The 144,179-nt window shown below is 37.4% G+C and overlaps 8 protein-coding genes and 1 long non-coding RNA gene across 19 annotated transcripts in view; 3 read left to right on the top strand and 6 right to left on the bottom strand.

Annotated features, from left to right (window-relative positions):
- Positions 1-3,938: 3,938 nt before the first annotated feature.
- Positions 3,939-20,148, bottom strand: LOC143723440 (uncharacterized). Its single transcript, XR_013197114.1, has 3 exons — positions 20,016-20,148; positions 13,190-13,235; positions 3,939-4,025 (listed from the first exon to the last, which is right to left on the bottom strand). It is a non-coding gene; the product is annotated as an uncharacterized LOC143723440 (long non-coding RNA).
- scxb (scleraxis bHLH transcription factor b) lies at positions 7,312-10,746 on the top strand. The gene is made up of 2 exons (XM_077215832.1): positions 7,312-7,872; positions 10,649-10,746. The coding sequence occupies exons 1-2, from the start codon at positions 7,312-7,314 to the stop codon at positions 10,685-10,687; spliced, it is 600 nt and encodes a 199-aa protein (XP_077071947.1). The 3' UTR covers positions 10,688-10,746.
- A 2,797-nt stretch (positions 20,149-22,945) lies between the features above and the next one.
- Positions 22,946-26,650, bottom strand: LOC143714119 (uncharacterized). The gene is made up of 12 exons (XM_077205114.1): positions 26,463-26,650; positions 26,224-26,256; positions 26,082-26,135; positions 25,872-25,922; positions 25,498-25,533; positions 25,073-25,111; positions 24,937-24,978; positions 24,698-24,739; positions 24,536-24,577; positions 24,361-24,438; positions 23,487-23,846; positions 22,946-23,404 (listed from the first exon to the last, which is right to left on the bottom strand). Exons 3-12 carry the CDS (start codon positions 26,122-26,124, stop codon positions 23,070-23,072), a joined length of 1,068 nt encoding a protein of 355 aa, XP_077061229.1. The 5' UTR covers positions 26,125-26,135; positions 26,224-26,256; positions 26,463-26,650; the 3' UTR covers positions 22,946-23,069.
- A 1,866-nt stretch (positions 26,651-28,516) lies between these two features.
- On the bottom strand, positions 28,517-57,675 carry csnk2a1 (casein kinase 2, alpha 1 polypeptide). 8 transcript variants are annotated; one of them, XM_077215747.1, is made up of 16 exons: positions 57,559-57,675; positions 56,348-56,437; positions 56,160-56,238; positions 55,509-55,637; positions 54,379-54,490; positions 54,180-54,281; positions 53,929-53,979; positions 53,772-53,831; positions 50,435-50,518; positions 42,644-42,754; positions 42,092-42,193; positions 41,801-41,901; positions 41,489-41,637; positions 30,165-30,254; positions 29,583-29,756; positions 29,446-29,518 (listed from the first exon to the last, which is right to left on the bottom strand). In XM_077215747.1, the coding sequence occupies exons 4-15, from the start codon at positions 55,607-55,609 to the stop codon at positions 29,632-29,634; spliced, it is 1,188 nt and encodes a 395-aa protein (XP_077071862.1). In that variant the 5' UTR covers positions 55,610-55,637; positions 56,160-56,238; positions 56,348-56,437; positions 57,559-57,675; the 3' UTR covers positions 29,446-29,518; positions 29,583-29,631. The 8 variants fall into 8 exon arrangements, with proteins under 8 accessions (XP_077071853.1, XP_077071887.1, XP_077071870.1 ...); XM_077215738.1 differs by having other exon boundaries at positions 28,517-29,756; XM_077215772.1 differs by having other exon boundaries at positions 28,517-29,803.
- A 1,285-nt stretch (positions 57,676-58,960) lies between these two features.
- On the bottom strand, positions 58,961-85,937 carry ptp4a3b (protein tyrosine phosphatase 4A3b). Of its 2 annotated transcripts, none has more exons than XM_077215855.1 (6): positions 85,853-85,937; positions 70,025-70,644; positions 69,575-69,667; positions 64,640-64,770; positions 62,409-62,483; positions 58,961-60,868 (listed from the first exon to the last, which is right to left on the bottom strand). In XM_077215855.1, exons 2-6 carry the CDS (start codon positions 70,127-70,129, stop codon positions 60,751-60,753), a joined length of 522 nt encoding a protein of 173 aa, XP_077071970.1. In that variant the 5' UTR covers positions 70,130-70,644; positions 85,853-85,937; the 3' UTR covers positions 58,961-60,750. The 2 variants fall into 2 exon arrangements, with proteins under 2 accessions (XP_077071970.1, XP_077071961.1); XM_077215846.1 differs by lacking the exon at positions 85,853-85,937 and adding an exon at positions 72,367-72,606.
- A 15,124-nt stretch (positions 85,938-101,061) lies between these two features.
- ndrg1b (N-myc downstream regulated 1b) lies at positions 101,062-104,999 on the top strand. Its single transcript, XM_077205130.1, has 13 exons — positions 101,062-101,160; positions 101,411-101,531; positions 102,167-102,229; positions 102,347-102,407; positions 102,637-102,723; positions 102,861-102,917; positions 103,044-103,144; positions 103,302-103,364; positions 103,460-103,511; positions 103,646-103,693; positions 103,847-103,882; positions 104,042-104,093; positions 104,294-104,999. Exons 1-13 carry the CDS (start codon positions 101,097-101,099, stop codon positions 104,488-104,490), a joined length of 1,002 nt encoding a protein of 333 aa, XP_077061245.1. The 5' UTR covers positions 101,062-101,096; the 3' UTR covers positions 104,491-104,999.
- Positions 105,000-105,286: 287 nt separating this feature from the next.
- On the bottom strand, positions 105,287-111,832 carry ccn4b (cellular communication network factor 4b). Of its 3 annotated transcripts, XM_077215894.1 has the most exons (6): positions 111,413-111,536; positions 110,459-110,498; positions 109,253-109,506; positions 106,658-106,915; positions 106,350-106,543; positions 105,287-106,147 (listed from the first exon to the last, which is right to left on the bottom strand). In XM_077215894.1, exons 3-6 carry the CDS (start codon positions 109,365-109,367, stop codon positions 105,848-105,850), a joined length of 867 nt encoding a protein of 288 aa, XP_077072009.1. In that variant the 5' UTR covers positions 109,368-109,506; positions 110,459-110,498; positions 111,413-111,536; the 3' UTR covers positions 105,287-105,847. The 3 variants fall into 3 exon arrangements, with proteins under 3 accessions (XP_077072009.1, XP_077072002.1, XP_077071993.1); XM_077215887.1 differs by lacking the exon at positions 110,459-110,498 and having other exon boundaries at positions 111,413-111,832; XM_077215878.1 differs by lacking the exon at positions 110,459-110,498 and having other exon boundaries at positions 109,230-109,506; positions 111,413-111,655.
- Positions 111,833-115,518: 3,686 nt separating this feature from the next.
- Positions 115,519-144,179, bottom strand: part of tg (thyroglobulin) — a 34,895-nt gene continuing 6,234 nt past the window's right edge. The window contains exons 10-48 of the mRNA XM_077215904.1: positions 143,264-143,860; positions 142,936-143,169; positions 142,536-142,673; positions 142,164-142,241; positions 141,935-142,035; positions 141,689-141,809; positions 140,682-140,885; positions 139,269-139,472; positions 138,983-139,128; positions 137,678-137,834; positions 137,385-137,549; positions 136,887-137,036; positions 136,483-136,647; positions 135,286-135,408; positions 135,063-135,178; positions 134,440-134,545; positions 133,767-133,964; positions 132,696-132,866; positions 132,338-132,424; positions 132,129-132,206; positions 131,848-131,985; positions 131,571-131,744; positions 128,282-128,393; positions 128,116-128,195; positions 127,860-127,997; positions 127,650-127,715; positions 127,394-127,528; positions 126,173-126,337; positions 125,855-126,062; positions 125,618-125,705; positions 125,072-125,210; positions 123,745-123,941; positions 120,016-120,180; positions 119,754-119,921; positions 119,424-119,611; positions 117,238-117,345; positions 116,399-116,539; positions 115,964-116,157; positions 115,519-115,806 (exon numbers count right to left, since the gene is read on the bottom strand). Of these exons, the coding sequence (XP_077072019.1) occupies positions 115,670-115,806; positions 115,964-116,157; positions 116,399-116,539; positions 117,238-117,345; positions 119,424-119,611; positions 119,754-119,921; positions 120,016-120,180; positions 123,745-123,941; positions 125,072-125,210; positions 125,618-125,705; positions 125,855-126,062; positions 126,173-126,337; positions 127,394-127,528; positions 127,650-127,715; positions 127,860-127,997; positions 128,116-128,195; positions 128,282-128,393; positions 131,571-131,744; positions 131,848-131,985; positions 132,129-132,206; positions 132,338-132,424; positions 132,696-132,866; positions 133,767-133,964; positions 134,440-134,545; positions 135,063-135,178; positions 135,286-135,408; positions 136,483-136,647; positions 136,887-137,036; positions 137,385-137,549; positions 137,678-137,834; positions 138,983-139,128; positions 139,269-139,472; positions 140,682-140,885; positions 141,689-141,809; positions 141,935-142,035; positions 142,164-142,241; positions 142,536-142,673; positions 142,936-143,169; positions 143,264-143,860 (6,080 nt within the window). The 3' untranslated portion in view covers positions 115,519-115,669. The remainder of the gene's footprint in view (positions 115,807-115,963; positions 116,158-116,398; positions 116,540-117,237; positions 117,346-119,423; positions 119,612-119,753; positions 119,922-120,015; positions 120,181-123,744; positions 123,942-125,071; positions 125,211-125,617; positions 125,706-125,854; positions 126,063-126,172; positions 126,338-127,393; positions 127,529-127,649; positions 127,716-127,859; positions 127,998-128,115; positions 128,196-128,281; positions 128,394-131,570; positions 131,745-131,847; positions 131,986-132,128; positions 132,207-132,337; positions 132,425-132,695; positions 132,867-133,766; positions 133,965-134,439; positions 134,546-135,062; positions 135,179-135,285; positions 135,409-136,482; positions 136,648-136,886; positions 137,037-137,384; positions 137,550-137,677; positions 137,835-138,982; positions 139,129-139,268; positions 139,473-140,681; positions 140,886-141,688; positions 141,810-141,934; positions 142,036-142,163; positions 142,242-142,535; positions 142,674-142,935; positions 143,170-143,263; positions 143,861-144,179) is intronic.
- Positions 120,621-124,633, top strand: sla1b (Src like adaptor 1b). The gene is made up of 7 exons (XM_077216043.1): positions 120,621-120,839; positions 121,392-121,491; positions 122,195-122,281; positions 122,374-122,471; positions 122,690-122,821; positions 122,931-123,054; positions 123,218-124,633. Exons 1-7 carry the CDS (start codon positions 120,761-120,763, stop codon positions 123,432-123,434), a joined length of 837 nt encoding a protein of 278 aa, XP_077072158.1. The 5' UTR covers positions 120,621-120,760; the 3' UTR covers positions 123,435-124,633.

The raw sequence follows: 144,179 nt of genomic DNA on the forward strand, positions 1-144,179 counted from the left end.
GTGAGGCTAAATGTTCCGCCAGTATATGACTGATATATGCCTTGTGGATTTCCTTTACACTCACTCAGAGCTTTTACTCAATGGATAATGACAAGCATATGTCCTAAGGATCCTTCGAACTGTGCGAACACACACACAGGAATCAGTTTAAATTATGAATAGACCGCATGACATACTAAATCACTATCATAAACGAACAGCAAAAACTTCCTGTTAGGCTTCAAAAAGAAAATTTGAAAATTCATACATTTTATTGACAATTTACTATAAGCTTCAACGCCAAATTTACTGAGGCCATTTTGTAAGTCATTTGAACATTTTATGGCCTGCATTAAGGGTTTTCATATTTCTGATCTGGCCACTACAGTCGAACAATTTTGCCAAACACTATAAAGAAAAGAAACAACCAAGCCAACGCTTTGGGATAAAGCAGACACAATTGTACATTATACTCAATTCTTGTTTTTTACGCCATACACAATGGAGCCCTGAGAGTTTCCAGCAAATGTTTGCTCTAAAAATCCATCTGCATGTACTCACCCACACCCAAAATGGATGACTTATTTCTGGGCCCTAATCTACATTAACAGAACTGTACAGCCAAAAAATGTGCTCATTGGTCTCACTGCAAAAGATGATATAAGCAGCCAGTTAGCTACTGCTTACATTACAAATGACCACAAGCAGCAAAGTGGGGCGTGCAATGTTGATGGAGATGAAACGGTGTTGGAAATAGTCCATGATGGAATGAACGGCAAAAGGAAAACCTCCAGTTTCCATTTAAGGTCCATTTCCGTTCAGATATGTTCAGGATTTCTGTGTGTTTCTGGCTGCTACTGACCTGAGCAAAATTGTAAAAAGCAAGGTCATTCACTTTTGCACACAATTATGAATGCATATTTCAGCTACTTATTTGATGCATCTAAATTGCAATAGAATTTTTTTTTTTTTAAACGCTAAGGACAGACAGTCAAGGTTGAACACTCACTGTTACTCACATACTGTATTCCTCAGAGATTTCTATGAATCACTGTTATGCTCTGTGATGTAATGAACATATTTTAAACGTAATGTGTAATGTAATGAACATATTTCATGGACCATGCTGGTGAATGTTGTAATGAAAACATATGTGACCTTCTGCACTCTGACATTCTGCCTTGGTCAAACAGGAATCGGCAATGTCGCAGGGTAATCACCATTAATAAAAAATAATAGCTGCAAATTGCAAATTTCCTGCCAAGCTAGCCACCCCCTTGAAAAGTACTTGTGCCTCAACTTAAGTCTGAAAAATCTGACATTTTTATTAATCATTGTAAGTTTAAATTACAAAACCACTTAGAAATATTAGGAAATTGTTGATTATTCACCTTATTTTGCAACATGGAAGTAACCTTTTTGTAAATGTGTAAGACTTTTGATTCATTAGCCACATAAACAGTAAAACTATTTGCACCACAATCCGCAGTGTATTTGTAATTACGACAATGCATTAAAATAATATGATAAGAAATACTAGTTTGCAATATCAAGCAGCATCATTTTATTTGTGTAATGAAAATATCTGTATAATGTTAATCAGTTTATTATTATACTCTCACCTAAACATATATAGAATAAATAAAAACAGGAAATAATGCAAAAAATATAAATTTTCAAACAAATTTACTGAAAAATCTTTACATCGTTTATTTATTTTTTATTTATTTAAGATTTACTAAAATAAGAAAATGTGAAGCTTTAAATTAGTGAAGTGATTATATCTAAGATGATGAGCAGATGTTTTAAGATTTTGTTCTGGTGGTGGCACCTGGAGCAGATATATGAAGTGTTCCCACAATGAAGAGTTAACAAATAGGAGAATGCTTTGAATTTGAAAGAGTCACTAAATTAGCAGTGAGCCTTTGTTAGCGGGCCACAGGTTAGTCCCAGGGTTCCAGTTAGGAGGGGCGGAGGTGGATTTACAAGCCCAGGCCGAAGAGCCGCTGTGGGATTGCCCTCACCAGCTGCCTGCTTTACAAGGCAAACTTCAAAGATAAGGCCTTGACCCCCCCACCCCCCCACCACCAAGGTCCCTGCCACACCACCAACTACACGCCTTCTTTGGGTTACACAGTGTGAGTAAAGCAACATGTCTTAGGGTTCATTTGTAATGACTTATTCTGAGTGACACACTCCAGTGTGTGAGAAAATGCCTGTTCACTAATGGGGTTTTTGGAAAACCTGTCACACATGATGATGGCAGGGGTCCACAGACCCCTAAATATGATGATCCCCTTCCTAATATGTACTGTAAAGGCAGCCATATATCGTCTTGCATAAAGAACGATTTGTACTGTGTGAGAAAAAGCCTGATATAAAGACATGTTGTTTGCCAAATTTAATAATTGGCTTTTATATTTTTGCTATACTGAAGCCAATGCAAAGTATTAAAATATTATCTGGAAAATATTGACTTATTAAAGTGCCCCTACTATGGTTTTTCGAATATTCTTTTTCATGCAGTGTGTAATATAGCTGTTTGTGAATGTAAACGTTCTGCAAAGTTGTAAAGTCGAAAATGAACGATAAATAAAGTTATTGTCTCCCAAAAGAGTAATCGACTCAGAACCGCCTAAAAGAGTTGTCTGTAAATCGAATCCCACTGCGTTGAACAACTTGTCCCGCCTTCAAACACCTAATTTTACTGACGACTACTTCTCAAATCTCAAATTTCACCGCAGGATTCGCAAAACACCCAGTTTATTTGGACCAGCTGGCTCCTCAGAATCACAACCTGTAAATATGAATAATTATTGATGTTTATATTTTCTACTGAGTGTTAAAAATACGTAGTTTTGTGTTTTATATTGTGTAATTTTCCGGCTAACCCACGTTATTACTGTCTTACTACTTTTACTACTCGTTTCTACTTCTGCAAATCAGCTGTGGGCAACTATTACCTAAAACTGTATCTATTAATGCAGATTGTCTGTCGTTCTTACTACTTTGAGTAAAGATAAATGGAGCAAGATTTGTTTTGCCAACTTTAATGTTACACCAGTCATTCACATAAGTGCTCGGCTAACATATGCACCGTTATTGATACAGTTAATACAGTTCCCGCATGTGCATCGCAATAAATTTGAAATATACTTATCGGTCTGTTAATAGAAATATACTTCTAAATGCTGAGGTTCAGGTTGAAGAATGTTTCATCATCAGACTCGCGCTCGAACTGATATAAAATGGACATCAACGTTACTGTCTTTACAGTGTGTACATCTCTGAGGACTGAGGATGTCTCCGGAGCTGAAGTTCAGTTATGGTAATGCACGTTTAGCTTCCGTCAGGCGCTGTAAGCGGTAAACCAATCACAACAGACTGGGCCATCTGACCAACTAGAGCAGAGTAGGCTAGCGGAAAGGAAGGATTTAGATAGAGTGATTCACCCGAGTCGTTTGATTATGGAATAATGCCCTGTTTTTTGTATGTATGTGTATATATATAATGTAATTTATATAATGAGAAAATGAATGTTTTTTTTTTTTACTTTTGATGCATGTAAAGGAGACCTCCAGAAAAAAATTAGCAACTTTTAAAATAGCATAATTGGGGCCCTTTAACTAATTGATTTTTTTATTTGATTACCGTAATGTTAGATGTAAAAACATGAAAATAAACTTTTTTAAATTCAATTAAAATTTAGTGGTTTTCACAATATTGCTCCAGAGCAGTTGTAAAGTACATCATACAAAATATTATTTTTGTTTTGTATCGTTTATAATTTTGTTATATATTATATTATATTATATTATATTATATTATATTATATTATATTATATTATATTATAGATTCAGGGTTCTATAGGGTAAGATCTGTCGGAAAAGCTCTGAAGGGCACACAATTCCAGAAGTTTCTAAACGTTTCACTTTTTCCATCTCAAAACCCCACTGACCTGCTTTGCCGTCTGAATTCTTTGGCTTCCGAGGAACGGGACGATTACGGCATGGAATTTCAGTGAAGACTGACTTCATTTCTGCTCCTGAAATAGAGGGGTTGGAAGTCAGAGGCAAGGCCACAGAAAGGCAATTACCAGTCAGCAGTGGAGAGATGAGTTAGACGAGACGCCAAATTAATTCTCCCATTTCTACTGAGGGTTTGAGCTTATGTGACCTACTCTAAATAGCATTGCCCCATTTCAGAGAAACCACCCCACTCTATACATCTAACCGATGAGATCACAATTAATTACTAATTAGACCTCTTGCGTGACACGTAAAGCGATATGCGTGTTAAAATGAGACAGCTGATAGGGTCTCTCATTCCCTGTTTCTCTCCCTCCACCCCTAAATCCGTCTCCTCTTACACTAAATGAGCCTGCTGCGGAGGCCCTGTCCTGTCAGGCGTGGTTGCTGCCTGTTGGCCTGTCCCCAACTGTGGCTAGACAGCGGAGTCCCCCGATAGTTGACTGGACGTACGTCCGGCAGACATCAATAACGACTGTCTGCAGTCCTGAGCAAAAGATTAGTGATGGATTTTGACAGTTTCCCAACCCATGCCAGAAGAGTTCAACTACACAGGGCACAAGAAGAAGGGCACTTAAAGCTAAAATGACGTTTTACCACAGATGTTCCAGAGAAAGTAATGATAATCAGATGTAGGAAAGAACAAACTACCGATCTGTTCTGATTTATAGACATCAATTTTCAGCATACACAGTAATAATTCAATGGGCTTTTGCAAGCTTTTTCATACTGAAGTATGCTATAGTTATTATTTGATCTAAATTAGTCATTCTTGTTATGCAGTGCATTTTCTTGAAATATCCTTACTCATATCGTAATATACTGTATGAAATACGAAACTTGAAACTTTAAAAAAAATCATATAGCCTAGCTTTTTTTCTATTATTACTATATTCAAAGTCATTGAAAAAAGGGATGCATTTTAATTGTTATTTAATTATAATTTTACAACTATGCCCCTTGTTGTTGGTTAGACAACAAAATGGAAAAAATAAAATTTTGAAAATGTATTAATAAATTGTGTATTTTTTTGTAACCGAAATGTTTCAAACAAAATGTGTTTTCTTCAGAACATTATTCTAGCCTACTGTTTGTGCTTCACTCAAGATACCTTAAAAGAAACAAGCAAAGATGAGCATAACCGATGCTCATCACAAATGCAGACAGATATCTAAAAGTTGTTTTATTTGTTTTCTATTCATTAATAATTAGATATTTAGATGGAATAAAACGGCAACAATAAAAATATCTAGCTAGGTTAGCTGATTACCTAAAAAATTCATAGATGTCGTCATCAGTTCATACTGCTGCTAACACTTTCTCTGACAAGCGGATGTGATGAGACCGGTTTTCCTGTTTGTTCGCACACAACATGTTGCATACAAAATGTGATGTTCGGCATAAAGGATATGGATTTTATAAATGAATCATCTTATATTTTGAGGTCTTAGTTGGTTTGTATCATTCCAAAACATTCCATCTGGTTTTTAGAAGTAGGTGTGATAATATTAATATTTCAAAATATTATTTAAAAACAAATCTAAATAAAAGGCAGGGTAGGTGATTTGTTCTATAGAAACATTTTTTGTTATTCTTTTTAAAGGTCTCTCCACATCCTGATAGCAATCACTAAGTTAAGTGGTATAAATATATTTATATGTAGCCTATATATATCGTCTGTGGAAGGCATAGGAGCAAAAAACGTACATGCAAAACTATAAGATGTTTGTACAATGTCCTTACCTGCCTGTCAACGTATGTATTATGCACCATGCTCAGGCAGACATCACATGTCATCAGCACGTTTCATGCTATGCAGAGTTAGACAGACGTCAGTCACTGAGCATCGCAACCAAAACAGCAGCCACCTTACGGCTCTGCTGTACGCAATCATGTGTTTTGAATGAGGCGGGGCTTTGGAGTACGCTCTGAACTATAATTCCATCATATATAATTTAGAATAACCAACGCATATTTTTTTCAAAAGGTCAAAAATGTACAACAGGAATGACCAGAACCTCTAAAATATAGGGATCCTAAAATTTTTGAAAAATGTTTAGATCAATAACATACCATTTTTGGCAACGTTTGACAAGTATGGCAAATGAAAATGTCAGTGTGGCCGTGACTGTCATACAGCTTTTAAAACAACCAATCCACCTATCGCCTCCACTCAACCATTATGAGAGTCATTATGTGCTTACAGTGAAAACTCTCCCCAGCCCAGGGCACTTCCTGTTTAATCAGCACTAGAGCTGCTAGTGGACAATATCCATGCACAAGAACCAATATTATGAATGATGAAAATGATTACTATTAGTATGAATGTTGTATAATATCATGTGATATTACCCCTCAACAACTCTGCAATCATTTGTCAGGCCTCATGTGACTGTGGTGCTGGTGCCAAAGGCAAAATGATCTGGGCTAACGTCCACAGACTGAACGCTGTATTTAGGTTCAGATTGGATTGATTCATGAGCACCTGGCCCTGACGACTCCTGTTTTTGACAAAGAGTGAGAGAGCGTAGACAAAAAATGGAGAGTTAATGGACTGAATTGAAAATTCAGTGTGAAAGGACTAAAAAAAATGTAATACACTGAAAGAAACTAACCAATCTATCAAACTGATTAATATTCTGTGGAAGCACTTCAGGGTCATGTTTTTAAAAAAATACTAATGTGGAGTGAAAGAGACAGAGAGAGAGAAGAGAGAGAGAGAGAGAGAGAGAGAGAGAGAGAGAGAGAGAGAGAGAGAGAGAGAGAGAGAGAGAGAGAGAGAAAAAGAGAGAAAGAGAGGGGTCCCCGTTTTCTCTCATTCCTCCCACTTGCTCACTGGATTTCACATCTAGGGTGGTTGAAGGGAGAGCAGACCCCAGCCACACCCCCTGACTATAAATCCAAGGCATAAGGAAACGCTCAGCTGAAATCACACGTGGAACTGAAGGATCTGGAGCTCACAAACCCATTCACACACACACACACACACACATGCGCAAACATACAGATTCTGGGAGGGTGACTTGGCATGCTGTTAGCCCAAACAACTGATGACAGTGGAGAAGAACATTTCTTGTGAATGAGTGAGTCAGAAGTGACTCAGTCAAGCATCGCAGGATTGGTCGGATCCGTCAAGCAAAACTGGTAACAGGAGCTTGGACTCAAACGACACTAGTGTGCCTTGGTGTGTACGATTAGAAATAGGGATTGAGTTCATTCTTGTGTTTGTGTAGACTAGAAAATATTCTGCGCTCTGGTGCGGGGTTGAAAAGCAAGGTCCAGGGGTCCTGTAAGGTGCTGAGCATGTCTTTCGCGATGGTGCGACCAACCCCAGGTAATTTCTTGTGCTCTGAGATCAGCATGCATTCCGAGGACGACGACAACGGCAGCGAGGGTTCTGGATCCGAAGACAAGTCCTTCCGTATGGCAAGCCACAACTATGGCGCCTTTAAGTTGGGTGCTCCCAAAAAGAGGTATAGCTGCCGACCGGTAGCGGTTCCTACCGAGATCCGTTCACAGATCGTTGAGGTACGGCAGCGGAACACCGCAAATGCCCGAGAGCGGGATCGCACGAACAGTGTGAACACAGCGTTCACCGCTCTGAGGACGCTGATACCCACCGAACCAGCCGACAGGAAGCTGTCCAAGATTGAGACATTGCGGTTGGCCTCCAGCTACATCTCACACCTGGGGAACGTCTTGCTGGTCGGAGAGGAGTGTGGAGACGGCCAGCCCTGTCTTAGGAGTCCTGGAGCCTTGTATCATCACCACAATCTCCAGAAAAGCTCGACACCCAGCCCGGACTCAGAAAACTCACAGCCCAGACAGATCTGCACCTTCTGCCTCAGTAACCAGAGACGGCTGGTGAGTAGCATGATGGAACGTAGCTGTCAAAATGTATGAGTTTCCTCAGTTTGCAGTCATGTAGCCCTGATGGAGGTCTGTGTGCCGAAATAAAAAAGTAGAATTTTTTCAGTTCCACTTTCAAATAATTTAGTTTCTATTAAAGTGTTGCTGAAATTGCCTAAAAAATACCCTTGTTCTTATCCACACACATTGTTGATGTTATTGCACTAGAATAACTATTCAAAATGTTTGAGCGGTTAGTTAGCTATGAGTCAGATCTCATCTTAACATTTATAGAACAGACAAAACCTATAAAAATTGCTGTTTAATAATAAACTATTATTATTTTGTGGCAGGTTCTAGGTTAGAGGTCAGTGCATTGTTATTCATCCATGCCATTCAGAAATGTATCTGAAATATACAGGGATAGTTCACCCAAAAATCATTTACTCTCACGTCACTCCAAACCTGAATGACTTTCTTCTGTGAAACAGATATTTTGAAGAAAATATCATCTGTTTTTGTCCAAACAATAAAAGCGGTGTCCGAAACAACATTGGACCCTATTGACTTTTATTTTATGGACAAAAAAAAAAACTTTTAAAAAAAAAACATCATTTTGTGTTCAACAAATGAAAGTCATGGAAAAGAAAGTCAAGTTTGTAAGACATGAGGGAAAGTAAATGATGACAGAATGTTTAACTATCTCTTTAAAGTGTCATTTATCAATGTTTAGTGACTGATACAATGAAATGTTCTGAGTGTGCAATTGACAGATAAGCAGATATTTATCCGTAGCTTTTTAAGCTTACATTAGCATCATTTCTTGTCATTAGATCATAAAAACAGATCATTTTGGCACAAAAAACTTAATATGCTAGGTCTGACTTCAACCACATTAATTAACATTTACCGCATTCTAAACGAAAGTGTTTACATGAACCACTGTGATGAAAACAAATGATTCATTTGGCTCTAGACAAAACTTTCATAGAGGTACATAAAAACGCTAAGAACACACACTGCACAGGCTGCAATGTGTCTGCTGTGTTTGTGCAGTGCACTAGAAACATCTGGTCTATTCCCCTGATAACCTCAACGTCTTCCTGCGCAGTTCATGTATGTCCTGAGTTCCACCAAAGCCTTCAACACCCTCATTATCATTACGAGGACTAATCCTGAACAGACTCTTTAAACACCACAGTTTAATGAAAACACTCTAGATTCATCCTTTCATCTAGTATTTCACATGCTGTTACTGAAATAATATGGTCGTATTTGATGGGCCATAGAGGATTGATTATTTATTACTACAAATTTCATCGGCTGCAACCAATTAATGAGGGCTGATGAACTCAAACTTGCAATTTGTCAGTGTTTAAAGCCAAACATTTAAAAGACTTTGTTTTATCAGCTGAAAGCACTTATTTTTCTGTTATGAGTTAAATTTTCATATGTACACCTAAAGTCCCATAGGTAAGGCTCAAGTACCTTTCAAACAACAAAACGAAAAAAATTAACTTACTGCAGTGAAAAAAAAATACTTTTTTTTCTTTTCTTTGTTTACAATTTTCCCTCAGAGATTTTGTAAACAAATACAAAAAAATGGCAAGCAACACATTTCATCAAACAAGAAATTTTGAAGTAGATAGATTAAAAAAGTATTTCTTCTAAACAAAAAAAAATGGCAAGCAACACATTTCATCAAACAAGAAATTTTGAAGTAGATAGACGAAAAAAGTATTTCTTCTAAATTATACTCCAATAAAGTTTTATTTATAACTTCAAAAAAATATTTTTTTACATTGTATATAACACTAGGTATCATTGTAAAAGAAAAAGAGACTTGTAACAAAAGTTAAAGAACTGCAACTAACAGCTGTATAATTACTTATATCATTCATATTATTCAAATTATTCAAATGGTGTAATCCACAGAAACTGTGACATCTTTAGCATATTTTTTGCTTAAAAGCTGTTAAAGGGTTAGTTCACCCAAAAATGAATTACTCATCCTCATGTCGTTCCAAACCCTCAAGACCTTTGTTCATCTTCAGAACACAAATGAAGATAATCGAGAGCTTTCTGACCCAACATAGACAACAATGATATTACCATTTTCAAAGCCCAGAAAGGTAGTACAAATAGTGTTAAAATAGTCCATATGACTACAGTGGTTCAAACTTAATGTTGTGATGTGATGAGAATACTTTTTTGTATTTAAGTGCCCTAAAATAGGCAAGTAATTTTAGGTAAGTAAATTGAATTCAATGTTTACGCAACAATGTAATATCCGCCAGGAGAAAATAAATGATTATTGAGATTATTTCCTTATTTCTATACGTATTATTTCTAAACTTCTACCATACAAAATATATGGACTACTGAGCGAGCAGATTTCATGCTACTTATTCACATAAAGAAGGCACCAAGCACCACACAAACATGCCACAAACAAGTGCCAATGCGATGGCACCTCACCACACACACCCAGCAGTGCCTTCTGATTAATCTGGACCAGGTGGAACTATGACCTGTGCCTAAAGATGACGTTATGGTAAGCGATCAGATTCCCTAAATGAGATCTATCTCTGAGATGGTCCTGATTACGGTTCAGACCTGTTGGTAATGACGGTCAGAGTTCAACTGCTCATCAGTGTCCTAATGTGTTTAAAAATCTAATTAGATAATTGTTTGTATGTGTCTGTAAAATGAATGGATGTACAAGATGTATAAAGACCCTTTAACCTACAGGCTAGTCGTTCTCTCATCACTTTGTTTTCTTTTCTTTCAGAACAAAGACAGAGAAAGAAAAACTACGTTAAGGAGTTAATGATGAGGAGAGGAGAGAGTAAAAGAGCGTTCCCATCAGATCCATCTGAAGAAGCGCGCCTGAGCGAACTGCACATTTAGTGTAAATTTGCTGTAAATAATGTTTAATTAAATGTAACACTGCTTAACTTCCTGGTGGACGGCATTATAACGGACAGCTACACTGCCTTTCTGCATTTCCATATTTAGAAGCCAAAAACTATGTGAATTTAATCCTAACCTTTTTTTATACAGAGGTGATATACTTTTATACAAACATGACAGGGACAAAAGACTATTGACTAAGAATATGAGGATGGTTTGTAATTTAAAGAAAGAGACAAAACAAAAGAGGAACTTGCTGCACATGTGCTGATGTAAAAAAAAAAGGTACAAGCATTCCTACAGTACAAGCAAACATCAATATCAAGGAGTTTTTAAAACCTGTAACGTAATTGTTGTTATTTATTTATGCCAATTAAACATTAAAAACATTGTTTAAACCAAATGATGTATGTCAGGGCTGAAACATATAGAGCATGAGAGCTTCAATGAAATTAGACAGACTGTAAGGAGCAAAAGTGAGAAAGAGACTGAAAGATGAACAGGGAAGGGAGGCTGTAGTAAGTCTGGTTCTGTAAGTACAGTCTAGATGAGATCTGCAGGTAGATGAGAGCTGACGGCAGACAGTGTCCTCTACTTTAACTCTGACCACAAGCTCTCACACACATTCACATATACACACACAGGCAGTCTGGGACTTGCATATTAAGACCTTTCCAAAGCTCTAATGTAAATGCATGTCCTAGGTCATCAGCATTACCATGCCCAACTACAATTGTCTTTCATTGACAATTAATAGATCACAATTAATTGCACTGAACTTCTCATCAACAACCTTAAACATTTAACCTTCAGGCTACTGAAGCTGCTGTATTTATTATTATTTATTAAACAGAGGAAACTGAAGCGACCAGTGATTGATTCTTTCTAAGGCCCACACCTGGGATTGACCATGTGGATTTAAACCTATAAACTCTGGCCTTTACCTATTATTTTAATTTAATTCTAACTCAATCTATTGACCATTTACTGTCCAATTACTGTTTTAACCAAATTAAAAACCATTTGAATAAATAAGCAATGCTGTAAAGCTCAGCCTATAATGCATCCATCAATACGAACAGCACTTAAATTTACGAAATTGTTAAACAAATGAAGCATTAAAACCAAAAGTGACTGAGTATCACCCCACAACAGTCCTCAGAGCAGTTTGTAACAGACTGGTCATCACAAGCAAAACTTTCAAAACCAACGACTGCAGCTTTGAAGACTTAAGGCCCATTCATACCATAATAACTACAAATATAACAATATAGGCCTAGTTCTAAAAATCGTTCTCAATATTAAAGAATAGCAGAGTTCGTTGGAATCACTTTCAGAACGATTTTATGCTGATGAACTGATGAATGAGAAAAACACTAACAGCCCATCAGAATCCATCCTGCTTTAAAGAGCACGAGCATTTAAAGTGACAGACAAAGCATGCGCTTAGAACAAACAGAACGATTTCGTCCGCTGGTGTGTGGATGCTAATATAGTTATCGTTATAGTTACGGTTCTTGGTCTGAATCAGATACTTTACAGTACCTGAAGTGAGATAATTGTTATAATTATTTATAAGGATCATGTGACATTGGAGACTGGAGTAATGATGCTGAAAATTCCGCTGTCATCACAGGAATAAATTAAATTTTAAAATTAATTAAAATAGAAAACAGCTATTTTAAATTGTGATAATATGTCACAGTGTTATTGTTTTTACTGTATCCTTGAACAAAATAAATGCAGCCTTGGTGAGCATAAGAGACTTAATTCAAAAACGGTTTTGTTTAATCTTACTTAGCCCAAACCTTTAATTGTAGAGTATATTCTAGAAACTTTATAAGACAAAACAGTGACAACTAAATGAATATTTCCCATTTGTCAAAACTGTGATTTTCTAGTGCTGAGTATCACTATCCCTAGACTTCCCTTATTTTTCTCGGTCTCGTCTCAGTAAAGTCTCCCACACTCAGTAGATCCCTCTGTTCAGCTCAATATAGAGCCTGTGAACTGTAACCCGGTCTAGTGCTCTCAGATCATTTAACTCACTTCTTCCTTCTCCATCTGCTTCTGTTATCCAACATCAACAGCGCTTCATCATCCCCTGTGGCTGGAGACGGCACTGTAGAGACTAGTTGCCATGGCAACAGAACTGCTCCACTAATACCATTTTCTGCATGGAAACTGGTCCAACAACTTGGTCCAAAAACTAAGGTTAAGCGACCGAAAGCTGAACGGTACGAAAAAGGGAGACACTGTTTGGGACACAAGGCCTCAAAATCACAGTATGAGACCTCTTTAGCTCAAACGGTAATGCACACTGCAAACAAATATATTTGATTCCCAGACAAATACAATTTGTATAAAACTTTGTATAAAAGTGTCTCCTAAAAGTATTGTAAAAGTAATGAACACTGACCTGTGCACTGGATGCCGTTGATATGATGTCAAAGAAAGAGTCAGACCTGTAATTAAAGACATCAGAAAAGTATTAGAAACTTTCCACTTGCGATGAACTCCACCAAAAATTCAAAAGCGTGTAGGCTATGACCTAAAACTGATCTGAATGATTTAATACTAAGTACAATACAAAACCTTGAATAATACTCTAAGTGGAATAATACGTGCCCTACATATCCTAACCAGCAGCACCTGTATACTGAGGAGGGAAAGGGTTTGAATATCCTCATGTCATTCCTTTGGTAATGGGTTTGGATTCACCATGTTTTTTATGGTCCAAATGAAAATCCAGTTAGATTCAAAGGATAATGTGGCACTTCACAATACATGTCAATTAAATTACTTTGTCTGTTCGGTATTTGTTTGAGCTATTGGATTTCAAATGGATTTGAAGTGCATACAGTTCTGCTGTCTTTTTTGTATTAGATATGTTTTGTTTTTCTGTCAGAGTGTTTATGTATCTGTCCATATCTCAGGCTTCTGGTAAAGCTTTCACAGATCCAGCAGGGAGTCTCGTGAATACCACAGGACGGGAAGCTGTAAAGCAACGGTGGAATGACAGGTGTCCAAAGAGGCTGGCTGGCGCACTCCAGCACTCTCTAACACACACACACACACACACACACACACTCACACACACACTTGTGGGAAAGAGAAAACTTCTTTTCTGTGACTTGAGTTTCTGTCAGCTCCCTCTGTGTCTACATTTCTACAGTCAGAAAACACGATCCTGTCCACTCATACCTGTTTGGCTAAATGTTTCCTCCTGGAGAGTCTAATATTGAGCAACTATTGTTGAAAAGGGCCTGCTAATTTAATGCAGGGTTACACAAAAACAGCAGAGCATGACTAATGTGGCAAGATAACGTCCGTCTCAAGTATTATCAAAATAATCGTTTCCATGTTTGAGAAATATACACACATATACATAATATACACACATGGCCCACAAAGTGACGATTATAAACACTTTAAAGGTACAAAAGAAACTATCAAAATGTCACTGCATTAGATACAAAACAAGTTTAAATGTGGTACTTTTTTGTTTTCCCAACATATACAGAAGAAAAAAGAATTATTTTATTCACATTAAATTGATTAAAACTGAAAATGTTATTTGTACATTGTAATAACAAATAAATGTGGTTATTTTGAACTTTGAAGAATCCTGATAAATCATGGTTCATGATCATGATGAGGCATCATTGTTTCCACACAAATAAAAAGCAGCACAACTATTTTCAACATTGATAATAAATATCACCAAATCAGCATATTTAGAATGATTTCTGTGACACTAAAGACTGCAGTAATGATGCTGAAAATTCAGCTTCGCCATCACAGGCATAAATTACATTTTACATTTCACAAAACAGTTTATTTAAATAACCAATAATACACAGTACAGTTTTCACTTATTCTTGATCAAATAAATATAGCTTAAGTGACCATAAGACTTATTTCAAACAGTCCTATCAAAATGACTATCCATGACTTTTTAAAACAAATATTATCCATTACGTCAGGTATCCAAGAAATTTCCCTCAGGTTTTAGTGTGCACCTCAGTCTTGACTTCTGACCCCTGATATCACAGTGAGGACGAGGATGAAGACAGTGATGGTGAAGGTCAGTGAGGATAGAGGGAGTTGGACTTTGCAGCTGCTTTTCTCTCCTCATTTGACTGGCCTTAGGAGAATAGGTTCTTCTTGGTTTAACAGCACTCCTAATCCATACACACACTTTTATGCCCAAACACATGTTCTCAAGACCCAGGCTTTGAAGCATCATAAGGCCCCTCTCTCCTTCTATACCCCCATCCACATCCTCAACTCAGAATGTGAGTTAACAAGTTTTGATTGTAAAAGAAGCCTTGAGATCCTAAGGGCCAATCTGTCAGCTCCCTGTGGCTCACCACAGAGCCATTGGCTTCATAACTAAAAAGAAAGGGAAGAGAGAGAGAGAGAGAGAGAGAGAGAGAGAGAGAGAGAGAGAGAGAGAGAGAGAGAGGTGGTATAACCCAGTCCCAGTAGCTCAAAGTCAAGACTTGGTGTACTTTGTCTTGTTCAATTGGGCCTAGAGTTTAATACTGGAAAAATCTTCCTTTGCTGTCAATCAAACGCTTTAATAAAAACAAAGTATAACATTGCGGTCTTGCTCACTCTCTCCCTGCCCCTGGGAGAGTGGAAATGCGAGGGGTGCCTGCGGAACTGTGAAAATCCCTCCTTTTATTGCCATCAGCCTGCAATGGAAAATTGGGTTTGCGGAGAGGCCCATCTGTTGGACATTAAGCAGCCACCTGGAGCTTTAGCCAATCATGAAATTAAACATGAGTATTAAAAAAAAAATGAAAAATCTCCTCTCCCAGACACGCGGGTCACCCAGTCTTTGCCGCATTTAATCAAATTTCCGACAAGAAGCAAAGGCTTAGTTCATAGGGTGTCAGCCACCACCCCACCAGTAAAACCACTCCCGATTCCTTGGTTTTAAAGAATAAAAAAGCCGGTAAATGGGTCAATGACGTTACGCCGTAATTTTCTGTCCGATTGCATTTTTTCAGGTAAAAACGGTTTTAAATGCATAAAAAGATACTGTATATTTGTAGTACCTCTCCCATGTATGTACTCAATTTAAATTTTATTCAAATTTTTTGAATTGCGTTGGCCTCATAGCATTTTTGCCTAAGTCATATTTCAATGTTTTTATTCTTTTATGAGGCTAACACCACATTTGGATGTCATGTGGTATGACCCCAAAAAATATATATATTAAAGTTATTTCTACAAATATATATTTTTATTATAAATTTTAGTGACCTTTTGTGGGAAGCTAGCTTGTTTTGTTTAGGTGGCCAGTTCTGTGCCTGTAAATTTTGACTGAATTTGAAAATATTTATATTCAATTGACGGTTTATATATAAAAAGTAATTTAATTTAGTATCATTTGGGGTAGATTTTTATGCAATTTGGGATTTTTTAAAATATATTTCAGATGGTTTATGATTACTCTTTGTACAATGTGAGAAAAATGCAACAAAGTTTTTTTAGAGCATGGAATTTCAGTTTAGTAATTATGCATTTATTAGTAATGTATTTATTATTGCCTATTTATTTATTTATTTAAAACTATTTTAGTCTATTTTACCAGATGCCACAGCCAAGTGAAGTAAAAATTACTTCACTTGTACCCTGCTAGGAGAAGAGTGAAATATTATTAGTTTAAAATAGCTGTTTTCTATGTGAATTTATGGTAAACTGTAATTTATTCCTGTGATCAAAGCTGAATTTTCAGCATCATTACTCCAGTCTTCATTGTCACATTATCCATTAGAAATCATTCTAATATAATGATTTGCTGCTCAAGAAACATTTCTGATTATTATCAATGTTCATATTTTTGTGGAAACTGTGATACATTTTAACATGTCAGGATTATTTGATGAATAGAAAGTTCAAAAGAACAGCATTTATTTGAAAGAAAATCTTTTGTAACATTATAGCCTAAATATCTTTATTGTCATTTTTGATTGATTTAATGTGTCCTTGATTAATATATTAAGTATTAATTATTTAAAAAAAATATTGACCTCAAATGTTACCTTTATAAAACACTTAAATTTATATCTATAAAATTATTATTTGTTAGAAAGAAATTCTAAGTCAAGTTAAATGAAATGGTGCACTTATGTTTGCCATGTGATTTTTTTTTTTAAATAAATGTTTATGTTTGTGTTCAGTAAAATTCTGTGAAGTTTGTATAAAATCTGGTTTAAATCTATTTTCTTGTATAAAATGCATTGTTCATTGATCTATTTAAATAGATTTGTAACTATATAAGGTCTTTTTGTCATTTGAAGCGACCACTCATCATGTGGTGTTACCAATAAAGACAATACAAAAACAAATAAAATATCTTATTTCTGTGGCTGAAATATAAATCACTGATACAGTATGCTTAAGTGAATGATATTTTTTAAACATTTATTCAGTTTTATGTGTTTTACAGGAAAAATAAGACAAGTGTTGACTAAATTTAAGAAGACAACTGAAATTATAGAACAAAAGATGAGATCACCATTTACAAAAACTCTAAAGAAATGCAAATACTTTGTTTCTAAACACTTTAATTACTAAGAACTTGTAAAAATGGAAAATGTTAAGGAAATGTTAGGGGAAATTAATTCATTTTAAGATAAATCACGGTCACACCACATGACATGTTTTAAGGCTACGGCCAATTCATCTAGATGAAGTAACACTAAAATAACTTGTGTACACAACATCCTTAATGTTTGAACAATTGCAACAGGTATTTTTTTTTGTATTTTAAAATTGGCCTGTCGAAACTCCTTATATGTCATTGACCCAAATATGTCTACTACTTATAGATATACTTTGTATAGCCTACTTTCCAGTTAGATTAAAGTGTCCTCTCATTGTCCTCTCAAGCCTACACCTTGGTGAAGTGTATAATTGCTGTGATCTTTGTAACTAAGCGGGGCGGCCTACAAACTCCTTGTGAGTCTTAAAGCTGACTTCTGCCTGATGAAACTACAAACTATCTTCAGTAAAACTTTTCATCAATTAACTGCACTCTTGGCTCTGGGTCTTCATTTATCATTTCTGGTTCTGGGTCTTTGACTGTATAATTCCCTTAAAGTACACTTAAAGCCAGCAATGATGGCGTCGAATTTCCCAAATCAATCCGAGCGCAAGTACGATGATGAAACACTGAAAGTTAGTTGTTCAACCCGAACCCCCATCACAAGGACGACTTGAGCAGGACAGTTCTCGGTAATAAATCATGAGATGTTGCAACTGTAATTCCTCACCATCAGCATTAACAAGTGTATGTCTATCAACAAACCGATATTTTATATTTCTAATTTATTGCAGTGCACATGCGGGAACCGTATCAATAACAGCGCATATGTTAGCCAGGCATTAACGTGATTGACTGATATAAAACAAATCTTGCTCTTTATCATTACTCAAAGTAGAAAGACCGACAGACAATCTGGATTAATGGACACAACTTTAGGTAATAGTTGCCCTCAGCTGATTTGCAGAACTATTTGAGGAAGACAGTAATAATCTGACTGGTTAGCCAGAAACCTACACAATATATAACACAAAATTACGTATTTAGAAACAATCGGTAGAAAATATAAACATCAATAATTAATCATACTTAATGGTTGTGATTCTGAGGAGAAAGCTGGTACAAATAAACTGGGTACTGATCCCTTTTTCAGAAGCAAGCGTTTTGCGAGTCCAGAGTTAATAAAATGACAGAAACACAAAAAAAGATTGGGATTGTAGCTACTTTGTTTAAAGAGTAAAAGTCTAAATAAAACAATCAAACATAAAAGTACAAAAATTTTTTTTACAAAATATCAAAATTAAATGCGGCAAAAACATTTCCAAGACAATTTAAAAGTAACTTTCATTGATCAAAAAACAAACAAAAAAATAGTTTTTTTTTAGAAACCCTCCATTTCAATAAAGCACAATGGAACTGAACTCAGAAGTGTGCAGTCAGCAAATATCTCTGAAGTTCTGAGCCCAGATGTAGGGTATAAAAATAAACCAGACATAAAGATATTGATCAGATCCTTCAATGAGTTACTATAAAGTACTGATGAGGGATTCTGGGAGTTATTTCTTACAATACCCCCAATCCACAAGACCCCCTAGCCTACCCCCTACACACGCATTCATTTTATCCATCATTTAATCTGGAAATGACTGATTTCACTCCAACGGGCCCTGAATAACATGCTTTTGTGTGAAGGCTCTCTGAGAGGTGGTGGAATCGGATGAAATTAGACTCTCTCCTCTCTTCCTTCTCCCTCTGCATCTCCTTCCCATTCCCTTTTCCACCTGGAAAAGCCATTGCAGAATAAAACCCCACTTCCTCCCGCAGAGGCTGCAGCCAGACATGGAGCGGTCACACATGTTCCCTCTCACTCCACATAGACGGAAACAGCTCTCCATGGTGAACATACACACATATCACACGGCTGATACTGGTGTGTGGTTCAGTGTTAGGTCTGAGGACAAATTGCATTGGGGGTTCTGGACCCAGAGCCGGAAGATTTCAGGGGATTAAAAGGAACCAGACTCATTGGCAGATGGTCAGCTATCCAGCAGTCATCATGGGACTGACCTCAAAGGAGGCTTCAGTCATTCTTACAAACTCATGATTTGGTTTTGTCTTTAACAAATATGTAATCGAGACCCAGTGGATAACCAATAAACCCATCAGCTCTGTCACCATCAAGTCTTTGTCATAGTATTTCATGTTTCAACAGTCTCATTATTCTTGTCTTTTTTTTTTTTTTTTTCTAGCAGAGAAAATCCCCTTTGATGTAACGTTAGTATCTGGTTATCCGTCCAATGTGGTCACTATAGTCTTGTAAGCAGGGCCGTATTAAGACAGTGTGGTGCCCATGGGCACCTCAAAAGCCCCCCTCATCAGGCATAATCAAGGTGATTTCTCAAATGTAATTTACTAACTTGTCCAACTACATACTAGTAAGCCGGGCCAAATGGCAATGTAAAAATTTAGAACATGAAACATTCGACATGCAGTTACTATTTTTCCAATGAAACGCTGAATCAAAAAGACTCTTGAGTCGCCCAATAGAACCTGAGGGAATAGGCTATACTTAATTTGTATTTACATATAACGCGGTTTCCCCCGCCCAGCCGCCCCCCAAATAACAGCGAGGCTGTGATTATGTCGTAGGAAACAATTCAATAAACAAGAAGGAAGAGTAACTTACATTTTAGACACAATAAACCCAGCTACTTTGTCCTTTTAGCTTCGCCAAATTAAACCATTTGACAGAACCCATCGCCTATCTCCGAGGTCGAGCTCGAGCACCACACACGGGCACCGTGAGTGGTGTTCCTGAATGAATCAGTGTTCAGAACGAAACGTTTGAGTGAATGATTCAACTCAATTCATGAAAATTCCCTTTTTTGTCACCTACTGGCGTAGCGTAGCGACCTAAATAAACATAAATATGTGCAAAAAAAAGCCCACACCAAAACAATTTTTTGTCCAATACAGTCACTAAATGATGTGATTTCAAAACACTAAAATTACGTTTGGCTGCAGCCCATGCTGGTAGATGTAACCAGGCAAAAAGCATTTTTGAAAGTATTTTTTTATTTTTTATTTATGAGAGAGAAGTCAGTGGCAGAGATATAAAGGAAACAGTGAAAACAGAGGGATAAAAAAGCAGACAACCACAATCAGGACGGGAAAATGTCCTTATTTGACTGATTTAAGTTAAACGGAAAAAAATGGCGAGTTGTCTCTCAGAGGGATTTAAATAGGTCTCCACAATTTTCCAATTAAACTGAAATATGAAACACAAACTAATATTGACTTAGGCTATTTTACATTGTGGCTTAAATATATTCAATATCAAACTTAAATATTCAAACCACTCAAACGGGATTCAAACGGTGTATTCGACATGGCCTAGAACCAGCTGGATGTGCTGATGGTGCTCAGTGAAGCACTTGGTTTTACAGGGCTCAAATCCCAGGACAAAACCTCTATAAATGAGGAATCTGAAGAATGTGGAGCACCGTGGTTGGTGTTCTTGGACAGGGTTGATAACTTTGACCCATAAAAAAAACCCACATGTCTTTTTTTAAAGACTATTTTTGGTCTATAAAGAGATTGATTACTTGCTAATCGTCTGCTCTCCTGATATACTGTTAAGCTTCACATATAAAATACATGTGCAGACACATATTTATACACAAGACACTGGAGCTGCACTGTGTTGTCCCAAAGGCTTCATCCAAGTGATAGATCTTTCTGGAGATGTTAAATGTCTCTGGATTTAATGCACACAAGATGCGTATCAGGTCAACATCTTTTTCATGAACAGTGTCAGTATTCGAAGGTATTGAAATAATTAACTTCATATCAAAAAGTGACAGATTTGCATCACTGTACAATCTGTTGGCCCATTGTTTGTGTTATAGGAACCGACAGGCTTTGATGTGTCAGATCAGTTACCCCCTATCACCTTTCACACGTGGGAACTATTGCTGTAAAGCTGAAAAAGATGACAACATACAGCATGACTCCTAAAACTGGCTGATTGCCCTGAGTACAAGCTCTGTTCAATATTGTTACAAGGTCTGCAATTATTTTAAAGGACGCGTTAAAGGAATATGTTGGGTTCAACACAAGTTATACTCAGTTGACAGCATTTGTGACAATGTTCATTACCCCAAAAACAATTTTGACTTTGTAAGTGCCTGAATGTAACCCAGATTTTTTAAGGATAAGGATTGATAAGTTGAAATAAATTTATGTTGTAATTAACATTACGCCACAAAGTGCTGTCGATTGAGCTTAAATTGTATGATACCCCAAATGTTCCTTTAAGGACCACATGAATGCTTTTCATAACAGTTTTGTTTCATATGATCCATGTCTCTCATTCAACAGGATTTGTAGTAATTTGATGGTCTTTTTGCAGATGAATGTGCCCCAATATTGCAGTGCGGAGATCGATAGGCCTACTGGACCAGCCGTTTAGCTGCGAGTGGAGTTGTTATTTCACAATTGCTTTGAGTGAGAATCTCTTGTAAATCTCCTTAGACATGCTGACATCTCTGTCACGATTACGAGTCTGGAAAAGACTCTCCGAGGCCTGGTAGAGTTGATGAAGCCTGCCATAGTCAAGAGACAGCATGATTTATGACCCCGACAGAACGGCATCAAGCCAACGATACCTGAAGCTCCTTACATATACAGTCAGTCGGACATTGATTGTGAAAACCCACCAAAATCAACATTGTAGGACAAATAAGCACCAGTGGGAATGAGATCTATATGATAAATGGGGAAGACAGCAGGATCTGATAAACGAATAGGAAAGGTGGATCTGGCCGACGTATTAGACACACTCATCACCATCGCGTCTATAGAGCTGCGAGCTGTCTTGTCATAGCTGATAAATACCCTCTATTTGTCTGTCTAAATCCACACGCTGAGAGATTTAATCATTCAGCTGTGTTAAATCAATGATAGACTCGCAACAAGCCGTTCTGTGCGACCTGGGACTAAATTTAGCAGAAAAAGCACCGTTGCTAAACCTCTGACCTAAAAAAGCCATTTAAATCTTTTAAAATACTGTCAGTGGGACACAAATCCATTCAGTGGAATGAATGGAACATTAGCAGCCATTAACTGCATATGGAGGATGTTTAAATCGCTGCTTAAGGTGAACATTGGTAAAGTGGGACACTTTTGGAAATGTAACTTTTCTGTGCACGTTTAATTAGGATCCAAATAGCATATTACCAGACATTACACTTTAATGGAAAACTTAGAATATTTCTTTAGTCAAAAGCAAACATTTCAAAATAGTAAATCCTGGGAAGAACAACATTGAAAGTAATAATAATAATAATAATAATTGTTAATGTATATTCATTTATTTTATTTTTTATCTTCTATTTATCAACATAGGGTTAGTTAGGATCGATTTTTAAAATCAGCTTATTTTAAAAACGTTATAAAAAAGTTATTTCTCCTTAAAATACCATTAACATTTTATTCTCTGTTCACTCCGTTGATTTCAAAATAGCTAATTTGCATCACCAGATACACCCTTGTAAATGACCATTTTTTTATCAAAATGTGTCAAAAGAAGTCTCAAAATCATAAATATAAATAAAATTCAGATTAGTTTTTGTATTTATGCAATGACAAACAAACAAAGGATATTATATCAAACTGACATTAAAATCACAGTCCAAATAAAAAAGTAAAAAGTACATGTTCTACAAAAGTAAGTGATTCTCTACAGATGAACTGCCACTTGATCTTCCAGCGTCCCACTGCTGTTGTCCCTGTCCAAACCTTCACTGTTCACTCTTTCTGGACTATCTAAATCCAGCTGTGCTCTTGGGTTGTTGGAGGCTCGTACGCTCTTGGTGGGACATATTTTCCTCAGCTGGTTCTGATAGCTCAATGTGTCCTTTTGAATCTCCTGGTCCACATCAGGGGCATCCAGACTGTTCTTCTCTTCCATGGGATGTTCAACAGATGTTTCTGTGCATCCTGGGAACAGATCAGCCGATTCCCCGTCATCCAGTGTGGCCCGGGTAGCAGTATAGTTTAGTTTTGCTTTGACTCCTGCATATTATTTAATCAGAGTGTCTCATTAGCAGTATTTTTCTAGATATTTCTCAGTGAAATGGATTTATTTTGGACTGACCTGAGTTTTGTCTCTGAGATCTTCCATGACCACCACCACCACCACCACCACGTTCTTCACTGTCAGCATCAAGGTCTGGTTTATCAGGGGTGTCCACAAACTCTGGGCTGTCGAAATCCATTGTTCTTTTGTGGCTCTCCTGTTGGTGTTTGTCAGCATCATGTGGTTTACCAGCCTGGTTTTTGAGGTTCATTCTACTGGCAAAAATCTGAATTATGGCATGAATCTCTTTCATAAAGTCCAGATTTTGTCTGTCTGTGTCCGCAGCGTTGTGCTTTTCTAACATCTGGATCATTGCAGGTCGGTTTCTCCCATTCTCCTCAGGTCTGTCCATTTCCTGACTACTTATGTCCTCCATCACTGCACAGAATTATAAAATGATGCATATATTCAGTAAAAAAAAAAGATATCCAATTTATTCAGTGAGCCAACACTCATGACTCATTTACAGACCTTGTGAAATCGAAATTTGAGTTTTATGGATTTCAAATGTTTAGGTTTGGCAAGAATTAAAAAAAAAAAATTTTTTATAGACGTCTCTTCAAAAGGCTGTGCTTATTTGATCCAAAATACAGTGAAAACAGTAAGATTGTGGAATATTAGCACAATTTAAAAGAACTGTTTTCTATTTTAATATATTTTCAAATGTAATTTATTCTTGTGTTGGCATAGCTGAATTTTCACTATCATTAATCCAGTCTTTACACATTATCCTTCAGAAATCATTCTAATATGCTGATTTGGTCCTCAAGAAACATTTCCGACATTGTATGGAAACCGTTATATATTTTTTCAGGACCATAATATATATATATACAATATATATATAATTGATAAAACTGTCAGATTTGATCCCTTATGTAAAACTACATACCTGTTGCTTTATGGATATGCTTGTTGGAGCTCTCAGTCAAGCCTGTGTCCATGTCAGTCCTGTCCATACTCATACTCTCTATATTAAGATGCAATAAAAAATTATAATCCTTAATATTACATCACATCAGCGGATATGTGTGCAAACGCAGGGAACTGATGGAACTATGGCTTACCTGCTGAGTTCCCATAATGCTCCTGCAATGCTTTATGGGTGTCTGTTGACAGTGTGTGTCAGTGATGAAGTATATATACACGATACAAGTTTTAAAAAACACAAGTTTTAGCATGGCAACAAATTGTTTACTCCAACAATCACATAAAATCCTACAGATTACCTGCAAGTGCGGTTCTCAGCTGTAACCTCCAGTTGTCACCCTCTTAAACAAACAATATTTTAAATCAGTTATATATCTGCACCTAAAATATGATTAGGATTTGGCTGGAGTATATAAGGAGGATATAAGGCTGGAGTGTGTTTGTCAAATAACTTACAAGTGTTAAAATGTTGTGATCCTCTAACAGGCTGAATAAGAGTTTCATTCATGCATGCATAACATAACATAATACATAGTACCTCTGCTGTCTTCTGCTGATGCTCTTTCAGCTAATCGGCTGTCTGTTTAAAAAAGGAAATTAAAAATAATAAACATCTAAATAATACTATTAACTTTAGCTTTATTTCTCATGTGTTTTCCTTGTTTGAAGTTCACCTGAGTTGCTGCTCTCAATTGATTTCTCTTCAGCAACATCTTAGGAAAGAAATGTTAGAGAGGTCATATATGTCTTTAAAAATCCACAGACAAAATAATATTCAAATAGCAGTTTTTTTTTTCATTCATAAATTGGATAGCATAAATTGTTCATTTACCTGCAGGTTCTACCAAGTTTGGTTCGGGAGTTGTGATGGAAAAGTCTAAAATAAATAAAATACATTATTAGACACATTACACGAATGAATGAATGAATGGATGGATGGATGGACGGACGGACGGACAGACAGAAATAAATATTATAAACTATAAAACATGCACATTTCTATTTATATGATTTATATATTTAAGGAACATATCAAAGTGAAAATTATTTTTTGTAAACAAATATACTTTAATAAAAAGTTATAAAATTAAAAACATACCAGCAGAGATCACAACTATTTCTGGGGCTTCACATTCTGTAAATAGAGGAAAACAGACTAAGAAAAAAACGATTCAGGTTCTTTATAGATATGATATATTTAAATTACGTTCAATTTACTTAAACATATCTGATTAGGAGTAATACGTATTTATATTTCATGAGTCTAACATAAAATATTTAAATAGTGTCATGAAATTTATTTAAGTTTGACCAACACAATTTATTTAGATTTAGGAAAGAGCAGCTGTTACTTAATCAACAAACATAGAGGAGGTCTGAATATTAGCCTACATCTGTTTTTTTTTTTTTTTTTTTTTTTTTACTTATACATGATCATGATTTCCCTGTTGCCTCCACTGTCTAATCACTCACCAGCAGTCGGATCTGCAGGATCCAGAATCCTCTCTGTTGCTAGTTCCATTTCTAAGGGAAAAGGGCTCCTTAGGTCAGAAACCAATAACTAATAGCACAACTGACTTTTTTCTGATTCCCATATTCATATATAGAGGATTAAAAGCACTATTCCCTTCACTTCCATACAATAGAATAAAAGGTCATATACCGAAGCAACAATTCACAGACCTGAAAGCTGTGTTGGTTCAGTGAGGTCAGGAGGCAAATTCATTTCAAATGCATCTGAAGAGACATTGTGCAAAATGGGAATAAATAAGTAAATATTTGCATGAATTTAAAAGTATTTAATACATTCATTAAACATGCTCACCATTCAAGAAATGTAACAAATCTTCACTTCCTTCTAAAATAGTGAATAAATATAATTATAAAATTAGAATAATTATCTCATTATAATTTATTTTAGCATTACTATAATAGATTATAATCAAAGCAAAGCAAATATATCATTGTTCTAAACAATCATAATTAAAATACTATATGGTCTTAAACCTAAAACTTTGTGTAAAATCTCAAATCTGTGATTTACACAAATAAAATGAAGTTTACCTCTCAAAGCCGCTGAATATACAGCATTTATAAAGACTAGAACAGTCAGGGAGCTGTTGATGCTGAGCCAGGAGGGAGAACGAGAGGGAAAATTACAACATTTTCCAAATGTCAATGTAAATATAACATAAACACATTTAATATTGTTGATCTGTCGCTCTCATCGTTCAATATCATTCATTTTACACCAGCAGTCATAAAAAAGCCATAGTAACACGGATCCTGAACTTTATGGTGGAAAATGCCGACTAAACATAGCTTGACTATATAAACCCCAAAAGAAGAAGAAAAGAGAGTAGTTTGGTAACTTACAGCTTCATATTGAGTAGGTACTGATGTCCTTTCTGAAGGGCTTGTGTCATTTGTGGCTTTATATCAGTGCAGGTTGCTGATCTGGACAATAGGGTCATAGATGAGCAGTTACAGAGACACTGAGAAACCAGAAAAGACCTGTTTTGCTCTGAATGGCAGTTGTGTTTTATAATGATAAAGGGGATGCATGGCTGAATTTACCCCATGGCATTTCCTTCCTTTCACATAGATCCAGTGAAGGATTTTGTTTGTGCCATTGTGAAGAAATAGGAAACCTTTAGATTAAAGGCTTCTCATTTAGCTTCATTTACCACAGACTTTAAAAGTAACACTGTAGGAAAATATTTTTTTTAATAATAATAAAAAAAAAACACACACACATTAGAATTGATCTCCTGTCTATTCAGAAGAGTGATGATAAAAAGTAGGATGAAGGTAAAGTTAGACACCTTCTGATAATTCGCCATACAGATAAAGCATATAGTTGGTATAAGAATGCATCCTCGGGCACATAAACCCACAATTTCAATCACAAATTTTTTTCCAGAAAACTGGGATTAATGTAGTAGAGACAGTTAATTATTTATAATATAACAAAATTAAAATATAAATAATATAATAAATAATGGTTTTACTTTATTAGGCTAAGAAATTTCGCACCCCCTGAAACAATGACTTTTAAGTAATGGAAGCATGTACTCACACTGATAAAGCAGATTTATAAAATATATAATCGATTTAATGATAAACTTTTGTAAAAATTATAATTTGTTGAGATGCATAATAAAAAGTCTCGTAAAGATGGAAATAAAAAACATTCTCTAATATGATCACTAGATGGCAGAAAAAGCTCAAGAAACAAGGCATAACGTGTTGGAGGGCTAAATTCTGCAATTCCACAAACGTGCAAAAACCCTTTACTCCAAATGAAAATGCATCCCTCTCTCACACACGTCAACTGAAACAAAACATAACTCAAAAGGTCCTGGCACTTCCGAACAAATTAAAATTATGCTGTTAGCTATACATGTATCTATTTATTTTGTAATGTTTCTACTCATTTTAATGTTGAAAAATTATGTCATTTAGAATAAGTAAAAATTGCAAACCTCAGGGAATAAGCAGAAAAAAGCAGCACAAACATATTTAGTGATGATCAACACTGGAGATGAAGCACTACCTGTAACACTACGTCATTAAACGAAATTATTTATTATTTTCTCAAATTATACATATTGCTTGTAATCGTACTGGATAATACCAGTAAATTCCAGGTTGAGTAGTAAAAACAGTCTGTAACTTTCTCAAAAAAAGAAAATAAGGAAAGAGTTTGACTCTGGTGAAATAGTTGAGTATTGCCTTAGCAGAAGAGCATTGAGGAGCTTTAGGCGAAATATTAAACCTAGTTTTCAACGAAAGCCAACCATTGTTTTCCTTTTTTTATTGAATTCAATAGAAATGTGAGGTAGCCTGTTTCCCACCTGACTTCAAACATACCATTCACTGTATTAGAAGGCTGCAATAAACGTACAGCTGAATAAAGCAAAGTGACGTATCGGATTATTTCACTAATAGATAAGACCAAACGTAAGAACAATTTAAGAAACATTTAAACAAGAATTAAGGTATTAAATATTCAATTTGTCTAGACAAGATGCTTTGAGTGACAAACCATATAATATTGTTCGTTCAGTCAGCCAACAAACGGCAAACCACAGTAAAACACAACATGCAATTCTAAATCGATATTTCACCTGTTTAATTGGTTTAATTTTGGGGATAGAAAGAGATGTGTAATTCACTGAACAGTCACCTCTCAAACAAAAATTACAAAAATTCTTCTTAGTACCAAACAGATGTCTGAAACTTCTTAAAAACAAAAGACAACTCCACTCATACTTACACATTCACACAAAACAGAACTGAAGGTAACAAAAATTGGCATATTATTGATTGTGTTACTCAGCAATTGTTACAAGTCCTTGAACAGCAACTAGTGAGAGTTTAACAAGATCCGGGACCATATCCAATTAACCTGGAATACACCAGAACCAGCGCAGCTGAAATGAAAGCTTCCAGTATTGGAAAGAGAATGTTTTGATTCACAATGATCGAACAAGTCAGACATATTACAGTAGTTTTGATTGAATCTTGCCCGCATTCTGGATGCAGAGCTGAAACACTCTGTAACAGGAGGAATCGTGACACTGGTGCAAATGCTCCCTCCAACATCAAATCAGATTTCTCTTGTCCTGCTCATCATATTCTTCAAAATCAAATGACTCCTAAGCACCTTCACTCAGAAGTTCAATATATATGACACCAGGTTTTGTAACCTTTGTGATAAAGATTGTAAAACAGGGACTAAAATAACCACAAAAAAAAAAAAAAAAAAAAAATCCCTGCCCCTCCCCCCAAAAAAAGTTAAAGTCAGTGAAATGGTTTGATACAAGAACACTAGAGGGACAAATAAAATTAATTTTATTATCCTGCTTAAGGTGGACAGTTACGTGTTTCTAAACAATAACGGCAAGTGAAAGTTCACACCGTTTGCTTTTCTAACTCACACAGACAGGTGCAAAAACATCATGAGTTTCTTTGAGTTCAAGAACCCCTAAACAACAACTGAGAACAACAAAATCAAATGGTAACTTAACATTAGATCTGTGTTATTTGCAACATAATAAAAATAACCACAAATGAAATCAATGTCCCCCCCCACCAATTCACATTCCAAGCAGGCCGAGAGAGAGAGAGAGAGAGAGAGAGAGAGAGAGAGAGAGAGAGAGAGAGAGAGAGAGAGAGAGAGAGAGAGAGAGAGAGATGTGAAAGAGTCGGGGGGCGGGGCAGTTGGTTTTCAGGGCTGGGCTCCAGCGGCGGTGGGCACTTGTGTGGCCATTGTGTTTGGGGCAGGGATGACGGGTGAGCCGGCGCTGATGTTTGCGATGTTGGGCTGTGTGCTCGGAGTCATAGAGGTGATGCCTGCAGTGCGAAAGCCACCAACACGTTTAGCCTAGTGTTTTGATTTCCTGCACACAGTCGAAGTCTGAATATCTCTATTAGTAACATTCTGTTCAAAAGTTATATAATCAAAAGATAGGTTTTCAAAAACATTTTGAATTATTAATAGTACAAAAATACAAAATAGAACATTATCATTTATTCATCCTTATGTCATTCCAAATCTGTACGACTGTCTTTTGTAGAAAGAATTTAGTAAATTACAAAATAGTAAATTAAATTTAAATGTTTTGTTCTAATGTTCTAATGTCCAAAACATCACAGGTTTGAAATGACATGAGGGAGATGACAATTTCAATAAGAGACCATTTACATAAATTAAATTTTGCATCAGAGGTGAAGCACTGAGGAGAAAGATAAACGGTTTACCTGCCATCAAGCTAGAAGAGCTGACCGGTGTGGAACTAGCAGCCATTCCTGCAGCCGGCGCTCCTCTGCCCTGGTCTTTAACTATGGGGTCTACACACAAAGAAACATACCATATGTGTTATCTCAAGATGAAGACAAATTATGACATGAAGTTTCCATCAACATGTACATTTATTCCATTTGAAGCAAGTTAAACAGTTCCATGACACCTTTCAACTTGCATCTGGCAACTTCACTCAAACCAAAAACTAGGGCTGCACGATATTGAAGAAAAATGCGATAACTCATTAAATAATGCGATATTCGATATGTGATACGATAATGCGAGTAAAATAATCTTAATTTATCTTTAAAATATATTTAAAATTATATAACCTACATACGTCTTTCACATTCTTTTGGTGACAAGAAAACATTCCTACAACTTCTGAAAGTGAACATCAGTGTTTTACTGTAGCATAAGAAGTGTTATTTTAATATCAGTGTAAATCACAGGGTTTAGAGTTTCAGGAAGGCCTACATTAGGTTTAGTAAACAACAGAAATTGAATAATCAAATGTAAACATAAAACACTGCTTAGTTTTCAGTGTATGAATTAAATATATCTAGTGGTCGGCCGATATTTGGCTTTTTTTAAAATATCGGCATCGGCCGATAAGTTTTTCTGATTGGCCGATGTGTTGGAAGCGGGACTTTTATTTTGACGGCGCTACGGACTTTTATTTTGACGGGCGGAGATGAGAACACAAGCACCTGAGAAGAGAACACAGCGCTCACTCACATTCTCCGTCTTCATTAGTTTACGATCTCTGTCAGTCAGATCTAATATTTTGTTAGACAGAACCGGTGGCTACAGAACTGGTCAAAGAAAGTAAATGGTATGCTAAAAAGTAATACGTTTGCTTTTATATTATTTGTAACCGAAAAGGCAAACAATCAGCCTAAAATACTTTCTCATTTACCGTCAACATTCAGCAAATGCGCATCTACATAATTTAAACAAATCTCTGAATATCTAATAAACATTTAATTTCACAAACCTTGCCGATTTAATCGAATCCAGCTGTGATATCTTGTGAAGTGTGCATTTATAGCCTGCATAAACGTGTTCCTGCGAGTGACGGTCCGTGCGCAGTGAGTGAATGCGAACAGAAGATCAGCTTCACAGGAGACGCGATCGAAACACCTTAAATCCTTCATTTTAAAATATGCTGTGCTATATCCAGTGGCCCACTGTGTCATATTCATGTCGTTTTCACTGTGTGCTGTATGTAAAATTAGCGTTACCTTGTCAAAAGTCAAAGTAAAAAAAGTCTTTATTTGAAAAAATATGATTATCAGTGATTACTGATTAATTACCAGATTACTGAGTGCCCTGTTACAGTGTTTACTTCCTTTTTATTCACATATTCATATATTTTTAAACAATTACTTTATTTGTGAAAAATTCTGTAATAGGATTGCAGATTCAAGAAGTTGCCATCTAGTATAGGGCCTAAGCATGTTTATTTTAAAGATTTTTATATATGTATTAAATTAATCAAATTTATTAAATATTGATTGTGTGTGTGTGTGTGTATATATATATATATATATATATATATATATATATATATATATAGGCTTTATATCGGCCATCCTGCTCTCTAAGATATCGGCATCGGCCATCAAAAAACCCATAACGGTCGACCACTAAATATATCCTGATTCTTTTTAAAGCTACAAAAGTTATTTAGCCAAGAGCAGTGAGTGATTTTCTCTTTGTCTTTTTCATGACCCCAGTTATTGCAAGCCGTTGCAACATGCAAATCGCGATATATGCATTTGCAATATTCCGATATATTGTGCAGCCCTACTAAAAACTATCTTTAACAAAAATTGTACTAACCCAGGGCTCAAAAATAAGGTTGGCCTGGGGCTAGTGTGAGTTTTAGACCATTTGTCAATTGCCCTATTGTGTTTTGTAGTTATAAAAGCTTTTATTTTAGTTGATCATTTACAAGTTTTTTTTTCTTATTTTCTTACTTTTTTTCGGCAATGACCAGGATAATTCACAAGAAAATAAAAGAGCAAAAGAAGGAGACATGTAAATGCAAAGTATTTGTCCTCTGCATTCAACTCATCGAAGTTAGTGCACACACATTAGGAGCAACAAGAAGTGAACACACTGAAAACCGTGAACACACACACCCAGAGCAGTGGGCACCTGGGGAGCGATTGGGGGTTAGGTGCCTTGCTCAAGGGCACCTCAGAAGTTTACTGCCAGCATTGAGAATCGAATGGGTTACAAGTCTAGCTCTCTAATTATAGGCCACAACTGCCCCTTTTTTATAGCTTTTTCATAAATTATGCAAAAAAAATGCAACAAAAAAATAAATTGGGCCAATTAGTTGGTACTAAAAAAATTAAACTGTTAAGGTATAGCTTTTCTTAAATACCGAGTACCAGGTTAATCCGGTTCTTGATGCGCTGTCCAAAAGGTGCACAGTTGCGTCCTCTTCATAAAAACACTGAGACATGGTGACCGGCGGCGCTGCTAATGCGATGGCTCTGAATCCACTTGTTGACACGAAAGGAGGAAAGAGCCACATATGGAAATATTTTGGATTAGGCTAATGTCACGCTGCCATAAGGGGCCATTCACATGCAAATTCGCAATTTCAAATGTAGGCGCAGGCAAGCCCGCTCATAATAAAAGCTTATTGCATACGGGAAACGGGTAAGCCGCGGGAAAGCAAGCGCTTGTGGAAAGAATTTGCACGCGCAATAAACGTGATATGTGAATGGCCTCTAAAGTGGTATCGGGTGCGGTTGTATCGGGGTATTTTTACGAGTACATGAGCACAGTATCGGACCGACACCAGAGTACTGGTATCAGCATTGGTGCATCCCTATTTATGTCATTAAAATTAGTCCGTCAGAAAAGCAGTTCTAGGCTTATTCTTGCCTGGATAACTCTTAGCAGGTTTAAAAAGCCCTTTTAAAATTAAATCTGAATGCAGTTTTGGATTAAATAAAAGTACAGTCAAGTCAAATAAAACACGTTTTATCTCCTGTATAGTTTGGTAACACTACAATAAGATACCATTCATTAAAATTACTTAATGCATTATCTAACATCAATAAATTGAGTGAACAATATATTTTTACAACATTACTTCATGTTTGTGAATGTTATTTAATACAAACACTTGATTGTTCATGTTTGTTCACTTCATTCATTGTGCATTAATGTTAACAGATAAAACTTTTGATTTTAAAAATGTGTTAGTACATTTTTAAATTAACCCCAAGGAGAATAATTGCTACAGTATATTATACATTATAAACTATTTTTTATTGTTAGGTCATTTTATCTAATCTTATTGTAAAGTGTTTTTAATACAGATGAACCATGATATACACTTTAATATATGTGACCTGATCCAGCAAAATGAGTCACAGTGCCCCAAATTTCAAAATTGAGATTTTTGTATTAATGGAAAGATGAGACCATAAGCTTTGATATCCTAAATGATATCCTAGTCAAAGTCATACCTTGAATGGTTGTAAATATATACACATTTGAATTATGGTCGTCTGCCCTCTTTTTCCAATTGAAAACCTGAGAAAATCGCAAAAAAAAGTTTTTGCCCGTTTTTTGTTGATATCTTTCAAAATCCATTGCATGTAAAGGGATAAACTATTTATTTTACAGCTTAATTTGACCAAACACATTTATTTATTTATATATATATATATATTAGTGCTGTGCGTTAAACGCGTTATTAACGGCGTTAACGCAAACACATTTTAACGGCGTCAATTTTTTTATCGCGAGATTAACGCTCTTTTTGGCCTAGCAAACTTTGTATTTTTTTCACATGCTGTTGCAACAACTAGTAACGTTAGAAAAACTACAACATCACACCGGATAGCTAGACCGGAAACAAAACAACAGGCACGCCGCACGTACTTGTTTGGGCTTGCGCGCCGGCCAAAGAGTAGTAGGCTAACGTTACGTTTTGAGTGGATGGCGCGAGCGCGAGACGCCGATCTAGAGACGTGCACTCTCAACGCAATAGAGTGCGGCGCGGGACTAGATTTGATGGCCGAGTGCGATGGCGGGCTCGAGCGGTAATGCACTCACTCTGTGTGCGGATACGGGAGAATAAAACGATTCGCGGGACTCCCGCAAACTAGAAATATATATGAATAAAACATAAAAACTAATACATTTTTATTCATATGTTGCAGAAAAGCAACAAGAACAACTAAAACAAAATAGAAACGATTTACAGGAGTTTCTTTTTATAACATGTTTGCAGCGTTGAGGGATGTAGCCAATCACAGACATATGAAGAAGCATCAAGAAGCATTTAAAATAGACTCCCCTCACCGCTCAAAACAGACTTTTTGTTCAGTGCTGAATTCTGTAAGCTGGCTTCTCAAATTATAACAAACAAAGTGTATATATTATGAAAGATGCATTGTGCAGTCAGCTTCACTGATAATAACAGATGTGTGAGATTGCGATGAACTGATGTCAGCTTTTTAGGAATTATTAAGGGAGCGCACTTTGCGCGCATTCAGTCATGCCAAACCATGCACTCAGTAGCCTGCTTGCTTTTATGTTATAACAGTGGTTTGTGTGTTAATGCTTTAATAACAAATAATTTATCAGGAGCATTTATGCAGATGTGTATGGTGGCGACACGTAGGCGAAAGTATTTGGAGGTAGCCTACAAAAAAAAGAGTGTATTTGCGGGCGGGAGCGGGACAACAATGTTGCGGGCGGGAGAAAGTAACATAGAAAATAGTTGAGAACATCAGTTATAACGACCCACGTATGAAAAAAATGGACGGGTTTAAATCGGGCTTGGGCTCATAATTACAGTTTATGTGTCGGGCCGGGCTCGGACACAATGCGCACGGGCTCGGGTCAGGCTTGATTTTTTGGGCCCGATCTAAGCTCTACAATGGATGACTTCAGACAGAAGCACATGGATACCACAGCTAAGAACAAACTTACTGCTGATCCACTTTTCCATGTTGATAAGAGCATTAAAATTAGAAAAAATAATGAGACAAATAGAAATCAAGGGACATTTAGAATAGATAAAAATGTGCGATTAATCGCGAGTTAACTATGGCATTAATGCGATTAATCGCGATTAAATATTTTAATCGTTTGACAGCACTAATATATATATATTTATATATATATATATATGGCTCTGAATCCATATATATAAATGCTATTAAAGGCTGAAGCTCAAATTATTTCAAAGTTTTTATTTGAATAAATAAAAGTACCTTTTACAAAAATCAGAAAGATTAAACAGAGGTGCTTAATTTTTGCTTGAGAGAGAGCCACTGAGAGAGTGTGTCTGACTGTCTGTGTGTGTGTGTCTGACTGTCTGTGTGTGTGTGTCTGACTGTCTGTGTGTGTGTGTCTGACTGTCTGTGTGTGTGTGTCTGACTGTCTGTGTGTGTGTGTCTGACTGTCTGTGTGTGTGTGTCTGACTGTCTGTGTGTGTGTGTCTGACTGTCTGTGTGTGTGTGTCTGACTGTCTGTGTGTGTGTGTCTGACTGTCTGTGTGTGTGTGTCTGACTGTCTGTGTGTGTGTGTCTGACTGTCTGTGTGTGTGTGTCTGACTGTCTGTGTGTGTGTGTCTGACTGTCTGTGTGTGTGTGTCTGACTGTCTGTGTGTGTGTGTCTGACTGTCTGTGTGTGTGTCTGACTGTCTGTGTGTGTGTGTGTCTGACTGTCTGTGTGTGTCTGACTGTCTGTGTGTGTGTGTGTCTGACTGTCTGTGTGTGTGTGTGTCTGACTGTCTGTGTGTGTGTGTGTCTGACTGTCTGTGTGTGTGTGTGTCTGACTGTCTGTGTGTGTGTGTGTCTGACTGTCTGTGTGTGTGTGTGTCTGACTGTCTGTGTGTGTGTGTGTCTGACTGTGTGTGTGTGTGTCTGACTGTCTGTGTGTGTGTCTGACTGTCTGTGTGTGTGTCTGACTGTCTGTGTGTGTGTCTGACTGTCTGTGTGTGTGTCTGACTGTCTGTGTGTGTGTCTGACTGTTGTCTGACTGTCTGTGTGTGTGTCTGACTGTTGTCTGACTGTCTGTGTGTGTGTCTGACTGTCTGTGTGCGTCTGACTGTTGTCTGACTGTCTGTGTGCGTCTGACTGTTGTCTGACTGTCTGTGTGCGTCTGACTGTTGTCTGACTGTCTGTGTGCGTCTGACTGTCTGTGTGCGTCTGACTGTCTGTGTGCGTCTGACTGTCTGTGTGCGTCTGACTGTCTGTGTGCGTCTGACTGTCTGTGTGCGTCTGACTGTCTGTGTGCGTCTGACTGTCTGTGTGCGTCTGACTGTCTGTGTGCGTCTGACTGTTGTCTGTCTGTGTGCGTCTGACTGTTGTCTGTCTGTGTGCGTCTGACTGTTGTCTGTCTGTGTGCGTCTGACTGTTGTCTGTCTGTGTGCGTCTGACTGTTGTCTGACTGTCTGTGTGCGTCTGACTGTTGTCTGACTGTCTGTGTGCGTCTGACTGTTGTCTGACTGTCTGTGTGCGTCTGACTGCTGTCTGACTGTCTGTGTGCGTCTGACTGCTGTCTGACTGTCTGTGTGCGTCTGACTGCTGTCTGACTGTCTGTGTGCGTCTGACTGCTGTCTGACTGTCTGTGTGCGTCTGACTGCTGTCTGACTGTCTGACTGCTGTCTGACTGTCTGTGTGCGTCTGACTGCTGTCTGACTGTCTGACTGCTGTCTGACTGTCTGTGTGCGTCTGACTGCTGTCTGACTGCTGTCTGACTGTCTGTGTGCGTCTGACTGCTGTCTGACTGTCTGACTGCTGTCTGACTGTCTGTGTGCGTCTGACTGCTGTCTGACTGTCTGACTGCTGTCTGACTGTCTGTGTGCGTCTGACTGCTGTCTGACTGTCTGACTGCTGTCTGACCGTCTGTGTGCGTCTGACTGCTGTCTGACTGTCTGACTGCTGTCTGACTGTCTGACTGCTGTCTGACTGTCTGTGTGCGTCTGACTGCTGTCTGACTGTCTGACTGCTGTCTGACTGTCTGACTGCTGTCTGACTGTCTGACTGCTGTCTGACTGTCTGACTGCTGTCTGACTGCTGTCTGACTGTCTGACTGCTGTCTGACCGTCTGTGTGCGTCTGACTGTTGTCTGACCGTCTGACTGTTGTCTGACCGTCTGTGTGCGTCTGACTGTTGTCTGACCGTCTGACTGTTGTCTGACCGTCTGTGTGCGTCTGACTTGTCTGACCGTCTGTGTGCGTCTGACTGTTGTCTGACCGTCTGTGTGCGTCTGACTGTTGTCTGACCGTCTGTGTGCGTCTGACTGTTGTCTGACCGTCTGTGTGCGCCTGACTGTTGTCTGACCGTCTGTGTGCGCCTGACTGTTGTCTGACCGTCTGTGTGCGCCTGACTGTTGTCTGACCGTCTGTGTGCGTCTGACTGTTGTCTGACCGTCTGTGTGCGTCTGACTGTTGTCTGACCGTCTGTGTGCGTCTGACTGTTGTCTGACCGTCTGTGTGCGTCTGACTGTTGTCTGACCGTCTGTGTGCGTCTGACTGTTGTCTGACCGTCTGTGTGCGTCTGACTGTTGTCTGACCGTCTGTGTGCGTCTGACTGCTGTCTGACTGTCTGACTGCTGTGTGACCGTCTGTGTGCGTCTGACTGCTGTCTGACTGTCTGACTGCTGTCTGACCGTCTGTGTGCGTCTGACTGCTGTCTGACCGTCTGACTGCTGTCTGACCGTCTGTGTGCGTCTGACTGCTGTCTGACCGTCTGACTGCTGTCTGACCGTCTGACTGCTGTCTGACCGTCTGTGTGCGTCTGACTGCTGTCTGAGCGTCTGACTGCTGTCTGACTGTCTGACTGCTGTCTGACCGTCTGACTGCTGTCTGACTGCTGTCTGACTGCTGTCTGACTGTCTGACTGCTGTCTGACTGCTGTCTGACTGTCTGACTGCTGTCTGACTGCTGTCTGACTGTCTGACTGCTGTCTGACTGCTGTCTGACTGTCTGACTGCTGTCTGACTGTCTGACTGCTGTCTGACTGTCTGACTGCTGTCTGACTGTCTGACTGCTGTCTGACCGTCTGTGTGCGTCTGACTGTTGTCTGACCGTCTGACTGTTGTCTGACCGTCTGTGTGCGTCTGACTGTTGTCTGACCGTCTGTGTGCGTCTGACTGTTGTCTGACCGTCTGTGTGCGTCTGACCGTCTGACTGCTGTCTGACCGTCTGACTGCTGTCTGACCGTCTGACTGCTGTCTGACCGTCTGACTGCTGTCTGACCGTCTGACTGCTGTCTGACTGCTGTCTGACTGCTGTCTGACTGTCTGACTGCTGTCTGACTGTCTGACCGTCTGTGTGCGTCTGACTGCTGTCTGACTGTCTGACTGCTGTCTGACTGCTGTCTGACTGCTGTCTGACTGCTGTCTGACTGCTGTCTGACTGCTGTCTGACTGCTGTCTGACTGCTGTCTGACTGCTGTCTGACTGCTGTCTGACTGCTGTCTGACTGCTGTCTGACTGCTGTCTGACTGCTGTCTGACCGTCTGTGTGCGTCTGACTGCTGTCTGACCGTCTGTGTGCGTCTGACTGCTGTCTGACCGTCTGTGTGCGTCTGACTGCTGTCTGACCGTCTGTGTGCGTCTGACTGCTGTCTGACCGTCTGTGTGCGTCTGACTGCTGTCTGACCGTCTGTGTGCGTCTGACTGCTGTCTGACCGTCTGTGTGCGTCTGACTGCTGTCTGACCGTCTGTGTGCGTCTGACTGCTGTCTGACCGTCTGTGTGCGTCTGACTGCTGTCTGACCGTCTGTGTGCGTCTGACTGCTGTCTGACCGTCTGTGTGCGTCTGACTGCTGTCTGACCGTCTGTGTGCGTCTGACTGCTGTCTGACCGTCTGTGTGCGTCTGACTGCTGTCTGACCGTCTGTGTGCGTCTGACTGCTGTCTGACCGTCTGTGTGCGTCTGACTGCTGTCTGACCGTCTGTGTGCGTCTGACTGCTGTCTGACCGTCTGTGTGCGTCTGACTGCTGTCTGACCGTCTGTGTGCGTCTGACTGCTGTCTGACCGTCTGTGTGCGTCTGACTGCTGTCTGACCGTCTGTGTGCGTCTGACTGCTGTCTGACCGTCTGTGTGCGTCTGACTGCTGTCTGACCGTCTGTGTGCGTCTGACTGCTGTCTGACCGTCTGTGTGCGTCTGACTGCTGTCTGACCGTCTCTGTGCGTCTGACTGTTGTCTGACCGTCTCTGTGCGTCTGACTGTTGTCTGACCGTCTCTGTGCGTCTGACTGTTGTCTGACCGTCTCTGTGCGTCTGACCGTCTCTGTGCGTCTGACCGTCTCTGTGCGTCTGACCGTCTCTGTGCGTCTGACCGTCTCTGTGCGTCTGACCGTCTCTGTGCGTCTGACCGTCTCTGTGCGTCTGACCGTCTCTGTGCGTCTGACCGTCTCTGTGCGTCTGACCGTCTCTGTGCGTCTGACCGTCTCTGTGCGTCTGACCGTCTCTGTGCGTCTGACCGTCTCTGTGCGTCTGACCGTCTCTGTGCGTCTGACCGTCTCTGTGCGTCTGACCGTCTCTGTGCGTCTGACCGTCTCTGTGCGTCTGACCGTCTCTGTGCGTCTGACCGTCTCTGTGCGTCTGACCGTCTCTGTGCGTCTGACCGTCTCTGTGCGTCTGACCGTCTCTGTGCGTCTGACCGTCTCTGTGCGTCTGACCGTCTCTGTGCGTCTGACCGTCTCTGTGCGTCTGACCGTCTCTGTGCGTCTGACCGTCTCTGTGCGTCTGACCGTCTCTGTGCGTCTGACCGTCTCTGTGCGTCTGACCGTCTCTGTGCGTCTGACCGTCTCTGTGCGTCTGACTGTCTCTGTGCGTCTGACTGTCTGAGTGAGTGAGTGAGTGAGAGAGAGAGAGAGAGAGGCAGAGAGACAAGGAAACAGAGATCAAATAATGCAAGTCTATGCAATCATATCTTTGTAAATAGCTACACTCATTTACATTTGCACTCACTCACATCCATACACAGTAAATACACTCACTCAGATTCAAATGTGACATTAAATTCACCTTTGAGCTCTTCACCTTTCTTCTAAGCTGGGCAGGGAGAGGGACAACTTTCTCAACTGGCGGTTTTGGGCAAATCTCACGGATATTTTTGTACAAATAAAGGCCATTGCACACAGAGTCTGAAATTCGCATCTGAAATTTGTGCACGTTAAAAAATTTTTTCGAACTTCACGTTATGTCAATCACGTTTGCACACTGTCTAAGAAACTTTCATCCGTCATATAAAAGTTTTTCACATCCGTAGCAAGCAGTTTGAATGGTGCTTTGACAATTAGGAGCCACCGAATCAATATGAAATGTGCAATGGCCAGGGGGCTTGATAACGCTTTGGCAACTTTGCTCTCTTTTGACAGCGACATTCCTCAAATTAATAATATTTAATCTTTCTGAGGACATCTGCTAGCTTGACAGGAAGGTGGCTTGACCAATCGCGTGCCGGTCAGTCGAAACGGCTTTCCATCGACAAATGATCAGCATTTGTATACATTTCTGAGCTTTTTGATTGGTTCTACACAACGTGTAACACCATTTGGAGAGCAGACATTGTGACGTTTCAGGGGATACCTGGGAAATGCTCAGAGATGAGATAGGAGTTGAGAAAAGCAATGTTCATTTCCAGCAAATTTAGTAAAACTTTGTAAACATTAATAGTAATTGAAATACTTTACTCAATTATCTGGACTACGAAACTTTGGGAGATTATTTTTGAATGTCTGTTCTTTGAAATTAGCACAAAAAAAACTAACAAAAAAAAAACTATTATTTCATTGTTTTTCCACATAATCGGCCCATATCTTAAAATGGAACGTTGAGACTTCCGACTCATTTCGCCAGATCGGGTCACATATGTAAATTTAATCTAAATTAAGCTTTGGCACCAAAATTGGTACCGAGAACCGTGAACTTTTACTGGTATTGGTACCGAATACTGAAATTTTCGTACCGTGACAACACTAGGGTTAATGCAAGTAAAATGTGAAGAGGAGTATAACAGCTGATTAATACCATTATTTTTGAGCTCCCCAATCAGTTTCTAGTCCCAAATGAAATCACCATGAGGAAGAAAAAATTAATTAGAACATATCACCATTTATTTCTGATCAAATAGCTTTGTAGAATGCAGGTCCATAAATTCATTGATTTATTCAACTGTATATAAAAGGACATGCAAGCAAAAACGGGCATCAAACTCACAGACTGGAAAGCATTCACAGGTTTCCAGGGAGTCAATTTTGAAAGTGCTAAACTCTGGGAACTCACAGAAGTAAGGGTGGTCCATGGCCTCGCGGGCAGTCAGTCGGGCCTGGTGGTCATAACGTAGCAGCTTGTCCAGAAAATCCAGAGCCTCTGTACTGACCAGGTGCTGATTCTCACTGTGCACAAACCTTTCCCATCTTTTCCGGGAGTGTCTGGGTGAATGAGTGAGATGTTAAAATTGTATAAATATGACCACACACACAGATTAAGTTTTATAACTAAAAATTAAAGAACTATTGAGGGAATAAAAAAAAAAAGAATACTTGTTTTAATCAACTAGATAAAAAGTCTGTCAATCCTGTATTAAATTCATACCTGCCCAAAATGTCATTGAAGCGTGGGTCCAGCTCAATGTTATATTTGTCAATGTAATCATACAGGTCCTCTGTTCCCAGAACCTTTGCAATCCGAACCAACTAAACAGAAAAACAAGATCACATCAATAAACTCTTCACAACAGACATTAACCAGCATTATAAAAGTAGTTTTTCCAAAACAGCAGGATTATGAATTCATCTGTCAGGTATAATGTGAATGACTGGACATCACTGATATTTGTTTAGAATAAACAAGTTGAGGCTAAAAATCAATTAATAAATGGTAGACCTGGTCATAGTTGTCATGTCCATGGAAAAACGGTTCCTTCCTGAAGATCATACTGGCCAGCATGCATCCAAGACTCCACATATCCAGACTGTAGTCATACATCTGGAGAGACCAAAACATTTATTTTACCAACTCAAAAATATCAACTGGAATTGTCATTAAATGTGAAAACCACAATTAAAACCCTTAAGTAGAGATGTCAATGATTAATCACTAAACGATTAATCGGCATTACTAATTCAATTGTGGATTCATACATTTCAAACACAAATGTGTTCAGTAATCATGCAATGTCCACCACAAAAACCCTGATCTTATATTAATGTAAAATATGATATTGTGCGGCAACAGTATCTGTTAATGGACATCATTGCATGCAAGAAGCAGACAAATCGTACCGCAAGATTCGATTAGCCAGATTCTATGTTGCTCCAAAAAAAATTTATTCTGCACATGCCAAGATACGTAATAATTTGTGTCGTTGTGTGTAGTACCGATTGATTGATTGTTAATAACCTTGAATATTGACATCCCTTATCTTAAGAGACTAACCTGATAATCCACAAGTAGTTCAGGGCCTTTAAAATATCGGGAAGCCACACGCACATTGTACTCCTGGTTTGGGTGGTAAAACTCAGCCAATCCCCAATCAATCAAACGAAGCTTTAAAGGAAAAATGCATATTCAACCAATCAAAAACTGGACTCAATCTATATACACATTAAAATTGCCATCAACTACTCACCCTTATGTCATTCCAAACCCATAATAAATTCATTCATCTTTGGAACACAAATGAAGATTTCATTAATGAAATCTTTGAGATTTCAGTCCCTCCATTGACAGTCCACGCAACTACAACTTTGTTGATCTCTCATAAAGAGATCATAAAAAGTATCCATTGAATAGAGTGGTTTAGTCCAAATTAAATTTTGGTTTTTATTCACATATAAAAATTCATCAGTAAACATAAAAAGAAGCTCAACCATAGGCACGAGAACAAACCACACTGGTTCTTGCGGAAGCTCAAACAGGCTGTGCAGCACACGAAAATGAACCTCATTGGTCCTCGCACATTAAGCATGTTTGAGCTTGTTTTCCATATCTGATATGTGCTGTTGATAAATGTTTATATGTGAATAAAAACTTAAAATTCAATCAGTTCATCATTGAAAGCGACTGTGTCTCTTTAGAAAATTTGGACTAAACCACTAAATTCACAAAAGGGATGTTCACTTTTTCTTTTTTCCCTAACCGACAACCAAAGCTCTTTAACCGATCATTAACTGCTAACCGAAAAGACTGTTAAATTACATTAGAATGGATCAGGGTCTGTGACCAATTAAAAATTACAAAATTTGTTTTCCATGGGTTGACTTTTACACGCGCAAACAGCAGCATAAATAACAGAGGAACATGAGGATTCATCGTCACATCACGCACCTGCAGCGCTTCTGTGAACGGAGAAAAACAGAATAAAATCATATATATATAAAGGAATAAGTACACTAAATATATGTTTTACTTAAATTAACAAGACGAAAAGGAAACTGCAAGTAGTATATGCTGAGTTTCAGTTCATTTTTGTGAAGCGCTCCACAAACAAGTTCACGGAAAGGAAACCAAGACAGCATAAATCACATCCTGTTTGTTTGTTTTTATATTTTACAAAAACACATTTTATTTTTATGGTGTGTACACAAATAAAAATAAACCTTTTACAGTTCCGAATGACATCTTACTCTTAATCAGCATGACCAGAGTATTTTAAGTTGTTTCCACTGTCATAAGGAAACATTTCAAGTATCTCGCAGACGCCTCGCCCACATACACAACATATAAGTTCTAGCATTGCTAACTTGACATCGCATCCTGTTAAAAAATTTAATAAAATCCAGTCAACCAAACATATAAAGTTACACTGCTCCATTTAAATAGTTCTTAGTACAATTTGTGCCATTCAGCGTGCCCTGTAGTAGCCTGGTTAAAACCAGGCCCTTCTCAGTCGTAACTGAGTTAGGGTCTGGGGAAGGTTCATTCACAGCTCATTTCCAAAGGGGCGTCACCAACGGACGTCGCACAAATGCCTCTGTAAGCATTTGGTTAGACCTTAAAACCAATCAGATCGACCGTCATGTTGTAAAGCCCACCTCAACGTTTGTGATTGGTGCCTCGATTTGGAAAGATTGGAAATGAGCTTAAATGGGCTCTTCCCCAGACTAACTTGCAGAGCAAGTCTAAATTTCCCGAATGTTCGTCTGGGTTTTCCCAGGCTAGCCCTGTAGAGTTATACCAAAAGCACTTTGCGCATGTGAAGAATTGCTTTACGCCAATATTAGAACGTGAATGAAGTATAAAGCCTAGTTTCCATAAATAATAGATTAGCAGAGCAAATCTAAATTTGCCAGAAGTACGTCTGGGTTTTCCCAGGCTAGCCCTGTAGAGTTATACCAAAAGCACTTTGCGCATGTGAAGAATTGCTTTACGCCAATATTAGAACGCGAATGAAGTATAAAGCCTAGTTTCCATAAATAATAGATTAGCATGCAAATACATCGCAAATATGAAAACATTTGGATTTGTGCCGAATGAGAGAGATAGGCTACGTTAGCCCAACATCGGTTTGAGTTTTGCTTTAAATTATTTTGTTTTGGCTTAATGTTCATATTTATTATATAATTAAAATTTTTATTCTCTTCTGAATACTTGTACTTTTTGACCCGTTTAACTAAATATGTTAATTATTAACTAATATTAGTTAATTATTAGTTAATCAGTTAATTATGAGAATCCCTAATTCATATGGATTAGTTTAACAAAATCTCTTAAATGGTTAGTTCACCCAAAAATGAAAATTATGTCATTAATGACTCACCCTCATGTCGTTCCAAGCCCGTAAGACCTCCATTCATCTTCGGAACACAGTGTAAGATATTTTAGATTTAGTCCGAGAGTTTTCTGTCCCTCCATTGAAAATCTATGTGCGGTATACTGTCCTTGTCCAGAAAGGAAATAAAGACATCATCAAAGTAGTCCACGTGACCTCAGTGAGTTAGTTAGAATTTTTTGAAGCATCGAAAATACATTTTGTTCCAAAAATAACAAAACCGATGACTTTATTCAGCATTGTATTCTCTTCCGGTTCTGTTGTCAATCCGCGTTCACGAGGCCAGTGACGCTGCTGACGTAAGACGCTGCTGACGTGTTATCTGGTGCGTCCGTGTATTCGGGTTCAAATAAATATGTCTGGTTAAAAAAAAATGTAAGTCTTCCCCTGTGTCGAAATCCTTAGATATGTTTGCAAAGATTGTTTTGTTTACAGCGTGCGTCTTCCTCAGACTGTAAACGAAGCTCGGGCGCACCAGATAACACGTCAGCAGCGTCTTACGTCAGCGGACTCATGACGCGGATTGACAACAGAACCGGAAGAGAATACAATGCTGAATAAAGTCGTCGTTTTTGTTATTTTTGGAACAAAATGTATTTTCGATGCTTCAAAAAATTCTAACTAACCCACTGAGGTCACATGGACTACTTTGATGATGTCTTTATTGCCTTTCTGGACAAGGACAGTATACCGTACATAGATTTTCAATGGAGGGACAAAAAACTCTCGGACTGAATCTAAAATATCTTAAACTGTGTTCCGAAGATGAACGGAGGTCTTACGGGCTTGGAACGACATGAGGGTGAGTCATTAATGACATAATTTTCATTTCTGGGTGAACTAACCCTTTAATGAACGTTTTGAAGCTTGAAAGTGGTAGTTTCGTAGACGGTTAATGGAGGGACAGAAATCTCTCAAATTACATTGAAAATATATTCATTTGTCTTTTGAAGATGAACGAAAGTCTTAAGGGGTTGGAATGACATGAGGGCGAGTAAATTATGACTTTTTGGGTGAACTTACCCTTTAACATTCAAAAGTTTGGCATCAGTAAGATTCTTTTTTTTTTTTAAGAAATTGATACTTTCAGCAAGGACACATGAAATTGATCAGAAGTGACAGTAAAGACTTATACATTGTTAAACACTTTCAAATATATGTTGATCTTTTGAACTTTCTAATAAAAGTATTGTAAAAGCACCATTGTTTTAAAAAAAAACTGTTTAAAAACAGTTTTAAACAATGATAAATGTTTCTTGAGCACCAAATCAGCATATTAATAGAGATGCACCGATTGCAATTTTTTGGCCAATTCCAATTTTCTTTCTAACTATAACTGACAGCATATACAAACAAAAACCTACTTTCTTCAATGCAAAATTTTATTTTCTTAAAACACGTAAAAAGAAATAAAATTAGAACAAATAAACAAATTGCAAACACAAAATGCAATAGAATTAAGAGATATGAAATAAACACTGCTTTAAGTCTGACACTAGGTATTCATGTAAGAAATACTACAGAAATTAAAGTAATCAAATGTAAAATAAAAATGGCTAGTCTTCATTGTAAAAATTAAATACAGATTAATGCTTACAGTTAAAGTTACTTAGTCAAGAGCAGAGTGATTTTCTGTCTTTTGTTCTTTAATTAAAATGACTGACAGCAGCAGCAATATTAGATAGCTGTCACTTTAAGAGTTTATGCATGGATCCAATATACTGTTACACAAGTGTTTTCTTTCAACCATTTACGTTCCAAAACTGACTCAGTTTACCTAAAAACTCGCCAAACTCGCATTTTGACTATTTTGTGTATTTGATTTACACACATTTAAGAGCAGTAAGCAATTCATTTTGGTACTTGTGACATACAAGCTGTTTGAGAGGCAGCTTCATGTGTGCGATGATGTGTGCTTATGTACATCAGTGGTGCGTGTACTTTGTGTAAGCGTGAAACCTGAGGGAATTTGTTAAATTATGCACAAAACAAGCACTATTTAATTATGCTCTCCTCGTGCAGCTGTAGCACTCCGTTCCCTCGGGGGTCAAAACGAACCGAAACCCTAAATTTATACTTAATTGTTTGTCCAGAAAGTTCAATATTTCTTTCAATTTTTAATGCAATTTTTTGGGAGATTGTGTTTTTTTATTTTATTTACCACTAAATTTTATACATAATTTAATTATAAAAGAAATCAGTTCAAAAAGTCTCACATTGGGTATCTCTGCTGATCTCTTGTGGGGAAACAAATATAATAGCTATTTAATGCTAGCATGAAATTCCAAGACTCTTGGCACTAAATGGCCTTATAGCTCTATATGAAGCAAATTAACGGTTCCTTTTTTACTTCATCAGTATGCATTCAAGCTATACATTTAGACATTAGGGGTGGGCGGTATGACCAAATTTCTGTTTCATGGTATGACTAATTTTATTTCACGGTAACAATATATTTATGTAGTTATTTTCGAAAAATCGGCAAAAAGGGCTTTGTATGATAAATAAACCCAAATACTTTAGAAATGAAAAGTATTTTACCTTGTTTGATTTTATTTGGTAAATTATTTCTTTGGTAAACTATTTTGATAGCTAAATACAGTAAACAAAACACACTCATCAACTTTTAGATGAACTGCCCCCAATTGATGAATATTAAATACAACTCATAGGTGCAATTCAATGTTAAATAAAGTGTTGCTGAATAATTTTTCAATTTCATGTTATTGCTTTACTTCATCAATTAGTTTATAATATCTGAATATTTTATATTGAACTTTTCTATATTCATAATAAATTAGTTACCTCCTTTTAATTTTTTAGGTTAGTAATACTGGTAAATTTTTGCCATGTTTGCTTATTATACTGCCTTTTTAAGGGGCTTGTTTTGCTCTTTTTGTGATATCTGGCAACCTGTCACCTGGAACTTTAATCAAGGGAAGTTCAGAAGTGTCAAATTCAAGTTCAGAAGTGACTAGAAGGAGAGCAGCAGTATGAAAACCGAACAGGAGCTACTGTTAGTGTTGACTAAGTTTAAATTATACACACCTTGTAACTGCGTCATTATTTTTACCATAGCCCGGTGAACACACCGCGCTCCCTCTGTGTGTGTGTGTGTGTGTGTGCACACGCGTGTCTTTTGCATTGGGCATGTTCTATAGTCTCATGCCTTCATTTGTTTGTTTTGACTGAAGGGAATGCTACTATTTTTATTATAATCACATAAACCCCACAAATCAAGACCTTTTTTTGTGTGTATTCCAAGTTCAAGCGCAACAAAGTCCTAAGATCTTGGACCACTCCGATGAATAGGGGTGGTTAATTGTCTGATTTCCCGATTCGATTACGATTATTGAAGTCCCGATTCGATTAGTCAGTTTTCGATTATTAACGATTCTCGATTAGCGATTATTGATTTTCCATTTCACAACAGTAAACGAAAATACACTACAAAGTGATTGCAGTATTAAAAAAAAGTCAGCTGCTGAATTACTTAACTCTTTTATTGAGTAACAACAACTCAGCTCGCACTTTCTGTGTCGTGTAGTTATAACTTAAGAATTATTTGTATGTAGCTTATGTTCTGTAGAACACAGAAATGAATACATCACATTGTGTTGTGACTCATCAAGTTGAACTAAACAATAAAAAATAAATGAAAGGCTTATTTCCTTTAGGAAGTAGATCAGAACCAACATACTGTAGAAATTGGACAATTTTCTTCTAGAAAGACAAGGTGTTGTTCAGGTGGAGGAAGACTGTAGGTTGCAGTCGAAACATATCAAGGTAAAGAAAAGGTTTTCTCTCCACCTGAACACCTTTCTAGAAGAAAATTGTCCAATTTAATCATTAAGAAGACAAAATGAACATTTTTGAACAACTTACTGTAACTTCAGTAACACCTATAGGCCTGTCATGATAACAAATCTTGCGGGGCGATAAATTGTCCAAGAAATTATTGCGATCAACGATAATATTGATAATAAAGTCGTTCTGAGACCATTTTCTTCTAAAAAAAATGATAATGGCATAATAATGAAGGTACACCTTTTCAAAGATCAATAAACTTTTATTTCTAAAGACTATTTAAATAAACAAAACAACCAAAAACAATAAAAGCAATGGACTCTGTCTCTGTGTGAACAGAAATCACACATTGGTAAGTGCATTTTTTGTTAACAGAGAATCATATCATGTACTGTGTGAGCATGCGTCTCAGATGAGTATGTGCGCTAGTTTGTGTGTGTGTGTGTGTGTGTGTGTGCTCGCGTCTCATGAGTATGTGCACGGAGAGTTTGTGTGTGTTCCGTCTCATTGAGTTTGTGCCTCCGTCTCATTGAGTTTGTGTGTGTGTGTGCTCGCGTCAGTATGTGCGTGGAGAGTTTATGTGAGCGCGCGCGTCTCATATGAGTATGTGCGTGCATGTCTCATATGTGCGTGGAGAGTTTGTGTGTGCCACGCGTGTCTCATATGAGTAGGCTATGTGCGTGGAGAGTTTGTATGTGCGCGCATCTCGTGTGTGTAGAGTTTGCGTGTATGTGCGTGAGCGACTTTAGGTGTGTCGTTGTGCATTTCATATGTATTTGTTTGAGCATTCAGCAGTATACATGTATGTTTGACTACTTAATATATGTGTATGCAAGTGTTTCATATATGTGTGCGTGAATCAAGTTTGATATAAGCCCTAAACGGCGCCTCATATGAGGGTAAGAGAGCGCGCGCGAGAGAGAGAGGAACGAGCGAGAGGTAGTGCTTGCGCTACGGCGCTCTGCAATCAAATACGATTGTAAATAGGCTCAAACAGGCTTTTACACACCTGCTCTAACTCGCTCTGGCTGGTTAAACCATAGACAGTGCGTTACACGCGCTTGCTAACTGGAACTGGGCGCGTTCGTGACGTTCAACTTCCGGTATAAAATTTTTTACAAAATAAAATGGATTTTTTTTTAAAAATAAATAAAAAATCGATTTTTGAAGATTTAATAATCGATTCATACTCGTCCATAACATATTCGCGATTAATCAATAATCAATTTTTTTCACCACCCCTACCGATGAACACTAAATTTTTAAAAACTGGCAACAAAACAGACGGTCACCGGTCCGAGCATGTGGAAAACAGTCTGATTCTGGACCCTGACATATTAGAATGATTTCTGAAGGATCATGTGGCACTGAAGACTGGTGAAATGATTCTAAAAATTCCTCTTTGCATCACAGGAATAAATTACATTTCAAAAATATAATAAAAAAGAAAACAGTTTTTAAATTGCAGTATTTAAAAATACTGCTGTTTTTACTGCATCTGATCAAATAAATGCAGCCTTGATCAGATATGGGATTTTCAAATGCATTAAAAAAAGCTTACTGACCCCAAACTTTTGAATGGTGCTGTACATTTACATACATAAACAAGCAATGCTCAATGTTGGGTATATTCTTAACTTGGGTGATACCTTTCTGTGCTCATGGTCAATCATAACATTGTGTGGTTTTACGTCTCTGTGCATTATTCCCATACTGTGGCAGTAGTCGAGAGCCTAGGGATAAAAGAGCGAAGATAAGCATTATATCCAACATCAGTGCAAAGCAGTTGAGCTCTGTGTAAAGTTTTCACAGCAGCTGAACATTCTTACTAATACTATGTGCACTAAAACTGTTTTCCCATTACAAATAAGCCACCAAGGCAGATATTGGCTGGTTATGATGTAGCTCTTGCAACCCACTTTTAAAATGGGCTTAAAGGTGCTCTAAGCGATGTCACGCCTTTTTTAGGCCAAAACATTTGTCACATACAGCAAACATCTCACTATCCACTAGCTGCCTGTCCCCTGAACACACCCCAGGCTCCACAAATGGCAACAAAAATAAACTGTAGCAACCCAAATCATGAAACATAACGGTGTTCCAGTCAATAACCGACAGGAAGGATTTGGGGGTGGGGTTAGTGCGCGTACACGTGAAGGGGGGTGTGGAGGCCTGCAGAGGGAAGATTGAATTATAATCTCTACAAGTTTGACATGGCCGACACACGACCAAAGAGAGAACGTTCCGATGAACAAACAGTAAAGAGGGAAAAGGATAAGAAACGCGCAAAGTCCCAAAATTTACATCGGAGAACAATCTGACATCAAGGTAGCTCTGTTTTTGCTGGACAGATGGGTAAATAAATTTTTAGGACGTTCATGTTCGCCTAACCAACATAAGGATATAATTAACAAGACCTATGCAGTCAGCGCTAACTTTGGTGAATACAACACATAGGTTTCAAGCAGCTAGCGATCAATCTCTATTGTAAATGATCAAGCAAACTTCTTTATTCTATTCATGAAAATACATTATTTATACCAATCACATACAATTAATTTGAAATTTCCTTTACATTTCCATGATCAGAAAGGAGCAGATGGAAGAATAATATTCTTATATTTATCTGCCCCCTTTGTAGACATCAATAGTAGATGGCATTAAGATTGTTCCCTCCACCATCACCTAAAATGTATTAACATACATAAAGAATATCATTAGCACTGTTCCCTCCACCATCACCCAATCTCCAACATATCTGATCTTTATTTAAACTTTTATACATTGACCACATACAGTCCAATTCAAAATTCAGTTTGATATAAATCAAGTTGTTTTTTTTATAACTTTTTAAATTCCAAAATATTTGTACAACTTTTTAAGTCTTTCCTTAGAAGATTCCATGCTTTTACTCCAGCAACAGACAAACACATTAGTTTCAGGTTTGTTCGTGCTATTAGATGTTTAAAGTCATACGGCCGAAGTAAAACATAACTTTTGTAAGTCATGTGGAAGAGCTTTACTTCTAGCTTTAAACATCACTAATAAAGTTTGTAATTCTACAATGTCTTTAAGTTTTAACAATCCTGACCTAATAAAGAGTGGATTTGTGTGGTCTCTATATCCTGCTTTGAAAATAATGTGAATGGCTCTTTTCTGTAAAATAAATAAAGGCATAATATTACTATATGTATTTCCCCATATTTCTACAAAATAGTTGAAATAAGGCAAAATCATTGAACAATATAAAATTTTCATTGTATTATACAGTAAGCTGTATTTAACCTTAATCAAAATAAAAAGGCTTTTTGCCATCTTATTTTTAACATGCAATATATGACTTTTCCACGTCAATTTTTCATCTAAGGTGACTCCTAAAAATCTAATTTCAGATGGCTTCTCAATATTTACATTTATAGATAACCTGACTTCCTCTTTTCTTTTATTGTTGAATACCATAAACTTCATCTTATTCAAATTTAAAGATAGTTTATTTACATCAAACCACAATTTTAGTTTAACCATTTCATCTTAGATATTATTAGCTAAAGTTTTCAAGTCATTTCCTGAACTATATAAATTTGTATCATCTGCAAATAATACGTAGTGTAATTTTTTTGAAACCTCACAAAACTCATTTATATATAAAATAAAAAGTTTGGGTCCTAAAATTGAGCCTTGTGGAAGTCCACATTCAATATTCATACATTCTGACCTATGACCATCAAACTCAACATATTGTTGTTGTAAATAGCTGGTTAACCAATCCAGTACAACTCCTCTAATTCCATAAGTATATAATTTAGAAATAAGAATTTGATGATCTATAGTGTCAAATGCCTTCTTCAAATCAATGAACACTCCTATTGTGTATTTATTTCCGTCTATTGCTTTTGTTATGTCTTCAATAATTTTCGCGATAGCCAAGCCTGTAGACCTATTTGACCTAAATCCGTACTGATTTTCATTTAATAATTCATGTTTTTCAATAAAGTTATCTAATTTACAAACAAAGAGTTTTTCAAGCACTTTGGAAAATTGAGGTAGGAGAGATACTAGTCTATAGTTATTAAAAATATTTTTATCTACAGTTTTAAAAAAAGGTATTACCTTAGCTATTTTCATACTATCCGGAAAATCTCCTGTTGTAAAAGAATAATTAATTATATAATGTAATGGTTTAATAATACAATCAATTGTGTTTTTTATTATTTTCATATCAATACCATTACTATCCGTTGAGGTCTTATTTTTTAGCTTCTGAACCACAGATAATATTTCATTTTCAGTCACCTCACCTAGATACATTGACTGCATGATCCTATTTTCCCTTTTCCAGACTCCCCCTAACTGATCATTAGATATTGATATTTCGTTTGCTAAGCTAGATCCTACATTTACAAAAAATTGATTAGTTCATGGACCATTTCATCTTTTTTTATCTATTTCCCTATTATCCTTTTCAAAATATTTAGGTAGTTCCGTTCGTCCAGTCAGAATATTCCATGTAGCCTTTAAATTATCTTTATTTTCATGTAACATTCAATTATAATAGTCCTTTTTTGCTTGTCTCAATATATCAGTCAACTTATTGTAGGTATATATCAATATATCAGTCAAACTCACAGTAGGGCGACAGTTTGTGTGAATGATTGTTTTCCCCCACTGTTGGTTATGAATTCTAAAGTTCATTTATAGGCCATTGAAAACTTTGACTAAATTTTTTTACGACGGAGCCGTTGTTTATGCTCACTGGGAAACGCGAAGCTAAAGTTATCTTGTTAATATTGCATCCTTGTATGGGCACGGAAGCGAGGGGGAGGAGACGGGATGAGGAGGAGGGAGGGTCTTTGTTTTGTTTGACAATACTTCAAACGTCAACAAGAAGTGACATCACCCAACATCGCTTAGAGCACCTTTAAATAATTGTAAAATGGTAAGATCAATATGCACCTTTGTACTGGAGGATCAGTGTGATCATCTCACCTTAAGAATTTCATACATGTAGAAGCGAATGTCATAGTCTGATAATGTTTGATACAGTTGCTGTGAAGAAAGACAGTTTAAAACGGTTTACTACAACCTCAAATTAAATGCTTATAAATGATCTAAGGAGGGCCGACAAAACAAAACCATCTCTTACCTTGAAGTCCGTGTTGTTAACATGCTCAAAAACCAGCGCTGGTGTTCGGGACTGTGGATGGAAAAAGCAGAATGTGTTTTAACTCCGAGGGCACAAACAAACTTGCATATTTACTTGGAAAATGAATTAACCTTTCCAAGAAAATACTAGCAAGACATTATAAAAAGAGTTACAGTTGAAAACACACTGACACAGTCCTAAAGTTAGGAAGACAATGACAGTTGAACTCCCAAATATTTCAATAAACTCACCACAGGATCCTTTACGATGTCTAAAAGGGTTATGATGTTGGGGCCTCCTCTCAAGTTCTCCAGAATTTTTATTTCTCGTTTAATTTTCTTCTTTTTCACTGGCTAAACGTACAAGGGAGGAAAAAAACATCTTAAATATAAACTGACTTATCTCCTGTCAAATGTTCTCTGATGTGTGAAACCAAACATCAGTTGATACCTTGAGTATTTTGACGACTACTTTCTCATTGTTAGTGATGTTTATGGCTTCAAACACTTCACTGTATTTTCCCCGGCCAAGCTTTCGCACTAACTGATAGTCATCCTGATTTCTACACAATTCAAACATACAAAAGAGTACATACAATGTGAGTTTAACACTAACATGCTGAAAGCATTAGGGCTGTCACTTTTTATTCGATATTCGAATATGCATTTGAACATGACGTGAAATATCCGTATTCGAACTATAAATAAACTATCCGGTTTTTAAAGTGCCATGTTTAGCGCATTTTTTACAGTCTATGATTAGACCGTTTTTTGTTTTTTATTATTGTTTGCCATCTCATCCAGGAGCGGGCGCTCTAAACGTATTGTAGCGTAAGCCCGTGACCAAATCAAGCGAATAATAGCCTCCCTGTTTTGAAAATGGAAGATAACGCACAGAACGACAGCCCGAGCGGAGAATTACAACCTCAACTCATCTAAAAAGTCGAGTCTGGAAATATTTTGGGTTCTACAGCTACACCATATACCACTTCTCTCAACATTGACGCGCAAATCTGTGTGTGCCAGGCACGTGTGCACGCACTGAGCGCGTGTTCTCCACCGTGGGGAACATCGCCAATAAAAAGAGAGCCGCACTTGACCCAGATAAAGTTGATAAATTGGTGTTTCTAGCAAACAATATTAAGAAATGATTTGAAATAAGAAATGAGGCTAGGCTATAGGCCTTACTCCTGCTGTTTAAGCCGTCACGTTATTGTTTGTGCCGTGCTGTTTAAAACATTAAGTAAAAAAAATGTTTTCTGGCCTGAGTCCTTTTTATGACTGTCAGACTGTTAATAAATTTGTGATTGAATCTCCGTTACGGTGTTTTTTTTGGGGGGGGGGGGGGGGGGTCTCGTAGAAATTCAAATATATTCGAATACATTACTTGATTTTTGATAACCGTTCGAATTTGATTTTTCTCAAAAGTGACAGCCCTAGAAAGCATCAAACAATAATTGACAAGGCAGCACATTTGATCCAAGGCTTCGGAAAAGCAAAAATACTTATAACAATTAAATAAAAATGGCGTGCTATAAATAGCCAATTTTCATAAGTACTAAAAAATGAAAGCGAACACACCCCCAGTCCACCACATGGGATTCATAGTCCCAGTACTCTCTGGGTCGCTGTGTGTTTACATCAGGGTAAACTCGAGAGCGACTTGGGACAGGGCCAGACATATTCTACACACGGTATTCCCTGAAACACCTGGAAAGACAACAGTATAACATACTTTGAGTTTACAGGAGGATCTGGAAGATGTTTATCAAATCAAACAGCTTTGATAGCACAGTAAATAAAAGCTCTGAATTGCATCTAGACCAGGGATTTTCAAAATGAGATACATGGCTGCAGGTCAAATGTTTAGAGAAAAACTCTACAAAAACGTTCAAGTTTAAGTTAAATAAATGAAACGGGTAAATAAATAAAAGCGGATTAAAATAAGTAAATGGGAGAATTAATAAATACACAAATAATGTAACTTAATAGAATATAAATATTTTCTAAGTAATATTTTGACATTATTAATAGGATTACGTTTTATTTTTCCACAGTACAAACTGGATCTTTATACAAGAAACTAAAACCAATGCCTTTTAAATTTTAGAATAGGGCCCATCGCATGAACATGATTATATTTGGAAGTCCGTGGCAACTGAAGGATTGAAAACCCCTGATCTAGATTAATTTCATAAAGTGTTAAGCCTACTTATACATGTTGATTATTACCTTGGAGGGTTCCTCCAAGCAGCAAATGACAGGTGAAGCTGATGAAGGCAGATGTGATGACTTTATGGTGGAGCATAGGCTACAAAATACATTAAATAAGCCTGTAAGCTGATGATCAAATCAATTCAAAGTAAACCACTTTCATTTAAAATTCACTACATTCAAGCACTGCCACACAAACAACCCACCTGATTGTAATTCGAATGAAAGAGGACATCCAGGAGCTTTTTCAGGAGACACAGCAATCCTAAAAGTCCTTCCTCATGGCCCTCCAGATGCTGGAAAACACAAGGATGTTGTAAACTTTACAGACACCGCTGTGTAACATCGGCCTGAGTGTCAAAGTACTGATTTGTGGAACAACGTCCATTAATAACAAACTAGGTTACTGTAATGCCAGGTAGTCATTAGCCTAACAAATCGCTGTTTGTGACAAGACGTGTGATCTTCCTAAATTAATTACTATGATTAAAACCACACGAATTAGCTTAATTAAAGCAGGCATGGGAGAACAAGCACATTGGTGTATATATAAAAGCCGAAACTAGAAATTATTTTTAAACTCTATAGCCTCTATTATAAAAAGGAATAACGTTACTACTAAATTATTCCTTAAATCAATATCTTGTTTTGAGGAGCCACAGCACAGGCCTGGTGACACAGCCAAAGAAATCAGTCTAGCTCACTGGACAGCTTTTCTGCATTTGTAACTTTATCCACATATAATACACATTATTAAATAACTACAAACAGGTCATATAAGCAATATAATTACAGGATGTCTCAATTGTATTAGCAGCTTTCCTAACAGCTGTTAGTTAGCCAGCTAACCGCTAACTAGCATAACGTTTGCCACGCCTAAGCCATATCTAATTCATTTTGCGACACATTTAACTCATTCATACTCCAAATAGTTCATTTCAATTTAAAACTAACTACAGAAGCATAAATCACCCAATACATGAACCCGGGGACACATATCACAGTGTTATATCGCACAAATACTGCTAGCTGAACGTGGCGCAACACGCCACATCAAAGCTAACGCCATTCGCACAAAAGATTAAACAAGCGAATTTAAGGAAATACATACTAATTCATAGTCATAAGAATGATAAAACATACACGAAGCTTATATTTGTGTTTAATCGGTCCCAGAATTAATCCAGCCAGTTTATGTCGGTTTTTATAAAGAATACGGCGGGTTTAAGTGGTTAGCGACTAGCACTGGCATGCGCTAACTGTGTCGCCTGCAAATACCATTAGATACATTCACACAAGCATGTATTAGTAGTGCAGTGCCTTACACGTGTGTCCTTTTTTGAAATAAAGCGAAAAGCCAGTAAACATAAGAATACAAATATCAGTAACGTTAGGTCGTAAAAGCACACTGCATTACCTCTCGGCGTCTCCTGATGGACAATATGGCGGATACTGCACTGGAGAAAGGTTGCGTCTCATTACCTAGCCAGCTGCTCGAAAAGAACGTGTTGAATGCGCATGTGATGTCTCAAGATGCTGTCTACGTAGGCAGCTCACTAGTTTTTAAATCACGGCAAAAAAAATCAACAAAAAAAAAAATACATAACGCGCAGACACACAGACAGACCGGTTTCATTCTGTACATTCTGTATATTTGAGTAAACGTTTACTGTGTATTGTTGGCTAACATAATGTCTAATGCTCCGGCAATGTAACTATTTTTAACCATGCCAAAAAATCTCCGAATCTTAGATAGTAAGATTGACGTAAAGTTTCTTTCTTTTCTTTACTAGATTTTTGTAGTCTGTGTTGGTATATTTCCTTTATTATTTCGTAATTTATTTTACCATTTTATGTTTCAAAGTCTGCATTGTCAATGTTTTGTTTCTATTCTATTTTCTATTAAATTCCAACTAGTTTCTCCAATTTGAATATTCATCAAATTTGTTTAAAGAAACCATAATTTTGTGCAATCAATAAAACGAATCCTGTTTATTTGTATTATTGCACAAAAAATATAATATACTTTATGATTTCATGAACAGCAGACCAGTTCCTAAGTAAAAAAAAACTAAAAAGTTAACATTTAATCTTCCTAGTGGTAAGTTTCAGAGGTGACGAGTGCTGTCCTTAGTTTTTTATCTGGTAAATCTGTTGGCATTAACAAAAAAAACAAGATGTTGTTTGTTGACCAACAAAGAAGATGGAGGCAATTTCCCAAGGAGAATCAGTATAGAACTATAATTAAAATCCAGGAACAGCTGTTAGAATTACAATATAAACCCATTAAATATACCCTAGATATTCCCCTTCTTTGTTCATTATTCCTTTTCTGAGCTTGTGATTATATGACAGATACAGCGTTTTAAATGTACAATATAAACTAACAACATGATTGTGAGAAATACCAGAATGACATCCAAAGAGATAACATCAAAATACTGTGGTATTGAGCAATCTGTTTTTATGTATTTTTAATTAATCCAGATTTCAAATATGTTCGAATTTCATTAAAAAAAAGAGAGCAATATTTACATAAATTCTAAACTTTTCTGTTTTGGTATTAAAACGTATCAATAATACAACCATTTCAACCACTGTAGATATGAACAGGGAACAATAGATCATTAATTATGGATCAATGTTTCATTATTATCACTAATACATCAATGTCAAATAGGCCACAGTAGAGATGATCAGAAAACAAATGGTAGAATGAGCATTACTGTGGTGTAAGAGTGTAATGTCTTCCTTCATACAGATCAGATCATAAATTGATCACACGTGATTTTTAAACACTGACACTATATCATCCAATGTCAAGGGTAATGACTTCAGCTCGTTTTATTAAAAAGAAAGAAGAAAAAAGGGTGAACACATTTTCTAAGAGATATGGATAAAGGAAACATGAAAAAAGTGTAAATTCCCTTGGATGATGTCGTCATCTTAAGGACTATGAATGAATGAGGTTTAGGATAAACCTGAGACGTGGCGTGTAGTTTGAGCCACACTCACCTGCCTGATCCTTTATCACACACAAAAAGAGAATTGTTTCCTTTGATTATTAGTGTGCTGATCAAATCAGTTTTCAGAGACATTCTGTATGAAAGAGGCTGTATGAAAGAGAAGCTGATTTATTCACACCTTTTTAAAAATTGGAATCCACTGTGGAAAGAATTATCGAGTGTCATAACCAGAAATGCAAACTTGATTAACAACTGATGTCCTGTATTAAAGTTCAGCTCTAAATTGAAGTGAGCTTGGCATGTTCCTTTAAAACATGTCTATTCCCCTGCTGTTATTTCTGTAGATAAACATAAGAGATGAAGTGAATATAATTGGAAAATAATTTAATCCATAAAATGTGCAATTTGCTTATCCTTCTCATAGTCATTAAGATGCAATGATGCAAAGATGCTCTTTTATTAGATATTTCTTTAACATTTGCTTCACTAGCTTTTGCTTTTGATTTCAAAGGTAGAGAAATGTGACATTATCCCAGATCCAAAGTCTTAAGCATTTCATATCCAAAAGGGAAGCAGATTAATTATGCATGTGAGATCATTTCAGTACCAACACAGATTCGTTAAATGTTTTCCTCCGTTGGTGTCTATATGGCCACTAGTTAGGCAGAGATCCTGTTTCAATTTCATTTCCCATTATATGACCAACACAAAGTAGTTTTAGCCTCACTCTGAAAAGTTAATTCTGTACTTCTAAAGTGTCCACAGTACAACTATGTCTCTGAGAAACAGCCACGTGTGAGCACTGAGCGCAAACAACAAAAAAATAAATAAAACTATTGAAATTCAAAAATGCTGTATGTATAAGTTGCAAAAGATCTATCATTTGAAGCCTGTAGTGTGAGGACTCCCTCTTGTGGTTGCTGATAAATTAAGACAATTCTACAGATCTACAAGTGCGCTCACTCATGGATTTCTCTGTTCATTGGTGCAATTCTGTGGCACAACCAGGTGTCAGATAAGCTGGATTTTATGTCTGAGTTTTAAAGTGTTCTGAAAGCATCCACAAACCTGGAAGTCATGTCAAAGTGTGCTATGTTATCCATCTAGATGCCAACATTTCTATTAATAAAGAGTCAGTGGTGTAACACTCGAATCCCAGAGTAGATTCATGATACAAGGTAGAAAAAAAGACAAGGTTAAACCACTCACTCGCATCCCCAAAAATGTAAAGCAACATGCATTCTGAAACTTCAAAATGACAAAAGAGAGACAGAGAGAAGTCAAGCAGTTTCATATGAAAGGTGGCCATGATCATCTTTGGATTGTGTGTTGCTGGTACAGTGTGATGGCTGGTAGCGTTGAGTGTGTGCGAATATGCATTAGCGTGTGTTTGTGTTCTCAATTCATTTGTGAACACACAGAGGATTGGGGTTTTGTGTGTGAAGACAAAATTCAAGAGGCTCGCCTTTCACAGCCCTGAGCTGGTAAAGACCCTGTGTGTAGGGATCTGACATAGACATCAAAATGGGGTTGAATACCCCTCCTGAAAAGTAGCAAGAGTTCAAATGCACTAGGTTGGTCATTTAAGTCCGGTTTAGTCCATGTGTGACTTGCTCCTTCAGATGCAGGCTAGTGAGACCAGATCACATTATGCAGCACTTGCTTTTGTGGTTGTGTGGGTCTTTGAAACGCAGTCTTTGTTTGGGGCGGTACTTCTCTAAGTACGTCAGCTGCTTGCTGTTGATGGCGCCCCGGCGCTTTCTATGTGAAAAACGACAACAACAACAAATACCCATCAGTTATATTAATGTGTGATCAGTGATTTTTAATAATACTATAACTAATATATGTACATACACTAAGATATTCATGTTAAACAGGTGTTGAACTGTGAATACACAGCGGGTCGATGGCAACGGCATCATCATTGTCACCATTCTAAGTCATTAAGAGCTACATATATGTAATGTATATAAATAAAAAAATCATACATTATTTATCATACACTGAACAAAATTATAAACGCAAAACTTTTGTTTTTGCCCCCCATTTTTCATGAGCTGAACTCAAAGATCTAAGACTTTTTCTATGTACACAAAAGGCCTATTTCTCTCAAATATTGTTCACAAATCTGTCTAAATCTGTTAGTGAGCACTTCTCCTTTGCTGAGATAATCCATCCACTTCACAGGTGTGGCATATCAAGATGCTGATTAGACAGCATGATTATTACACAGGTGTGCCTTAAGCTGGCCACTCTAAAATGTGCAGTATTATCACACAGCACAATGACACAGATGTCGCGAGTTTTGAGGGAGCGTGCAATTGGTATGCTGACTGCAGGAATGTCCACCAGAGCTGTTGCCCGTGAATTGAATGTTTATTTCTCTACCATAAGCCGTCTCCAAAGGCGTTTCAGAGAATTTGGCAGTACATCCAACCGGCCTCACAACCGCAGACCACGTGTAACCACACCAGCCCAGGACCTCCACATCCAGCATCTTCACCTCTAAGATCGTCTGAGACCAGCCGCTGCAACAATCGGTTTGCATAACCAAAGAATTTCTGCACAAACTGTCAGAAACAGTCTCAGGGAAGCTCACCTGCATGCTCGTCGTCCTCATCGGGGTCTCGACCTGACTGCAGTTCGTCTTCGTAACCGACTTGAGTGGGAAAATGCTCACATTCGATGGCGTCTAGCACTTTGGAGAGGTGTTCTCTTCACAGATGAATCCCAGTTTTCACTGTACAGGGCAGATGGCAGACAGCGTGTATGGCGTCGTGTGGGTGAGCGGTTTGCTGTTGTCGACGTTGTGGATTGAGTGGGCCATGGTGGTGGTGGGGTTATGGTATGGGCAGGCGTATGTTATGGACAACGAACACAGGTGCATTTTATTAATCGCATTTTGAATGCACAGAGATACCGTGACGAGATCCTGAGGCACATTGTTGTGCCATTCATCCACGACCATCAAGTCATGTTGCAGCATTATAATGCACGGCCCCATGTTGCAAGGATCTGTACACAATTCCTGGAAGCTGAAAACATCCCAGTTCTTGCATGGCCAGCATACTCACCGGACATGTCTCCCATTGATCATGTTAGGGATGCTCTGGATCGGCGTATATGACAGCGTATTCCAGGTCCTGCCAATATCCAGCAACTTCGCACAGCCATTGAAGAGGAGTGGACCAACATCCCACAGGCCACAATCATCCCCCCCTACCCTCCACCAATTTTGCTACAAGGTGTTGGTGATGTTTTTTTAGGTGATGTTTTGTTAGCTGTAATGTATACTCACTGTCTGATGAACTGAATGGCATCCTCATATTTCATCCCGCTCTCTATAAGTGCCAGAGCCACCAGCACCGGAGCCCTGCAACATATACATACACAGATAGTGTTTAATACCAGGAAACACCATCACCTCAAACAGCTCTTGTGTGCACAAGCCCCCCAGAAACAATAGGCTTCCAGGAAAAGCAAACATTTAATTAACCCTTCTCAGCAAGGATACCACCTAATGGATGTGAGAACAGGTTTACAGTTATAGTATGTTAAATTTTTGTGTGGGGCAAGATGCATTATTCTACTACTTACCTTACCATCTGTTCATCACACAAAGCTATTGTATGGCTTCAAGACTTAATATAGTGCACAAGTCATGGATAAAAAATGTATGCTGTTTTTTTTGGTTCATCATTTTGGAGCTTGACCGCTCTTTTAAACATAATGAAAATGAATGGGTATTTGGGCTGTGGAAACCAATACATTCTTCAACTTTTTAGGGTGAGTATGAAACAGAACTTTCCATTCACTTTAAAGACAGAAAAAAATTTACAGAGCAGTTACGTCTTAAATGTCTTTTTTTTTTCTTTGAGAGAAAAACCCTGAAAGTCATTACGTGCAAATCCTAGGTTTACTAAAACACAATATATTTTTTTTTGAAGAGTGTTCCGTCCCTGTCAGAGGCTTTGTCTATTTTTACCATTTGCGTTCAGGGTCCTGACAGCTTTCAAGTATCCACTGTGCATCCCCTTCCAATGCGTAACAACACAAACTCAGCCTACTAAAGCAAACACTGGCTCCCTGTCAAAAACTGCTGAGGGCTCCCATAGGAGCTGGAACCTACGTCAGAGAGGGTGGTGCTTAACTTGTCGGCAGAAGCGGTCAGGGGTCAAAGTGGGAGGAGGGCAGGCAGGGTAAACCGGACTGTCATTAGCATACCACTCCTGCAGAACCACCGCATTTAACCGTCTAGCTCGACATTTTGAGCGCCGCAACTTAATTAAAGTCTGTGTGTTTTGACAGCTGACAAGATAAGAGGGCAACACTGACACTACACCAGAATTCTACACTGAAAAGAGATACAGAGGAGCAATTAAAAGAGCTGCTTATCATCAGCTTCCAGTTTCGTCTTCGGACATCAACCTTTGTGCCTCTAATAATAAACATTGATTAATATTGTGTGTTCGTGTGGACGGTTGGTTTTGGCACAGAGCGGTCAGGCAGAGAGAATGGGTTTGACCGGGAGAGGACGCGGGCCAAGAATGAGAGGCCTGTCGCTGAGGGGTATTTGGGGTAAAGCAAAAAAAAAAAAAAAAAAAAAAAAAAAAAAAACATTATGAGAAACCAAATGTAAACAGTAGAACTCAAACACAACACTAACACAAGCCAGCTTAAAGCTCTGCCAGATATATTACACAGTACACACAATCCATGATTGCATTCTGAGGGAAAAAGAGCAACAGATCCTGGGAAAGGCTGTTGATATGTTTGAGGATTTTTGTAAGAGAGAGAAACGAGCCACATAAAGCTTGACCCCTCAAATTCAGATGAGCATTTGCACGTCCAGAGGTGGGTAGAGTATCCAAAAACTGTACTCAAGTAAAAGTACTTATAGCAATATTTACTCAAAGTAAAATTAATCATCTTAATAGTTACTTGAGTAAGAATAAAAAAGTATCTAGTGTTACTTATCACTTACGTAAGTTTTAGTAACTTTGTGCTTGTCACTTTATTAGGTTTATTATTTCTATTTAGCTTCATTTTTAGTAATTAAATTTTTTTTTTTTACAAAAATTATGTTTTCATTTTATTTAATAGTAACATTGATCTGAACAGCCTAAATTCCAAAATTATTTACAAAATTCTAGACATCCTTGTGTTCTTTTTGTTGTTGTCGTTGTTATAATAGCATTTTGAAAGGTTTAACAAACCAGGTGTCTTACTAGACCAGTTTTCAATCAGTATAATCATTTACATTTACCTAGGTGAGTGTAACAGATACAATTGGGCAATATTTAGCCGCTAGGCAGGAGTGAGTTGTTTTGAGTTGCAACATAATTCATCACGGAATATTAGAGCAATTTTTTTTTTAAAAAGCACAGTTTCAGTGTGTGCGCACCACCGGTTTGATTAAGTTCAATTTGTTCCATTTTAACATACCACATAGGTGGCTATAGCCTTGGACTTAGCAGCACGTCTGTGATAACAGGATGAAGTGATGTGATGCTGTTCTCCTTCACTCACCGGCCCAGTCCGGCCACACAGTGCACAGCCACACAGCAGCCTGGATCCTCACAGAACTTATTCTTCAACAGACTAAGCCAGTCATCCACGATCTTAGTAGGAGGAGGTGCACCGTCATCGAATGGCCAATCCTGAGGGAGAGAAACAGAAGGATGAGTTCATATCTATTATAACTATACGTCTGTATGTTACCAAGGGAGGACTCACATAGAGAGACAAAATAGCAGATAAGAATGAAATAAATGATTCGGGTCACCACCAGCAGGTGGTGCTCTATAAAGCTTCACAGTGCATCATCTCAGATTCACAGCAGCTTGTGAATCCCTTTGATGATTCCTGTGTGATTTTTACAAGTTCTGCAACGGCAAACATGGCACGTTCACTCGTCTTGTCAACTCCAGCACTTCAATCAGATCTGTCACTAACAGCTCGATTTAACACCATGTGCAAGAGCTGAATCATCAGAAATATTATGTAAGAGAGAAACGGAATTATCACTAAGACATTGCATTCAATAAGCCGTTTTATCGAAGTCTTTACATATTTAAAGGGATGGTTCACACAAAAGTGTTGCAAAAAATACAATCTACAGAATATCTCCTTCATGCTCAGCAGAGAAATAAAAGTCAAACAGGTTTGAAATGACTTGGGGGTGAGGCAATGATAGGTGAAGTAACAATTTAAATATGTACATTTCTCATGTTCTTTACAATTTTATGATTTGACCTGTGGTTTGATAGTCACATGAGTGACAGTGAGTGTGACATAGTCTCTATGCTTCAGAGAAACATTCTGAGTTTTGATAATTGCGTCAACAGATCAGAACAAACACATTCAGTCTAAGCACAATCTGACTCACATGCAGATATCAAAGTTTTTTTTTCTTTCATGGAAGACTGAACCTGAATGATGTATTAAAACACAAATGTGCTGGGTCAAAATACACTGAAAAACAGAGCATGGTGTTCTGAATCGCTGCTTTCTCAGAAAAGGGGACATTTATAGGGAGCGAGTTGATGAGACCATTTTCTACGAGGACCGTCTATGACAATCTCCTGGTTTAAAAATAACATTTTAATCCACTAAGAGGTTAATAGGCCCCTCCTTGACTGGTATGTCAACAGTAGGCTATTAATTCCAGGAGTCCATTCCAAGATGGAAGTGCTCTGTACTCTTGCCAGGGCAAGAGTACCGACTCCAGAACCAGCAGTGTGGGGCCTAATTGTGGAAAATGCCCTGCCATTTTCCTTGAATCGGATACCTGCTATTCCTCCAGCAACTCGAGCCTCTGCTTACAAGAGAGCAGGAGAGGTTTGAGACACCTGTTTGCTGTCAACCACCACTTCAGTTTCATTACTTCCTTTAAAGGGGGTCTTGATTTTAAAACTTAAACTTTGGAGAAGTAGATACTGACATATTGCACACAAATGTCAAAACATCTGTTTTCTCATAAAAAAAAAACATGTTATTGGTTCATGATCTTTCATGAATTATAAAACAGTTTAGATGGCTGTTTTGGTATGATTTATACTTTATAGTTTTATACTTCTGTGAGACAAATGGGATCTGAAATGTACAAATCTACACTGAAATGACACAACACAACCTATCATCAAGTTAAGAACTTTTCTGATCCAACGGTGTAAAAATGTGGAGAATGATTGTTTAAATCCATCTGGAGTTGATTGAAATGGAGAGGAAATCCCATTCCATGTTTTGACCCCCTGCCAAGCCATTGCCTCATCACCTCTTACGAAGAGCAGAAGTGGGGGGAAAACCCCCCACAGTCAACAAACAAAAAAGACAGAACAAGAGCAAAGGAAGGTTAAGTTAAGCACCAAAGGAAAGATTCTCAGGTTGACTCGGGTTGAGAAGTGCAAATACTATGCCATTCAAATTATCGTTTGAACAGTCTTGACATATGAAATTCTATATCAATAGTGGGAGTTTGAGCAGGATGTTTGTCTGAACAATGGAAGTCACTTTTTAATTCTATTTTGCACCATTGCTAATGTGACAGCAATTACACATTTCACCTTTAAAGGTAAAGTATATATGTTTCTAAATTAATTTAAGGGGGATTTATTATTTATTAATGTCTTTGAAAAAAGTCTCACCAAAGCTGCATTTATTTAATCAAAAATAAAAATATTGTGAAATATTATTTCAATTTTACTAAACTGTAAAATAAAAAAAATATCCCTGTGATAGAAATCAGACTTTTCAGCAGCCATTAATCCAGTCTGTCACATGATCCTTCATATCAGAAATCGTTCTTTTGATTTGGTGCGGATCAATAAACATTTATTTTTATCAACAGTGTTAATTAAGTTTTTGTGGAAACGGTGATCACTTTTAAACGTTTAATAGAACAGAATTTATTTGCAATAGAAATCTTTTGTTACATTATAAATGTCTTTATATTGAACTTTTAATACAAAATTAATGCATCCTCCCTGAATAAAAGTATTCATTTCTTTTAATCTTGCTTACCTCAAACTTTTGAACAGTAGTGTAAATGTTTTCTCTTAATCTGAAAAAAGCTTTACCAAACTGTCTGAAAGACTTGATTTTGTAAAAAAAAAGAAAAAAAAGAAAAAAGAATTCTTTATATGACAGCATAAGTAAGCCATTTGTAAGTTTATTTCCTAGAAAAGTATAAACACTGTGGCTCTAGGGTACAATAAAAACATTGCTCTGTTTGTTTAAGTATCTTTACCAGCATGACAACAGCAACACTGGCTCAACCAATGGCATTAGTTTGGGGCAGGTCTATCAGTTTTGTTCCAACCAATAGCAGGCAGGGGAGTATTCTGCAAAACCTATTTGAAAATAGTCATTATTTTTGACATTCCGTTTTGTTACACTAGTGATACTGAAAGTACACATTTTAGCTTAAAACAGCTACACAAAAGCACTAAATCCTGATGAATGCATTCATGTTTTTAACAAGCTCCATGCTCTTTTGAAGGAGGGCCATGGACTGAAGGTTTACATCTTGTAAACACACAGCAGCAATGTTTCAAACAGGCTCTTTGTTTAAGAGTGTTTCTCTCTTGCGGAAACAGACTTTTCTCTTGATGGCACAATGGAGGAAGTTGATTTACATAACTGTGCTTCTGCTACACTTCTCATGCATGTTACAGTTTCTAAAAGTAAAGCCTGGGATGCACCAGAATGCTGGATAAATTCACAATGACCTCAGGTCAATCTAGGAGGCTTAGACAGCTACATTTCTCGAATTCTTCCAGAAGCCGAAGTGAAATATGTAGCATCATGTATACGTCTTATCATTTACACTGCAAAAAAATACTTTTCTTACTTAGTATTTTTGTCTTGTTTCCAGTCCGAATATCAACCATTTCTTAAATCAAGATGCATTTACTAAAGTAGTAAAATTACGTCAGATATTAAGTCTTGTTTTCTGGGGAAATAAATAAAAATGAAGTGAGTTTTTGCTTAAAACAAGCAAAATGATCTGCCAATGGGGTGAGAAAAATAACCTTGTTTCTATTTGAATTAACATTATTTTTCTTACCCCATTGGCAGATAATTTAGCTTTTTTTAAGCAAAAACTCACTTAATTTTGATTAATTCCCCCAGAAAACAAGACACAATATCTTATGTCATTTTACTCATCTAGTAAATGGTTCTTGATTTAAGAATTGTTAGATATATGGACTGGAAACAAGACAAAAATACTGAGTAAGAAAAGCATTTTTTGCAGTGTAATGAGCAGTTCAACAGAGTAAAAGGGCACAATGGTGTATGAGTCTTAATAAAAAGCTCAGATGGAGATAGATCAAGCTCCCCTCTGGCTGCCATGGTAACGGGGAAATGTTGACGAGCCAAACTGAAAACACATGTGGATGTTGGATTCAAGTAGATAAAAAAAAAAGGTGAAAGCAGAGAAAGATAAGATGTTTGGAAGAACGTTATGGGATTGTATCCTCAAATGCAGAGCTCTCTTCGGAGTACCAGACAAAAAAGCAACCTCATCTCACTCCACTTGACATCATATCACATGACTGGGCAGTCAATTCATACAGCATGTGTGTTCCAGAAATATAGAAGCGCTGCAGGGCTGTGTAGATGTGGTTTCTGCTGACCAGAACAAACCTCATCCTACATATTAATTCAGACAGTCTTTACTTGATGTCAGAGGAAGCCAATAACCTTCATTAAAGTACCACTAATTACAGTAGCATCACTGCAGTAAAGCAGAAGTGTTAATTAAAGTACAGATGGCATGGAGTGACACACTCATGATCAGGAAACTGTCCAGGATTATTACATTCAGGTGACAGTGAGTGTGACACACACACACATTCTAGTACAGAAGGTGCGAGATGAAAATGCATCTAAAAACAAAAGGCAGAAAAGCTAAGAAAATGATCAGTGCTAGTATTACACTGAGAGAGTCAATTACATAGTTAATCTATAGTTTCTAACTAACGCAATACAATCATTTTAACAGAAGAAGAAGAAGAAGAAGAAGAAGAAGAAGAAGAAGAAGAAGAAGAAGAAGAAGAAGAAGAAGAAGAAGAAGAAGAAGAAGAAGAAGAAGAAGAAGAAGAAGAAGAAGAAGAAGAAGAAGAAGAAGAAGAAGAAGAAGAAGAAGAAGAAGAAGAAGAAGAAGAAGAAGAAGAAGAAGAAGAAGAAGAAGAAGAAGAAGAAGAAGAAGAAGAAGAAGAAGAAGAAGAAGAAGAAGAAGAAGAAGAAGAAGAAGAAGAAGAAGAAGAAGAAGAAGAAGAAGAAGAAGAAGAAGAAGAAGAAATTATTTTCAGTCACTTAGGACAAAGTGGAATGTTTCCAAAAGTTAATTTGGAACAAGATTTTGGCGGCAAAGGATAGGAGGCGGCAAAGGAAAATTGACTTTAAAAAATACTTTACAGTAGACACTTATTTGTAGTATGACAAAGAAATACATCTCACCATGACAGTAATTCCGTCCTTTTCCAGCGGTGTCTTATCATAAGTGATTTCACACACACGCACTACTGTTGTTGCCCCATACTTCTTCAGATCCTGAGGAAACAAGCTTTTGATTTTGGAGGGACTCAACAATATTATTTGTATTACTATTACTTGTTGTATCTATATTTGTATATGTGCACTGGAAGCCTCAGTACCAAGGGAAATTCAGCAAAAAAAATTTATTGGCAATAAAGCTCTTTCTGATTCTGATTCTGAAAGCTCTTTCTGAACAGAGTACATTTAGGATTTTGAACTAATGTTTTTCATTTGTTCTTACTTGCTGTCCATTTATCTGCAGCAATGTATTTCACATCACAGTAATAAGTGACTCTTTCAGGGAAGAATGTTTATGATCTTTCTTTCCTTATCTTAAAATGATCTGTTGCATATGTTTCGATGGTCTCTCACCTCAATGAAGCTGCTTAACGTTGCATTGGTTGGGTTGTGCGTTATAAGGAAGCGCATGTTTTTGTAGCAGACCTCGACAGGAGCCGGACGGTTCATCTTGGTCATGCTGGTGTCCCTCCACTCTACAGAAAACACAGAACCCAGTCCGGGCCAGAATCCACAGAGCTCCACTCACAGTACGGCACTACTCTGACCTAGAGCAGTGCTACAGCAGATCACAGCGAAGGTGTCCGGGATTTGTAGGATCCTCCGTGATAAATCACTACAAATCAGTATATATAAAAATTAAAGCTGCCTTTCTGGGAAGTTAGAGGCCACAAGAGTCCTCCTTTTCAAACAATTTGGTTTCTTCCTCTTGATACTCTGGCAACTAGACAGGTGGAAATGTGTCCGGTAGCTAAATGCCAGGTGCCGCGATGCCAGTTAACCCATTTGGCGCACAACAAAGTGGTCAGTCAGAAAGACCAGCAAGAGAAGAGTAGAGAAGGCGTTTCTCTGGACATTCAGGGACAGATTCCGGGTGTATCCACCCGTGATCATGCGTTGCGATGTTGGGCGTGGCAGTAATCACCGCTGCCCTGCCGGAACTCCATTAACAAACAAGAAGCTGGAGAAGAAAGCTGTTAAGAGAACAAGACAGAAAGAAAAATTAACACATTTTAGACAATCACATACCAATCCATTCGTATACATATTCTTTATTTATAATTTAATAGGGGTGTCAATGTACATGTATTCGTCCCGAACCGTCAGGCATAGTCGGACAACGAATACAGTCAAATACGATCCACACTCCAATCCAGAAGGGGGGCACGAGCGGTAATGCAACAAAGTTTGCTAACCACCACAACAAAGAGACCAACCCAAAACAAGGGCGCTTCTCGATACCAAGTACACAAAGTTCGGTTTTGTGTCCCTGGTAGTTTAGACTTGCCAAGTTCGAATCAGGATTACAAACTCCAGAGGACAGGAGGACGCAAGTTTGGTGATTCTGCAAATGGTCAGCAGTGTTCTTGATAACGTCACTCACCTCGCCTTGGCTACTCCAATTATCTGTATATATACAATAAAACAGAAAGGTACACCAATATAATATAATATAATACACTGTACTCTTGCATTGTCAATACAAAATCTTGACCAAATAATTGATGTACCCCTTGATGGAAATAACATCACAACATTTATTTTCATCAAGAAGTCCAACAATTTTTGGTCAAGATTTTGTATTGACAATGCATTGCAAGAGTCAAGCACTTTGTCAAGTCTACTCCAGCACATCCCGAGGACTTTCCATGAATTTAAGGTCTGGACTCAGAGGTGCCAATTCATGTGTGAAAATGATTCTTCATACTCCCTCCCAACAATTGTTTCACAATTTGAGCCTGATGAATCTTGACAGTGTCATCCTGGAATATGGCCATGATGTCTCTTCCTACATATAATATAATACTCTTAGAGTTCTTTGGCAACTTCAAAACTAGTTTCAAAGAATGATAAATGATAAATGTAAAAATGTATGATAAATGATAAATGTAAAAATAAAAAATGTACGATGTAAATATAGAAGTTAAATAAAGCAACAGTCCAGGATATTTAAATGGACACATAGGTTAAAATAACACAAATATGTTCCTAAATCAAATTATGATGATATTTAATACATCAGACAAAGTCATAGAATTTCCAGAATCTGGCACATTTGAAGAAAGGTTTCAAATAAAATGTAGAAACGAGTCTTTAGACAAAGCCGAATAAAGCAAAAAAGAAATACATTTAAGGTAATGGATTTAGGATTTAAATGGACCAATAGTTAACTAAAATATATATTTGTAAATCACAAATTATGATCATGTGTATAATTTAATTTAAATCATTATCATTTATTCAAAATGTCTCGACACTATTACAAAAATAAATGTCTTTTAACATAATATTTTGTGTTTGACAGAAGAAATCAAATCAAACATGTTTCGAACTGCATGAGGGTGAGTATATGATGACAATTTTGGGTGAAAGATCTCATTAAAAATTAAACAGAGTGACAGAACACGAACTCAGAATTACACACAATAAACAGCAGAGGGTTTGACAGCGGCGCATACAGCGCTCACCTATGCCAACTTGTCAAACAATGACACAGAACATTTTAAAGACAGAACAACCATCTAAAATTCATATACACATGAAAAAAGAATCACAGCCGAGTTCAAAAGAGAAAGTAGTAAAACACCAAGAAACCTCAGTTACACGTCTTCTCCCCAATAACACGCGTGAGAAAATCATGCACAACGGTTCTGTCTGATCTCCCCCGTGACTCGTGAGAGTTGTTTCCCCCTTACCTCTGTGACAGGCTGCGTTCTGCTCGGGATTAAGCCCAGAGCTCTGGTGGGAACAGCAGAGAGTGAACAGTTGCAATCCGTAATAACCGTCTCTGTTCTAAACCAGTCGAGGCTGCCTTGGCTTGCCATATAACAGTGACAGAACACTCTGCTAATGTCACAAACAAACGCACTTGTAATGCTCTTAGGAGGAGCGGTGAACAGGTCCACCCCCCACCTCTTTCTTTCCATCACAATATTAAAAATAGCATGGCCAGTGAACCTAATAGGTATAACCACGTACACACGTCTTGTTTATGTTTTGCCATAGGCTTTGAGGTATCATACACACTTCATTCCCTGCTGCAACAAGAGTCTGAGGAAACTACTCCTGAGTTAACTTGACTGCCCTGTTAATTTAATAATATTTTCACAACATGACTGGGGAAAGAATATATAAATGGCAGCCTTAAAGAAATAATTCACCCAAAAATTCAAATGTCATAATCTACTCACCCTCATGTCATTCCAAAGCCATATGACTCAATTTATTTGTGGAACACAAAAGATGAAACAAAAAAAAAGTTAAAAAAAAGTAAAATAAATAAATCCATACAATGATAGTCCATGGGGTCCAATGCTGAACATTCTTCAAAATAAACTTTTGTGTTCCACAGAAGTCACGACATGAGGGTGGGTGAGTAAATTTTAATTTTAAGGTGGACTGCCCCTTTAAATATAAGGTCTCTGTATAGGTTAGGCTATATTTTTATAGGGGAAAAAATGGTGGAACTCATACAGTTGTAAGAAACGGGTCCTATACAGAAACAGGTCCTACACAGATCAGCAACATATTTGCTCAAGAGTGGACAGCAAAATTAGACAGCCAATTATTTCTTCATGAGGTTATCATTTTGATGCCTAAACCACATAAATCACATCATGTAGGACTTAACAGATAAGAAAACAGACAGACGGCCACCCCTATAGTTACCCTGCTACTCTTGTTGAGGGCTTATCTTGAGCCAAATCCTTTTACGTAAAGCTGGAAGGTTGGATAGGTCTCTCTGCCCAGTAGAGTGTGTTTTCAGGTGCTCTGTTGGCTCTGAGGTAAATATCTATGAATGTTCACTAATCTTTACTGTTGGCAGTGCATGGCACGCTTTAATTTGCTAGGTCATTTTTGTTCCTTTTTAGTTTTCAAGATGCCATCAGTATTTATGTGTCTAGCTAAAGAGAAGTTAAGAAGACAAAACATGGGCAGAAAAATAGGGTCCCCACATCATGTGTTTAGGGGAAAAAATTATTGCATCGATTCACAAATTTCAAAAATCGATATTCTAAAGTTGTACATTTTTTAAACTATACTCTACTAAAAGTTTATCACAATAAGCTGTGAAACAGGGCTCAATGTGGTGCTTGCGCCGCACAGCACAGATGCCGCTTGTCAGATGCATGCAATCCCGAATTCAGTTCCCTTTTACAGCTTATTGCTCTTGAATGGTCAAATAAAGAGTTATGTCAAAATGCACATCGTGTGAAGTATTCACACCAACAAATCAGATGTGTAATATCATATCTGTGCATGTGTTCTTAAAGGGATAGCAGCATAATTAACTTTTTCCATCCATTTCATTGTTAATCCTTAAAAAAAAAGAAAATCACTTAAGACTTTTGACTGGATGACTTTTGTATCTTTATTATTAGTCAATTTATATTAAAACTCATTCAGTGAAAACATTTGATTATTCAATTTCTGTAGTATTTCTTAAGACATGTTAAATAAAACTACTTGAAAAACTTAGTTTATTTAATTTGTATATTTTCTACTATTGTATTTGTCCTATTTTTTATTTATTTTAATTTTATTTTATAAATATATGTTATATTTTGTTTTATATTAGCAAAAGTTTTTTTTTACTTTTGTATTAAGGAATTTTATTTATGTCCTAAGAAGTTTTTCTAACCTATTTGTCTCAGGTCTGCCTTGCTTTATTACAGAAAACTACCAGTCGTGTGTGTAATTACTGCAGTCAGCTTAAATGGCATTTTTTCTATAATATTGGGTTGACAAAAATGGGAAGAAAAACTAAATAAATTTCAAGGTGTACAATTAATTTGGTGAATTTTTTTCTTCTAGGCTTATTAAACTGTCTACCGCAGTCAAATCTGAAAACACAAAACAGTACACTACAACCAAATCTATGCATGTATTGAATAAAAATTTTATTCAAAATCGAGAATCGATTTTTAATCAAATCTTGACCCCAATAATCGTTTTGAATCGAATCATGAGGTACCAAATGTTTCCCAGCCCTACTAGTTAATAAATACAGACTGAATCTTATAGCTTCTGAATTAACCAGACTTTGTGATCAACAAGACTTGTTTGTAAACAGGTTTACACAATAGGCACCCAGCAAAGTCTTCTTTCCCAGAAGTCCTGGCTTGACTTCAAAAAGGCCAATTAATTTCAGGATTAAATGCAAATGACATCATCAAGGGCAAGCGTTCCAAGTAATGAAAAAACAAACACAATGCATGACTCATCTGGGCCAGAACTCTCGTCATGGCAGAAAGTGCAGACTAGAACCAGAGTGAAAAAATCATACAGAAATATATTTAAGCAATAATATAGGCACTATGAATATGCTGTAATGAATACTGTCAAAGCTAAGGCAGCACATTTAACATTCTAGAACAATTTTAGAAAAAATTATTAATTTGGGAATTTAACATTTTGGAATGATTAAAAAAATATATTCATTCTAGAATTAAGAAATTTTTAATGATTAAAAAAAATAATTCTTAATTAAATATTAGAATAGGCCTATATTAATTTACAATAATTAAAAACAAATTAATTATGTTATGATTAAAACATTTTGCTGGAATTAAACATTCTGCAATTATTTAAAACAAGTTTTCTGACACTAAACAACAAAATAAAAATAATAAAAAATAAAATAACAACAAAAAAAACTAAATGCTTACACACCTAAAATCATACAAAAATGATAATATTATAAATTACACATGCTTAAAATTGAAATTCACAGTCCAGGAATCTTTCTTTTTTAATGAATGGGTGCCATTTCCTCTCGGCCTAATATGTAGACTACCCCCCCTCATCACTGCATTGATATTTAAAAAAAATCAAAGAAATGCGAGAGGTGGGCAGGCTATGACCTGGGCCTATAGGGTGTTATGCATGTTGATAGGAAGCTCAAATCACAGCTACAGAGAACAATCTGGAAATATAGAGAATCATCCACCGATTGTTTACCCAGCAGGCTGTTCTTAACCTGAACTAAGCAGATATTTATCAAACACTAAGACTTCCAGCACTCTCACACAATTATTTTATACAAACTACACTAATTAAAAGAGGAACAATAAGAGTCTCAGTCTCAGATTTACTAGAAATATCAGGGTTCTAATTAACTTGAGTTTTCAGGAAACTTCTGGAACTTAAGCTGCTAAATGAGGTCAACATTTATAAAAGGTAAGATGTGATATGGACAACTTCCCCTCTTCCCCACTCAGCTGTGCTCAAGTAACCCCTGTGCAAGGGCTCCCCTGACACGCTCCGCTAATGCCAATGGCCAGCAAATGCCACACTGGCAACATCAACACACTTTCTCGACTGCTGAGGTCATCATTAGTTTTGCCGTATGAAAATTTCAATAGGATTTTTTAAAGCCGTTTAAGATTGGATTAATTATCCAAAATGACCGTAGACATTAACACTCCCACACTTATATATTTTAGGATTCCTTTAGGACAGAGATGGGGTTTTAAACATTTGAAAAATGAGTTAAATGACAGGGTAACTACTCGAAGAGTACAGGAGGTGTACAGGATCGGAACAGGAGGCCAACAGGAGGGCATTGAACTCTCATTATGAGAGTTCAATGAACAGGTCTGCAGGTGTCTTCCTGTTGGTGCGACTGAACCTGTATTTGACAGGTGAATGTGAGTTGAGGACTGGGCTGGCTTTGTTCTTCCTCGGTTCTGCACTTGACTGGAGAGGAACTGCAGGGCACTAAGGCTCTCATGGCCACCTGTGTTCTAAATATACCTCTGCCAGCTGTCACCTATTAAATTTAGTCCGATCCGAAATGAAGAGGGTCAGGAGTTAAAGATAACTGGGAACTTGTTTTTAAACATGAGCATCCTAGCTACCCGGAAACAGCTACCCAGAAAGGTCTCGCATTTTACAACTGGATTAAATAATTAGCTGTGAGAAAATAATTAATCATACACACATTTCAATACCATGTAACTTTATAAGGTTGGACATCTGAGCACAGATTCCTAAGAGCTCAGATACCAGATGCCATACCCAGAATTTACTCAAATACTTAAAACAACATTTTGAAGAGGATCACCTCCTGATGCAACAATTTTTTTTTACTTTACAGCCACGTACTGATGGTTTTTCATAACACTAAACATCTGGTGTAAATCTATGACATTCAAAAACAAACGCCAAATGACAAAATCTGACCTTTGCAATGCGATCTTAAACTTTTTCTCATGTATTTGGCAAACTGACAACCAGCGTCACATTCCTTCAAAGATGTCCTAACGCAGAGGTGATTTGTATAAAATAAGATGAGCTCTCAAAGCTAAAATGTGCCTCCAACATAGTGACTCAACCCCAAATAGCACAGCCAAAACAGAATTTGCTAATATCATTTTAATATCGGCATTTGTCCGGTCAACTTTTTGCCCTCAATAGCTACAAGGAAGTTAGCTTATACGGAACATTTAGGCAACATTTGCATTATTTATTTGCAGACACTTTTATGCAAAGCAGTACATTAAGATACACATTCAAAGTGTGCCCTCTCATTCAAACTCATGACCTTGGCAAGCATCATGCTCTGCCAATTGAGATACATGAAACACCTAGAGAGAACCTTGTACTTATTTTAAAAACTGCAGGTTGTAAAAATGAGTGACATCTATTACCTTTAACAGCATGCAAAGATCACGGTGCACTGGGATAAGGTCACCATGACCAAAACAAACATGCATGCTGGTTAGAGCAAGAAACAAAACTGGAAGGACATGGGCTGGTTACTTTTCCTATAATAAAGTGCATTCGTGATAGGCTTTGAACATTCAAAATTACTTCAGAATCTTAAGAAGTAACTCCACCTTCTCACAACAGTCCAAATCATACAGATTCAAAGTTTGTATTTGTTTTAAGCAAAGAGGACAATCTGTGATGTTATAGTCTCGTTTGGTTGAAATGTTTTTTTGCGGTTCAGAGTTGAACTTGAACATATGATGTGTCTAAATTTTTACTCTGAAATTGATGAGTCTTAAACGTGCATATATACATGTTGCTCTGCATGTTAGCGTGGGGTGCAATTTGTTATCAGGCATAAAATACACGTAAGGAAACGCTTAAGGGGCAAAACTATACCACATGAAAAGGGCTCAATGCTTTGATTTTCAGCAGACAATGCACACATATGGTATTAACAAAACAACATGGAGAGCTGAATGTAAAACTCAATTTCAGCATTTTAAGACGAAGGCAAACATAGACAACTGACAAAATCATGATTCGTATCTCCACAAAATTAGAAATCGCATTCTAAGATATTCAATGGGTGCCATTCTAAACCAGAGAAAACCAACTTATATTTTGACTAAGATCAAATAAAAACAGGTTCTTCTCATTCAAATATGATAAAATCTGAGGAGGGGTGTTTCCAAGATGTGAAGGTTTGTATCTAGAACTGGAGGGTTTTTGGCCACAGATTGGAGATTTCCAATACTTCTCAACTTCACAAGGCAATTTCCAGAGAATAATCAATAACATCCGCTGGATTTCAGAGGACAATTTCCGTTAACTTCATTAAAATGTTTTGTAGACTACAAAGATTTGTGCCTATGTATTGGTGTGTGTTCTCTATAGCAACATATCTGTGATGTCACAAGAGATCTGGGGTTTTATCCTTATCCCTTCTGACCTGCAGGACCCAGTGTCCCTCATAACAGAAGAGAGTTATGAGCAGTGTCATAATCCCTATAAGAACACTGAGATCATCTTCTCCTTTCCAGTCACATGACCCATTCAAAACACAAATCAGATCATTCCAAGCAAGTTCTAGAACAGGTAATTTCTCCAGAAAGAAAGGGCTGGATAAGTTCTCAAGAATGTAGCGAATACATCACTTTTACAAAGCTTTATTAGGGTCAGGCAAAAAACAGAGATTCTAGGGAGAGGAAAAACAGAGACAGATACAGCACGTACGTGCATGCTGGGGAGGCTCCCTGGCCACCACCTATCGAAACTCGACTCTTTTCCAGCTGGCAGACCACATTTAAGCAGTCTCCATGAAGATTCCTCCACGCCTGGTGTTCAACCCTGCAACTGAGATCAAATTTATATATAGGAGAACAAACGCTGTATTATGGGTGTTGAAATTAATCGTTGCATCGCAATGCGTACGATTTTGCATCGGTGCAGTAATAGAACATAATCGATTATAGCCTACTGACATTTCTCTGTCATTCGTCACATATACGATTCTCACGCTAGAGTTAAAAAGGCGGAGGGAGGCGAAACACAAAAGTGAGCAATAAAAAAATGCACCCTCTATTCTAAAATTGACAGCGTGTGAGCTCGAGTGTGAGTGTGTGTGTGTGCGAGGCTGCGAGCATGTGTATGCGTGGGTGCGTGCAAGTGTGTGTGCATGCGAGTCGAGTGCGAGTGTGTGTGAACGTTATTGTAACTTAAGTACAGTTGACATATTCATGCGCTTTTAGTATTTACTAGTGTTTGTTCTAAATGGTCCTGTCGTCTGCTGTGTTCAGAATTAAGTTGTGTTTGATGTTTGCTACATTCAGGAAGTGTACTTTCTTGGAGCAGATCAAATAAAAAGGGAGTTCATATCTGACTGCTTGTATTCATTCATTGACGAAAATGTAGGCATGTGCAGTAATATTGAAAAGTGAGGATGCAACGCATTGTGATATCGAATTGAATCTTTGACATAATCGTTATCGAATTGAATCATGAGACCAGTGAGGATTAACACCCCTACGCTGTATACACTTCAGCAAACTCATCTGATTGGAAACGGTCATAAACATATTATGACATTTTTAGAGAACAACATGCTATGAATCAAAACAAAATAAAGAACCTTTGAAATGAACACTTAATGAGAGATTTGTCTAGTCTGCGATGGGACAGGTTCTTTTGGTATACAATTGACCAGACCTCATTCAAAACCCTCAGCATCAGTGTGACATACAATTAGCGGAGTTCAAAGCATGTAAACACTTGGAATGGAAGTCACTCCATCAATGGCATGCTGCCAGGGAATCCTTTGTCCAGTTTCTAAATGTAAACTGTAGCATTACATTACAAGTCAAGGGAGATCAGTTTTTGCAATAAGGGTTATTTTTGCTCATTCTGAGATCTCCTCTTTTATGAAGTGACATGGTAATGATGAAAAGTATGGGAAGAAAAAAATAATTTCAATGTTTTGTGATCCAGATAAACCACTCTGAAAGGAATTCAAAGATTATTGGTGTAATGTAAAATATTTGCATTTAATATATTTTTTCCTCTACCATTTTATGTAGGGGCTCTGTAACACTGTTATTGTCTCCAACACAAAATGTTATAAACATTAAAATGATATATATATTTTCTGGCATATATAACAAATCTAAAACCAAAGATTTTAATATAATAATCTGCAAGATTATCAGCTAGATAATGTTACCTATCAGCACAATTTGCAACAATACTGAATTTTAAACATTTATAGAAAAAAAAAAAGAGTTTCAATTTACAAGACAAACACTTGCACAAGACAAGATTAGTGACAGGAAGATTCAGTAAACACAGCACTGGCTTGACTAGGAAAGTGAATGTTCTGTCTACTAGCCTCACATTGGCCCTGGATAAGGGGACCATCTTTATTATTGATCCCTGCCACATCTAGGCTACCTACATTAAAAGCAATGCCCAAGTCGAACATCCTATCAAACAACACTCAAACCCATTTGGCAAACCTGTCAATCACTGTATGTCTCTCGGAAATCACTGGATGTTCTCATGGACTCTCCCAAGGATAATAGAAATAACTTTAATCTTCCAGATGGGTCTTAACGAGCCCCTTTGGGTGTGCCCTTAAGAACACGTCCTACTTCTCCGGGTCCATCTCATTCTGAGAGCAAGAGTCCAGTGACAGCCCCATCTGTCTACTGCCACTCAGCCTGCACTGAAACATTTCACACCATCACTCTTACTCCAGACCTGCGTGAAAGACACCAGACTCAACCGAGATAGTCCCACATATGCGGCCAATGGAGAAAGATCAAAATCGCACACCAAAAGGTCAGGAACTTGATCTCCTAACAGTGCTATCAGGACTTGCTGCATTTAAACACCAGGATTCAGATTTGAGTTAATAAAGATAATGATATGTTTAGTATATGATATAAAAATAACTGGTTCATAAGAGTTAGGCTATGCGTCGTTTAGGGCTCAGACAACACTGGTCACGCTGTATATTTTTAATTCACAAAATAGAATGGTTTCAAATGACTCAAAAAATGTGTTTACCTGTTCATGAAAATCAATCACACTTCCTGACACTCTAAAGACTCACACACTAATTCACATGACAGGTTCTACGTGCATTCATACACTCTGGATGGAGCAGTATAAACACTGGCTCTCTCAGGGGTCACCATGGTTCCAGGACAGTCGTTTTTGGCTAAAGCTGCTGGTGCATAATCAGATACTTGTTTAGATTTCAGATGGATTCATATCTAAACAATTTGAATATGAGCACAGGATGACATTAACGTACTTTACGTTTACTACAATCGACTGTCCAAGATGCATGTTCCTGTGGAAACTGCATGGGAAGTAAAACTGTGGAGAGGATTCTCAGTACCCTGGGATATCTCTCATGATATATCACCTCAAAATCAATTTTTATTTTAATTTTATCACCTCAACACATGATAACTATAGTTTATATACTGGAGCTCAGAGTCTTCCCTACTACCCTGTCGACCACTGTTTGTTTTTTTTATTCCCACATAAGAAAGACACGTTTGTAGCAGAACTCTATGAGATCCCCACAGGAAGCATTTCCCTTCATTGTGTCTCTGTACACTGGCCACAAGGAATCTCCCGGGACTGCTCAGACACCAGCTTGTGCTCCATCTCTCTCTCTCCATCAAGTTTGTTCTACTCTCTCTTTTTGACTTTTTGACCACCATGTCTCTATTTCCCTGTGAGGCATTTACCGCCCTTTTCCCCTCAACTACCCCAAACACATGAAGCCACACACAGTCTCCAGATCTCCAGCACATCACCTGAGGAGCAGCGGGATAATTATGGAGAAATCACATTAAGAGAGCAACAGCGTATAGGCCTAACTAAGGCTAACTAATTAATAATATCTATAAATTTAATGTCTCAAGACATGCACTCTCAGAGGCAACTTAAGAAAAAGAACAAATTGAGCATAGCATAAATACACACAGGCAGCTAATATATGATGTACTTCATAAATATAAATACACTAAAATGTTGGGGTAAGATTTTTAATATTTTGTAAGAATTCTTTAAAATAACTTCTCTAATTTAAATATAGGCTATTTTAAATTCTGAATTACTCCAGTCTGTATCACATGGTCCTTCAGAAATCCTTATATTACTTAAGAAAAAATTCTTATTAGTTATTATTGTCAATGTTTAAAACAGTTGTGCCACTAAATATTTTTGTGGGAACCGTAATAAAAAAAAATTCTGGATTCTTTGATGAATAGAAAGTTTAAAAGAACAGCATTTATTTGAAATAAAAATGTTTTTAATCAATTTAAAGCGCCCTTGGTTTATAAAAGTATACATTTTATATATATTTATATAGGCCTATATAAATTCTCACTGACACTAAACTTTTGAATGTTAGTGTATATAAAAGATACTCTGAAGCCAATGAGGTACAACATATTTCTCAGCAACATCCAAAGCTTGTTACTAAAAGGAAACCAAATGCCCAAATCTGGCATCTGTTCTCTCCACCTTTGTAGCAACAAATATAACACATACAGTAGATAAACCGCTTTCCCATGAAGTTGCCAGTGTGTCCTACTTCTCAAATATCGTTTTTAACATCTTTCTGAAATCTTTTTTTTTTACATCAAATTTCCATGTCAGAAATGAGGGTATCAAATGGACCCCCCTAAAAATGGCCACTTACACATTTTATAATGAATAAATCGAAATTACTGATGGATAATGGTTTCAATGAAGTCTGAATGCATCCTTGACCCCTTTGAATGTGGTTTCAGTGATTTGAACATACTCTGATCACAATGGATGCTCTTACACCAGTATTTAAGGTGGTCAAGTCCAATCCGATTGTTATCCGATCACTGATAACGCCTTATTCACACTACAATAAAAGGTTTCTATTACAATAATGTGTTCAATGACTGTGTGTATGTGTGTGTGTGTGTGTGTGTGTACGACACTAGCCATGACTGTATTGTGCTTTCTGACCCCAAAGAGTGACCTTAAATGCCAGTTTAAGAGAACGTGGACAACTGTTCCTTTGGGAATCGCAGCATAACCCTTTATTTGGCAACAGTGCACTTCTGAAACCTCCACTACTTTCTCCCCCTTTTCGCCTCTTTATGTGGTTGTCAGACAGCCAGAAACTATCAGGCTCCGGTAAAGTCAGATGAAGCCACTCTGATTGACAGGCAGAATTGCAGTGGTGGAGTCCTGTGGCTTATTCCTTCTATGAAACTACAAGAATTATGCAGCAGTGAGTAACAGGTTTCTAAGACTCCGGTCCTGCGCGACTTTGTTCTCAGGGAGGAATTCCCAGCAGCAGGCTTCAGTAAATGCATGCTGGGTAAATGTCACATACCCTTGGGGGCCGACTTTCCTCGAATGAAGAAACTTGCTTTGATTAGACCCACTGCGTTTCGGGTTGAATAACAGAAGTCAGCCTCTAATAAAAAAACACAAACTATAGCATCTGTGTTGAAGTGGAAAAAAGACAGGGAGGCAGAGGTGGTGTTAAAATAATGGGAAACATAAACAGAGGAAAAAAAAGTGAAATCAAAGAAAACATTAACACCCCCACCCCTTTATAATCTCTACATTTCTTACAAAGCTTCCAACTTCGCTCACTTTTTCCTAATAAAAGGGGAGTAACACACTTGCCGTGGAGGAAGCCACCCCTTGCCCCATGGTGGCAGCTTACGTCAGCGGTTAAACTTCAGTGTACAGAGCCAAGTAAAAACTCTTCCAACATTCCATTATAACAGGGCCGGTTTGGTGACCTGCTGCTTGGAGTGCACGGCAGGTAGGAGGAAACCCATCCCAGGCTAACCTCTTCCTCTCTGACTGATTAGAGGTGGGTTTACCCTTCTTGTTCGCACCTATAGGGCTTTTCCACTGCAGCAGAGGTTGTGTTGGGGCACAATGATTGCTTGCTTATATGAACAGGTAGAGATAATGGTAGCAAATCAAATGAACACCGTAGGAATAGCAAGCTCACTTGCAAGTTCAAAGGATCATACCGTAAAGTTATTTAAAACTAAGTCTAGACTCAAAGGAGAGCTCACAGACAGCATTTATATATCACCTGCAGCTAAATACCAGACCCACGAGTTGACCTTTTCTGCAAATTTCTCCCTTCATTAGAAGTGTCAGGAACGTCTTTATCACGACTATCCCTTCACGCACAAGTACAGAGATTGTGTTCGCAAGCCAGTTTTAATATTTAAAGCATTTTGCTTGTATTTGTATAATTTTTCCACATTTATAAGTTGCTTAAAAGACTGTTAAATGAATAGCTAATGCATAATTTGTTCAACAACAAGATTTCAGGTTAACATATGTACAAGGGGAAAACATATATCTTATCCCCTAATTGGGAACTACAGTTTACCACCATTTTTAATCATCTTTCATCTTCACTCTCATTTTAAAGAGATAGTTTACACAAAAATTACATTGTCATCATTTACTTAACATCAGGTAGCTCCAAATCTGTATGACGTTCTTTCTTCTGTGGAAACATTAAAGATATCTTGAAAAACAGCCATGCAATGGAAGTCAGTGGTCTCCAAAACTATTTCTTTATAATATCTCATTTTGTGTTCCACGAAAGGAACTACATAAGGGAGAGACATCCTAAATACTGCATGTCTAAAAGCTGTAATAAAATAAATGTTATTTCAAATAAGTTTTAGATGGGAGTTTGGGATGTCACACCACAGGGATATTTCACCACCCAGCTACATGTAAACAGATTTTTTAAAAAACGTTTCCACACTGAAAGCATGCCAACTGATGCACTCAGATATCTTGTATACATTTTTTACAGGCTTGTATAGCCTACGGTTTTACAACAACTTAAGTTATAAATAAACCAAAAAGCAAAAGCACCCGAAATGCTCCTTCTGTGCCAAAGCCAACAAAAAATAATAGAAATCTTCAATACTTGAGCTAATGGTTCATACAGACCACACCTCGGCAACGACAGCATAATATCCACTTCTTCTAGCAGCGTTTAATAGAAACAGTCAGCGACAGCAGTGAAGACATACTGAAACGTACTTGAGATAACCTGGTAGGCTACAAGAGAGCTCTTTAATCTGGGAACTCCTTCCTGAGAACACAAATCGCAACTATCTAGAACTGAACCACCAGGTTGTTCGAGTGAAATGAACATAACAGCTTATATGCAAATAATACGTGCATGATCATTAGTGAAGGTTTACAGACTTCAGCGCTCAGGGACAGATACCACACCAGACAAAGAGACCACACACATGCACAAGCCGCGCTTGATCACAACTTGTTGCTTTATTGTGCTACTGAGTTAAAAACAGAATCAACATTCCACTTTAGCAAAATAATATTCATGTACGTCCAAAGTTAAAGGTTTTCTTTTGCTTTATGGATGGATGCTGATAGTGATAGGCGTCCAGCTGTGTCCCATTCCATACACAAAGCGAGTTGACTTTCTAACACCGAACAAAGACACGTTTATTACCTGACAGCTCCTCAATTATTAATGTTAATATGAACACACAAGCTTAATATAACGGGTGCTGTGTGAAATAAATACCTCCAGTCCGTTAGCAGCGCGCTAACGCTAACAGCCCCTCAACGCTTTTGTTCTGAAAACGCCGGTAACGTTAGCAGACGACCACTTATCTTGACAAACGAACTTTCCACATTGCGTAGAAACAACACGCACCGCATATGTCGGGTATTGACAAATATGTGTGATGTATTAAATATGACAAGTTATTGATTATAACAGCCCCAAAACTATGAGAATATTCGCTCAGCGCGCGCTCTCCACCGACAAAAATACGTGTCGCGCGGATTACAAGGGCATACCTGATTTCACAAAGCTGTTAAACACATAGTTTTGTCTTAGTAGACGACTTTCTGGTCATTTTCATACAGCTTTTTCATACTCACAGATTTGTCAGACTCGCTCCATGTGATTCAGTGTGTATCCGTGTGTGTATGGGTGCGTGCGCGCACGCAAAAGCGGAGATTCCCCTGCTGCAACCATGGAGACGCAGCGTCACCCAGAGCAACCGAGAGGGAAGAAAATGTTGTGTAAAAATGACATTAGAATAATTTCAGTATTTGTATAAATACAAACACGATTACTTCAAAACAATATAAGACACATTTTTGTGAGTTAAACTGATCATGTGAAGAGAAGAGTTTATAGAAATTAATATTAGTAATATAACTTACAATATTATTAGCCTATATTATGGATGGAAATGTGTTAAAATATACTAATGAAGCATATTCACATTCACAACACACTGGCTCTAATCTAATTCCGAACTAATCACTAAATAATTGAATACTGCTGATATTGCGCCATCTAGCGTAGCCTACGACATCATGGAAATGTGTCAGTAGGTCATGAAATGTGGGATTTACCTAATTTATTTAACGAATTTATTGTCAAATTCAACTCACTGTAACCATGTCATCGACACATATTTCCATATATAATGAGATTATATATATTTTTTAAACTAAAACAAAAATAGCTACTCTGGTATCCTGCATAATAATATAAAAAGGTAGCCTATTTATACTTTCTTATTGTGGTATTCATCATCATTACATAGGCTATCTATAATGAGGTCAATAGATTTATTTTTACATCGCCCCTTATAGGTTAAGTACTCTGTCTGGTTTAGAATTTATGCAGGTCATTGCCTAATAAAAGATGAGGCTCACATATGTCAAGCAACAGATGGATAGTCCAAGTCAGTTACTTAGTCAGTGTGTAGGCTAGGAAATAGTATAGCTACTATTGTTTGACGTAAACTATATTAATAGGCTAAACATGTTTTGAATAAAACTCAAAAAGCATTTTATTTACACTGGCTCTCCAGTATCCTGAATGCAATTAATGAGAGTTATGTCAAGACAACTCTGTTTGACATTGTAATGGATTTGACAATGTTGAAATTTCTTATGGCAAGACATGCTGCTGCTGTACAATATAATGTTCATGAATCAGCTGTAGCAGATCTATATACAGGTGGAGCTGGGGAAGGTGGAGGGTTTCTGAAAGTATGCTGCACATGTTAGAGCAAATGTTGACCAAGTATTTGAAGGTTTAGCTCAGTGGATACTGATATACAGCAGGAACCAATCAGCTGTGTCCTATAGAGAATGATAAGATTGCAAGCAGATCGAGTTAAGGACCTATCACCCTGCACCATCTTAATGACCAAACTTTGTATTTGAGAGAACATCTGCAAACAATTACATATCATTATAAAACAACTGTTCATTAAATGCAGTCTGTAATTGTTGATTTAGTGATTGTTGAAGAAAATGTATGCAGGAGACCCAGAATCATTCTGCATCATGCAATGTGGATGATGATGGCACACCGAACAGAAACAAATTTATTGCTTGTTTGTTTGAAAGTTTTGTTTTTTCATGAATAACTTTTTTTTAAGTGCAATTTAAAAAAAAAAAATTGTGAAATTCCAAATAAAATATTTCAACAAATGTTTTTGATATATTTTTTGTTTTGTATTTTCAATTAATATTCAATGTAAAATCAGGTGTGCCAGTGTAACAATCACAAGCTATACACTCTAAAAACAAATGGTTCTTCAGCGGTTCTTCAGGGGTTCTTTGCGGTGGTTATGGTGCTATATAGCACCACTACCATTTAAAGAACCTGTTAAGCCCTGTTTGGTTCTTCAGCGGTTCTTCAGCGGTTCTCTGGGGTGGTTAAGGTGCTATATGGCACCACTGCCATACAAATAACTCGTTAAGCCCCTACAATTCTTTAAAGGTTCTCTCTCTCTTAGTGGCTTAGTTTAGTTGGTGATAGGATTAGAAAAACGACATTAAAATACTGTAAATTTTCCTGAACACAAGCACATAGCCTATATTCCAAGGCCCCCACACAAGACTTTTTGAAAAAATAAAAAAATAAAAAAGAATTATGTAGAAGTGAAGTCATAGGCTATGTCACAAACTTCAATAAAAAGCTATATTCATATATTAATTGCTTTTTGTTGTTGTGTAGGTAGGCCTAGTAAAATAATTAGCCTAAAATGAGTGAGGAGAGAAGTTATGTTTAAAAACGTGTTTCAATTTCTACTTAGCCTACAAAATATGTAAAATATGTATATATATATATATATATATATATATATATATATATATATATATATATATATATATATATATATATTCAAACATATAAACCTACGCGCCGAGTAGTGTGCACCATAGACATCATATGATGTCTATGGTGTGCACTGTGCAGGTCAGGTGCACGTGAGCGAGCGCGAGCGCGAGCGCCGCATTCCTCAAAGAAAACTCTAGAAAAACTGTCGTTGGACTCACTCGACGTCAATCAAAACCGGGACGAACAGACTTCAAAAAGAGAAAGAAGAAGATATTTTTCGAGGTGAGTGTCATAGCCTATGGTCATAGCGCATACTGCGACAGAAATATACTATTAACGTTAAGTTACTTGTCATGGGAAACTTTTCATTTTATTTTGCAAATGTTTTACCGTGTTTTGTGACGTTAATGCTAGTTAACTGTTAGTGTCATGCTAATGTTAGCTGGCTGTGGAGCCTGACCAACCGTGTTGGCTAATAAAACGCTAACCATCCCATTGACGTAAGTGAAGTTTTAACCAAACATACTGAAACGCCTGGTCTAATCGACAAAGCTCGAGAAATACACAGAGAGAGGTGTAAGTTAACATTAAGGAGAAACGGTTAGGTTTATCTGTTGTTTCACAAACACTGAGGTGTGTAAAGTTAACTGGGGTCATTCTTTTCTTGACTTTCTCCAGATATAATGTTAACGTTATAACACTCCCGTTTAATATATTTTAAATCACTGATAGTGATGGTCTAACGGCTTTTCCCCTAGTGGCGGGCTTTATAGCTAGCTGCATCGTTACCATGGATACTGTGTAGTCTTACCATTCACATGTAGTGTCTCGCCTGCTAGTGTGGAGTACACTTAAGGTAACGTAAATAGGGTATTATGAGATTAACAGCTAGATGTCACCACTAAACTTTCCTAGTTGATTACTTGCATTAAGACAATATTATTTTGTATTACAGGTTTTCTAAAATTTTATGTCCAAATATGCAAATGGTATTTTGTATCTAATCAAATATCCGCTAATTTGCATATTTTATTTTAAGAACCGAAAAACTGCATTAAGCCAGGTTGAAAATTATTATTTTATTTTGTTGACATATTAGACTAGAATGTTTTTACACAGGGAATTTCGGGTATCTCTCTTTACTTCATAAATCATAAAATACTGTCAACATGCACAAAATAATTAAATAATGAATGTTTGTCGTCACTGGGCTGCTGCATATAGGTCTATAGGCTTACATTCATCCTAGTGTTGTAATTTGTTTTGTTATTTTCTCTCTTTCTTCAGGTTATGACAGACTTCACATGTTGGACTTCTGTCCAAGTTTGCCAATGGTTGAGAGATATTGACTTGGGGGAATTCTGTGAAACTTTTGTGGGTGAGCTTCATCAAGTATTCTGTGATCAATGTACCAGTGCCCTAACTGCCATGTAAGAACAGTCTCTTACAACAAATACCTCAAACACCTGCAGTATTTCCATGAGAGTGAGCCACATTGGTTAAATCGAACCTTGTTCCGACGAGTTGATTGGTCACTATAAATATGGTGGGATAACAACTAAGACTATCTTGTTTTTTTTGTAGTTATAAATGAGTCTATGCCGAATGACCATTAGGCCCTTTCTCCTCATAGTTTAAAAGTGACTGGTCCCAATGTTTTAGTTTATTGAGAGTTTGTAACAATTTAACTACCCCAATAGGTTGATGCAGGAGAAGATGAACGAAGCATCAGGGAACATCTGCGAGTAATGAAGGAGGAAACCGAGAAGCTTCGACCAAACATAGAGCTTCTCAAAGAAAGGATGGCGCTGATAAAATGCTACCGGAAAAATTTTGTGTCAAACCACAGCATGGAGGAGACGATCTCTGAGTTCCCATGTTTCAGACTGGCCAAAATGGTAAGTACAGTAGTGTATTAATTGCCTCCTTAATTATGACTTATGACAAATGAGTTATGACTATATTTTAATGTCTCTTCTACTTTGCCTTCATCTTAACATAAGCTCCTTTGGGATCTGAGAGACCATACCAATGTTGATGTGGACCAACAAATTCTCTCTCAGCTCTCTGTAATGGCACCTCAAGTCCTTCAAGTTTCAAGGAGCCCCCTGAGGGAGAAGTTCAGGCGTGTGATTGACGACTGTGAAGATGGCAGACTGAAAAAAGGTAATTAAATCTGCACTGATTTTCAGTGTATCACTGACTGACACCCTATCTGCCTGAGATCATACATCCCTGCATGTATCTGTTTTGCTTAATAGTAATGACTAATTTCTAGTTAAGGGTAATTAAAGGTAGTACTAATTACTGTCTTAGTAATGCATTTTTAAAAAACAAAGAAAACCTATTAGATAAAAGCATCCACCATGTTATGTTAACCTAATTATGTTATTTTGTTTAAAGGGCTACAGTTGGAAGCAGCTATTCTGCTCTTGCCTGCACTGTTTAAGGAGGACCCGGGGTTGCTGTTTGAAGTTGAGGTGAGCCATGAACAGTTGACTACAGTGTGTGAAGCAAATCTAATCCAAGCACTACAGTACACTTATTGCTCATTTTGTTGTGCAAATGACTTCAATGCAAACATTAGTGTTATGAACCCAGTATGGGTCATATTTGTGGGTTGTGTGTTTTTCTTTCTGTTTGGTTTGCAGGATGGAGTTAGAGTGAGTGACGTCATTATTGACTAAGGAGTTACACCTGTGTTGGAGCTGATGCCGGCAATTAAAAGCAGTTCCCTTCAGCTGTGACGGGGCGCGCTCTCCCATTCTCGTGCCATTTGTGTCTTGGAGTCCGTTGTTTGTTTATTTTCCGTCTCCGTCTCATTTAATTATTCTTATTGTAATAAATGTTATTCTTTTGAGCAATATCCAACGTGTTGTCTCCTTCTTTGTCGCGGCTTGCGAGCCGGCCGTGACAAATGGGGGCTCGTCCGTTCTTTAACGTTTGAAAATTCCAGTTGTATTTCGACATGATTTGGAAGCGCTTTGGGTTTTTTTTTTTTTGCGTTCGGTTATTATGTAAGTAAATCGGCGTGTTGATTAACCGAATGTAAAATTGTAAGATTGTTTGTTTAGCGCTATTGTTTGGGATGTTTTTATACATCGTACTTTGAAGGAAATACGCGTTGGGTTTGTTTTTGACAACGGAATGTGTGGAGTGCTGTATCTGTAATTTGGCTGTTCCATGCTGTTTTTGTAGGAGGTAAGTGATTTTTGCAGATCCTGTTGTGGGAGGAATATTTAACAATATATGTGTTCCCTGGTTAGGTTTAGCTGCTCATTCCCTTTTGGAACGAGTGGATGTAATGTAACTTTTATTTTTGTGTGGCGACCGTGAGTAGAGCAGTTGTCTCGGGTGCATATCCATGATATGAGTGAGTCGCCAGCGTGCTGGTTGCTTTTCTTCGTATTAGTGGGAGTTGGTGCTTAAAATACCCCTCACCAGTAACCACATGAAGATTATAGGGTTGAGTTAGTTAGATTTTAGAGGGAACTATTTTATTCCTCCTGCTGTGATTTGTAAAAACACTTTTTTTTTCTATTTGTAACGTGCATTTAAGGTGGAAAGATGTCTAATCTAGTCGAAGAGTTTATTAGTTCTCCTTTTGAAGGTTTGCTTGATTCGTGTACAAAAGATCAGTTAATCGAAATTGCGGATCATTACGAAATTGAACTTGGAGATAAGAGGTTAAAGGATAGTACAATTAGAGAGGTACTTAAAACAAGACTAATAAAAAAGGCCGTATTGTTTGAAATGTCCGATACAGCTACCACCTCTCAAGTTAAACCTCATGTCGGCTCTTTAACTTTTGAACAACAGGAACGATTATTGTTGTTACAGCTTGAACAGGAACGTTTGAAATTGGAAGTAGAGCGTGAGAAAACTAGAAATGAACAGACTAATGTTGAGCTGCAGAGATATCGCCTGGAAATAATAAGAGAAGGTGGACTAAATGGTTCAACTGATGCTTTGCATGGTGCTCAAGTGTTTGACACTGCTGGGAATTTGAGGTTAATGCCTAAGTTTAACGAGCGAGACCCAGATACCTTTTTTATATTGTTTGAGCGAATAGCGGAGGCAAGAGGTTGGCCTAGTAAGGAACGTACACTGCTTTTACAATGTGTGCTCACAGGCAGGGCTCAAGAAGCTTATTCCGCCCTGTCACTCTCGGACTGCAACGATTACGATACCGTTAAAGCGGCTGTTTTAAAAGCTTATGAGTTAGTACCAGAAGCGTACCGACAAAAATTTAGAACATTGTCTAAGGGTGTGAAGGAGGCTCATGTTGAGTTTGCTAGAGAGCTAAGTACAGCATTTAGTCGCTGGTGTATGGCATCTGAGGTAACCACATTTGAAGAGTTGACTAACTTGATTGTGCTTGAACAGTTTAAGAACTCTGTTCCTGCTCGAATAGCAACATACATAAATGAGCAGAAAGCTGAAACAACGGCTAAAGCTGCTGAATTGGCTGATGACTATATTTTAACGCACAAGAGTAGTTTTGAGTTTCGGAAAAGGGATGATATTTTTGAAGATAAAGTAGATCACATGCCCAAGGATTCATCTCTGATCTGTAATTATTGTCGTGGTAAAGGCCATTGGAAAAATGAGTGCCCTGTGCTTAAAGGTAAGAGTAAAGGAGGAAAAGTTCTTCGCGTTAAACCAGCAGGCCTTGTGGCACCAGTGTTGAATACTGTTAGCTTGTCTTCTGAAGGATTTCCTACAGCAGTTAACCAGTTAAAGGATGGAGATTATGCACCTTTTATTACTTACGGGCACGTGTCGCTTGTTGGTAAAGAGACAAATGTGCCAGTAACGATACTGAGGGACACGGGAGCATCGGAGTCCTTTATTTTGCAGGATGTGCTGCCATTTTCCTCTGTGAGTGATACCGAGACTAGTGTTCTTATTAGAGGAATTGGGTTAAATATCCTATCTGTCCCATTACATAAAATTATGTTGTCATCTGAACTTGTGAATGGAGAAGTGGTGGTTGGAGTGCGTCCATCGTTACCAGTGGAAGGGGTGGATATCATTCTGGGAAATAATTTGGCAGGGGGTAGGGTTTGGCCTGTTACCTTTTCACCTCCTGTGGTTTCGTCTTTTCCCCTTCCAGGTCCTGATGAGAGCAACAAGAATTTTCCACAGGTATTTACTGCTTGTGCTGTAACTCGATCCATGACCTCTGCACAGCCAAGGTTAACATCTGATTCTTTGGGTAGACCAGCATTTTCCTTGCCTGATGATTTTTCTGTTTCCTCTTCTGATTTAATCCAGGAGCAGAAACTTGATTCTTCTCTCCATACATTGTTTGAGAGTTTGATGTCTTCTGATGAAATTAGGCATGTTGCTCAGGGTTATCTTTTGCAGGATGGAATGTTGATGAGGAAATGGATTCCTCATGGAAGTGACTTTGCTGGGGATCCTATCATGCAGGTGGTAGTTCCAGAGAAATATCGATCATTGGTGTTGGAGATTTCTCATGATAAACTTGCTGGACATTTAGGGGTAAGAAAGACTTATGACAGAATCCTTCGTCATTTTTTTTGGCCTAAATTGAAGAAGGATGTGTCAAAGTATATCAAGACATGTCATACCTGTCAACTAACAGGCAAGCCGAATCAGAAGATCAAACCTGCTCCACTGTTTCCTATTTCTGCTGTTAGTCCACCTTTTGAGCACTTGATTATTGATTGTGTAGGCCCACTGCCTAGATCAAAATCGGGTAGTATTTATTTGCTCACTGTGATGTGTGCATCGACTCGGTACCCTGCAGCCTATCCCCTCCGTACGATCACTGCAAAATCGGTGGTGAAGGCCTTGACTCAATTAATTTCTATTTTTGGCATTCCAAAGATTGTGCAAAGTGATCAAGGTTCTAATTTTACGTCTCATTTGTTTTCACAGGTTTTGAAACTGTTGCACATTAAGCACAATAAAGCTAGTGCTTATCATGCTCAAAGCCAAGGGGCTTTGGAGCGTTTCCATCAGACGCTGAAGTCCCTGCTGCGTGCTTATTGTACAGAGCTGGGGGGTGATTGGGAGCAGGGATTGCCGTGGTTGATGTTGTCAGCGCGTGAGGTGAGCCAGGAAAGTACTCATTTTAGTCCCAATGATTTGGTGTTTGGGCACACCGTTCGGGGACCACTGGCTGTGCTCCGCGATAACTGGACTGAAGGTACACCGCCTCAGAATTTGTTAAGTTATGTGAACGACTTTAAGCGCAGATTGTATGAAGCAGGTAAGATGGCAAGAGAACAATTGTATTCTTCGCAGGGACGTATGAAGTCACTTTACGATCGGCGAACTGAGAAACGACAATTTATGCCTGGTGATCAAGTGTTGGCTCTGTTACCTGTGGAGGGCTCACCATTTCAAGCTCGGTTTATTGGTCCGTATGTAGTGGTGAAACAAGTTACTGACTTAAATTATCTTATTGCCACCCCAGAGAGAAGGAAGTCAACACAGCTGTGTCATATTAATTTGTTGAAGCCTTATTATTGTCGTTCTCCTAAAGCGTTAGAGACCAGAACAGATGTGAAACCTGTACTGGTAGTTGAGAGTATTTCACCTGTTCCTTTGGAAGAGGAAATTAATGAAGGGGTTTCTTTCCCCGAGGATACGGTGCTGTTGGGACGTCTTAAAAATTCAGAGACTCTGAAAAATTTGAATAAAATGTTGATCCATTTAACAGAGAGTGAACGTACCGACTTGACTGCTATTATGAATCATCATGTCTCTTTATTTGGTGATGTACCTTCGTGTACACATTGGGCGAAGCACGATATTGATGTTGGGAATGCTGAGCCCATTCGACAACATTTTTATCGTGTGTCCCCTAATAAACTCTTACATCTGTCTGTTGAAGTTCAATATATGCTAGATCATGACATTGCACGGCCATCATTTTCCAGCTGGGCATCCCCCTGCTTACTTGTCAATAAATCTGATGGAACTTACCGGTTTTGTACCGATTATAGGAAGGTAAATAGAGTGACGAAGCCAGACTCCTTTCCACTTCCTCGTCTTGAGGATTGTGTTGATCGGGTTGGGGCGGCGAAATTTGTAAGTAAGTTCGATCTGCTCAAGGGCTACTGGCAGGTTCCGTTGACCCAAAGGGCTCAGGAGATCTCTTCCTTTATTACATATGAGGGGTTATTTTCTTATAATGTTATGAGTTTTGGTCTCAGAAATGTGCCTGCAACGTTTCAGCGACTTATGAATAGGGTTGTTTCTGGATTGGAGGGAGTCGCGGTATATTTAGACGATGTGGTGGTTTTTAGTGATTCATGGGAGCAGCACATGAGTCGCATTGCAGATTTGTTCTCCCGTTTTGTTGAGGCTGGTTTGACGGTCAATTTGGCCAAATGTGAGTTTGCCAAGGCCACCGTGACTTACTTGGGTAAGGTCGTTGGACAGGGTTGTGTGCGTCCAGTTCGGGCCAAGGTTGAGGCCATTGATCTCTTTCCTTCTCCTTCCACCAAAAAGGAATTGATGTGTTTTTTGGGGTTAGTGGGTTACTACCGGGGATTTTGTAGGAATTTTTCCACCGTGGTAGCCCCACTCACTGATTTGCTGAAGGCAAAAGCCGATTTTATCTGGACTTCTGTCTGTCAGGAAGCTTTTGAGGCAGCTAAATCACTGCTCACTTCCGCTCCCGTGTTAGCAGCTCCCAAATTTGACCGCCCTTTTAGGTTGTGTGTGGATGCTAGCAACGTGGGTGCGGGAGCTGTACTGTTACAAGCTAATGATGAGGGGATTCACCGTTCCGTGAGTTATTTTTCGAAGAAGTTTTCTTCTTATCAGTTAAATTATTCGGTGATTGAGAAAGAGGCCTTAGCGCTGATTTGGGCCCTGCATCATTTTGAGGTGTATGTGGGATCAGTGTCAGATTCTTTGGTCGTGTACACTGACCACAATCCACTTATTTATTTACACTCTTTGCGGTGCCCAAATCAACGTTTGACTCGTTGGTGCCTCTTCCTGCAGTCATACGCCCTTGAAATTCGACACATCAAAGGTACTGACAATGTGGTGGCAGATGCATTGTCTAGAGTTCCTTACTCTTCCTAACTGTTTATGAACGATGTTTTGTCTTGCTTTCCTTTACTCTCTTAAATTGCTTCTACAGGGCCCGTAGTTGCTGAGGAAATTGGGGGTAAGATGAAGTTGGGGTTATACAGTATATGTGGGGGGTTATCGAGTGAAGGGTTTAGGTTGGGTTTCATAAGTGTAAACCCTTTTCTATGGGGGAGGGTGTTATGAACCCAGTATGGGTCATATTTGTGGGTTGTGTGTTTTTCTTTCTGTTTGGTTTGCAGGATGGAGTTAGAGTGAGTGACGTCATTATTGACTAAGGAGTTACACCTGTGTTGGAGCTGATGCCGGCAATTAAAAGCAGTTCCCTTCAGCTGTGACGGGGCGCGCTCTCCCATTCTCGTGCCATTTGTGTCTTGGAGTCCGTTGTTTGTTTATTTTCCGTCTCCGTCTCATTTAATTATTCTTATTGTAATAAATGTTATTCTTTTGAGCAATATCCAACGTGTTGTCTCCTTCTTTGTCGCGGCTTGCGAGCCGGCCGTGACATTAGTTTTTGTTTGCTGGTCTACACAAACTATGCTATCAAAGTGAAGAGAAAATTACATACATTTTCTCTTCCAAAAGTAAAATTTTCTGGCCAAAAGTATTTGAGCAGTTGTATGACAGGAGTTAAAATCAATTATAAAACTGATAGTTCAGGTCCTTGATTCTAATTAGCTGAGCTGCGTTCAAAGCCGTTGTAAATTACTCAACAAACATACACCTGTGACCGCATTACATTAAGGTACACTGTGTAGTAAGTATTTTATTAGCTAAAATTAATGTCTTTATTCATAAATATGTCCTCATTGGTGTAAAATTACCTCTGCCAATGATCTGACTTATCCTTGTAAGCGAAGAATTTCTTATCTTTATTTACATGGGGCGGTCAAGTCCACGGAGGCATCCATGACGTTCCGCCATCTTGAAAAACTATAATAGCAGAGGGACAAAAAGCACTAGCCTACCACAGCGCATTTTGGTTCAGAGCCAGCGTCACGTGACTGAAACCAGCAGAAGTGGAGGAGAGATCAGTGAGGCGCTGTCACTGCCCCGGCAAATTTGAGAAAGACTGCACTGTACTTCATAATGCAGAGTGAGGAGCTAGAGAGCACTATTCGTTTGAATGCAAAATACAATTTCACCGCTAAATGGGAGAAATTCCTACACAGTGTACCTTTTAATATTACTGCGCAACTGCTGTTTGTCACTGTCTTTGTTGCTTAGCAACCTTAGCTGTTCTAAATTCACAGTAGAACACGGCTTCAAGGGGCTTATTGTTTTATTTAACTATTTTCAAGGTTTGCCTTTCAAATAAGTATGAGAATATGGTTAATGCTATTATCCCCTCTCCCCCAGGGCCATGTTCAGACCTGCCCTCCTGACACCCCAACACCTAAAATGGTACTTAAAGGCTGCAGGGAGGGTCATCCCATGCAGTACGACCACATTGTCATCATGTTGGATGGCCAGTCAATTACAGAGGAGAGTGAGGACATCTCAATGGCACTGGGCTTCGTCCTTTGTGTATATTTTCTCTTTGGGATCCAGTATCCTAAAGGACTGAAAAAGACACTGACCTTTTTGGAGTGCGTTGTTTTAAAAATGAAGGATGCAGCCGGACTTCCTGTCACGATTAAAAGGGTGTACAACTCAATCTGTGCATAGACCGGAGTCTCTCTCTTTTTCTCTTTCTGGGCCTCTTCCAGTTCCAATTTCTATTTTATTTTTCAGAGTATACAACTCTGTTAGCCAGTGTTGTTAATGTTAAAAAGCATTGATTATATTTGCAACTGAAATAAATGAATTAAACTGTTTTAAAAAAGTGTAATGCATTTTGTTTCTCAGTAAGCTTTTGTACAGGATTTTGAATCTTTCAATCCACGATTTGGTAAGTAAAAGTGTAATTTAGAAGCATATTTTGACTCATCAATTGTAGTATCTGGCATGATAATGGCCCCTACTACCTCAAAAAAAAGGGGAAAAAAAGGTTCTATATAGCACCATTTGACAAATGTGCTATAAAGCTTCTTAAGTGCCATACAGTACCAAAAGAGGTTCCAAATAACCACTGTCGAGCACCATTTTTATTGAAGTAATTGTAAACAAGATGCTTTATGGCACCTCTTATGGTTATATATGGCACCTCTTATGGTTCTATATGGCAACCTCTTAAGGTTCTATATGGCAACCTCTTATGGTTCTATATGGCAACCTCTTATGGTTCTATATGGCACCTCTTATGGTTCTATATGGCAACCTCTTATGGTTCTATATGGCAACCTCTTATGGTTCTATATAGCAACCTCTTATGGTTCTATATGGCACATCTTATGGTTCTATATGGCAACCTCTTATGGTTCTATATGGCACCTCTTATGGTTCTATATGGCAACCTCTTATGGTTCTATATGGCAACCTCTTATGGTTCTATATGGCAACCTCTTATGGTTCTATATGGCAACCTCTTATGGTTCTATATGGCACCTCTTATGGTTCTATATGGCAACCTCTTATGGTTCTATATGGCACCTCTTATGGTTCTATATGGCAACCTCTTATGGTTCTATATGGCAACCTCTTATGGTTCTATATGGCAACCTCTTATGGTTCTATATGGCACCTCTTATGGTTCTATATGGCAACCTCTTATGGTTCTATATGGCACCTCTTATGGTTCTATATGGCACCTCTTATGGTTCTATGTGGTACCTCTTATGGTTCTATATAGCACCATTTGACAAAGGTGCTGTATAGCACCTTTAAATATAGGTGCTATATGGCACTTAAAGTGGTTCCCCTATGATTACAAGCCAATGAACCAATCTTAGTGCTATTTAGCACCATTTTTGTTTAGAGTGTACAGAGCATGAAACAGCTGTCTCATGGCAGAAGGGCTGACAGTGTCTCTTCTCTGATGAGGATCACATGGCTCCTCTTAACCCTTTACTAATATACATGCATTTCCTTTCTCTATAGCAGCACTAAGATCACTCCAGCAAGTATCATATTAGGCTGCATCACATTCTTTAAAAGACTGGCAAACAGTTAACAAAAATACCAAGTTAAATTATCCTACCTTTATTTGAACACATTACAGATTAAAATGTTCTTGAAAGAAGTCTTTTATTCTCAACAAGGCCATTTATTTATTCAAAACAGAGAGAATAGACTGAAAACTGTAACTTTGTTGAATATTATTGAATTTTCAGCATCAATACTCCAGTCTTCAGTGTCACATGATTATTCAGAAATCATTCTAATATGCTGATTTAGTGCTCAAGAAACATTTCTTATTATCAATGTTGAAAACAGTTGTGCAGCATACATATATATTTGCTGAATCATTAACTGTAGCCATCAGTTCGGTAAAAGTTGCACAATGAGGACTGAAGAAACAGCTTGCTTTGTCACTGATCCAAAACCATTTCAGTACTGCTTGTAGGCCACTGTCGTGTGCTTGACAGGGACACTCGTATAGGGGCTCTCAGCAGCAGCGACGCCTGGACCACAGAAATGCCATCTGCCCCGAACCGCCTCACGCCTGCACAAACATGTTGCACGTTGTCATTATGCTAAATGAGCTTATGCACTGTTACTGTGATGATAGACACTGTAAACAAAGTACTTTAGATCAATTACTGTGAGGTCATGGTTCCTTAAATGCTAGACAGTGTTACATGCCTGAAGTGAGCTCTGACTATCTTTCTTTTCTTTGCAATGGCATTTTAAATAGATTGTCTTAGCTTTTTGGACAGAATTTTCATTTTTGGGTGATCTATCTATTAAGTGTTTTTTTGCAGTTCAAGTTCCAAACAGTTTAAAGGAATAGTTCACCCAAAAATAAAAAAATCTGTCATCATTTACTCACACTCAGGTTGTTCCAAACCTGTATGAATTTCTTTCTTCTTCTGAACACAAAAGAAGATATTTTGAAGAAATTGGGTAACCAAACAGTTGATTGACTTCCATAGTATTTTTCCCCCCTCCATACTATGGAAGTTAATGGGGTCCATCAAGTGTTTCGCATTTTCAAAACTGACATTGCATTTGTATCATTCAAATGTTTACATACCTTAATTGGGAATACCAAAGAGGTGGGACGTGTTTAGTGATAGCAGTGTCCAGCTTAACTTACTGATCCAATTTGTGGGGCTTTCCGTAAGAATTAGGCTCCTGCTGGCCACTATGCAAAGGCATGCTGGGAGTGGGATGTTTACGCCACTGTAAACAAGGATATATAAAACCCAGAGCTCAGTGCATTCTGTGCAACAAAACAGGATCTGCTCTATTCAAATACACCTTCCACAACTATAACCATGGTACTGGAGGACTCTGAGGACAGCGTCTTTGAAATTGACATCACTGTGAGTTCTGATATGATTTTATTGATCTTCTGCTATTGTTGTATAGCCTACTGTGTTAGAACAGTGGATACAAAGAATGTTGCATGTTTTATTTGAGCTTTAAGGGGGTTTTGATGGTGATATTGTGTTGTGGCATTTGTGTTGTTTACTGTCCAGCAGCTTTGCTATATCCAGTCAAGGTGCTTTGATATTTTTGTGAGAAATTACAGGCTATTTAAGACCATAGGGTGGATTTTTGGTGAGCATTGTTGATAAAAAAATTTTTTTTATTGATGAACTGAGGGAAATGTTGCAATAAATACGTTCATCTTAATTTAAGTGAGTCAAAACTTGAATTGAAACATTTTGAACCATATATTCTGGCATGACTGCAGCGATTGAGAATGAATGAGATTAACGAGTATCAGAATTTTCTCTCCATAAAAGAAAAACTCTAAGCATTGCAAATTATGTTTATTCTCTAAACCTTTGTTTTTAATCTGATTTGATCAGTTTTTGATATGAATGCAGGTGTGATGTTACAAACCTGACCATAACTTTGCCCTTGTAGGAGGATGTGGAAACTTTGTTTGGTAAGGTGCACTGCACAATGAAGGGTGTCCCGAGGGGCAACCGGCCTACCATCCTGACATTCCATGACATTGGACTGAACCGTAAGAATCTCCTCTAAACATTCTCACTCACTTATGCAGGAGCTGTGTCTGTATGACTTGTCTGCAAGAGAAATGTGTTCAGTGTGTGTGTGTGTGTGTGTGTTTTAAAGCAACAGTATCAATGCAAGTTCCAGTGCTCTTAAAACTAGTCCTACCCTGTATATAACATCTTATCTGTATTCTGTCTTAATGGAAAAAATTTGTATGATATCAAAGGCTTAGTACCACAGTTGTGTTATTTGTTGTGCAGATAAGAGCTGTTTTGAGTCCCTCTTTAATCAAGAAGACATGCATGAGATCATGCAGCACTTTGCCGTGTGCCATGTTGACGCCCCGGGACAGCAAGAGGGTGCCAGCACACTCTCCACAAAGTAAGAGTTCATTATACCACCTGATTATGGTTTCAGGTCTATCAAAGTATCTAGTATTCAAAGGGATAAATTAACTAAAACCTTAAGATTTTGTCTCAGCAACATTCAAAATGAATGGTTGCTCACTCTCGCTCTCTCACTCTCTTTCTCTCTCTCTCTCTCTTTCTCTCATTGTCAAACAAAGACATAAAAAAACAGCTTTGGTTTAACTTCCCCAGCTTCTAAGACAGGAAATGTTCTAATGTTCAGCTTCTAAGACAGATTTGAAATGTCCATTTCAAATCTGCTCATTTGGAGCGGGTCTGTTTTAGGAAATGTAACGCAGACCACTTTAATCTGCAACCTATGGCACCAGACTGGCAGAATGTAGGTCAGCATGTCACTTATAAGGTCTAAAAGGAGTAAAGAACATTTATGATCTGCCATCTGTTACAGCAACATAAGTGACGTCCATTGCCCATAATCCAACCGTCCAAAACAGCATCCAGACAGATTATGACCTCGCTAATGCCTGGAAGACCATCAACCTGTCCTAAATAACCTGTTGTGCTGTTTAACTGACTGTCATATTATTTGACCTCCATATTGTTCCACACGTGTATGGCTGACAAATAAACCACTGTCTGTTGTTGTAGGTATACTTACCCTTCGATGGATCAGCTCTCAGAGACCGTCCCTATAGTCCTTGAGCACTTTGGGTAAGTCTTCAATGCTCAATATAAAACCCATCTTAGATGTTTAACTCTTACTGTTGAGGCTCTTATGAGCACTCTTGATACAGACCAGCATGAATGCTTGCTCTTTTTCGCATATAGTCTGAAGAGTGTGATTGGAATGGCGGTCGGTGCTGGAGCCAACATCCTCGCCCGCTTTGCGGTGAGTTTTATACACTTTTCCTCTCAGTTGCATTTGGAATGGCCTTGAATATCACGGATAACAGTTATGCAACTCTTGGTACAAAGCAATGTTGATACTTGCAGTGTAATCCTGCTCATTATTATCACATGCTTGCTTGTTGTGCCAACCACATTCCAGAGGTGAATATTCAGTTTTAATTTTTCATAATTATTGTTTTTTGTTTGTTTTTTGCATGTGTCTCTTAAAGCTAAAACACCCAGACATGGTTGAAGGTCTTGTTCTGATTAATATGAGCGCTCAGGCAGAGGGTTTTATGGACTGGGCAGCACAGAAGGTAAAAAAGCTGGTTTCTTACTGCTAGATTTGCATTCTTATGAGATTTGAAATGATTGTATTATTAAACTAAGTTGAAGGAGCTCATATATTTGTTACAATGCACATATCCTCACTAAAGTGTGACATTTTCAACAGATTACAAGCTGGACTCACGCTCTTCCTGATACTGTAATATCACACCTGTTTGGAAAGGTGAGAACTGTTGAATATATATATATTTCAAAATACTAATTTGACTCTATAATAAACGGATTAATTTATTATGAATATAAATACATGCAAATGAATTCTCAATGTATTGATTTTTTTTTTATGTAGGAGGAGATCCATAATCATGAACTGATCTCAACCTTCCGTCATCTCATTACAAATAATGTAAACCAGTCCAACCTGCAGCAGTTTGTCAAGTCCTATAAAAGGTATCGCTAATGAAATTTGTGTCTGCACTGCAGTCACTCAGTTCCTGGGTTCGACTGTTTTAATAAACTTTACAGCATCTATTACAGAGAAAAAAGTTGAAATTCACCAATAAGTTACTGAAAGCCTCTGAAATCATTATATTCCTTCTTTTCTCAGCCGACGGGATCTGGAGATCGAGAGACCAGTACAGGGAGGAAACGTTAATGTACAAACACTCCAGTAAGTCCCACCTGACAACAGTAAACATACTTATTTTGAGTAGTGCATTAGACCTCATAATTGTGTTTTGTCTAAATGGTTTGTCTTTATTACAGGTGTCCAGTTTTGCTGATAGTTGGTGATAATTCTCCAGCTGTGGATGCTGTGGTGAGAAAAGTTATTTCTTTAATGTCGATTGGTTGCAACAATTTCCCCATTATTGGTTGTCTATATACTGCACATAAATGATGGAGACAAAACATTATATAAAGGTTATCTAAATATTTGACCTGACCTCACAGGTTGACAGCAACTCCAGAATGAATCCAACAACAACCACCTTTCTCAAGGTCAGTGACCTTACCATTTCTATAGCAATCACTCAAACCCAAAAATATCTGATTTAATAAATAGCTATGTATAAGATAATAGGAATTATATTTTGCGCATCCTTACTTTTTATTGGTTGAACTGTCATTTTTAATATTTGACCTTTTTTCCAGATGGCTGACTGTGGCGGCCTGCCTCAGATTGATCAGGTATATACCATGAATATAAATACACACATATATATATATATAATTTGCATATAGAGATTTTAGAAAATTGACACACACATTCAAATCTGCATTCTTAATCTAGATATTTGATTTTACTGTGGTTATAAGTAAATTTACACTACTTGTGTTCTCTTGCAGCCTGAAAAACTGATAGAAGCTTTTAAATATTTTATCCAGGGGATGGGCTACAGTAAGCACACGTTATTTAACAATACTGAACTATTATCAAATATATATATATATATATATATATATATATATATATATATATATATATATATATATATATATATATATATACATATAAATAAATAAATAAATAATATTAATATGACATTTTATATAAGAAAATCGTGGTCTCACTGTCTTTTATCACTTTCTCCTCCACAGTGCCCTCTGCCAGTATGACACGTCTGGCTCGATCTCGTACGGCCAGTAACTCATCCCTCAACCGCAACCGCAGCGGTACAAACACGACGGATGAGCAGCGCGGACGTTCCCAAACTGACGTCTCCATGGAGAGCGCCACAAACATTGAGCACAGTTGCTCGGGTCCCACACTTTCCGTCGAGCTGAACGTCTCGTGAAATTACACCACCGTGCAAATTTGAATGGAACTCAGCAGGCGGTTTAAAATTGGACCTAAAATTACAGAATTTTAACCTGAAAGATGATGCTCCTGTGATTTGATAATGTTTAATGTAGGCTATCATAATGTTTATCATAAGGGATATTAGAATAGAGATAGCCCTCACTTCAAACAAGTATTGCACCAGGCACTTGGTTTTAAACATTTAAACCATTCGTAAACTACACTTTTATTACTTTTAATGTACAAATTGTAATATTTTATAATGATATAATATATAAATAAGGTTCTATGTGATGTGTACAGTAGGCTACAGGTGTACACAAAGTGTGTGTATGTGTCTGTGTTGGAGGGTTTTCTGGTAAGGCTGAATGTTTGGGGGATTTTTTTTATTAGATCTTTCTTATTATATATAAATTCTATACTTGGGATTGATAACAGTAATGTCAAATATACTTGACATTATTGGTTATTATATAGAGAATGACCACAGCTAGTCTACAAAATATTTGATATAATTTCTGAATCATTTCAGGTGTGAAATCATTTCAGGTTGTGCTTCTTACAGCAAGACTACTGTAAAATTTTTGAATGTTGGTAAAATAACTTTGTATTTAACAACTGTATTAATAAAATATAACAGTAAATTTAGTCAGTCTCACTGCTATATAACATCTAAAACTGAAAGTATAATTACATGCAATATATTTATGTGTCATGAATTTTAAACAGTACCATTACATAAATGATGTAAATTACTCTATCGAGTGACAATAGAAATACAAGCAACTGCATAAAGAAAAGCATGTCTTTTTTATTTAAAAAAAGAGATACATTTCTGGAATATTTCCAGAATTAAATATGAACAACAACAACTTGGCAAAATAAATGTCTGAATAACAAAAAGATCACCGTCACTTCTCTTGTATATTTCAGAATTTGACAAACATGTCTTTTAACACTATTTTAACTCAAATATATATTTTCAAAAACTGATTGCTATGTGTATTCCTTTAAGGATGATTTCTTTTATCATTGAAGGCAATATATATATATATGAAGTAAACAGAACATCTTAAATTTAAAATGTTTTGTCCCTCATAAATCCATCAGAAATCTTGTACCATAATGTCCCTCAGTCTGAACTAACATTCCCCTCACAATCCATCTCAATATGAGTAACTGTGCTAATTTTCATTCATAAACCATCCGATATGATTTCTCATCAACAGTGAACGATTCCTTTCAAAAAGCATCCCTGTTTCTGTCATACTGTGAGCATGGATGCTTTTCATAGACTACAAATGTGAGTGCAAGGATGCCATAAAAAGAGATTGCATCTAGCTCTCGGTTAATTAGTTAACAATCTCATTGAACTCATAGTATTGCTCCAGATCTGCGAAGATATCGTTTGGATTCCTGCAGGAGAGGTTGCAAAAGCACGCGTTGATCCACATGTATTTCCAAGTAAGAACTGATCCATTTGGACACTCAAACTCCACCTCAATGGTCTTAGACTTGTAGGGGATGCAGCAGCGCTCATCAGTACAGATTCCACAGTACTTGGGCCAATACACCTTCTTACTGATACAGCCTGAGATGGTGAAGTTCTGAAACTCTGGCTCACGGTAAATATTCAGGCACTTTTTACCTGGCTGAGTCACAGATGTCAGAGATATGACAGATAGACAATAAGTCAATCAATCAATCAGTCAGTCAGTCAATCAATCAATATCGATCTAAAAATCATTTAGATCAAGGATGCGCAACTTAGATTATTCATATTCTATCATTAAAATAAGTGAGGAAAAATAGAGATGGGTCAGCAAATTAAATATAATAGAAATTCATTCTTACTTTAAAGTGCTTGGTGATGTCGACCTCACAAGGTCGGAGGTTACACAGTCGAGTCTCTTTCTCCATCACACAGCCAGCATTGTCATTAGAAATGCGCAATGATGTGCCCCGGCCACAGGTCTTTGAGCAGGGACTCCATGGGGTAGTCTGGGTAATGCAATTTTTATGCCAAATATCATTAGTGGTGAGGGACTCTGAAAAAGACATAAAGAAAAGGTGTGAGATTCGTCAATGATGAAGAACTAAAAATGTTATAGTATTCTTATGGACATTTATAACCACACAAAACAAAATAACGCACTGCTCACCCTCCTCAGGGGCGTGTCTGGGGTTGGTCTTGCGTGGTTTACGGGACTCTTCGCAGATCCATTTCTCACAACATTGGCCTGTGATCTTCACTCGCTTGGGCGATTGACACCAGACCCGGGGTGGCAGGGACTCGGTGCAGAGAGACACACATCCAATTGCCCCATTCACACACAGACAGCGGTACTTACAATTGGGCTGGAAACTTTGGCCATTACGGTAAATCACACCGTTATACTCACAGCCTGTTCCCATAACATCTGAAACACAGAAGAGATTGAATCGTTTTTTTTTCCTTAATGGAATAGTTCACTTTCAAATGAAAATTACCCCATGATTTACTCACCCTCAAGGCATTCTAGGTGTATATGACTTTCTTCTTTCAGACGAATACAATCATAGTTATATTAAAAAATATCCTGGCTTTTCCAAGTTTTATAATGGTAGAGGATGGCAACCAACAGATTGAAGCTCAAAAACGTGCATCCATCCATCATACACGAACTTCACACGGCTCCGGGGGGTTAATAAAGGCCTTCTGAAGCAAAACGATGAGTTTGTGTAAATATTAAGATTTTAAACTTTATAAAGTAAAATAACTAGCTTCCGGCCAAACAAACATACAGATTCCACTTAAGTGTTAAACGCAACTTATGCGAGTAATGCGACGTACTGCTGATATTTACGCCACGCCATAAGACGCACTACGCTACTTCTGACGTCATAAGTTTCGTAAGTTGCGCATTAGGGGCAAGAAGACTGCGTATGGCCATTTGACCGGAAGCTAAAATTTTACTTTGTAACGTGTTAAATATGAATATTTTTCTTACACAAACGCATCGCTTCGCTTCGCTTCAGAAAGCCTTTATTAACCCCCCGGAGCCATGTGGAGTTTGTTTATGATGGATGGATGCACGTTTTTGAGCTTCAATCTGTTGGTGCAATCCACTGCCATTATAAAGCTTGGAAGAGCCAGGACATTTTTTTATATAACTCTGATTGTATTCGCCTGAAAGTAGAAAGTCATATAACTAATATGACTAATGACTAATAAGAACTAATCCTTTCTCAGAGACGTCGCACAGTAAAGAACTTATCTGACGCAGCAGAGAGGAGCAGCAACTGGCTGTGGTTGAGACGGAAAGAGTCTGGCTGGCTGTGTACAGGCTGCCAAGCTACGGTTTTGAAAAAATTCTTGAAAATTTGATGAGTCTGTTGGTTTATTTGTATAGTTTGCATAGTAATTACAGTTATTACGTTCCTGTGTATTTTGCTTGAATGAGGATTGATGTTTGGACAGATATTGTGTTTTGCGGTAGTATGCCATACGGAACCGTTGCCACTGACCGCTTTAACGTCCGCAGTGGGGCTCGACAGCCTTAGTCAAACGGGTTGGCGTGTATGGTCGGGTTGTGGAGAGGTTGTGAGAGATTGTGGTTAGGTCAAAGGAGCAGCCTCAGCAGCAGGAGGGATGTAAAGGTCAGTAAGCTGGGCTGAGTTGAGTGGGGGACGGAGGGGGGTGACTCTGGGACGCCAGTGTCACTGTCGAGCCCTCTTGAGGTGTCGTGGGCTAGTCGACGAAACACTGAGGACGGAGGGTCCTAGAGATGTCCCCTACTCAGCTCCGCACTGTGGTTGCAGCTGTTGTGTGTGCAAATACACTGCAGCTAGTAACACCAGACAGAAGGAGATACACATCACCATTTGTAAAGAAGCGTAAATGGATGGAGAAGCATAGGTTACTGTAAAGCTACGTCTTAGTTGGTGCTTATCTTGGCGAAAGCCGAGTACAAATCAGCATGAAGTTTTAACATATACTCTCGTGTGATGGAAATCATTAAGTCAAGGACAAGAAACAATACTAGACAGCCCAAAATGTTTCGTGCCAGAGTACCAATTTGACACAGAATAAGAAAAGTAGAAAGTATTTACATAATTTTCCAATATTGTGGGGTCCAGTCCAGATTTAAGACAACATTTTGAAAACTTAGGATTTAAAACCTTAATAAAACCTGGACAAAAACAGAAAGACTTAATATGTGTTACATTTTGAATAAATATAAAAAGAATAATAAAAAAAATATTATATACATATATATTTTTAATATATATATTTGTTTTTATTATTTTGACAAATTTTAAATTATATATATATATATATATATATATATATATACACTGTATATCCTTCTACATCTTGGTCTAGTTAAGTTAAATGGAGGGACAAAACTATGTCATGTTATTTTTATTTTATTATTTAATATATTTCATATACATGATTTATATACATTATTTATATGAACATATTTCATCTTTTAAAATTCAATATCAGTGAAATTATTATGCTGATAATATATTTTGAGTATATACTGTATGTATAAATATTAGAGAGAGGGGGGAGGTGTCTTAGATGCATTATATTTGCCGTCTTTTAAAATGTATTATCAGTCAAATTCTTCACATTTACACAAATTAAACATTTCTTGAAATTGTGTTCTAACTATTTTGTTGTATATTTAATCTAATGCATATTAAATGAAGCCAAACCAGTTAAAGAATCTGTGGGTCACTTACATGCACACACTCCTTTTTCGTACCTCGGCTTGTCAGCGCTGTAGTCACAGTAAAGTCCTTTATGATAGTCACAGGTATCTCTCTCATTACAGGTTTCCCCCACCTGCTTGGCACAGGCCTTGCAGCAGTCACATCCATCTGTCAACAGGCTAACCCCATATGGGCAAACAGGGGTACTCTTGGAGCACTTACAGGGCCAATTGCAGTATCGATTTCGGTTGTAAGGGTCCAAATCTGTGGTCACAAGAGGAGAGTCTGTGGAGTTGTGGGAACTGGCCTGTGTGGAAGAGAAGAGAGGAACATGAAGGAGATATGCCACATTTAGCCACTTTGGGGCAACAGAGAGTTTGCTTTGAAATTACATTGAAATTGGATCATTTTAATAGGCTCCCATAACTTCACTGCAGAGAATGCATTGGATTCGTTTCTAATATGAACAATAGATAGCACATAATCACTTTTAAACAGAATCAGGCCTACTGTGTATCAATATAAAAATTGCTCATCTGAACAGAGATCGAAAAAGAGAGAAATGCAACATTATTGTCACATACATTTAGCTTTTTGTAAATCAAACACTGCCTGCAACAGTTTTGGTTCTCAGTCTCATTTGTTCTCTCGCTCCAGTCAATCAGACGGTGTTTCTCTCAACAGTGGATGCAATGGAAACCCAGATTAGAACAAAAGGGAAGAAGAGAAGAGTAAATCCACTACAAACGTAGCTACGTGCTGTTCCAGACCGGTTTTCAGTCTGTGAATTGCTTCAGTCTGTGACAAGCAACCCTTGGAGAAGAAATAGCCTTAGGACAATTTTTGTGTGAGATGTACGGTATTGGCCATCTATGGAGTGTCTATTTACACTGAGTGCAAATAGCCTGCCTTGTTGGCCATATACTCTAACTCCGCCCACTGACGTCTGGTTGGGCCAGACAAAATTAAGGAAGATGCAGATTTTTCAATGGTTGTAAAAGGGTAAGGCGTGTTGCAGAAATTTGACGCAAATAGAGTTCAAAACTGTCTTTTGCCAAACTCGCTCTACTCCCTTTTCCCATCTCATATCAGATCAGAAAGGCATTTTTTTTTACAATAAAAATGTAGAAACAATTTTAAAAGTGGAAATAAAGTGTCAAACGTGTCTTGTTTTTAATAATAAAGTGTTTATAAGTTAGGGTTAGGGAAAGGTGTAGGGAGGGCTTTGTCCCAATAAGGCAAGTGGTAGGCCTACTCACTGCAGTCTCATATGACTTCCAGCTCCAACTCTCTGAACATCTAATGGGGTGGAAGGATAGAGTTGTTGGATATTTTAGCTCCACCCATTAGGGCCAAATTACATTTTACATTACAATTACATTACATTTTGTCTAGCGAGGAGGAGCTAGACGTAAGCTCCACCCATTTGCTCTACAGTGAGCATCCTCTACAATAAGGTGGCATCTATTGAGTTATTTTAATAAAAATAATAATTTACTATCTGTTTTGCATACTCAATGTACAACAACACTGAGAAGCTAATACTAGTATCTGCCACTATTTATAAATAGCATCTAATTACTATTTACACTAATTGCAAAGATAGGCTAATACTGGTATTTTTGCATAGTGCAAACAGAATCTATTGCTACTTGCACTTAGTGTAATTATAGATCTTTTCTTATTTGTACATAGTGCAAATAGCCGCTGCTATTCATCAATACCTTTTTATATAGCCTAACTGTTGCATAAGCAATTTCACAATCTCAATCAAAATGTTGTAGGCTGCTACTAAATATCGAGGCTGCACATTCGCGTTAAATTATAGCCTATTCTGTACATTAGCCTACAGCACATTTGTTAGTGCAAAGACGTCAACAAATGCGGTAAAATAAAATAAAAAATATTGTCATCATGAAGACCAATCAAACTGTCATTTTCAGTTTTGGAAAAAATATTTATTTAGGTTTTTATTTAGGTTTTTATTTATTTGAGGGTTGGAATGAATGTGCAAGTATGGCAATTTGTATGAATTTGAAAGACAAATCGTGCTTTCCAAGAACCAGGTGGTCTCTCGCGCTTTAAGGAACTACATTACTGAGCTAAAAGGCAGTTTATATTCTTGCTTTCTTTAATTGTTAAAAAAAACGCCTTAAGTTGCGCGAATTTTTATATTAAATACTGCGTTAAATCAACATAATGATAAGACTTACCTGGTGCACACTGGCTGTCAAAATAATCCACATCAGGAGTCTCCACATTACTATATTCCTGAGAGAAATACATTGAAACAAGAAATGTTGTTTTCTACAGGTACAATCCACAAGCGTTCCCTCGTGGCATCCACAGTGACACGCGCAGATGTGTCCGTCAGAGTTACTGGAGTCTCACTTTACGTCAGTCTGTCAGATTTAGTGGGAGTTTTCTGGAGGTTTTCCTTCAGTTCACTCCAGTTCAATCGTCAAGGAGGGTTGGAATCAAAATAAAACATCTAAGTTATTTAGAAAGTGAACTTTTCCAACAGTTATAACGTATTATAAAATTACTAACATAGAATACAAATGTTTAGATTTCTGTAATTATGTCTTTGTAAGCAATAATTATGGCATGACATGAGCAAGCCATTCAGTCTGAAACCTCACTCACTCTTCAGAAGATATAAGCCATAGGAACACTCGAACCAAACAACTTAAATTCAGGTGTGCGCAATGATGTTTTGAGTAATCTATTTTTGACTTGTCAAAGAATCCGATGAAGGACACTTAAGATAGTGTTCTAGTCAGGATATTCCTTTTTATAAGCAGAGGGGTTAATGATGTAAATAGGAGAGGAATATTTTATAATCCATATGATAACCCATAGTTAATTCATTACTCATTTTGCACTAAGTGCTTGACATTTTGAGAGAAATAATTCCAGAGAGCAGCAAGAATTCAAGAAAAGAGCAGTTGGACCAGGACAGAGAACTGTGTCCCCAAAAATCATTTCCTCCTGCACTGCCAGGAGGTGAGAATGTAGGTGTAAGAAACCAGATATTTGTAATACTCATTTTAAAATGTAATTTTATTCACAAAACATGCATTGTAAAATATTTAGTACAGAAATTGGTTAACTGTAACTTTACACAGTAAATTTTTGGTAACGCTTCATTTTACAGTCCTGTTTCCCATGTACATACTATGTACTTCTTATAGTAATTACAATAACTGGGTAATAACTGGGTAATAACTAGGTACTAAAACTAACCTTAACCCATGTACTTACCTTATATTACCCAGTACTTTCTAGGTAAGTACACTGTAAGTACTGTACTGTAAAATTAAGCGTTTCCAAAATTGTTTATATAGTTTAACATCCCATTATTACCATGTGGGGAAGATTTATGTGATTTTGGTAGTTTGAATAGACCGGCCTATTAACATTATATGACGAAAAATATACTTCCTGTACTGTATGTCTTTCTGTAATACCTGAAATAGTCACCGTATAACGGTGAATTTCTGACAACCACATTTAACAAGAATTTTCTTTACATGGCTTGAATCTATACTGTAATGTATTGAACAATTAAAAATATATTTTTTTTACCTAGATTTCAGAAATAGTTTGGCTTTTTTTATTTTAGTTATACAGGTCCTTCTCAAAAAATTAGCATATTGTGATAGTTAATTATTTTCCATAATGTAATGATAAAAATTAAACTTTCATATATTTTAGATTCATTGCACACCAACTGAAATATTTCAGGTCTTTTATTGTTTTAATACTGGTGATTTTGGCATACAGCTCATGAAAACCCCAAATTCCTATCTAAAAAAATTAGCATATTTAATCCGACCAATAAAAGAAGTGTTTTTAATACAAAAAAGTCAACCTTCAAATAATTATGTTCAGTTATGCACTCAATACTTGGTCGGGAATCCTTTTGCAGAAATGACTGCTTCAATGCGGCGTGGCATGGAGGCAATCAGCCTGTGGCACTGCTGAGGTGTTATGGAGGCCCAGGATGCTTCGATAGCGGCCTTAAGCTCATCCAGAGTGTTGGGTCTTGCGTCTCTCAACTTTCTCTTCACAATATCCCACAGATTCCCTATGGGGTTCAGGTCAGGAGAGTTGGCAGGCCAATTGATCACAGTAATACCATGGTCAGTAAACCATTTACCAGTGGTTTTGGCACTGTGAGCAGGTGCCAGGTCGTGCTGAAAAATGAAATCTTCATCTCCATAAAGCTTTTCAGCAGATGGAAGCATGAAGTGCTCCAAAATCTTCTCATAGCTAGCTGCATTGACCCTGCCCTTGATAAAACACAGTGGACCAACACCAGCAGCTGACATGGCACCCCAGACCATCACTGACTGTGGGTACTTGACAATGGACTTCAGGCATTTCCTTCTCCCCAGTCTTCCTCCGGACACTGGCACCTTGATTTCCGAATGACTTGCAAAATTTGCTTTCATCCGAAAAAAGTACTTTGGACCACTGAGCAACAGTCCAGTGCTGCTTCTCTGTAGCCCAGGTCAGGCGCTTCTGCCGCTGTTTCTGGTTCAAAAGTGGCTTGACCTGGGGAATGCGGCACCTGTAGCCCATTTCCTGCACACGCCTGTGCACGGTGGCTCTGGATGTTTCTACTCCCGACTCAGTCCACTGCTTCCGCAGGTCCCCAAGGTCTGGAATCGGTCCTTCTCCACAATCTTCCTCAGGGTCCGGTCACCTCTTCTCATTGTGCAGCGTTTTTTGCCACACTTTTTCCTTCCCACAGATTTCCCACTGAGGTGCCTTGATACAGCACTCTGGGAACAGCCTATTTGTTCAGAAATTTCTTTCTGTGTCTTACCCTCTTGCTTGAGGGTGTCAATGATGGACTTCTGGACAGCAGTAAGGTCAGCAGTCTTACCCATGATTGCAGTTTTGAGTAATGAAACAGGCTGGGAGTTTTTAAAAGCCTCAGGAATCTTTTGCAGGTGTTTAGAGTTAAATAGTTGATTCAGATGATTAGGTTAATAGCTCGTTTAGAGACCCTTTTCATGATATGCTAATCTTTTGAGATAGGAATTTTGGGTTTTCATGAGCCGTATGCCAAAATCATCCGTATTAAAACAATAAAAGACCTGAAATATTTCAGTTGGTGTGCAATGAATCTAAAATATATGAAAGTTTAATTTGTATTATTACATTATGGAAAAATAATGAACTTTGTCACAATATACTAATTTTTTGAGAAGGACCTGTATTTCATGAAATATTAATAAGTAAGGAACTGTAAATCATTCAAAGAAAAGTTGATTTAAGTGTATTGTTTGGTGGGAAAAATGCATAGTTAAATTTTAAAACTCACATGCAGTTAAGATTGAGCTCTTAACAGAGAAAACTAAAACAACGCAAAACAAATTTGTACATATTTTTGGAAGGCGCGTACACAGTATTTTGCAAGGTTTGTGTGATGTGCTCATATTTATACACTTCTGCTGAGTTTTCCACTGTTTACAAATTAAAAAGCGACTGCTGGGCATCCTGCCACTGATGCACTAAACAAAAGAACAGTAAAAATACTAAACTAATCTCCTACACCACAGACTAAAAAAACAACGACTTAACTTTAATATTGCAGCTCTTAATGTGCAACTTTGTTTCACAATTCAAGTGGAAAATATAAAAAATATACCACATTCTGAGAAAATGCCCTGAACTAAACCTTGACTTCATTCATGGGTGTACTGAACGTAATCAAAAGTGTCTAGACAGCCAGAGCAGAATAGTCTAGACAAAGAGGAAAGGCTTCTTATAATCTCCAGGAATAAAGTGATAATTAGTATCTCAGAATAGCCCTCAGTCAGTGGCACACAAGCCTGTGGCAGCATCTGGAAACTTACAGAAAGTGAAACGGTCAGGATTACTCATATATTCTCCTGGCACTTTGGTCAGTCCTTATTCCATGTGACGGAATGATGTCTTCATTTTAAATGTTAAATCAGCTTATTAATTATTAATGAAGATAATCTAATGCTCAATATTTATATATAACTTTCTCACAGACACAGACACACACACACACACACACACACACACACACACACACACACACACACACACACACACACACACACACACACACACACACACACACACACACACACACGATTGAATATATTAATCAAAATAATATGATTTATCTCTATATGTGGTATACTGTTTATAATATATCTGTTGCATGATATATGTTTTATAATGCTGGTGTGGTCAAAAAAAAGGTTCAGCCTTGGTTGACAAAGTTGTATTGTATCGTGTTGTAAAATTTGAACATTGAAGAAAAAACCATAAGTGTTTTCAATGCAGTTTATTGCTTAAGTATTTTGAATGTTCATTGATTCATAATCACAATGATTTACATCAACAGAAATACCAAAATGACAGAGTGCTAAGCCTGAATTGGTTCTGGAACAAGCGATTACAAGTACATCTAAATTGTGAGACTAACTGTAAGCATCTTTCTCAGATTTAGGTTTGCTTGGAGTCAGAAAGAAGCTGGTATCTGGGAGTGACTTGGGCTCTTGGGTTGGAGTTTGAATTCCTCCAGTATCTCCCACTGAAGTCCCACAGGATAATTTGGCTGTGAAGTGAAAGTCAGGTTTACAAGTAACCAAGTGCACAAAATCAGCATTTATGACAGGTCAAAAAAAACAAAAACAAAAACCCCACTGTAATCTTCCAATCTCTACATTTCAAGACCACCAGCAGTTTATATGGATGTGTAGAGCAGTACTAACCGGTAGAGGAGATCAGAGCCAGCACATATTGAGACCAGAAGGAACACTGAGGGCTCTGGAGGTTCTTGCGGTTACTGAGCGTAAAGGACAGCTCTTTATAGCCACGTCCACCCGGGTGAGGCATGAACTGAGGCCATGGGGGCAAGAGCTTACTGAAGGACGTCCTAGATGCTGCAAGAGGCAGGTTGGGGTTTCTGTGAAGAGCAGAGGAGAGATGAACAGGCCAGTGCAAAATCATTACAGTCAGCATGAAATGAAACTGTACCCTTTTTTCTAAATCCATGCTATTGATCTTATTGTGAACAACTCATTCATGCAGGTTTAATTTTATCATATCTGCCTCAATCCAATCAACAACCGATGTTTCTCGATAATTCGCTTCACTCAGATCTGAATCGCAACTTTAAAAAAAATGTAAAAATGGTTGATAAATACCCAGACTTTATGAAGTTTGTCATGTAGTTCATGACTTGCAGGGTAAGCATTCTCTCTTTTGAGCTGAAGAGGTCTTGTTTTTCTGAGCCAAGAGGAACTCCAAAGAGGAACTGCACATCCATTGGAGCTGACAGATCAACACTGTGACAAAAATATATTTTTAATAAAATAGACAGGGTTCATACAAGGTGCTTAAAGTTTTTGAAATTTAAGCCTTGGAAAAACCTTAAAAACAGCCATATTTCTGAAAAGGTACTTGAAAAGTGCTTGAATTACTGGAGGACAATAGGCTATATTAGAAAATAGAGTTTAATTTAATCTTTTCTCGCCCGTCTGATATTGATATTGAGCGACTTCACATGGCTATGAGCGTGATATTGCTCATATATTTATTCAAGTATATGAGACAGCTTTCATTCTTCAGGTCAATCATATATTGAAGGGAGAAATAAATCAGTTTGAATAAGGAAAGCGATATCTTTGTCATAGTATCCTTTTAATGGTTAAAGCTACCACAGCCATTGCATGTGCTTCACTTTATTTGTAACATTTTTTTTTTTAAATTTTTTTTAAATTATTTATCTATTTACCTTTCTAAGAATTTGAAAGATAATAAAGATATGGTTTAATAAGTGAGATCTCTCATTGTAGTCCTTGAAAACCAAAAAAGTAGTGCTTGAAAAGTCCTTGAAAGTCCTGGAATTTAATTTTACAGTATCTGTAAACCCTGTTTAGAATACAAAGAGATTCTTCTTGGATCTGATAGATGTTATTTTGAATGGAACCAAGTCATGTGCAAAGTAGTAAGTATGATATTATGTGTGTGGAATGAGAGGCACCTGTTGTAAGCAGTGTCCTCAGGTAGGTGGTACATGTGAACACTGGACCGTGTGTTTGCTGCCCAGAATTCAGCCATGTCCACAGCTGGACAGATGATAAAGAGGTCTCTGTAGAAATAAAGGGCCATGATATGGATGACATGCATAGCAAGGGACAGGCGGCTACATCTGCATCTTAGGATTTTGATAACAACACAGGAGCCACCTTTTTACCACTTTTACACATCGGGCAGTATGGCAACAACAGGAAATGATGGTAAAAAGAGGATCAGGAAATGAAGCTGGACGTAAACTTGGTCTTACCAGGTTCTGTTTAAGTTGTAAAAAGTCATTTCCTGTTTGTGTTGCTATGTTTGCTATGAGTGCCTTTTTGTGCTACAGGTCAGATGGGTGTGTCACATGTGTTGGTCAGGTTTGGTCTGTACTATATCTGACACTAGTGATTATGTGGGCAGCCAGCTTATCCTCTTTCTGAACTACTGAGCTACCACTGACAATTCAAGGAAAGAACAAGGAATTTCAGGACACAGAAGTGGAAAGGAAAATGTGAAATTGGCCTTCAGAGATTAGCTAATCTTTTTTTATTTAACTTAATTCTGGCAGACATTTTATTTAACTCAACATAAAATATTTTGGCTATGATTCCAACAGTGAACAATGCAGTGTTTGGAGATATTTGGTAAACACAATTCTTTAAACACGAAAGAGAAAGAGCTTTTGGTTAAATGACTATTGTCTGCTGAATTTTCCAGACACACTTGAGTAAATTCTCTCCTCTTCATAATAATATAATAATGTTTGACATGAACTGAGCTCAAGATGGTTCTATCTGCCATGTATCATTCAGAGCCATAACCTATATTAAGGTAGATAAACATATTTCTGTCAGGACCACTATCATCAAAGATGATTGACAATTAGAATACAGTTTGGGTTGGCGGTACAGTTCTGTTCTGGCAAGAACTCCCTGCCCATATTCCTAAAGGTAGTCATGGATCAGCTGAGAGTCAGCTGATGCGAGCTTGACTAACTTGACCTGCCAGAACTAACGCTATGCTTGATTACTTGAAAAGTCATTAAATTGTCAGTAAAACATCATTAAAAGTGCCAAAGTCTATTTTTACAGTATTGTTTTTCGGCATATGCATAGTCTTCCTGTTCTAAAATTAGCTGTCTCCATCCAGTATATGTCTCCATGTTATTTTAAGTGCTATGAAATTGCTTTCAGATCAGTGATGAGTGAAAGCTTCTATAAGAACTGTTTTAAACTCTCAAGTATTTTTCAGTCAGAAACCCAGATATATCATTTCCTTCCTCTTTGCCACAACACACCACAGCCTACCCACCCACAGTGAATGTAAGACAAGCATGGGTTAAGCGCAGAGTCCTACCCTAAGGCTCAAAATTATTTCGGCTCTGGATTCCTCTGCATTCCAGACCACTTAACTTTTTTTTTTTCAAGGATCTGAACAAACATACGTTCACTTATAGAAGGGCAGCTGTGAACACATTGAGATTTGCTATTGTTCACTTTGGCATCTAACTAAAAAGTTTGCAACTAGCATTCAAAGCTTTACAAACAAAAAGCTGATCATGGGCTTTTAAATTCAATGAAAACTCTTTCTTTATTGGTATGATATTTTAATGATTGTGAAAGTCTCTTATGCTCACAAAGGCTGCATTTATTTGGTCAGTGGAGGCAGTTACAATTTAGAATAACTGTTTTCTAATTTAATACATTTTAAAATGTAATTTATACCGGTGATGGCAAAGCTGAATTTTCAGCATCATTACTACAGTCTTCAGTGTCACATCATCCTTCAGAAATCATTTTAATACGTTGGTTTACTGCTCCAGAAACATTCTTAACATTATAACACACACACACACACAGTATATTTCGGAATTTCAAACATTTCAGAATTATTTTATGAATAGAAAGTTCAAAAGACCAGCATTTATTTGAAATGGAAATCTTTTGTAATATTATAAATGTTTTTAATGTCACTTTCGATAAATAAGTTTAATTTGTCCTCACTGAAAAGTATTACCGGTAATAAACAAAAACAAATCTTAACGACCATAAACCTTTGAATGGTAGTGTAACTTTGGGACATGCTTTCTCTGCAACATTCTTATAATGACAAGAAAATAAACTTCTGTTCTGAAGACCTTTGACCTCTTACCTCGTAGCGTTTTCCAGAGCGCGAGAGAACACATTGTACCCCGAGGGTGTGGGGGAGTGCTGCAAAGAGTAGAACCAGGTCGCTGCCTCCTTCACGAAAGCATTAGCATCATCTCCACCCAGAGAATTAGACAGGGCCGCGTAAAACGCTGTCTTACTGTCAGTCCTTCCCTGAAGCTGCTCAAAATTCTTCTCAAATTAATGAAACAGAAAAGTGGCAATAAGAAAATGTCATATTCTATTAATGAAACCCTACTAATGAATATTCTGAATAACACTTGATTTCTCACACTGGTGTTTTCCTTTCATTCTGATATATCTGTGTCCTGACCTTGATGTTCTTGGCTCTGCTGATGAGGCCGTCTTCAGCTGATGAGCCCAGAAGTAATTCAACTCTGTGGAAGTGTCCGGAACGAAGGACCACAGAAGGCTTTTCCCGAACTACAGTTCCATCAACCACTGGTGACCAGGCCTGCAGGGGACCACTCACAGCCAACAACTACTCACAAACACACCAAGAGAATGTTAAACAAAAATAATGATCGCTTTTTGACTTTTTTGTGCTTTTTCTTCACAAAGGTGACCCACTGTACCTTGGTCTGGGCAGCATTAATGCTCTGAGCCGGTTTGCTCCTCAAACAAGTCAGTATCTGTGTAGTATCAGCTGTCGAGCAGCCAAGTTCTCTAGCCAGAGATGCAGTTTGCGCCTGGGCTTTAGATGTACTCATTACAGCAGCAGGCGAAAACACAGATCCACCCTGCAACCATACAACAGCATTGTTTAGCATTGCATGAGACCACTAAAAAGGTATCTGGATCTTTAGTCAACAACCATGATGAATTATTTTCATCTAGACTTCATTTATTATGGGTTTTTTGTTATACAACTCGGTTTGAGAACTGAGAAATAATTAATCCACATCAACACACATTTATATTAATGCATTATGGTTCAGACCATAAAAAAACTTTCAAAACAGAAAATCATGAAACCATGATGAGTAGTTTCTTTGCATACAGCAGCTATTAATACACATGTTTACCCGAAGCTGCATACATCGTACATATTTTAATGGATTTGCATGTGATTATAAAGCAATTCATTTCAGCACTTCCTATTTTTGCTTATATGTGAAGTGGAAAGTGTGGTGAGAAACAGTTTCCCCGTTTACTTGAGCCATGCCCTTAAAGTCTTATCAGTGGGAAGTTGCACAACAGAACAATAGCAGAATCTAATGACACTCTTTGCTCAGAACAAGAGATTGTCTCAGTTGGGACAGATATCTGATGGCTGATCATAAGTGATAAATCTGTAGGAATAGCAGTGGGAGATTGAAAATGGGAAGCGCTCAGGCAAGCCAAAGAACCCCAGAGGATTTCAGAGAAGCTAATACTAATGAAGACCTTCCACAGAGAGGTACGAAAATGCTGAGCACTGTTTGAGTGACAATGTATGAGTGGTTTCAAGAGACGTTTCTAGTTATTGTAGGCAGATATCACATCGTTGATGTTGCGGTGTGTGAAGACTCAAACTGTATTAAAACATACATATATCGATTCTCTTTTTGAGCAGAATGTGCAGCATAAGCTGTGCTCTGTCCTTGATCTGAAGTAATATTCAAAAGACTAAACTGAACTTCTCTTTTCAAAAACAAATGAAGTTTCAAAACAGATGTATGACCTAAAAATATAAAGTCTCTAAGATTTGACACAAATGTGCAGAATTATCTGATAACATACCCATGACCGAAATGGTGATAAAACAGACGTTTGTTTTTCTGTTTGTTCCGTCAGTCTTGACTCAATAAATGATCAAGTTAAAAAGTTAGCTTAAAGGCTAATGGAGCCCATTAGCTACTTACTTAGCTATTTGATTTTTCCTTGATATAAGAAAACATCAAGTATCATACAGAAACATTAATAAAATAAAATTTTCCAAGATACAGATGCAGTATTTTCTATTTTACAGTGCATGAGAATGACACAGCAGTAGTGTTGGAAAACTACCCGCCTCCTGATATCTGCGAGCCCATATTTCGAATGGGAGAATGGCTGAAAATAGTTTCTGAGTAAGCATTAGCATTTCATGTTTCTACAAGAAGTTTTGCATGTATACTAGGAGTAAAATCAGTCTTTTAAAATATTTGACATGATTATTATTACACAAGCAAGGACATATACAGCCATTCGAAAGTTTGAGTTTGGGAAGAAGTTTTAAATTATTTGAAAGAAGTCTCCCATGCTGACCAAGGCTGCATTTATTAGATTAAAAATACAGTAAAAACACAAATCTAGAAATCATTCTAATATGCTGATTTGGTGATCAAGAAAGATTTCTTATTATCATCAATGTTGAAAACAGTTCGTACAAACAGATTCTTTGATGATTATAAAGTTTAAAAGAACAGCATTTATTTAAAATGGAGTGACTTTTTATCCTTGCAGAATAAAAGTATTAATATATTACTGACTCCAACCTTTTTAATAGTAGTGTTTAGGAATATTTTCTAGGGACAGTATGTGTAAACTTTTAGGTTTAGGAGTGTTTGTATTCAACTATATTTACAGCAATGTTTGACAGTTGCTGGGCTCAATGTGTGAATGCACAACTGACCACAAAACTCTGCAGCCAGAGTTAACATTTACAATACCTTCCGCTGTTTATCACGCACACGAAACTTGTTTTTCATTGAACAGAAATAGTTTTTTTGTGATAATTATAAACTTAAAAATGACACAAGAAGCAAAACTGTCCACCTCACTTTCTTTCAGGGAAGGGTATTGGTGGAAGGTCTACTCGGTCAACACGAAGGAAGTGAACTATATACCGCACTGTCATGCCACAAAAGTCTACCATGGGTGGGTTCTGAATTGCAAACTAAACAAGCTAATTGTCAGTTAGCCTACGCTAACTGTTTAAGTGCTAATGGAAACATTCTCAATTGTCTCAGCTGGCTGTTTGAAAGTGTGACCAGACCAAAAGCTGAGGAACTGCTTCGACTCCCAGGGAACCGAGTGGGGTCGTTCATGATTAGAGAGAGCACAAAAGGTCAGAATACAACTTTAAAACAAACATTAAACTCTAGTCTCACACAGCCTGACAGCATAAGGCCTGGCCCATACTGAAGCTTATTTTTGACAAGAACTGCCCACTAAACAGGAAGGAACTGAAAGAGTTTTATAAATAGATTAATCCAAATGATCTACTAAATAATGTTTTTGGTGTAAATTATTGATGTTACAATCATATTCCTTGTATTTTTGTAGGTATGTACAGCTTATCTGTGCGCCACAGAACTATAAAGCATTATCGGATAGTTCGAATGCCAAACAACTGGTACTTCATCTCTCCACGCCTCACATTTCAGTGTCTGGAAGATCTGGTCAACCACTACTCTGGTAAATCATGTAATACATAAAAAAAAAAAAAAAATAGTCATTTGTGCTGTTTTAGTGTGAAAGAAGGTCATCTGTTTGATGCAGATTTTCCCCTCTTGCTCTTGTTTAGATATAGCAGACGGCCTTTGTTGTGTTCTTACCGGCCCGTGCTTGGCCGTCTGTGAAACACACCTGAGTGAGCACATGAAATCGTCTGGGAGAAAATTATCCTTTGACTGGAGAGCAGTGAGCAGGTAAGAAAATCCGTAAAAGCCACTCAAATGTTGTTTCTTAAATGGATAGTTTAAAACTGAGATTCACCTGATCAGTGTTTGAACTTTCATATAAACATGGAAGATTTAAAATACTGAAAATCTTTTCAGACAAAATCTATAATAGTGATACACTTTCTCTCAGCTTCGAGCTCATCCCACAGAGTACAAGCCCTTCGGCGGTCAGCTATGGGGTTCAGAACAGTGTCTCTTCCTACCTGTCTTTGCTGGGAGAGCAGGAAAAGCCAGAGAGAAAGAAATTTAGTTTGAAGAAGAAGAGGTGGAGGTCTGTCTACACGCTGCCGAACAACCAGCTTGACAGTTTGGCCACAGTGGAAGACAACTATGAGGAGGTGCATTGATAGATCACAGCTAATTCATTTGAGGAGCTCAAAAACTGATATCTAAAGGCACTGTTGTTTGTGAATCCTAAAGGGACTACATTTTTGTCAGAGAAACATTTGGAAATGAATCAAATATTTTCTTTAACACGTTTTTTAATCAAGTTTAGGCTTACGAATGAGTGTTATAAGATGCTTGTGTAACCATGATTCATTATTTTTGGACTGGAGAAGATAGATTTACTGTAAATGTAACCTCAGACATTAGTCTTGTTGCACAAAACAGTGGTGTTATATAACCAGTAGTGGGACCTCAGAGTTCTGTTCTTACCATTAGTAAAGCTCGGCGGAAGAGTGATGAAGCTGACGGCGAGGTGAGATGAAGGCTCGCAATGTCGGCTCCATTTCTCTCTGCCCCTATTGTGACTTTAGTGGGGTCTCCTCCAAACAGAGCAATGTTTTTCTGAACCCAACCCAGAGCAGCTGCCTGGTCTTGCAACCCATAATTCCCCGGCAGAGCACTGGAACCTATACAGAGTGAACAGACTTCAATTCATGAGGCACATTCTGAATCTCCAAATGTATTTTCCACACTATCACTCCAGAAGATTTGCAGTAGATTACTGAGAAATTACCTTTGCACTATAATCAGCGTGTGAGAGTCCATTCATTATAGAGACAACAAAAATAATAACAATCATTTTTTAAATGTTTACTCAAATCTTCAAAGCCTCACAAGGGTTTAGCTGGGAAACTCAAGGAAGCCAATCAGGCTTCTGCACAGCTTTCACTGTGTGTTGTTTTTGGCTGGACAGTGAAAGCTCATCCTGGCAGACAACTCAAAGGCACCAGTTAGGCCCCCTTTTCAAACTTACTCAACCAACGTTGGCAAAGGGGAAAAGAATCTGAATATTTTTACAACCACTGTGTGGAATGGAACTTCTCACATGGACCTTACATAACCATATTCCATTGCACTTTTTGGAATTCCATTATATGGAAGAAATTATCCCATTTTTGCAATACGTCATTCTGTTCTAACCTAACAGAGCTTCCAGGGCACGGTTTAATTCCAGTGTAGGATATACATTAACTCCATAACACTGAGATTCATTCCTTAAAACATTTTCAGAACTTTTCAGCATAAAGTGCCAAGGAAGCCTTTCTATTTTTTGTTGCATGACAATAAAAAAAAGCAAATAAAAATATTTTCGTTGTCAGTAAGGTTCTTTGTTTTTTGACAGAAATGTATACAAGGAGGCATTAAATTGATCAAAAGTAACAGGACTTTTACATTCTATTTCAAATAAATGCTGTTCTCTTGAACTTTCTATTAATCAAAGAATCCTGAAAAAAATGCATTACGGTTTCCACAAAAATATGAAGCAGAACTGTTATAATATGAAGATATGAACTGTTTTCAGCATTGATAGTATTAAGAAATGTTTCTTGGGCACCAAATCAGCATATTAGAATGATTTCCGAATGATCATGTGACACTGTAGACTGGAGTAATGATGCTGACAATTCCGCTTTGCCATCACAGGCAAAAATTACATTTTAAAATATATACAAATAGTACAATTTGTGGGGCTGGCTAAAGTCTTGGAATATTTTCAAGATGCAAATATGAACACATATAATATTTGTGTTCGTACCTGCACTGAGGAATCCGAAAGCGGCCCCTCTGAAACTGGCTGTCACTACAATTATGTTGCCAACAGCAGCAAGGTAGGAACCATCTAAGAGACCCGATCCAGAGTTGTGGAAGAACACCAGAACCGGCGCATTCTTTCTCTGTGACAAAACAGAAAATTTTGCACTATTAATTGCCAATAATTTTATCCTCACCACAGTCAGCGGATGCCGTGGTTTATGAAAACAGTATTAACAGTTCATGACAAACAGTGAGGTCAGTTACACTTTATTTTGATGGTCCCCTTTAGACATTCTGTTGACTATAAGTAATGATGCACCTAAATGTCAACAACTCTCATTGGAGGATTTGTTGAGTATTAATAGACGGTTAGGAATAGGGTTATACACGGATTTGAAAAAACCCGAAAAAAGTGCCGGTTGCTGTCTGTCAGTGAAATAAAATAAATGCATAATGCACACATGACAATGTATCAAACTTTTCATTAGTGATTACTTTTATGTACTTATGCATGTTTGAGATCTTGAGTATGTCATGGGGGTCTTACCACACTACTAGCAACAAACACATTGAGATAAAGACAGTCTTCACTGGAGGTGGAGTCAGCAGGGTCACCAGGCTGAAGACAACTGGATCTAAAACAGTTTAGATCAAACAAATCAGATCTCTTTCAAGAAAAGTGACTATTAATTGTGCAGAAAGGCGACCGGTCAATTTGAGGGTATAAATGTATGAGAACATACATTTATACTCTCACAATCTGCAATCAAAGTTGTCCACGCACCGGGAAAACGTGGCATTCCAGGTACCGGTCCAGTCAGCTGGCTGTGGAGGGCTGAAACGGAGCTCTCCGATTGGTGGACGAGCATAAGGAACACCCAGGAAGTAGGTCACACGCTTGCTATCTAAGCCAGTTATAGGTTTCACCTCACTCTCTCCGAGTAGTGTGCCGTGATCAAGGACGAAAACAGAAGTCAACTCTGGCTGTGAACCTATAAAGAAATATTTAAACATCTCTGTTGTTTGGATGAAAGAGATCAGAAACACTCTGAACTGATTGAGACTTGAGTGAATAGAAGAATGTTTTATTTTAAGGTGTCACCTGTCCTGATATAAACAGATTGAGCAGGCTCTTTGGTAACTAGTAAGCAGCGCTGGCCATTGGTTGTAGGAAGGCAGGTGTGTGTGTCTGGATACATCACACATCTCATGGCTGACTCTCTGCTATCGATAGACACAGCTGAACAGGACTCACTTTCCTCACAGGCTACAAAGGACAAAAAAGTTATGAGATAAGTACATCCACATGTATCTGTATTGTAAATTTAAAAAAAACGGTAATCCTTTAGTTTAGGGTCCAATTCTCACTATTAACTAGTTGCTTTTTTATTAGCATGCATACTGCTAGAATATTGGCTATTGATTAGTACTCATAAAGCACATATTATTGACTTATAAGTGACCATATTCTAAATCCCAATACCTAAACATAAAAACTACTTTTCTATTAATAAGTAGTAATTAGGAGATTACTCAGGCAAAAGTCGTAGTTAATAGTTACTTAATAGTGAGAAACCCGAATCTTAAGTGTGACCAAAAAATACATATTTATCAATTATTATATAATTATGATTATTATTAATAATTAAATGATAATAATAAATGAGTAATTTATTGTGAGTTTTAATATTATTCAATTATAATATATTTAAACTACTGTTCAAAAGTTTGGGGTTAAGTAATTTTTTTTTTAATAAAGAAATTAATACTTATATTTATCAAGGATGCAATAAATAAGTCAAATTTGAGAGTAAAAACATTGGTAAGGTTACAAGAGATTTCTATTTTAAATAAATATTGTTCTTTTGAAATTTATATTAATCAAATACCCCTTAAAAAAGTATCCTGATTTTCACAAAAAATATTAAGCAGAGCAATTGTTTTTTACATTGACAATAATAAGCAATTTCTTGAGCCAAAATTCAGCATATTCAAATGATTTCTGAAGGATCCTGTGTTACTGATGATGACTGGATTAATGCTGCTGAAAATTCAGCTTTCCCAGAACAGGAATAAATTACATTTGAAAAAAAAAATTATTAAAATAGATCATATTTATTTTATATTATAATAATATTTCACAATGTTACTGCTATTTTGGATCGAATAAATGCAACCTTGGTGAGTAAAAGAGAGACAACTTTTATTTAGATCAAAAATAAACTTCTACATGTGTTCAACATTAATATGTGGCTCTATCACATTCAAATACGTACAAATTCTGAGAAAAACTAAAAAATGGATAGATAGAGAAAGACGTTACCAGAAAGACACCAGTCTCTGACATTATCTAGGTCCTCGGCAATGTCTCTGCTTATGTGGACAATGTCAAAAGCAGAAAGAGACGAATCCACCTGCAAAGAGGCACCATCCAACTGCTTCCAGTTTTTCAAATCAACTGAAAAAAAATGTGCAATATAAGATCCTCAATGTTATGTGTGGAAATTAAATAAATTAATAATAAATTATATTAAATTAACAGAAAACAACAATTAATTATTCATTAACGAGTCTCTTACCATTCGTTATGGGGGAATGGAGACTAAATGGTGGACAAACACTTGGACTCTTTGTCCATTGGTTCACTAGAGACATACAAAGCTGATGTTTAAAATCTTTTCATCAAGTCATTCACTTCCACAACTCGCATACTAGGAATTCTCAATTGATTGAAAAATCACAGAGTTTGAGTTTCTCCGTTTAAAAAGGCACTTGGATTTCAGACACACCTGGCTTTTCATACCAGCCGAAGGGATAGACATCAGTCTGCACTTTGGATGGGGAGCAGTCCTGAATTCTCCAGTTAGTGCTGTCGTTCTCTCCACACGTCTGGATACCCAGACTATTTAGCGTTAGACACAACACATCTGATCCAGTACAAAGGAAAAACAGAGACCAACTGTGAGTGGTTTCATTCCTCAGATTAGACATATCACATATGTTTTAAGTAAAATAATTCATCTGAATGTAAAGGTTCTTTCGTACCAGGTACATCTGAATCTTGGACATATCCTATGCCACGGCAGCATGGATCTTTATCACACCGCCTCTCACACTCAAAGAACCTGCTCAAGGAATTCAAACAGCATTATTCATGAGGGGGAACAAATAAACTGCGATGGAAACACAAATTTGTTGGCTGTCCCCTCACCCTTCTGTGATAGATTTACTGGACACACTGACTCGACTGCGTACAGAGTAAGACACCATCTTCTTAAAAGGAACACGGCTGTAGAAGCTCTTCACACTTCCGGTCAGAGAAACTGCACAAAAAAAGAAAGTGATGAGCTTAATTATGAGAGGTTCTTTGATTCCCTCAGCACAAGCTAAGCTAAAACGCTGGCTCAAAAAACCTGGAAAATCTCTTTTACAGCATTGAGAAAACCCTTTACGGAAGATTTCCACCTAGACAGCATTATTTTCCACCCTTAAACATCATCAGCAGATGGCCCACATGTTAAGAGTTTATGATCACACCTTTTTGTTGTGGATTACTTTATAGGCCATGAAACATTCAATCCCCTGTGATCCCCTATTATGACTGAAAACCTGTGTTCGGCAGTTGTGTTCCAGGAAGGGATAATAGGACTATCAAATCCTGTTTTGGCATTTAAAAGATACTTAACACTTGCACTACCATTCAAAAGTTGACTATCAGTATGATTTTTTGTTTGTTAGTTTGTTTGTTACTTTTTGAAATAAATGTATACCTTTTCTCAGCAAGGACGCATTAAATTGATCAAAAGTGACAGTAAAGACATTTACAAAGATTTTGTTTATTTTTAGGTGACGTAGTTACATTGTACTTAAGTACGGAGTAATAACATGCACTTACTATAGAGTTACAGTTAGGGTTTTGTTTAGGGTTAGTTGCTTATAATTATGCATAATTTACTGTTGTTACTAAAGTAAGTACAAGCAGTAACATTTAACTACGTCACCTTACAATAAAGTGTTACCAAGATTTCCATTTCAAATGAATACTGTTCTTTTGAACTTTGTATTCATCAAAGAATCCGATAATATATTGGTTTTATAACATTTTTTTTTTCTTTTTTATTATTATTATGCCCATATAATCATCTCTCCAAACAGAGACAGAGATTTGTTCTAAAAAAAATAAAAAAGAGACCAAAATCTCTTTAAAGGAAAGCTAAAAAACGAAAGAGTGGTCAAAGTCTTTGCTATGCAGAGGAATGAATGACTAAAGTAATCTGAGAGACACTCCACTCCAAAAATTCCACTTCTGTTAAAATAAATTACTTGTGATTCCACATGGTTTAAATCCTAGAGCTGTTCTGCAGTTTAGATAGACATCCAGAATAACCACAATGTAGTCACTCACCCACTTTACCAAATCTTACGTAACACTTCTTTTCCATTTCTAATCAAAAAGCTAACAATGAACATCATGCATAAACCAGAGTTAGACAGTCCGCCCGATGTGCTTTTCTTTCAGAGGAAACTAATTCTGACACCTAGAGGAACAGCACAAACGGGAAATGGTGTAGAATGGAGCAGATGTTGAAATAAAGATGAATTTATCACCATTTTAAGAATGGTTTAATTTCAAAATTGTACATAATGTGTGATATGTACATAATACGTACGTAATGATAATATCATAAATGGTTAGATTAGAGCACATTTAAGGTCTCTATGACATCACATTACAAGCTCAGTATTCTATTAAATATTAAATTATTATGTCTGCAAAAAGAAGAAAAAATGTAGGAGCACTCTAGCATATATCTAGCATTAAAACTATTAGGAATTGACTAAATTGCAACAAAATGTGATGTCATGAGGCCTTTAAGTTAAAATCAACTAACTTCAGGTGAGTTTTGCATGGAGTTAGCATGACAAGTGAGAATGCTCTGAATTTTAGGAAGTGGAATTTCAATAAGAGTTTACACTTAAAAGGTCCTGAAACACTAAACTACATTTTCTGAGATGTAGTGAACAGATTTACACTTTTTTGACAGCAGCAGTATAAAGCAGATGTCAAATGTCAAGACATCATATAGTCAACTGTACAAATTGCACGAGCCTTCAGGCATGTATATTTTACAGATCTGCTGGTTCAGAATAGGTCATATTAGATTGTGTTAGTGTTTGCTTCCACGTACCGCAGACAGCATGAGCTCACTGCTGTCTGCATGCCACATGGGTGAAGTGGAGTTTTGCCACTTCACCTCATTGAAATGTCCTCTAGTCATCCAGACAATTCCTGTTACCACAAACTCAAAACATGCATAATGAGAACTAGGCATGGCTCATTTTTATGGCTAATGAACAATGCACTGCATTTAAAGGCAAAATTAAGATAACGCTCCAGTTTGCAGTTACAGGTCTATACCATTAACATTACAAAAACAAGTAAAATTTACTGGTGCAGTGTGTATTTCTTTCTTCTCACATAAAAAAAAATTATATTATATCATCATTAACAAAATAAAATCAAAATTTCATGTCAATTTATTTACTTCTCTGAAGTAGTAGCAGTATAATAAGTGGGATAATCTGCTTCGTGTTGGTGTCCCATAGGTGTACAACTTCTGACACTTTCCCAATCAATCAGGATGCATTACTAAAACTAAACAGTATAACTAAAACTGCATATACACATGGTCAGACAATTCAAAAAAATCTCTTCAAAGCCATTATTTATCCATCATCATTCTCTCACTTTGCCCTTTCACCCTCTGACAAGCTCCTGGCTGTACAAATATCTGAATCATCGGCATTTCATGTTCAGCTGCTAGGATCATATCCGAAAACAATTAAAGTAAATGACAGAAAGACTCAGTTACAAAGAAAGTGGTGACTTCAGACTTTACAGTAAACCACAGTCATTAGACTTGCATTAGGTAATACAAAACCCATCTGTCCAATCACAGAGAAAAGTCTCTGAAAACCAACAGCTAATGCTGAGAAATATGAAAGCATTATATATATATATATAGTGTATACGTGATTATTTGAGGATAATGGGTAATGAAAACAAAATAAAATTAGAAAACAAAGTCTAATGTACTTGGTGGATTGAGTTATAGTGTAATGGAATTGCATAATAAAAATAGTGGGTAACACTTTAGTTTAGCATCCTATTCTCACTATTAAATAGATGCTTATTAGCATGCATATTACTAGTACATTGGCTGTTTAATATTACTCACGAAGCACATATTAATGCCTTATTCTGCTTGACCATATTCTACATCCCTTAATCCTAACCAAAACCTAACAACTACCTTCCTAACTATTAATTACCAGTAATTAAGAGTTAATTGAGGCAAAAGTTGTAGTTAATAGTTAGTTAAAATGAGAATTAGACCCTAATCTAAAGTGTGTCCAAATTATCATGTTTTTTTATCCTAAATTTCATCGTCTCGGTTTCATTGCAGTGACGCATGGCATTTTGTGTATAAACGACTCACCTTTCTTCTGGTATGCAGTCTGAAGACTCTGTGCCATCACAAAACTGCATGCCTGTCTGAGAGGTTTGTCATACGCCCCACACACACGTGTGTCAGGATACAATACACACGAAAAATACAGAGGGCCTTCATCACGAATGTCGGACACGTGACACAGTTCTTCTTCCTCACACCCTGAAACCCATCATCCATATTTAAAGAACAGAAAGTGAAACATTGTGGCACTACTCAGACATTCACTAACTATATAATTGTAAGCAAATGTTTTGCATCTTACGTTTTAGACACAACAGCTGAGCTTCCTGGAAAGTGTACCGGTGTTTAAAGATCCAGTAAAGCTGACTAGGCAGTTTCCTCTCTGGGTTGACTTTTATATCACCACTCTCCAGAACACCAAAAGCCTCCTTTACGGAGTCTAAGTGGACAATACAGTAGAAACAGAAATTAGACTATTAAATACCAATAAAATAAATATTATTAATACCATTTAAGCACAAGACAAAAATGCTCAGGTATATATATATCAGGTATATTTGGCTTAATTTCACTCATTCGTACCAGAAAGTACGATTCTGGAATCCTCTACAACAGCTGGTCCACTGCAAGCAGAGGGAGGACGTGTGTTCATATCAGACTCTAAAAATACATAAATTATAACCATTAGGCTATAAATTAGCACATTTAATCAAAACATATACTTTTGTTTATGACAGGCATTTAAAGTGTTTTATTAGTGTCATGTTCATGCATGCAGAGTATGTCCAAACCTTTCCAGATGTAGACACGTTGGAAACTGATGAGAGTTTCCTGATAACCAGTTTTATTTTTGCTGGATTCCGGTAAGGCTGCATCAGCTGCAAGAAATGTTAATTTTCATCACAATGCCCATCAATTCATAAAATCATAAATCTTGATATAGCATACAATCAAGTGTTTGTATTAGTGTTTTTATGAAATTGGTACGGGGTGGGGCAGGATAATGCAATAGAGAGTGAGCGCTGGAAAAACTAAACAATTGATAAAGGTCAAATAACAGCTGAACCATGCTGTGCAATTTTTAAACAACAATTAATCATTTGTGTACATTTGTAGTTATGAAAACTGGAGTGTATGTGGGACTCATACTGATGGTGAAGTTCTGTCCGCCAAAGTTGAAAGTGAAACGTTTCAGTTGTTTGCTGTATTGGACACCAGCACCACAGATGCGTTTGGAGGAGGCCACGTTCCTCACGTCCCAGTCTGTCTCACTGCACTGCAGTACTGAAGGAGCGCTCAGGAGCCCACACATGATAGAGCCTGCAACACAGGACACAAACCATTTAAGAACGAAACACACAGATGTGAACCCTCACTCACCTTTTCTGATTCAGATTGTATTTAGATAATTATACTTTGATAACAAAAACTGATGTTATTATTTTTATACATTTAAAAAATCTTTATATATAAAGAGTTTGTAACATTATACACTACCGTTCAAAATTTTGGATTAAGTAAGAAACATTTTTTTGAAAAGAAATTAAATAAATTAATATTTTTGTTTAACAAGGATGCATTTAATTGATCAAAAGTGACAGTAAATATGTTTATAATGTTAGAAAAGCTTTCTATTTCAGATTTCAGATATGCTGTACATTTGAACTTTCTGTTCATCAAAGAATCCTGAAAAAATATTGTACACAACTGTTTATAACATTGATGATGATGATAATAATAATATGTTTCTTGAGCAGCAAATCAGCATATTAGAATGATTTCTGAAGGATCATGTGACACTGAAGACTGGAGTAATGATGCTGACAGTTCAGTTTAGCAAAAAACAGAATACATTGCATTTTAAAATATATTCAAATAGATAACAGCTTTTTTAAATTGTAAAAAATAATCCACAAAATTACTGTTTATGATGTATTTTGATCAAATTAAGCAGAAGAGATTTCTTTCAAAAACATGTAAAATAAATAAATAATGGTAGTATATATAATATAATAAAAATATTTTTTAAAGAACATTTTATTTAAAAATAAATTTCATAACATATATAAAATATTAAAATATATAATTGTCAAAGTTTTTAAAGAAAAACAGTTTAAGATATGTGTCACCAGGGGCCCTTTTGGTTTTGTCTCCCAGTGATTTGGGTGTTAGAATAGTGGAAAGCTACATCTGCTCCTAATAAGTGAGAGCGTCTCTGACCTCCATCGAGGACATTCTGGTTCAGGATGAATCCATCACAGCAGTTCTCAAGACTGCAGGAGTTGACGCAGAAACGATGGACGTCAGCCAGAGTTGTTCCATGTGCGTCGAACACAAGCGTCCGATACACTCCAGAATCGGTCTTGCGGAAACTCAGCCTCTCAAAACTCTTCAGGCCTGCTGTGCTGAATTCATGACCTTTTGTCAAAAGATGAAGGGTGGAGAGTAAAAGAGAAAGAAAGAACAACAGATATTCTTTAAGTCGTGGCCAACAAACACAAGTGCATCTAAATGCATGTGGGTTGCCAAATAAAATCTGAAACTGGGAGCTCCATTCCTGAGAAAAGTCTCAAAGTATCAAGTCTTTTTTTTTCACATGGAAAAATATTTATCTGTTAACAGAACAAGCCTGAGAAATGTTTTTAATGACAATTTTCTTTATTCTTGTGTCCATGGATGACTAGACCACTTTGTTCAAATCATTACTTACAAACCACAACATATTCTTTGGGACTTCAGCTCAATTATGATATTGTATGTTGATTATATTTCATTGTAGGCTCTTTGTCTCCACATTTTAGTGTTGTGCGTAACCAAAACATGGTCCAGGCGACTCACAACAACTAACCAAACTGAGAACACAAGGGATATAACCAATAGCTGATGATCTTACCTTTCTTCCTCAGCACCGTCATATTGGGTTCATCTCCTTTTATTTTCAAAACACACTTGAGAGTCTGGAACGTCTCAGCACCATAATTTCCCAGAAACCCTTTGCTCTGAAATGCAAAACAAACCGCAAGACTTTTTTCTTCCACTTTTTATAATAATCATGTCACTTTTGGGAAAGGAGATATGAGTGCCACCAAGGCAAAAAAGACCCATTGCCAGATATAACACTGGGAATAACTCTTAAATATGTTTTTCTCCTCAAAAGAAAATGTGCTATAGTTTATATTTATTAGCATGTGTAAAGACAAATGAGGATTTATGTCAAAGAGGTTGTTAAATCAGGTAACCGAACACATGTACTCTGACAAATCACTGGTGAAATTATAAAGTTAGAAACTAAAAAGTAAAGATTATGTATTAATTTTTTGTAGAAAGCATTTAACCATTAGAATACCATTCAAAAGTTTGGGGTCTCATTGGTAAAAACTTTTTAAAAACATCACAAAAAATAATTTATGTAATATAAACTTTCTAATTTAATCTACAAATATGCATAATGAACAAATACACCGCATGCAATATACAATTCACATTGGGTAAACTGTCAATGCATTTTGGTCATACTTGTTCAGAGGTCCTGCATTCAACATTATCTGTACTCGTGCTGTACAGCTCACAGTAAGTTTTCTCTTCATCGCTGAAAATAGCCACATGTTGGCATGAATCTTCCAGGCCGCAATCTATCAGAGATCAGGGATGAGATCAACTTCAGTCATAAAGAGTGTGAGTACACATCTGACTAATTCAGTAGAGGTGCACAGCTGCAATATTCAACAGTGTATCTCACCAAGCAAACACTTCCTGAGCTGTGTTTCCTTTGGCTGGGTTGAGGAATCAGAGCTCAGTATGTCAGCACTTTCTGATTTCAGCAGCAGGGAAGAAGGAGCCACCACATCAAACTTTCCCATTACTGCAAACACACAAAGAGGGATATTATGAACACACACAAATACATTTATATATTGTTTGTGCTTTCACACTGATAAAGATTTACTGGTCTACTTAAGCACTGTTAAAGACATAATGAAGCCAAGTCTTGTGAAAAGCAAATTGTAGCTCTCCAAGTTGAGCTACACTAGTAGTTAGGTAGACTACAAGTTACTAACAAGTTTTGGTAACACTTTATTTCAAAGTGTCCTTGTTACATATGTTACATGTACTTACCGTAGTAAAAAAAGTAAATTATGCTTCTAATTACATGCAACTAACCCTCAACCAAAACCTAATGCTACCCAAACCCTATAGTAAGTACATGTAGTTAATTATTATTACTCGGTACTTAAATATATAATTACACTGCAACAATGACACCTTAAAATAAAGTGTAACCCAAGTTTTTTAAGAAAGCAATATCTTTTTTAATTTAAAACTACCACTGTGATTTGATTCACTTTTACAATTATTTATCTGGCTTCTTTTTATTAAGATCTTAGGGTAGGGTAAATTTACACCAAATATCGAATACAATTAGAAACAAATTAATCTATTTAACTTAATCAAAAATATAGTAACAAATAGTAGAATTTAAAGTCGCAGTGAAATAGACCTAGTAATAGGTCTTTTCTTCCGTATTATGTACACCTGAGTAAAATGGATTATTAATAAAGGGAATTCAAGTAGGTTAGAGGCTTGGATCTATCCATCAGTTGTTGACTGGATGCAGGTAGATCTGAATGTAAGGAGGAGGTGAGTTTAAGGGGACTAGATGTTGTCCAGCATACATCACTAGAAAGAAAAATTGAGTTATGACATTTTAATTAAATTATGAAGTAAAAAAGGCTTTTAAAAATGAAACAAATGCATGGATGAATTGTTCACAATGTGTTCAATAACATGTATTTAGAATAGAGCATTTTCATTCTGTGCCAACTTTATAATTTGGCTACACTTTAAAAACACCTGAACTAATGTCACACTGTATAAAAATGTTGCAGCATTGCTATTTTTGTGATTTCTACTGCTTAACGTTGACTGTGGCACATACCTTTGCACTCTTCAACTGTCATTGGACCATCAGAAGACGTCCAAGAAAGTTCCTCTCCCTGTGGGGAGACACACAACCATCTGCCAGACACAGGGTGCTCCTGGGCTAACAGAAAATCCCCTTCATTTGTACAACTCAGTTTACTCTGCTGGCACTCAGTAAGACCTTGAGAGTATTCAGATAGAGAGAGGACAAATAGAAAACAAAATTTTAAACCATGAAAAATCACAAGTGAAAAAAAACCAAACAGTATTCCTATTAGGTCACTCTTCTGCCTCTGAAACCTATGATCTACATTTCGACACATTTGTCATGTTTAACTGTTACCATCTACACCTGCTGTTCTTGAATTTGTGTGACAGTTGGCACTTGGGCTGGGCTGATTTGTTTTGGCCTTTACTCACAATGAGAAGCACTGAAGGCTCCCTGGGCCACAGTGGATGTTTGCGCAGGGCAGGGAGAGCAGAAGACCTGCCCTTCTTCCTCTTGAAATGTATCCCTTGGACACGGAGTACACACACCACCACTGAAAAATGAACCAGCTGGACACACAACTGTGCGTGAGAGAGGATAAAAACAAACACACAATAAGCAGAGTAATTGAGCATGAGTAAGGATTGTGCAGAGTGGAAAAAGAAGAGAAAGTTTGACAGATAAAGAAGGGAAGATTAATAATAGAGAAGAAGTTGTGTGCAGTTTGAAATATTACATAAACCTTCACAAATACATTTACACATTTTTGCACACCACATTTCTATTTTCGTATATGTCCGTGAGCTAAAATGTGCATCAGTTATAGAACTTTATAGGTATATATTCAGAAACACAAGTAAAGCCATTTTCTTTTATGGTATACAGGCCAGCCTGTCATTAAGTACAGAATAGTACAGAAGCCAACCTACCACACCCAGTGGATTGTGGGAGCCGCTTATAGCCAGCCATGCAGCTAAATGAGGGAGGACTAGAGAAAGCGAGAGAACCGTCAGAGAGGAAGATGGAAAGGTATGACCCACTTCGGATTAATGCCTTCACACTGTTTAACAGTCTCTCTTCACTAAGTGCTATATCTGGGAAAAATAAACATGCAATATTTAGAAAGAAAAGTACATGGAATAATAAAACACATCCATGATTCAGAGTAATGTGACTGTGAAATGAAACATTTGGCATTAGATATCGTAATGGCTGCTCTCACCAATATCATGAAGATCAGGGAGAGATGTTATTGGCAGGTCAGAGAGGCGGGCTTTAAAGGTGATGCGCACAGTGACTTCCTTGTCAGTCAAACACTCAAGAGACACAGATGACTCGTCACAGACTGCAACAGAGCTGGTCTGGACGGATGAGGTCAGCTAAGACACATAAACAAGCATTCAAAAGTAGTTGTATGTTTTATAGATCTGCACAATTTGTTGATGTTCTACTGTAGGCCAAAGTTACCTACATATTGAATATGACATTTGCAATTAATCTAATATTCTAGGCTAAGTAACAATTTACTTGTCCATCTAAACTAGTATTAGTGGGGAAAGTACTGTTTGGGAATCCCCTATGAAGTCTCTAAAGGAAAATGATGATGATAAAATATGAGATGTGAGGAAAAATTATATTACAATTGTTTTGCATTCATTTGCAAAAGTCTTTTGTTTCTCAAGAAATTTTGCGCTCGCTCCAAAAGTTTTGTGTTCCCACAAAAGTTTGCATTCACTGGCAAAGAATACAAAAGTTTGGCAAGGAAACACAAAGTTTCTCAGGGGAGAGCAAAACTTCGGCAAACTGTTCTCTCGTATTTTTTGTCTATAACCATGTCCCCTTAAGGGCTCCTTAAAACCCAGGGGGTCTATGGAAAATTTAAGAGAAAATATTTATTTTTAAACAAATGTATAATATTAGTTTTTTTGTATTTGATATTACAACCATTTTGCCATATTTACTAATAATCATGGTATTTCTATTCTATTGACAGCCATAGTTTTAACTATACGTTTAATGTGTTTAATCATTTTAAAGGCTTACTCATTTAATATTACACACATTAATAATTGGTAGATAAAAATATACACTGCAAACTTAATGCAATATAAATATTTTCCAGTTATTTTTTGAATAATTTGCTTTGGCTTTAGGAGAATTACAAAATAAAAGCCAGTTATTTGATTTTAAAACATGTTGTGGTAACACTTTTTACATGTACTTTCTGTAGTAATAACAGTAAATTATGCATAATTGCACGCTACTAACCCTAAACCAAACTCTAACTCTAGCCCTAATTGTACAGTAAGTACATGTCGGTTATTAATATTACTCCGTACTTAACTTATTTTCAGTTACACTGAAACAAGGACACCTCAAAATAAAGTGTAAAATATGTTGCCTTTATTATATTATGCTTATTTTTTTGTCACATGTGTTTGTTACTGTTTGCAGTAATGGGACACAAAATGTGTTTTTATACATGAATATATATGATATATCTCAAAGCATACTGTGTGTATTGTACCTGTAAGTTGCAGAGACCTGTAGCTCTCATGTCTCGCAGCAAAGCAGCCTGTAGCTCAACACTCAACACGCTGCAACTCTTTTGGCCCTCAGCCAGGAACATTTGTAGCTCTAAGGACACCTGCACTGTCTGCAATACCTGAGGCTCTGATTGACATCATAACCACACAGAGGCTCAGTAATTAGAGCAACAAGACTTCATAGTAAGACAAATCCCTAAAGGAAATACTGCAACAACCTGTGAGCATTTTAACAAGTAAATGGAACAATGTGTGTGTGGCCTTTACTTTGGCAGTCGTAAGACAGTGGAGCATCATCAAGCCAGTTGTTCGCCTGGGGATCACACAGGAAGCTGGTGACAGGAAGGGTGTTGACATAACCTTGGTCACAGAACAGCTCACAGCGCTGCGTCTGCTGGCCTGCAACATTCGCAGTGCTACACAGAATGGCACCATGGGAAATGTCTCCGTATGGAAGGGAGCACTCAGGAACTGAAAAGGGAAACAAGTAAGGGAAATTCATGTTGCCACAAGCATATGCCAAAACAGAAAGTCAACAAAACCAAAATATTTTTTTCTTTTTTATAGAATATTGCAGTTTTTATTATATTTATAATTTTTTCAATGTTTAATTTGATGTTTTATGCTCAACAATGTTGCATTTATTTAATCAAAAACACTGTAAAAACATAATACATTTTAAAAATGTAATTTAATTCAGCATCATTACTCCAGTCTTCAGTGTCAAATGATGCTTCAGAAATCATTCTAATATGCTGAATTGATGCTCAAGAAACATTTATTATTATCAATGCTGCTTAATTTTTTTTTTTACATTTTTGAACAATGATACCATTCAAACATTTGTGGTAAGACTAATAAAAAGACTTTTATTCATCAAGGATGCATTAAATTGATCTAGAGTGAACAGTGAAGACATTTATAAAGTTACAACATATTTCTATTTAACAAATGCAAATAAATACTGTTCGTTTAACTTTTTATTCATCAAAAAATCCTGAAAAAAGTATAACTATTTCCACAAAAACGTTAAGCAGCACAACTGTTTTCAACATTGATAATAAATAATAAGAAATGTACTTGAGCACCAAATCAGCAAATTAGAATGATTTCTGAAGCATCATGTGACAATGAAGACTCGAGTAATGATGCTGAAAATTCAGCTTTGCCATCACCGGAATAAATTACATTTTAAAATATATTCAAATAGAAAATTTGTAATAATATTTCATAATATTACTGTTTTTTTCTATTTTTTGGTTAAATAAACGCAGCCTTGGTGAGCATAAGAGACTTCTTAAAAAAAAAATATATATATATATATATCTGTTTTAAGATTATTTATAATCTGTATATTAATGCACATTATATATTTATTTATTTATCTTGATTCGCAAGCTTCAAAATAACAAAATAACAGTGACAAAATCTCTTCTCTGATGACGTTTACTGGTAAGAGGGCAGGACAACCTGTCACTCAAATGAAATCACAGCAATAACAAACCACAACTATCCAATTAATTCCCAATTGACAAAATAAAGTACCAACCTAAATTTTTGTTCTTGTTTGAGAAGCCGTTTCACTTGTGTATACATTTAACAATAGGGCAGAAAAGACTATCACAACCTCCATTTAATGCAGACTTTAAAGAAATGCAAAGTGTGACCTAATTCACTTACTGTCACAGGCTGGGGTTTGTCCTGTGCTGCGAGAGGTCCGTGTTTTTGGCAGCTCCTTTCCGCTTTGAGAAACACACCAACAGTCGGACAGGTCACACTGCAGGGGTAAGAACCGCTGCCCGTCCTGCACACATTCAGGCTCATACCCCACACCGACCTCTCTCTGCAATGCCAGAGTCTTCTGTAGAGAACACCAACCTGGACCTACAACACACAAAATAATACAAAGGTCTGACGTGGTACATTTCTCAACACCTTGCTACCAGACAAGGTACTTAATGTTGGTGCTGGAACATCATTCTTATCAACAAATCAGATGTTAGGAATAGTTTTTTTGGCTCAGGCTAAAAATCTTAACCCTGTGGTCATGACCCCATATGTTAAGATGTACAGGGTAGCATACTATATATTATACTATATATTCATGTTCACCATAATTTTTTTTTTTGGTTATATTTATATATATAAAAAGGCAGATTTTCCTGTGCTTAAAATATATGTGAAATGTACACTACAATGATGAAGAGCTGTTGAAGGCAGGGCTTTTTAGATGCATTTTTGAACTTGAAAAACATGCAGCCCATGCATTGGAACTAAATTCCTATCACCCTTTATTCTCTAAAGTGTTATGGATAGGTCACAGTTAGGTTGATGATCGAAAATCATGTATTTAGGGATGAATGGATGTATGTATGTAGGGATGTATGAATGTATGTATGTAGGGATGTATGCATGTATGTATGTAGGGATGTAGGGATGTATGTATGTATGCATGTATGTATGAATGTATGTAAGTATGCATGCATATGGATGGATGGATGGATGGATGGATGGATGGATGGAGGGATGGATAGAGGGATGGATGGATGGATGTAGGGATGGATGGATGGATGGATGGATGGATGGATGGATGGATGGATGGATGGATGGATGGAGGGATGGATAGAGGGATGGATGGATGGATGTAGGGATGGATGGATGAATGAATGGATGGATGAATGGATTACACTGCAGTTCTCCAGAGGGATCGGCGATGGCGGGTTGGATGACTTGTCCGGTTATTGGACTCACGCACAACCCCTGCAAATGGCCTGAACTGGTCTTCTGGAGTACTGAAAACTCACCATCCTACAGATATGTGCACACAAACAATAAGACAGATACACATGAAATGCAATCAGTAGTTATTATAGAATGTACTGTACATAAAAAAGTACAATCTAAGTAACTACAAAAAGAAGGCCTTACTGTACCTCCTCACATGAGGGGCTATATGTAAAAGTGATATTAGAGCTTGTTTGCATCCAATCAGAAAGCAGGAAATGACTTTGGAGCCTTTGGCATGTAGTTTGACCTGGGAGACAAATTATTACAAGTCAGCTTACAGGTTAAATGATAAAACCTATAAGTAAAACTAGCAGTTCACCCTAACAACCTTGATTATAGAAAAGATTTGAGAAAAACATGAGATTGGACTCTTACACTGCGAAGGGGCCGCAAAACGAGACATCAGAGAGCCTGTGATGTATCTGCCCTCCTCATCAACACACCAACAGTGACCTATGATATCAGACAGAGCAAAAACATGAAAATTATCCACAAATAAATATTCAAACGTTTTGATTTGACAGAAGTTTTTTTTTAAAGAAATTCATATTTTTAATCAGATTCAGCAAGGATGCAATAAATTGATTTAAAAAATGACAGTAAAGACTTATACATTGTAACAAAAAATCTATTTCAAATTAATGCTGTTTTTTTAACTTTCTAGTCAAAGAGGCCTGAAACTTTTAAACTGTAGTGTATGTGCCAAGCTGTTTATATGAAGTAAAAAGTACCGGAGTATGGTCTCACCTGTGCTTTGGTGGCACTGATTGGGCAGCCACTGACCATAAGCGTCACACTGTGGGATGTAGGGCTGGTACCCCAGCATTAAACTTTGTCTGTCTTTGTCATTGGCCATCATTCTGCTCTGCCAGTAGAAATGTAGGGCTGTCGAGAAGCGAAAGAATATTTAATATTAGTGTGGGTAGAGCTTTACAACAAATAACCAAAGGATTATATTCCAAAGGAATGTTTAATTACATAGCAGAAGGGGGAGGGTCTATCAGACTTGTTGAATGACAAAATAACCTTATAAAATTCATACACTACACAGTTGAGTACATAGTGCATAAGTATAGTGACTTCTAGTACTTTCTTCTGCAGCATCTGTTAACTTTCATTTTGAGACAGATAAAACAAAAGACTGTACTGGAATGAGCTGCGAGTCTCAATGCTGAGTTGATGTTGCTCAGCAGAGTTTGAGTGATGGGGATCTTTGAGGAGCGTGTCTGCTCCAACTCCACAGGGCTCAGATAGACACTCTCAGCCAGGAGGAAACCGTAACCCACAGGCACATGAGAGTTGTTTGAAGCAAAGATTAGTTCCTCAGCCTTCTTCTGGAACTCAGAAACCTGGCTTTGAACCATAGAGCATGGACCTGGACCTGAAGAGAGACACAACAATATATTATGAAGATGATTTATTTGAGCAGATAGTAATGCCACTACATATATTAATTACTATTGTGCATAACTCACATTTGGGAATTTGTCCAACAGGAGCCTTGCTATCTGCTAGCATGTCTCCTTGAGAGTTAACGCACCAGCATTGACGCAGGTGAAAGCTCCCAAGAGGAACACTGAAGTCTGATAGGGGACCTGGATAACCAGAATCTTCTCTTCTGATCAGTCTCCAGAAAGATAACGGGTTCAGAAAAACTGATGGTCCATAATTGGCCTCAACGCTTCCTTCTAACAAGTCAGATGGAACATCAGAGAACTTCTCAAATCTCGCCAGGACAGGGAATACTCTGTGGTGCCCAGCCTTGAACAATTCAGATACTAAGGCTCGGAATGACGCCATTGCTTCTGTGTTTCTTGCATAGGCTCGCAGAATTCCAAGAAGTTCTGAGACGGGGAGGTCTTGTCCGGAATTTATGATCTTAACCCACTCGTGGTAGAACTCATTCACTTGTTCTGGAGGTCCATCGCACTGGATCTGGTTCCAGCTGCCATCGTATTCACAACGAGGAATGTACACTTCAGAAAGCTGGGTTACAGAAGATGGATCTGTGAGAACAGAGCGGATTGTGGACAGGAATTTCTGGGTCGCTGTGGACTGGCATCTTGTTGGACCTTTGGAAGAAGGTCAATAGAGGATAATATATCAAATCACGACATATTTTAAAACATAATATTAAAATGTCAATCCAAGTTGTACATTTCAGATTTGTATAATCAGTGTTGAAATGATGCCATTTCTGTATAGCAAAGGGATTTTGTTGTCAATAAACTGCATGGCATTATGGTGCATTTCCGGTTTCTGTAGCCATTGTGTAGATCATTATGTAAATCTGAGAAATAAAGTCGCAATTCTGAGAACTAAAGGTTTAATTATGAGATTAAAGCTGCAATTATAAGATTAAATCCCAATTGCAAGATATAACATTTATAT

This window comes from Siphateles boraxobius, unplaced genomic scaffold (assembly GCF_051911475.1).
Source record: "Siphateles boraxobius isolate OS27281-9 unplaced genomic scaffold, OSU_SipBor_1 12, whole genome shotgun sequence".
In the NCBI taxonomy this organism is placed as follows: domain Eukaryota; kingdom Metazoa; phylum Chordata; class Actinopteri; order Cypriniformes; family Leuciscidae; genus Siphateles; species Siphateles boraxobius.

Bases quoted from the DNA above. Each gene is read 5' to 3' on its own strand.
- LOC143714119 (XM_077205114.1), bottom strand. From the start codon at position 26,124: ATGAATTTGCCTCCTGACCTCACTGAACCAACACAGCTTTCAG. The intron at 24,740-24,936 runs GTACTATGTATT...TGTTTGTTTAAG, and splicing joins ATCAGCAGAAGACAGCAGAG to AGGGTGACAACTGGAGGTTA. The intron at 23,405-23,486 runs GTCAGTCCAAAA...AATAATATGCAG, and splicing joins ATCTCAGAGACAAAACTCAG to GAGTCAAAGCAAAACTAAAC.
- scxb (XM_077215832.1), top strand. From the start codon at position 7,312: ATGTCTTTCGCGATGGTGCGACCAACCCCAGGTAATTTCTTGTGCTCT. The intron at 7,873-10,648 runs GTGAGTAGCATG...CTTTTCTTTCAG, and splicing joins TCAGTAACCAGAGACGGCTG to AACAAAGACAGAGAAAGAAA.
- ndrg1b (XM_077205130.1), top strand. From the start codon at position 101,097: ATGAAGGGTGTCCCGAGGGGCAACCGGCCTACCATCCTGACATTCCAT. The intron at 101,161-101,410 runs GTAAGAATCTCC...TTTGTTGTGCAG, and splicing joins CCATGACATTGGACTGAACC to ATAAGAGCTGTTTTGAGTCC. The intron at 102,408-102,636 runs GTGAGTTTTATA...TGTCTCTTAAAG, and splicing joins ACATCCTCGCCCGCTTTGCG to CTAAAACACCCAGACATGGT.
- ccn4b (XM_077215878.1), bottom strand. From the start codon at position 111,460: ATGTGGAGACTCCTGATGTGGATTATTTTGACAGCCAGTGTGCACCAG. The intron at 106,916-109,229 runs GTAAGTGACCCA...TCTGTGTTTCAG, and splicing joins CGAAAAAGGAGTGTGTGCAT to ATGTTATGGGAACAGGCTGT. The intron at 106,544-106,657 runs GTGAGCAGTGCG...TGTCTTTTTCAG, and splicing joins CAGACACGCCCCTGAGGAGG to AGTCCCTCACCACTAATGAT.
- sla1b (XM_077216043.1), top strand. From the start codon at position 120,761: ATGGGAAGCGCTCAGGCAAGCCAAAGAACCCCAGAGGATTTCAGAGAA. The intron at 122,822-122,930 runs GTAAATCATGTA...GCTCTTGTTTAG, and splicing joins TCTGGTCAACCACTACTCTG to ATATAGCAGACGGCCTTTGT. The intron at 123,055-123,217 runs GTAAGAAAATCC...ACTTTCTCTCAG, and splicing joins GACTGGAGAGCAGTGAGCAG to CTTCGAGCTCATCCCACAGA.
- ptp4a3b (XM_077215855.1), bottom strand. From the start codon at position 70,129: ATGACCAAGATGAACCGTCCGGCTCCTGTCGAGGTCTGCTACAAAAAC. The intron at 64,771-69,574 runs GTGAGATGTATT...TCTCTCCCTCAG, and splicing joins AGGACGGAATTACTGTCATG to GATTGGCCATTCGATGACGG. The intron at 60,869-62,408 runs GTGAGTATACAT...TTTTTCACATAG, and splicing joins GCCATTCAGTTCATCAGACA to AAAGCGCCGGGGCGCCATCA.
- csnk2a1 (XM_077215738.1), bottom strand. From the start codon at position 55,609: ATGTCTGGCCCTGTCCCAAGTCGCTCTCGAGTTTACCCTGATGTAAAC. The intron at 30,255-41,488 runs GTGAGTTCCCAG...CTTTGTGTGTAG, and splicing joins CATGGACCACCCTTACTTCT to ACCCCATAGTTAAAGACCAG. The intron at 29,757-30,164 runs GTAAACCGTTTA...TTCGCACTGCAG, and splicing joins CTCTTCTAGCTTGATGGCAG to GCATCACCTCTATGACTCCG.